The following is a 144,179-nucleotide window of genomic DNA, read 5'->3' as shown; positions in this document are numbered from 1 at the left end:
TTGCAATGAGGAGGAAAACAGCTCAACTCTTGTACAAGGTCACAGAATCACAGAAACATAGACTCGTTTGAGTTGGGAGGAACCCTTAAAGGTCATGTAGTCCAACTCCCCTACAATGAACAGGAACATCTGCAGCTTGATCAGGCTGCTTGGAGCCCCAACCAGCCTGACTTTGAATGTCTCCAAGGATTTGGCATCCACCATATCTCTGGGCAACATATTCCTGTGCCTTTCCACTCGTAAAAATTCTTCCTTAAATCTAATCTAAATCTCCCTTCTTTCAGTTTGAAACCATTTCTCCTTGTGTTATCACGATAGTCCCTGCTAAAGAGTCTGTCTCCTGCTTTATTATAGCTCCTTAAGATAGTGAAAGACCGCTATCAATTCTTCACAGTCTTCTCTTCCCAAGGCTGAATAGACCCATCCCTTTCAGCTTATCCTTTCAGGGGAGGTGTTCCATCTCTGGGATCATTTCTGTGGCCCTCTTCTGGATGTGTTATAACAGGTTTATGTCACTTCTGTGGTGTCAGACTGGAATGAACCCCTCAGGAATACAGAGATGGTACAGAGGAATTCAAACGTGTGACTTCTCTATTCCCTTAAATTAAGGGAGGGTGGAAATCTGAATGCTGTTATCTCTCTATAACTTAGAGGAAGCAGAAGCAAGATCCTAATTATCTAAGCAAAACATGTGGAAAGAGAACAACTGTACATTTAACTTCCTTCAGGTGATCTCAAGCCTTTAGTTTTAGAGGAAGGTATTATGATGCAAATGAGAACAGATGACTTTTAGGAAAGGTCTCTCCAGTACATCTTTTTTCTTAGGAACACTTTAATCATCTGCCACAAATACTTGATATTGTCTTTCCAATATATTGATTAATTTGGATTTTACCCTATTTAGGAAAACAAACAAAGATGAGGGAACGTTCAAATTAAGAGAAATTTTTTTTTAAAATCACTTATTTTAGAACATGGACAAGTTGGGAATGCTAGCACTTGACAAGTAACAGGCCAATTGCACTTGCTATACTATTTCATTTCTTAGCAACATCTTTCTTGAATTTGACTAATCCATAAGGTAGTATGTACCTAACCATGTAGCCTCCAGAAAGATGGGTAGATAGTGTTTGACTTGGAAGCTTCCTACAAAAGCATGTTGGCTTCAGAAAGTATTTTGTTGCTATACCAGTTCTGATACTCATAGAAATGTTTTGGTTCAAGTGTATAGAAGGCAAAAGCCACAGACTTCTGAGCACACGTACTGTTTTGCATCTGTTACTGAAACAAGTTCAAAAGAAAAAAAAAACCAAACAAGTAGAATGTTGCCTTTTTTTTTTTTTTTTCCTGATAGTATTGGAACATATTGGCTTTTAATTAATACTTTGGTTGTTAAAAAAATTCAGAGAACATCATGAATGATGAAGGATGAGATAAGGCAAAATGAAACAATATATATGTATAAGGTTTAGTTATGGCAGAAGGTGGGAGAGCCCTGACATGGAACATGCCTGTCAGAATACATGTATGTTTGTTACATAGCAGCGAGACCTTACAAGACCACAAAGTCCAGATTCAAAGCTTTCTAAAGGACAAAGCTTCCCATATCAATGATTTTAGAGTAACCATTCCACTCAATATCTCAAAAAAATGTTTTTTTCTGGAGTTAAGCCTAAGTTATGAACACCACGACATAGCAATTAACACATGTACAATGGAGATACCAATCTTACGTCTCTCTCAATGTAAATATAAGAAAAATGTTGCTCAACTCACTAAGGAAATCTTTCTTTAACTACAAAGCAATCCAGAAAAATGCAAACTGTGTTTGTGCATTTATGTCACCTTTATTTTGTGAGAAGTGAGAGATGTAAAGCAGGCACCTAGAGAAGCATATGCCAAGAGTAATAGGGTGGGATTTGACTGAAATCAGATTCATCATTGTTTGATTTTCTTTGGACTGTAGGGGTTATAGATTTTTATTTCTGCTCAAGAAAACTTCAAAACAATAAAAGCTCTGGCCAGAAAGTGAAGAGCACAGAGATACACAGATTTGATAGCTCAAATCTTTCACCCTCTGGCCTTCTCAGATGCATTGTGAGGGCTAATTCTATACGAAAAGATCAAAATATGACAGACAAACATCTGGAAAGACTGAATGTGATTCATCTCCAGACTGGTTGAAGGTAGCAAAGCAGTGCATCATTCTTGACAATTTCATCATATCATTTATCATAGATACAATAAATCCCTTGTACAACAGTTTTCCAGACCATTCAGTAATGCCAGTGGTGAAAAAATAAACTTTTGGGAATATTTCAGCTTTTTCTGAATCAAAAAACTGCTACATTTAGATAGTTTTCTGACTTGGTAAAGTTCTAAAGCAAATTTTCTGATGGGATATTGTAGTTTGAATGATTATCTTTGCTTGAAACCTGACTGGTGGATTAATGGGGTTCTTAATGCAAAATGATTGGAATCAGGTTCCTTAACGTGCACCAGATGGAAACAAGAAATTAGCACCACAAAGAAAGGGTGAAAACACAATCTTAATATTTTCCTACATGTACATGTATTTTTTCTCTTACTTATAAATTCTTGCAGTCATGTGCTGCTTACAAACAAGAATTTGAGGAATAGTGCACATTTCCTGGCTTGCAGTTTTCTCAGATGGTCTCTTTAGTGACACTTCCCTGCTAAATAAGGCATTTTAAAGGATGTATATGAATTTTCAGAAAAGCAGATGTTAAAATCAAGGAGATTTGTGCACTTTGCTGGAGTATCACAGAATGACAGAATTGTAGGGGTTGGAAGGGACCTCCAGAGATCATCGAGTCCAACCCCCCAAATAATATAGCAAATATAGCTCCCTATATTTCACAGAGAGTATGTGTAACTCCTGACTTCATTTTCTCAGGATGTCTTTAGCTCTACAATTTGCAACTGATTATGAAGCATAGGATTTCATTTCCTGTAACATCACCCATAAATCACTGCATCTTTCCTGGATTAATTCATCCAAATAATGATCAGAGAAATCTACAGGCTGCATTGTAAATATGTGCTTATTTACAGTAATTTTGACTATCAATCAGCCACCTGATTCACAGCTACAGAAGTGTTCAAGTGCCCTGTTAAATGAAGGTATGAGCATTCGTCATCACCTGCTCTGAGCTAGTTTGGACATATTTGTTTAAGAATATATAACTTCTATTTTTTATTCCTTTGCTGAATCAAAACACTTGAGGTGCACACCCCTCAGAAACTAGCTGGAATACTGTCCAAATATAACCTCAGGTCCATGTCTCCATGGAGCATAACAGGACATTCAGTGAAGAACATCCAGAGTACCCATATGTTCTCATTATTAGAAAAAAACAAGAAACATCTTAGACTCAATAGACAGTGGGAATTGCAAAACAGCTACAGAACCATCCAAGAACATGTTCCCTTCTTATCTGCTTATCTGACTATATTTTCCACTCATCTAGCAGGTGACACGCAGCTTTCAGTCATACAGGAGAGAGCCCTGCAGGCCTTGGCATCTCAAGAGAGTCCTAAAAATAAATGTTGAAGTGGAATGTTTGGGAAGATTGATGTACCTGCTGCAGCAATATCAAATAATGCATTTACTGTACAAGGTCCTGCCTGCCTAGAAGGCTGATCTTGAACTTCTGTTGCACCTACACAGAATTTCTTTCTGAGCTATGAGAGATTCACAGCTGGGAGCTGACAGCTCAGCTTCCTTTGTTGCTGTCTCATAAGCGTACAACACTTTAAATTCAGGTTTTTCATAAGGAGGTCAGAAAACATTCTGAAAATCTTTTACTGTTTAAATACTGAAACAACATGCAGGTAAAGACAAGTAGTGCTTTGTGTTTTATGATGCAAATATTATGTTGTCAGAGAAGTAGGTAACTACCTTGCTTGTTAAGCCTTAAAATACAAATGTGGATGCTTTTGCTAATTCATCCTTTGTGACTCATTCTGCCGAATTCTCGACATTGATTAGACATCTTGAGACCAGCCATGTTTCATATAGGTCCTTTGCAAAGTGTTCTGTGAAATTGCTTACTCCTTAATTATTGTAATCAGATGTCAGTTTCCTAAATGGCATTGTTGAATACCTTGGCTTGTTTATTCACTTTTGTTGCCCAGTGTAATTGCCATTGCAATGTGACAAAAATTTTTCTTTCTGTTGAAGATTTTTGTATTTCATTTCATGTTTATAGTAATGATTTGGAGCCAGCTCTCTCATTACTGATAGATGTTCATGTGACTTTTTCCAAGTGATTTCCAAGCAATACATTCTGTGAAAAAGATTGGCATGAATATTTTTTGCTGTAAGAAAAACTGCAGGAAAGAGCGATTTAATTATCAAGACTAATTGCTGTTTCAGACTTCCACTGCCTTACAAATACTTGAAGAAGTCTCTTTAATTAAAGAAAAATTATAGTTTGTGACTTTATGTTCATTTTTTCCTTTCCTTTTTTTTCTGTGTGTGCTTGTTTGTTTTTTTTTGACAGGCTTATTTCTTTTTTTTGTGTACCTGCCAAGAGAAAAGTTTGTTAGAAGGTTTAGTTACAAGTAAACAAGCTTGATTTTGAATAAACTGTGATGAAGTGGTTTCATGCTTTCCTACTGTCTGTTTTTAGCTCGTTCAGGCCTACAAAATTGTAACATGTTGTGAAGACATTTTCTGGTCGAACAGCAGAAAGTTTTGTGATGTTTGGCAGAAAACATTAAGAGATTCCTCTGTATTAATTATCAGCTAAGTAGAGGTTTGAACAGTTTACTTTGTAAAACAGCTTTAAAATGAAGAAAGAAAACTGAGACAAGCTAGTATATTAATCTTACTAATAACATAGCAAGGCAACAGAACATATTACTTAGAAAAGCTGAAGAATTCCCACCCAGGGCAGCAAAGAAAAGCATAAACTTCAGTAGCTGAGGCAAAGTTTTTCCTATCTTAAAGTAGATTTTAAAAGTTCTTCCCAGATGTACATTTGAATAAACAAGAATGATAAATAAGCATTCAAATCTGAACATACAATATGCAGCTTTCATCTTTTCAACCTGCATGTGATTAAGATGGAACATATTGGAGACAAACTACAGGGATGATGATCTGAAGCTTGTCTTCATTGCTTGTCTTCATAATAAATTAGCATCTCTGAAGTATTCTTTCAGGGCAGGATCTTTCCAGAAAGAAGAATGACAGGAGCCATTGTGCAAGAACTAGAGCTGTAGAAGGTGGCTTCTTTTCAATGAGGTTGCATGAGCAACTAAGGAGATACACATGCGCCTCCTGCTTTACAAATTGCAATTTGAGCTCTCTACCCCTCTCTCTTTACCAGATCAGGTGTCAGCTGCACTTGAGATTAAAGCCCCTCTTACAAAGTGACCACCAGATTCCATATTGAGCACCATTTCTCTGAAGCTGCAAATGCATATGGTTAGAAAGACACCTGGACAGAAACAACATCTGAATTATAGTTTGGGTAACGATCTTTGTCAAATTAGTGGTGAAAATTACACTGTGATGCTTAAGGATTTACTCGCAACATCTGTTGTCTGGCAAATAGTTCACCAGAAAGAAGCAGGACTTGAGGCTCCAGGAGTTTTATTTCACAGGTTGCTGTCTTTACTTAATATTGAGTTGTAGATATTGTAAAAAGAATGCTAGAAACATAGAGGCTGTAACACCTTCACCAACTTCTTCCTGGTTGTCTCATTCTTAATATAACTTAGTGCAAGCAGTATTTTTTCATCAAATTGGTTTTTATTGAAATTTTTCCACTGTGAATGCTTACGAAGAAAGTGAGATGCAGTGAAAGCTTCTGGCTTTCAAATAAAGACAAAGGAATCTGGGTTTCTTGACTTCTATCTATTTAGCCAATGCAACTTTCAGACCATCCAGCCTATCTCCTTATTGGACTACGATGTTTGAAGACTGGTAATGTCTATTATCCCAATCTAAACTAGGAGGAATTAACAATTTTGAATAATAGTCAAGTTAAATGGGAAAAGACTTCTCTGGCTACCCAGGCAGGAAGAGACAAAAATAATTCTAAGTGTCTTATGGTTTCACCTTCTTGGGAGTAAGGCTAGAAGGCAAGCTACAGTGCTTTTGTGGAGACATGAAAGTAGTAAGACTGCAGTGGTGCTTAGGAAAGAAATTGGTCAAACGAAATAACTAGAAGATAAATAGTTATAAAATATTATTGTATCATAGCCATTACAACTTTGATTAGAGTTGTTGTAGATTATACAGAAGTCACAGATTTATCTTATTTTGTGACAGAAGCTAGAGAAGAGTGTGTCAGAAGTATGTTTTCCATTTTTTTTCATTTGCTATTTATGTGACACGGAAGTGGAAAAGTTAGTAGTGAAAGACAAAATTAGTGATGAAAACTGAATTTACATTACTTTGCAGAGATTATCGAAACAAAAACAAGCCCAGGTTTAGATGAAGCTGCAGTATTTCTTTTTGTTTAAATGGAAAGCGGAATATCTGAAGATCATAGAATTGCTTAGGTTGGAGGAGACATTCAAGATCATCTAGTTCCAGGCCCCTGCTATGGGCAGGGTTGCCTGCCACTACATCAGGCTGCCCATGATCCTATCCAGTCTAGCCTTCAACACGTCCAGAGATGGGTATCCACGGACTCTTTGGGCAGCCTGTTCCAGTGCCTCGCTACTGTCCAAGCAGAAAATTTCTTTCTAACATCTAAATTGAATTTACCCTCTTTTAATTTAAAGAGGGTCCTGTCACTATCAGACCATGGAAAAAGTCAATCCCCTTCCTGCTTGTAAGCTGGAAATACTAGAAGGCAGCAATGAGGTCTTCCCAGAGCCTTCTTTTCTCCAAGCTAAACAAGCACAACTTGCCCAACCTTGAATCATAAGAGAGATGCTCCAGCCCTTTGATCATTGTTGTGGCCCTCCTCCGGACCTGTTTGAAGAGCTCTGTATCTTTCTTGTACTGGAGGCAGCAGACTCTAGGTGGGGCCTCACAAGTAGATGGGGAAAATCATCTCCCTGTTGGCCACTCTTTTGATGCAACCCAGGATACTGTTGGCTTTCTGGGCTGCAAGAGCACACTCTTGACTTGTGTCCAGCCTTTTATTCATTATAACACCTAAGTTCCTGTCCTCAAGGCTGCTTTCAGTGTATTATTCTCCCAGTATGTACTCATATCTGGGATTGCCCTGATCCAAGTGCAGTGCCTTGTACCTTGTACTTCCTTGTTAAACTTAATTAGGTTCTTGTACACCCACTTTTCGAGCCTGACAAGATCCCTCTGGATGGCATCCCTTCCATCACTTTCTATACTTCTACAGTGATCAACTGGATCACTTAGGTTGGTGTCATCGGCAGACTTGCTGAGGATATACTCAATCCAACTTTCTATGTTGTTGATATAGATACTGAAGAGCACTAGTCCTAAGAAATACCTCTGGGGGACATCACTCATGACCTCCATCTGGATGTGCAACCATTGACAACAACACTCTGGCTATGACCATCTAACCAGTTCTTTATCTACTGAATAGTCCAGACCTCAAATCCATCTCTCTCCAATTCAGAGATAAGGATGTGGTGTGAGACCATGTCAAACTCCTTGCACAAGTCCAGATAGATGACAGTTGTCCTTTGTTTGTCTACTGATGCTGTCACTCCATCATAGAAGGTCACCAAATTGGTTAGACATCATTTGTCCTTGGTGACGTCGTGTTATCTGCCTCAGATCACTTCCTTGTCCTTCCTATGCCTTGACATGTCTTCCAGGAAGACTGCAGTAGTCTCCTGGAGTGCTTGCATCTTGTCATGTTCTTTTCCCAGTGGGTATGTGGGTGGTTGAAATCCCCCATCAGGCTGAGTGCCTCTGAGCACCTCTTACAGCTGAAGAAAGAAAGCCTTGTTAACAGGCTCCACAAGGATTATCCCAGAAACACTGTTGTTATTTCACTGATCTCTTGTTTCTAGAATTACCGTGTAAGGTCATATTCCTCTCTTCCGATCTCAGATGTCTAGTAAATGTCTATGGAAACAAGTGTTGCCCAGTGAAGTCTATAGTAAGGCAGTGCTCATAGAAGTGAGACCACAGCTACTTCTGCCCAGCTCTACCAGATCAAAATAATTTTACATGAACAAAAGACCAAAAACAATAGATGAACATTGTTAAGCAATTACTGATAGCTTTACATTCTTTTAATACAACTGGAATGGAAGCTGAGAGAAATAAACACGTTCTGACTTTCAGGAAGATTGTCAAGAACAAGACTGGCCTTTGGCTAGATGTTTAGTGAGGCAAACAATCTTCTACCGTAAGTGAAAGCTATGGTGGAGAGAACATTTCCACATGCATCCAACACTGCTGAAGGCAGAGTATGGTAGAAGTGTCGCATGCAGGGACTGGGTGGCTGGCCAGGACCTGTCTGGTTGAGCAGTGCTAGTGAGTTTTCTGCCCCAGAGTAGAATTCCTGTCCTTGGTGTCTCTCTGAACAGAGTAGCAGGGTTGTTGACTCGGCGGTGTGTGTCTGTGGAAAGAAATCTTAAAGTGGTAATTACCCACTGTGCCCATCCTGCTGAGTAATTACATTCTAGGTTACACATCACTGAGGGTGTCTGTCTTCTTTCCATCATTTGCCAGTAGTCCTCATCAGCCAGAGAGGTCCCAGATGACTGGAGGCTTGCCAGTGGGACTCCCATCTACAAGTTGAGTTGGAAAGAGGATCCAGGAATAATGAGCTTATCCATCTGACATCAGTACTGGGAAAAGTTGTAGAGCATTTTGTCTTGAGTGTGATAAGACAGCATGTGCAGGACGATGAAGGGTCTTAGCCTAGCCAGCATGGGTTCCTGAAAGACAGGTCCTACTTGACCAACCTGATCTTCTATGATCAGGTGAAAATCTAGTGGATACGTGAAAGGATGTGGATGTAGTCTGCCTGGACTACATAAAAGGCTCTGACACTGTGCTGAAATGTTTCAGTAATGTTTACATTAATATCTACAACAAGCCAGGATGTTTGAAATTACTCGAGTACATGAAAAAGGTCTTTAATGAACTCAGTTAACAGAACTAAGCAGAATAGAATAATTTAATTGGAGGGGCCAAGAAAGAATGTCAAGTCAAACTTGACATGGCTATTTCAGGGCTAACAAAAATTGAAGCATGCTATTACAAGAATTATCCAAATGCCTCTTGAATATTGTAGCAAAATCTTTTCTCAGGTATTATCCAAAATCTTGAATTTGAGGCATTTGCAGTAACTTTTCAACTTCTGTTAATACCAGGAATTGCCTACCTGTTCATTTGCAGGTAAACATTTTCCCCAGAACACTTAAAGACTAAAGAAGAACTTTCTGTGCTGGCTAGCATAGTGTATACGTTCTGTCATGATTTCACAGACCCAGTTTGAATATTTTAATCAAATCAATTTTTACATTAAAACATTATCACCATTTTTTTTCCAAAATCATATTTTACCAAAATTTTGTTTAAAATGTTATTTTATCTCCTGAAATCTCTTTTTTTTTTCATTTTCTACATTTTTTCCCCACAGAACAAAACAAAGAAACAAACAGAGACAAAGGAAAGTTTTCAAAGCAAAGCTATTAATTTACATCTAGGATATGAATAGCATTACCTTTCAAAGCACCTTAATTATTTTAAGTGTCCAAGTTGAAACAACACACCTTTCAATCTGGTTAAAAAAAAAAAAAAAAAAAAAAAAAAGCAAAGCAAGACAAAAAACTGCCCTTTTTAAATGACACAGAAGAGCTCTGAGGAGGCAATGCAACACAAACTGGCTATCTAGATGTTCCAAGCTGATTACGAGCTCCCTCAGCCCTGACGGACATTTATTGGCATTGGTGCATTCAGTTTCAATGAAAACACATCCTCTTTTTCCTCCCTACTTTCTGCATCTTGTCAATCTCAGGTGACGATGAACATGTTAATTGAGTGCCTTGTTAATTTATTAATGAGTAATGACAGAAAGACTAGAGCTGAATGCTCACAAAATTTGTCTTTCAGTGAAGAACCATCCATGTTTTAAGAGAACACCTTTAACTAACTTTCATTACTAATTTAGACATCATTGTACATTATACTTAAAGATCAACCACAACTGGCAAATTGCTGCATTATTATGGAGGTGAATGTATCGAGTAAGAAGGAATTACACGCACCAGACAACAGTTGTGGCTTTCAGTTGTATTGTGTTACAAGGAGAGATGAAACTGCATTAACATTTGAAAGTAGGATGCCGAATAATTATATTCAATTAACTAAGGACTCCTTGGGCAGTAGCCCAGCAGGGAACTACACGAGATGAGACGAGAAAGATGGTAAGCAAGTGAACTGTTCTACATAGTCCTGTGCTCGTTATTCAAGGACTGTGCTATGGCTGCTAAATATACAGCTATAAGGAATGGATACCTGATTTAATCCCATGGAAGTGGCACTGCTTATTGCTTTACAACAGTTCTGCAAGCCTCCCTGAAGCATTCAGGTTTTATTTGGCTTGGTTTGCAGAAGTGCTCACTGACATGCCCACATAGTTCTGCCAAACAGTTAATCTGCATGGTCTTCTCAGTGCTTGGTGACTTCAGGACATCAGCAGGTTTATTTGCAAAGAGTTTGGCAGGCTAACAATTGTACTATAAGTCTAGCTGCATCCCAGTGGAATAAGAATGCTGAAGATTCCTTGCAAAACAATCTTCTCTGCAAAGTACTATAGTAAGCTTTATTTTGGACTTTAGGACTGTCTCACACAACTAGCTCATGTACCAGTGAGAATGTCATAATCTTTTTGTTCCATGAAAATAGTGAAAAACAAGCTAATGTTCTACTTTATAATGCATATTATGCCTCATAATGCAAGATAAGCTTATGTGTGTCCTTATAATGCAGCACTGCACTGTTCTCTTAAAAAACTGATTTCCTGTATGCTTTAATGATCCATGTGACATCAGATTAAGTGGTGACAGAAGAATGAGTAAATTGAAAGTTTTGGAAGAAATAAATGACTTAAAGATGGCCAACCAAGAACTGACTGGTTTCTTACCAAATGTTTGAATGCTTGGTTACTTTCTCTTCTGCTAAGAACTCCAATGCCTGAATTGCAACCTGGGTACAAAAATGGCAATGACAGCATTTCAGAAATGTCATCTCCAGTCACATCTCAAAGATTCCTCCTGAAAATTCTGATGAGACCAGCAAACTCAAAATGGAGAAAAGGGTTAGTGTTTTTCAAGCAACAGAATATCCCATGCCAGTGGGGTTTACTGTGCAGTTGTCTCAGAGCCCTTCTCTGGATGGCAATCTCCTAAGCAGGTAGTTCGATATCTAATCTATTTCCCTGTAAGAGAAAGAGTCTTTTGATTTTTCAAATGTGTTGCATTTGCTAAAATTGGGTCCCTGACATCTTTGGAGGATGTCCAAACTGACAACTTTGCTTTAAAAATTAAGAAATCTTGTTATCTGAAAAGTATTTGGCTGGGCAAGTTTATTTTCTCTCAGGCAGTCAGAAATCAAAAGGAAATCTGCTACTGTCTAATATCGGGAAGAAAAAAAAAAAAGGAAAAAAAAGGAAAGTTACTCCTACTTCTGCTCTGCTAGATGCCTGGAAGGCTCTTCTAAAATAGGGAAGATAGTGATTATGATTGTGTTTTCCTGAACTTGGGAAGAATCAGCATCACATGCTTACCTGAATCGCTACGTAACAGTACTAAAATGAGGTAGGAATGTGTCCACTTGTAAGAACGCAGTGCAATATCCTCCTTCCACTGGCTTCCAAAGGGAAAAGCATTTTTCCAGAGTCTCATGTCTCAATGCAATTTTAGATTGTGATCATTTTTGAAATTAAATTTTGGCATGCCTCCAATGAGATAATTCCTTTTCAGTACAAGACCATAGCAGCAATGTTTACAAAATACTGCTCTTTAATTATTTTTCTTTTAAATAAACTAATTGGTTAAATCCTTTTTTGCTCCTCTCCCTGGAAATCATTTCAGTCAAGTCAGACACCCTGGTCTTACGTTAGTGAGGGGCTCTTTATATCAGTCCTTCAAAGTTGTATGCTACTACCAAGAATTTTTTTCTGGTATTTCTCTTTCCTTTATTCCTAATTTGCTGAGGATCTTTGTGAATAACATTTTAAAGAAAACAAATCCTATAATTATTGTTAGTTATTGTAGTTGCATGATTGTTTATTGATTTAAATGACTGAGTCTGCACCAGTGCTTAAACTACCTTTCACGAGCACGCTTACAATTTCTTCCTTTGAACTTTACAGAAACAAGAACATTTATGCACATTATCACTGATTTTTTTTTTTTCCCCTAGGTTTTCTTTTATAAAGAAGATAAAGAGGATAAAATAATGAAATGTGCATGTCAGGTGTAATTTGTATTGTTTGTATTGTTTAGAGGGCTCTTGGAGGAACTGCAGGTACAGCAATGAATTGGGCAGGAACTAAAATAAGATAGAACAGCAGAGAATAATTTAATGAGTGTGATAATGTCTTTGAGTGGCTATCTCCAGAGACAATATTTTTCCATTATCTATCCTTGGGAAGGACAAACTAGGACAAGCTAGAGACTTTTAGGGCAGGTGTGGTGCTACCAATGCACGGTGTCAGCATTTTTTGCCATGTATGCAGTAGTTGTGCTTGTAAATAAATTCTTTACACAGCAGCTCCTAAATAGTATATGTGTACTCAAACATGAGCTTCTTCCTTAGGTTCCTAACAGTTTTTTAGAAGGTTAAATAATATTTACTTCCTTCATTCCAAGTTTTTGGCTACAGTTTTGGCACATTCTGTCCAGGTAAAATTCTGAAAACTGAGTATCCAGATCCAGAATGAATGAAAAACTGCATGCTTGATGCACGTTCAGATTTTTGGTGCAATATTCAACTTCAAAACTGAATATAGCTGAGCTGAAAACACTTGTGGATTTATCAGTGCTTAACTGAGATATGAATTGACAGTGGATATATTATATGATACATAACAGAGATTTGCAAGCAGAAGCAATATCTTTAGTAAAAGAAATTCAAGATCATTCTCTCTAACTGAGGGCAGTACAACCCTTAACATTTCCACAAGACTGAGCTGCTGTAATTGGTAGATTGGATTCAGCTTCCCTTTGTCTCCTACCAGTTTTATACTAGTAGAGTCTCAGTGGTTTCATTGTTTGTGTGCTGGTGTAAGACTGGACTGGCAGGGAGAAACATTAATTCTGTTGTCATTGAATGATAACTAACCATAGCATCCTCTTTTACAGCAGGAACTTGAATTATTTTATGTAGCCAGTGCAAAGAAATTGGGTCATACTCACAGCCAGCATTATCTCAAATTGCATCTTAAAAATGTGGCACAAGAAATACCTGCATGTGGCATGCATAGCAGTTGGTAAGTAACTGGGAAGAAGAAGAATATACACTGGTCTTGGGCTGCAGTAATATTACAGCTTTTTTTTAATCACATACTGTGTTAGAAATATGTGTCTGCCTACTCTCATGGCTTTCTGCCTGCTTTAGCAAGCTGCTGGTATTTCATTTATGGCTCAGCCCCTTGCTAAGAACTATTCTTGTAAAGAGGTTTACCCTATGTCATACTCTCTAATGCAGAAAACAATTTAGAGCTCAGGCATGGAGTCACAGTATCCCTGAGATCTTCTGCCTACTTAAGCATCTAAGCCAATGCTAATCTGACTTTGGACTCTCCTTTTTAACTGTTAAGAGGTGAAAAATGAGAGCTATTGAGTAACTGGGCCCTATCGTATATCTGCTGTATTGACTTGATGGCTTCCAAAATAAAGCCAAAGCCACCCAGAGTTACTGGACTGAGTTGTTACTGTTAGTAGCTTTTGTTTTTATTGCAAAGTATCAGTGATGAGGAATGCAGAACTCACAGCACTCAGCAGATGCAGTTGTGTGAAGATGGGCAGCTCACTCTGATCCTGTAATGCTTGATTCTCTGGGCTCGAGCTGCCTATTGGTGTCACACCTTTCTGGGACAGCCTTCATCTTGCTGGACACTGCAGACTGACCAAACTGACTTGAGGAAATGAAGGTATTTAGTCTCTTGAAATAGATAGGGAGTATATGAGAAGAACAACTATTTTCATATCCAACTATAAGATAATCTTCAGATAAATGTGTAAGTCTTGGTGAGAGGTATTTCCACTGTTAATGTAACAGGTCTGTGATGTCACTTGGCAAACGAACCATTATGCAACCTTTAAAGCTCTTACGCAGCATACCCAAAGGGCACATAAATTTCAGCTTTTCTCAAAGTCTTATGAAATCCAGAGAGCTTAAACATTTAGACACATTGAACTTGGAAGGATTTCCTGCATTACTGAGTCTGCTCAACCTCCTATTTTGGGCAACCGTGTCATTTGAGCTCCAGAAAGAAGTTAGCAAGTTCCTTACACATAAATATTTGGACTTTTGGAGCAGGGAGGAATTTTAAGTAACGAGTCAGTTATCTTTAGGGTAATGAAATACACCAATATCAAGTAGTGAATTCTGAATATGGTTATATATTCTGAGCACATGGCATTGGCAAATGTGTTTGTAGATTAGTTGTGGAACTGTATGTGCATTTTGGATTTTCAAGAGTGTGACTGAACTGAAAAATATCTTTTCTGGTTTTAGGGTAATGTGCAACTTTATTTGCTTGCACTGATCTTCTATCTTTTTTTTTTTATATCTTATCACTCTGAAGCATAACATTTTAAAATAAAACTCTGAAAAACAAAGGAGATGGAAAGAAAATGCTTCCCCTGTGTTCATATAGTATTCAAAGCAACTATGCTGAGTAACTGTTTCTCCTGATATTCCGGATCAGCACCAGAAAGATCTCATCAGATCAGAATTATATGTGTTAATTTTATGTTACAGCTGCGAAGAGGAGGATGTAGATAAGAATTTACTTGAGAATTCAGTTATAGAAGTAAGAGTATCCCACACAAGGTCTGCAGATGGAGAGAAGCTGTCAGGCCTGCAATCTGCTACAAACTGATTCTAAAAAGAAGCTGCTGGTTTCTAGTGTGTTACCAAGGTCAGACATGGCAGTGTCCCAGCTCTTCTGCATACAATGTTAATGATATAATTAGACGTAAATATATTAAAGACAATAAGATTTTTTCACTGTTCTATCTTTCAGTGTCAAACTCTCTGTCCAATTTTATTAGCATCTTGGTTAAATCTGCTGCAAACTTTCCCATCAGCTTTTATTAGTTATCTGCTTTAATGTTTTCTCGGCGTTAGATCCCAAGTAGTCATAGGAATCTCCCTGCACTGGGTAACATATTGTTTGCCCTGCCATAGGGAAAGAACATGACAGAACTTGAAATGTGGAAATCTGAAGTTTGAAACAAAAAAAGGAGAGATACTGAGATGCTGCTCAAGCTGGCCTTTGCAATTTGAAACTTGGCCATTAATGCTCAGCACTTTTGTAGTGTTTTTTAACTCATGAGGTAATTTTTATATTAATAAATCACAAGAAAATTTCGCTATATCTTGTCTGGTTCTGCCTTTTCTAGGTAATGACAGTCTTATGTTGCTATTCTGATGCCAGTCACACATGTATTTATTTGCTCATTTATACCAAATCTTCTTCTCCTTGAAAGCGTGGAAATGGCAACAAAATCACCGCTCAGAAACTGCTTCTTATTGCAATGCCTATCAAAACAACCAATGCAACTACCCACCTTCTTTGAACAAAATCTGTAGAGAGGTTGAAAGAGAAGGGACTTAATAAAGCATTTTTTGTTCTTTCTGGGAAAAAAAAAAAAAAGTAATTTTTAACATAGAGGAATTCTGCAGACAGTGGTGTGTTTATAATGATGGTGGTTTCTGGTCCATCAGAAGTAATGTGCATTTGTAGAATTTTGAGAATAGGAATAAGATAAATCAGGCTATCACATAAGGGTTAGGTGTACTAAACTTAGAGAAACAGTAGGGGAAGACCAGCAGGACACGTCGACCTCTCTGCTGTCAGAACCAAAGGAACCGTGCAAACACGAGGGGAGGAACAGCCTGAAGAAATTGGTTTTGACCAGTTTGAGTGGGGCAGCTCAAAATAAGACAGCTTGTAAGGTAAAAATGTCAGGCCGAGGGAGACGTCTGACTTCATCCCCAAGACCACCACAGGGAGACCCTCGCTACCAACTGTGCATGTGTTGAGGGAGAGGGCAGCATGTAAATGAGTTCCCAAAAAACAATGAATATGTAGATGAATCTTCTCAATATGCATAAGAACTGCTTATAAATCTGTAATGCTTTTGCTTGTTGGTGTGCAAATTAGGAGGAGCGATCCCCCCTTGCCCCCGGTGTCTGCGCAGCACTGATTAAAACATACCTGCTTTTATTACTACTTTGTGGCTATAGAGTTTGACTGTGCATGTCAATTTTGCTAATGAGTTTTTCATGTGTGTTTCTCACGTGAATATTTGTGCCAGAACAAATCACGAAAGCTATGAACTAAGTTTGCCTAGCATTACTGATTCATGGAATAAAGGGGTAAAAGAAACTTGTATTCATGTCAATGAACTCCCTGTTTATAATCTTTTGCTAGATTTCAGTCTCTAAACATCAAATACTTTATTTTTACTTTCACATCTCTGTATACGATGTGTAATCATAGAATCATGATTTGTGTTGGAACAGACCTTCAAGTTCCAACACTGTGACAAGAGCAGAGACACCTGCAATGAGATCAGCCTGGTCTTTAACACTTCTACTGATCCTTACAATGAAGAATTTCTTCCTAATATCTACTCTATATCTGCCCTCTTTTACTTTAAAACCACTATCCCATCTCCAATCACTTCACTCCCTGGCACAGAGTTCCTCCTCGTCTTTGTTATAAGTCCCTTTTAAATACCAGAAGGCTGCTATAAATTCTTCTGGAGCCTTATCTTCTTCAGGATGAGCAACATTGGCTCCATCAGCCTGTCCTCATGGGAGAGGTGCTCCAGCCCTCTAGCCATTCTTACGTCTTTCCACTGGACCAGTACTATCACATCCACATTTTTCTTATGTTGGAGCCCCCAGAGGTGAATGTCCCCCCCAGAGGGACATCATTTGTCACTGGATATCAAGTCTGTCTTTGAATATGATCATCCAGCCCATTCCTTACCAAATGAGTGGCCTATCCTTCAAGTCAATGCACCTCTGCTTTTTAGAGGAAGGACAGTGTGAAGTGCATTGCAGAGTAGGAAGTAGAGGGCATCAGTTGTTCTTCCTTTATCCACCTCTGCTATAACCACATAACAGAAGGCCACCAAGTTAATTAGACACGATTTGTTGTTTGCAAAGCTGTGCTGGCTGTCACCAATGGCTTCTGTGTTTTTCGTGTGCCATAGCATAGTATTCAGGAGAATCATCTCAGTGATCTTGCCAGACACAGAGCTGTGACTAACTGGCTCATGGTTTCTTAGATTTTCCTTTCTTTCTTTCTTTTTTTTTTTTTAAACTACAGTGTCACCTTGAACTCTGTGATCAGGTTTGGGCACCGTAGTATTGGAAGAACATAAAACTGTTAGAGAGTTTCCAAGGGAGTGCTACAAAGATGGTGAAATGTCTAGAGAGCAAGCTATATGAGGAATGTTTAGGTCCATTTATTTGTTCAGAGTAGAGAAGAGGAGGGGAGGTCTCCAGGCAGCCTACAGCCCACAGCTTCTTCATAAAAAGAGCAGAAGGGTAGATACTGATCTCTGTTATCTGAAGGCAGCAACAAGACTTGAGGGAACAGCATGAAACTGTGGAGATGGGCAGGCTGGGTGTTAGGAAAAGTTTCTGCACTTGAGAAGGTGATTAAACAGTGGATGAGGCACCCTAGGGCAATGGTTACAAACCCAAGTTGCTGAAGTTCAAAGTGCTCTCACACATAGGGTTTGGATTTTGGGTGGTTCTGTGTGGAGCCAGCAGCTGGACTCAGTGATTCCTGTGAGATCCCCTCCATTTGGGAATATTCTATCATAGAATTATAGAATCACAAGGTTGGAAAGTACCTGCAAGATCATCTAGTCCAACCATCCTCCCATTACCATTGCTGTCACAAGCACTAAAGCACTATGTTTTTGTTATTCTGGAGTAATCTCCTCTATCCTCTCAGTGGGACACAGAGACCTGGGAAGAAAAAAAAGAATGGAACCAGTGAATGTCTGGTGCCATGTTCAAGGGCACACATTTGAGAGACTGGGCATGTTGACACTGGGTGGAATGCAACTGAGCAGCTGGGTAACGGTGTTTTGTGCATCAAGTTGGCACTATGGACAAACCTTTAAAATAGATGTGATGGCGGGAAGGAATTTAGTTCTTAGTGACAGATAGGGTCCAAGGAATGCTGTTACTCTAGGAAGCAACTGGGAAAAACCTCAGAATTTTATCAAAGAAAGAAACAGAAGGATTTGGAAATGAGAGAACAGTTAGAAAACGATGCCTTAATTAATGAGTATTCAATGTTTTGATTTCCGTGGGCTGCACTGAATAAAGAGGGAATGCCTTGGGCCAGCCACATATATCTACGTTGCACTGAAAGCAATGCTTCCTATTTATTTCCATGGAAACTGCAACTGAAACAAAGAGTGCAATAACACTTTGCAATCAAGCAGATTCTCAGCTACAAAAGGTTGTTCTTCAAAAACCAGCACCATACTTACAGCAGGGGGGAGTTGGAGCTAGATGATCTTTGAGGTCCCTTCCAACCCAAGCCAGTCTATGATTCTGTGATTCAATGAACATATCACTTCTGCACTTCTGCCAGTATGACCAGGATCCTGCGTGCGCTGCTCATAAAAATCTGCACCAGCAGAGGTCACCACTCGCTGTTGTCGGCGCTGCTGAAACGCGCCACCCCCTGCCTCACTGTGCTCACTTCCACTGTTTGCTCTGCTTTAACGTTCAGCAAACCCAGTTCCTTCAGTCTCTCCTCGTAGGGCTCATTCTCCAAGTCCTTCACAGCCTTGTTGCCCTTCCTTGGTCCTGCTCCAGCACCTCCACGTCCTTCCCGTACTGAGGTGCCCAAAACTGAACACAGGGCAGGATGAGTTCCCCAGTCCTGCTCACCACTCCATTCCTGACACAAGCCAGGATGCCATTGGCCTTCTTGGCCACCTGGGCTCACTGCTGGCTCACATTCAGCCCACTGTCCATCAGCACACCAAGGTCCCTTTCCATCAGGCAGCTTTCCAGCCACTCCTCCCCGAGCCTGCAGGGGTGCCTGGGGATGTTGTGACCAAAAAGCAGGACCTGACACTTGGTGCTGTTGAAACTCATACAGTTAACCTTGGCCCATCGATCCAGTCCATCCAGGTCGCTCTGTAGTGCCTTTTTCCCCTCAGGCAGATCAACACTCCCTCCCAGTTTGGTGTTGTCTGCAAACTTACTGAGGGTGCACTCAATCCCCTCATCAAGATCATTAATAAAGATGTTAAATGGAAGCAGCCCCAGTACTGAGCCCTGGGAAACACCGCTCGTGACCAGCAGCCCACTGGATTTAGTTCCACTGACCACAGCTCTTTGGGCCCAGCCATCCAGCCAGCCATCCACTCAGCAGAGCCTATGCCCATCCAAACTGTGGGCAGCTAGCTTCTCCATGAGGATGCTGTGGAGGACATGTCAAAGGCTTTACTGAAGCATAGGTAGATCACATCGACAGCCTTACCTTCATGCACTGAGAGGGTCACCTTGCCATAGAGTGAAATCAGGCTTGTCAGACAGGGCTCGTGAGCATACAGACCCAACTTGAGATGCTTCAAGGGAATCTGTGTTCATAAGACAGATGCTCAGCACTGGGCTTATTGAAGAACCCAGATGATACAATCACTAGCAATCTTAATCTTTTGGATCACAAGCTTTTTTGAGAGACACCTCACAGACTCCCACAGCACTTGGATTGTCCCTATGTCTCTCATGTTCTGGATTTGTCCCTTTCTGAACATTTATTTGAACGTAATTGCAAGTTGCTTTTAAAGATGAATTCACAGAGGGTTGTTTTTAGGCTGACCTAAAAAAGAAGATCTCAATGTTTTAGCAGAGCAACAAAACAATGGTGCTTCTATCTTACAGTGGCTCCTTAATGACAGTAAAGATGTCAGAACTCTATTTATGATTATCTATAACAAAGAAATATGATTGATAGATGTATGATATATCATTATAGTGTTACAGTATGTGCTACTAGAAATACATTTCAGAAATATTTTATTTTGCATGTGGTGTCATTTATTTTATATTTTATCTCTCTTCTAATAAAGCTAAGCTTTTGCATAGTTTTGCCTAGGGCTTTAGAACTTCAATGAATAAATTGAACTCTGCATCGTCTCCTGATTCCTGTGAGAGATTTACTCACTGTTTCCATCACAAACCCATCTGTGTGATGCCAGTTACATTCATAAAATTAAAATGCTTATTAGCCAAACTCACCACAGCTGCCAACTAATAAAAATATTAGGGTAGCATTGTGCATCTGTCAGTGTGTTTCGACTTCCGGATATTTGTGCCTGCTTTCTCAGTGAGGGTAGTTTTATACTGTTAAATTAATTATTTGGCTACTTTCTCTATTCCGATTTCCCAGCTCTCATGCAGTTCCATGTTGTTTTCTTCTGAGACTAATTACTTGGAAAAACAACTTGTACGGGAAACACTTGGCGTTGTGTTAGTTTGGGAACTGCTGCCAAGGTGGTGCCAAGTGTACTTCATGTAAACATGAAGCCCAGCTGAGGTATGGCAAGAAGGGAAGGAGAAGTCAAACTTCCAATTGTAACTAGTAGAATTCATTGCAACTATAAACAAATCTTTCAAGCAGATTAAAAACTGAAACTTTAAAGTTGTTTTGTGACACTCAAGGAAATCAAAGGGACCCAAAGAAACGTAGTAATGTTTTCGCATTATGAAGGTTTCTCTCTTTCATCTCTGTTTTCTGAAATCCTTTGTGGCACAAACCATAACATTTGCTTGGCAGCAGCTTATTGATTAATCATTCAGTGTCATCTGCATAGTTACAACTGTGTCTGTACACTGAAGCCAGTGTTGTAACCCCATCTGACGTCACGCAAGATGCTGCTTAGGTACCAGGTTGTTCTCTGCCCTGTGCTGTGTCATGGTGCACTCTTTAATCCCTTATTTCAGCAGTCTTTTTTTTTCTTTCTCTCTCTCTCTTTTTTTTTTTTTTTTTTTTTGGTATCCTATCCATCCTTTTACATCAATCCAAACTTCTGCCTTACTCATGTAACCTAGCTCCCACCAGTTTAAACATAAACATGTAATTTCTGTGTATGTTTACCTCAAAACTCGCCTTGGCATCACTCTCTGCATTTAGAAACTAAAAATTCCCCTCATCTTTATCAGCTTGAAACTTAGCCCTGATACTAGTCACAGAACCGCAGAATTGCAGGGTTGGAAGGGACCTCATTGAGTCCAAGCCCTCTGCAAAGCAGGTTCCCTGTAATAGCTCAAACAGGTCAGTGTCCAGACCTGGATATCTTCATAGAAGGAGACTTCACAACCTCTCTGGGCAACCTGTTCCAGCACTCCCTTACTATAAAGAAGTTCTTCCACATCTTAGTATGGGACTTCCTATGTTCAAGTTCTAGGCAATTACTCCTTGTCTTACTGCTGCACAGCACTGAGAAGAGCCTGGCCTCATCCATTTGCTTCCCACCTTCCTTTAGGTATCTATAAACATTTATCAGATCCCCTCTCAGCCTTCTTTTCCCCAGGGTGAACAGGCCCAGATTATTCTGCCTTACCTCATGAGGGAGGTGATCCAGGCCCTTTATCATCCCTATGGCCCTCCACTGGACTCCTTCTAGGAGATCCTTGTCATGTTTGAACTGTGAAGCCTAGAAATGATCACAGTATTCTAATTCATAGTATTCTCATTTTATGATCTCTGGTGGGGATAGGAGACATGGCTACGTAGATCCTTAGTTTTGCATAGTTGCTTTTGGACTCACGTTACTGTGAATAAAGTAGATAGAGATCTAGTTAATAAATACTATTCTTCTACACTGCAGGTATTGCCTGTGGGAGAGTGAGTTTGTGTCTACCAGCAATACAAGACCTAGAGATATAAATAACCAGCAGTGCAGTTAATTTTGAACATATTTCAGTTCAAAAAGTTCAAGTTCTTTGTCTGCATTTTTCTACCTAAGCTGATGTGGAAAACTGAGTTGTTTTCTTTTATTCCTTAAATATCAGAACTCCAGTTAAAAGCCTATCAAAATCTCACAGGGCTGTTATGATTAGCACTTTGTCATTATTACCTGAGTGCACTGTTCTAAAATTAAGGAGAAAGAACATGGGGGCAATCCATTAAGTTCATACTGGGCTTATATTTCAGTTATTGTACTATGGTTTTAAATTTAAAATTCACTTATTATGCCACCTGCTGTTTGTCAAATACATGTGGTGAGTTCTGAGTAAATTCAGTTGTCCTTTATGTGCTCAGTAAAGATGTGTGAAGATTGTGGATTGCATTCTTTAAGGTATCTGCTTAATTTCTTATCGTTGCAGCATTGAGAAACATGGAAACAAAGCTCATTTGTGTGTCTCAGAAGTGCTGTAGAGTAAACAGAAAGTGTGACAAGTTCCAGGTTTTGAATGATTTTTTTTTAATATCATGAATAGGTGAAGCTGGAAGCTTCCTAAAATGGAGACAGGCTTTACATTTTCTCAGAAAACAAATTAGTGATGGGATTTTACTGAAAGGCTTCCACTAAAACAAATAAAAAATGGCTTAAAATTACCTTGCCTTAACTGAAATCCAGCTGATAGCTATCTCAACGTGCAATGACAATCATAAGAAAATGGGTCTACAGTACTTGCAGTAGAGGGGTGAATACCTATTACAAGGGGGATTGGCCCCACCAATGTCTCATACACTTAAATTGAATGCTATTCTTAAGATTGGAGAAACTATGGACCAGATTAAATTTATTAAATTTATTAAATATCGTAGAAAAACAATAAATGCAATACTGCAATATTTCGTAGTTAGCAGATCCTTATGAATGGGATGTAGCTGCGAGGATCATCAATCTTCTCTAATTCTTTGCCAATCTTGATACTACAGAAGAAGTGAGAATAGCAATAATGGAAGCTGAGTGAGGATATTAAATTTCCTTTTGTAATTTCCTGTTTCATTTGCATTCAGTAGTGTACAATTGCATACAAAAGAGGAAATGAGACTTCAACGAGATATAAAACAAACAAGGATGTAAAAAAGAGGTGAAGTGGCTCATAAAAATGAAGAACTGCTCAAATCTCAGTGATTTTTTAATCTTTATTAGAAATGTCTCAGAATTACATCACGTCATGACAAAGAAGTATATTTCATTTACGTTTGTCCTTTGTGATTCCCAAAATGCTAGAAAGCAATCTGTAGAATTTTCCATTCTTTTTACTCTCTGCTAGTAAGGGAGAGTATCCTTGTTCTCCAATAAACACGGTGGTTTGTATGTCAACACAGACTCCAAGTCTTCTTTCTCCACTGATGTACAGTTTCCCTTAGGCCTCAATAAGAATATTCTACCTAAGCAACTTCAGAAGTAATGCCTCCTATTTATTTCTGTGGAAATTACAGTAGATACAATGCTGTTTGACAGAGCAAATTCTCAGCTATGAAATGCTGTTTTTCAGGATTGTCAATACCACTGTCAATGCATTTTTGCCAGCAATGAGCAAGAGCTTGCATGCCGAGCAACCTGCATGGCTGTCTGGAGCATGGCTTGTTTTTCATGTTGTTGTAATCACTGCTGAAATGCTTCCCTGTGCTAACATCCCCTATCTGGTCTCCATAAACTTTCAGCATCTGCTGATAAATGTCAATGAATGTAATTTTTTCCAATTGGAGGTGTTCAGTTTCCCCCCTTTCCTTTACACGCCCTTCCATGTCAGATACCATTTTGTCAGACTGCCTTTCTACTGCTGTCATTCCTGTGGCAACAAAATGGAATATTGTCAGGAAGGTTTAACTTCTACTGTCAGAACAGCTGTACCTGCTTCTGATATCCCAGCACAACATACCAAAATCGAAGGCGCTACTTCTGGAGCAGCCCTTGTACACTTGCTACCATTTTAAAAGCTGCTATGGAATATCTTAAATAGAACTGAGTAGAACTGTGATCTTTCTTTAAAATCTCTGTTTCCTTTGACTACAATCATTCAGTTCTGTTGCTGGATTACTTTGAATTTGACATTTCTTCCCAGGATTCAGCTGGGTGTGAGTATTTTTGCTCCATTCACCTACTAGCTGGGTGTAAGCAGTCAGCAGAAGATGACTGGACCAAGGGAACTTCTGAACAGCAAAGGCTTTGCACTTCATTTTCTCCTTAAATAATGCTGGATCAGATAGACTGAAAACATTGGACACACTAATGAGGACCATCAGGAGAGATGTAGACTCTGTGGAGGCCCAGAACTGCTAGGAGGAGCAGAGACTTCAGATGACATGGACGAACAAGGATGCTGTTCCAGGAACAGGTGAAGACGGACCAGTAGTGACATCAGCAACTGTTCTGTATTGCACAGTCTCGTTCTATTTTTCATGTCCCAGTTCCCTGATTCCAGTAGACAGAGCCTTATCAGCAAGTCATCTTCCTTAATGTCAGTCCCTCCCAATATCCTCAACTAGGGCCAAAGGTATCTGGGCTAGGGCTAACTTCCCTACCGCTGTGTTGTGGTTTAATCTGGCAAACAACCAAACACCACACAGCTCATTGCTTGATCCCTTATTAATAGAATGGGAGAGAGAATAGAGTAAAAGCAGTCACTACCAGTCAAAAGCGGTAACTACCAGTCAGGTCTCTCTTGGGCTGAGGACCACGGACAGGAAAATGGTCATAGGCCGACTTTAATGAGAGTGGTATTTCAGATGACTGGGTGCACCTAGGTAATAATTGTGCCTATGAATCCTCACCACCAGCCCAATAGGGTTTGCAGGCCTTCAGAATTGCCACAGCTGTACAGAGAGGAGCTACATCATGAGATGCAAATGCCACCAAGGTCCTGATGTAGTCAGGTAGGTGCCGCTGTACATTGCTTGTAAAGGCAATCTACAACATCTACCACATCAGGCTCTTTCTGGACTTACCTTGGTCATACTGGCTGTCAGATAAGGTCAGAGGATGATAAAGCTCCATTGTACAGCAGAACAAATAACATCCTTTCTTCTGCTAAGGGATTAGAAATTAGTAGGCATTGAGGGCTAGTATTTTGGAGTGAGTCGTATCGACTTGTTCAAATGTTTTTCCCATTTGTATTTTAAAGCTCATCTCTTTATTTTCGTATTCATTGTACAAATAACAATTATTACTCCTGTCATAGAATCATAGAATTGTTTGAGTTGAAAAAGACCTTTAAATGTCATCTGGTCTAACTGCTCTGCAATGAACTGGGACATCTACAGCTAGATCAGGGCGCTCAGAGCTGCATCTTGAATGCCTCCAGGGACTGGCTGTCCACATCCCCGTTTTTTCATATGTTCCCATATAAAAAAAATACTGTTTCATATTCAGCCTAAATCTCCCTCTTTTAGTTTGAAGCTATTTCCCCTCATCCTATCAAAACAGACCCTGCAAAAAAAGTCTGTCCCCTTCTTTCTTGCAGCACCCCTACGGCACCTCCCTTTATAGCCCACATAATTTCACATTATTTGCTTATGCAACCTATTCCTATTTATTAAGAAGAACTTCATGGGATCAGGTTTAGAATTACTTAGAATTAAAGTCTTGCTTTTGTTGCACTCATCTTTCAGACGAGCAGGAAAATTACTGTTAAATGGACTGGAAGATTCTGGGAATGTTGGCTGATGGAAACAGAATACTACCATTAAAAATAAATACATTGTTTTACGTAACACCTTTTCTCCACAAAAGCAAGTAACAAAAATGCCGAGGCCGGAAGACTAAATCCATTAATAAAACACTGAAAAAGCTGAAATAAAAAGAGTTGCCATCTCTTATAGACAGTTCAGCCACAATCAATCATGAGAGGCTTTAAATATGCTTCTGCCTGTGAAATAAATCTAGAACCACAGTTCAACAAGGCATCATTTTAATTAGATGTTACTTTTATGAGCATAATATATGTAATGGCTTTGACAAGTAGGTCTTTCTCAAATTCACATGGGTAATAGAGATATTGATAGGTAATAGAGATAATTAACAATTTAAGGAAGTTTTTTTCTTTAAATTATCCTGAAGAATTACTGATGAAGTAGTTGCTTGAGCATGTTTCTTTTCATGTTCAGAAAATATTTGAAAGAATATTCTATTCTACATCATGGATTGTGGATCCTGATTTGTAATTACTCCTCTGCTTTATATTTCGACAACAGATTCCACCACGTGGTAGAATTTGTTCCTATATGTTTTAACTAACGATAACAAGAATATTTGTGCCTTTATTTCATCCCAATTTCAAAAACTCGTAATAATTCTACACCATAAAAAATACGACAAACTATATTAACACTACTCCACCAAAACAGATGTTATCAAACTTCCAAATGCCAAGAAGATCTTTTTCACTAAGATGGAAAATACTTAATGTAAAATAAAGGAGGGCAAAGTTTAATTTGTTCTCCATTTTCAATTGAAACATAAACCAGCTAATTTTATTTGAAACCCCAAAGGCCTCAAAGAATATTTTCAATTAGGTTTTTTCACATTGTTTTGTACACTCAAGAGATCTGAACATTTAATTGTTTTTTTCTGTCCTGACTTCTGAGTTTTGCGTTTTTTGATCCCTAAAATGTATCAGTTCATTTCACAGCTATTAAAAGCACACAAGTATGCCTATGCCAATGGGATTGGTTAGAAAAATCAAGCTGAATAATATTCTGCTAGAAAATGTAGAGGCACAGGAAAAAAAAAAATAATTCCAGGCTAAGACAGCCTTTCAACTAGGAGCACTGCATATATTTCCAAGTCTCTCCTCTAGAAAATGAATAAATAAAACTTTTTGTTTTCTTTTTTTTTTTTTTCAAAAATGGATGTTGGATTTAAATATGTGTTTGTGTCAAGAGAATAAATGGACTAACTCTTCAATAAGGTACATTAATCTGAGCAGCTTTCTTAACTGGAAAATCTTCAAAAGTTTTCTTATTGTTTGTTTTCTGTAACTGCATCTTCACTCAAGCTATTTTTGGAGTTTTGGCATCAGTTGTCTCTTTCTTCTGTGCACTTAGAACGTCAGCCCACATCACAAACCACCACAACTTTCTCTCTTCTCCCTGCGCGCTCAGAAGCAGCCCAGCAAGGTCATGCACTGAAATAAATGTTCTGCCTTTTCTCTTCATAAGAGAAATGTAGAAATGTTAGAAATAACTGTTTTGAACCTACTTTTGAACTGTCTTCAAAAAAAGTTCTTCCATGTGTTCAAGCTGTTAATAGTGGCTCCCTGTAGCTAACAGTAGTTTAAGCACTGGATCAGAACGTGAAACAGTGGCATCTCTTTGTAGAATCTGAAACTGCCTTCAGTCCACAGAGCTGGCACTACTGTATGTGTAGACATCAGCTGTCTCCCTCCCGTGTGTCTGAAGCAGCAAGCAAATGCAGAGGTGTCAAAATGGGCTCACAGTTAGAATTATAGAATCATAGAATCCTTAGAGTTGGAAGGAACCCTTACAGATCAACCAGCCCAATTCCCCTGCAGTGAGCAGGGACATCCACAGCACAGCCAGGTGCTCAGAGCCGCATCCAGCCCAGCTTTGGACGTCTCCAGGGATGGGGCATCCACCACATCTCTGGGCAGCCTGCTCCAGTGCCTCACCACCCTCCCTGTAAACGACTTTTTCTTTTATTCCAATCTAAATCTCCCCTCCTTAAGCTTGAAGCCATTTTCCCTTAATGCTATGGCACCTCTTTAGAATTTCCTTTGTCTTCGTTTCACACATGAATCTGATTGCCAGACTTCCAAGCCTGACTGAAGAAGATTTCTGAGCAAAGCTAGAAGTTGTGAGATCATATATATTTGCCAGAACAGAGGAAATAATTACTGACAATTTCCTTTTTTTTTTATGAACTCAGTGAGAAAAATGAAGGGTAAGACAAAAACTGTAGGATTTCCATTCTCTATGAGGCATAAAGAAGCATTGTAGATAACTTGTGATACAGAACATATCAGTAGATCATTTTATTGCTGAGTTTAAAAGGTGGATTTAATTGCTTTAGTAAGACAGTTGAACAGATAATATTGAGTAATGTATTCATCTAATTGTGGTTCGTGTGTTTCTCTTGAGTTATTTCAACCAGATCTCAACATTTATCTGTGCATTTCTTTTACTTTTTCTTTTTTTTTTTTTTTTTTTGCTAAATAATTGACAAGACATACTTAATATAACTCCATATATCATGATTTAGGATGAACATCCCAGAATTTTCTGAACTTTCTTATAATTACCCTGATTTCAGCTGAGACAGTGCCTTTTTGTTTCTGTTTCACACATGAATGTTTTGGATTTCTTTTTTTTTTTTCTTTTTTTCTTCTATTTTCCTTTTCTACCTTTCTTTTATCTCAACCCATGAATTCTATTTTGCTTCCCATTCTCTCTTTCATTCTACTGGGAGGGGACTAAGTGAATGACTGTGTGGTGGTCATTTACCTCCTGGGTTAGACCACAACAGTAGTACAGAGAAATACTTCAGTGAGGTGATGAATGTTCTTTAGAAGTCTGAAATATTTGTATTTTTTTTCCCCTTGGTGATTATTTTTTCACAGTTTAGTTGCTTTCTGCCACTTAGCAATAGACGTGTTCTCTTTAGAAGAAAAAAAAAAAAAGACATAATTTCAAGGAATAATCTTACAAAGGAATCTGAAAGATTGGGAAGGCATTTAAGAAGAAAAGAAAAGCAATTATTTTATAATGATAGCAATGATAGTAAAACATAGTAAAATATAGATAGTAAAATATGTGAAAGGGTAGTCTGTTGTTAATAGGAGGCTGGAAATTATCAGTGGGGATTGGCACACTTCTCTATGTGAGGTGAAAGATACCAGAAGCGAAGAACACGCAAATGCTGCTACAGAAAAGGACCAGGTGATACCTTAAAGTGCCTGGGTGCTGCAGTTTTCCATGGGATTTCATTCTTAGTCTTGTCCCTGGCTCTATTTTGAATCACTCCAATGGTGTGCTGGCAAGCCCTAATAGCAACATCAATGCTAGTTTAAGCAATTGTTTCTAGGCTTTTATAGCACTGGTCAGTATTTATCCTTTTTCTATTAAGCAGTACAATCACAGAATTGCAAAGGCTGGAAGGGGTCTCAAGAGATCACTGAGTCCAACCCTCCTGCTAGAGCAGGTTCTCTGCAATAGGTCACACGGGTAGGCATCCATCAGGTCCTGAATACCTCCATACCTCTCTGGGCAGCCTGTTCCAGTGCTCTGTCACCCTTTCCATGAAGATAAAACCAGAACAGATAGATAAAACCAGAGAATTACCCAAAAGTAAGCAACCTTCTTCACCTAGCATTCAACCCGCTGCATGAGCTTGCTCCAGCACTTTTTTTGTAACATTTTTAGACCTGGGGATAACAAGTAAGTGCTGAATGTTGATTAATTGCTGTTATTACGAGCATTGCAAGGTTGGTATGCAGGGACAGTTCAGTACAAAGACCCAAAGCAAAAGCAATGAGAAATCAGTGGGAAAATACACTAGCTGTTGTGAAATGCTGCATCACTATACAGAAAATGCTTAATTTTTCCCTCTAAAAACTAATTGCTTTCTGTTAGTTTTTACTTTCAAGACAAAAGAAGGAAAAATGTGTGTGGTTCCTTTTGGATTAGGTTTCGAGTATACACTAGAAAGTGCCTAACATGTAACTATTGAGGATAGCAGAAAAACCCCAAGGGCACCATACTCCCTTCTTAGAGAGACAGAGCTGCCTTGCAAATTAACATTATTAGCAGGAATTATATGTGCCTGTATTGTAAGGAGACAAATACATCCCAAATACAGAACACTACTGTGCAAACGCAATTAATGACTCATACTGCGTGATGTGCCACTATTTTCCCATGTGTTGAACTGGAATAGAATTCAAAATGATGGGCAGTAAGAAAGGGCAAGAAACCTGAAGGTGTGACTTTGTGTTTTACAAAGTTACAGTTCTGACATCATCTGGAGAGCGGTGCAAAATGGAAAAGAGGCTTTTAGTAAAAGCAATTGTACTTACAATATAGTTGTACGTAGGAAGCAGCTATGCATACAAATAGTTTGCTACATAGTAGTTTAATAAAGCATTGAAATATGCAAAATGTACCTGTCATGACTGTTACTTTACTTGTTTCTGCTTGCAGCCATTTTTTTTAATATATTATTTTGATGAAAATCTGTTTTGCTTTGGATATTACCTAGACTTTGACTGACAGAGCAATAGCTGAAGGCAAGATGCTCCAGAAATTAAAATAGCTAGCACTTGTGGGACAAATCAACATATCCCAGAACACAGTAAAGTGTTGATGTAGAGCTCTCAGTGCTAATTAGTATTTTGGTTAAGAGTATGAAGATGCAGGAAAAAAAAAACTAAAAAAAAAAAAGAAAAAAAAAAAAAGAAAGAAATTAATTTTAAAAATTAAATTTTTGAAAAAATTTTTGAAAATTAAATTTTCAGAGGTTGGTTTTGTGTTTGAAAACAGTGTTTGTTCACGAGAAGCGGCATTCAAGAACCCTCTCCCCAAACAGACTCGATTTCTGAACAGCACTGAAGCAGTGTTGTCACCTGCTGTTATTTAGCTACCCAGAATTTGCAGATGGAAACTTGCACTTTTAGAAACATCTAAAACTGATGATTTTTGCACGTAGGAAGAAACTAAAGACAAAGACCAAAAAACTCGGGCTGATCTGTCATTCTGGCAGCTGCTGTTGACTCATGAGGATCACGGTGTCCTGACATACGCACAAAAAGCAGCAGTTTCACTGGGAATGAGCCTGCCCTCCTCTGACCTCCTCAGCATCACCTCCTGCACTGGAGCAGAGTGCCTTCTTCAGATTCAGGGTAGAAGCGAAATATCAGCTCTTTTTTTCTTTATTTTTCCCTGAAAGACAGCACCTGGATGTCAGACTGGCTGAACCACAAGCTGTAGTACGGCCACAACTTTTATCTTTTCTCAAATACTATAAATCCCTGGGTATCTCAAAAGAGAAACCCAGCAGTCTGTGTGACATCTGAGATACCCCCCCAAACAAGCTGAACAGTACTTGTTATTTCAGTGGACAATTTGAAATGCTTTAGTGTCCTCAGTCTTTCTTAATAGCTTTGCTGGAGGATAATTCTGTAAATTAACCACCATTCCTTCTAATTTCAGGAGAAATGCTCTTGACCATGACTGAAAGATGACAGGAGGTTGTGTACAGTGGTCTGTAGGGGCATCTGCCAGTGAACCATTCTTATTTTCTCTCCATTCACTATGTTTCCTTCATTTTTTTGTAAACCTAAGGAGGAATTATGGAGAAGAGAGCAGGAGCAGTTGAAGTGGCAAGAAGAAGCCACATTATTTAGAGCAGTGCTAGCTTTTTTAGAAGATTTTTTTACATGTTTGCTGCAATTAATGCTTTCATTCCAGTCCTATGAACTAACTTGTGTTATTAAAGACTTTTCCAAACTGCAATTTGTATTCCATCTCCCAAGACACACACAAATCCATACATTCCCATGCTGAAACTGTCTGCCTCACATTTATGTGAGATGTCTGTATAAAAATTTATTTCTAGAGTACTATAGACAGGAAGATTAGCCAGGGCATAGGCATGAATTCTCTTGAGCAAACACAAAGCCAGTACAACACCAATAAATCCAATCACCTCTTTAGCAGCCTAATGAAGATGCTGTATGCATGAGTTCAATGAGAAAATGAAAGGTTGTGTTTCTTTAAAGAGCATCTGGATGAATTGTATGTATGGAGACTCTTCTCTTCTGTGTTATAAGCAGGCACTGAATTGATTCCCTTCTATAAAAAATGATAAAAGAGTAATTTAAGAAACAATTCCATTGTTTTGTTTTAACATCCTTTTTTCTTTTATAAGCAAAAAAAAAAAAAAAAAAAACACAAAGAAAACAAAGAACAAAAAACCAAACCAAAAACTTTTAACAAATGTGACACTCCATTTTCATTTGCTCTGTCATTCTCTAGACATCTTTTTGTCTCTGAACCTTCTCTACTGCACATGCTGAGGGTTTCATTCTTTTTACATTATGGCTTCTTCTTAAACAGTTCCATTCTAGCTCGATTTTTATCATCCATTTATCATCATTATAGCTGCTACGAGCACCTGCTTTGATGGCAGAAATGCTCTTGGCCATGTGGTTTCACTAAGCATTGTTTTGAGATATAATTTCACTACAGAAAAAGGCATTTACTAGATGTGCATACCATTGTCCTGTGTAACAAATGTATACAGTCTCCACTGTACCAGTTTCTTTTGTGTCTGCCACTTGTTAAAACTGTGGAATTATCATGATATTCTGGTATAATTTTCACATATGTGCCATACTGAGATATTGTTGTAGCAGGGGAGTTGTAGCTTCTTAGAATAGGTATAAAAATAAAATAATTAGTATTCATTATACTGAAAATAACCAGAAATATATTGGAGAGTGCATTCAGAGATTTAATTTGTCCCCCAGTGTTTTCTAGGGAATGGCCTAGAGCTGAAGAGTTATGATCTGAGAAGTTAACTTGGAGACATTGCAAAAGGTATGATTAATCACTGTCTAATTGTAAAGCATTCTCATGTACAAATTGGTTTGATTTAATTACACAGATCACAAGAACAGCTGAGGTCAGCAAGGTAGCAACTGGATATATAAAATAAGAAAATCTATGTCACCAGCAACTGAAGTTCCCATTTTTTGGTAACTCAACAATGCAGTTGGGACTTTCTGAAATTTATTTAAATAATACTGATCCGTGGCATCCACTGAAAAGCAACAAGAAAATCAGTTCTGGCTCAGCATGGGACATGCTTCAACATCAGTTTTACAGCAAACATGCAGAAATTCCACTGACTACAATGAAGGTGTCAATGTGTTGTAAGTTAAAAACCTTTCAAGTCAAAGGAACAAATCTTTTAAACTGAACTAACTCCGATGCCATCAACAAAAAAACACCTGTGGAGGTCTTTATGAATAGACCTCACTGGAGAAAATGACCTAAGTTTACAGTTGTCTAGGCAACTCATTTGCCCAAACTGCTTCTGTTCCTGTCCTTGAGTTCAATAAAGCACACTTCTGATTGCCATAGAGCTTCCTAAGATTTTGTTTCAGAGTTTATGAAGTTCAGGTGCTGTCTACATGTCTTACTATAAAATGCTGCAGAGATCTAGACTGAAAAATGTCTTTTCATTGTTGCCGAAACCCCAAAAGCAATCAGGCTTTACTCCCCAAGGTTGTTATGTTGTTGCAGGGCAACTACAGATGAGGAATCCAGCAGTTTTCACAGGGACTTCAATCAGAATAGCTCATACATGTTATGTTATCTTTCCTCAGAAGTACAATTTTTGGCACAGGGTACATTATTACATTTGCTGTCTTCATTATCAGCTTCCCCTTTCAGACACTCCAGTCCCAGGATGTCCAAAGGCATCTCCACCTCAGTGACGTTTAAAGAGGAAACAACAAGTAATTACATGTGACTGATTCAAGGAAGGCTAAAATATTTTAGATCCGTATATGTTTTTTCAAATTGCATAATATATACAAACACTTCCTGAAATGAATAAAATTTGCAGACTTTCACTCATCCACCAACAGATTCTGGGTAAGATCATGAAGCCTCAGGTATTCCAGAGGGTAGTTTGTAATTTGGTATAAAAAATAAAAAATAAAAGCAAAGTTGCTATGACTTCCATCTGGAAGTACCTAACAAAAAATTTATTATGAGTGTTCTAGCTATTGGTCTGCTCAAGTCTGATTTTAAGCTACTCTTGATTCATTTAGCATAAAAAGCAAAGAATTAGAACAGAGAGGCAAAGCATCTTTTTCTAGTGCAATAATGAAAGGTCCGGGACTAATGGTCACAATGCACAATGAGAGTCCTGGATTGGAAATAGGTGGTGATGCACCTTTTCAGGCTGCAAACTGGTGCTAAAAACAAGGAGCCTATTTTCATTGCATTTCTCTACTCTCTCAAACCAATGAATTTTTTTCTAACAAGGCCATTTTCATCCCATGTATTGCAACAGCTTTCTTGCTTAGAGCTACTCTGGGGAACCATTCCCCAGTCCATCTCCTCTTATGAGTTCCTTGGCTCCCATGGAACCAAAAGTTACAACAAATGCTGTGGTGATGACTGTTAATAATTGGGTGGAGAGGGTAACGCATGAAAGACAGCTCTTCAGCCATGGCATCCCATTTCAGATTCCACTTCCTACGGTGCTCAGAGTCACCGATGACAGGAATTATTTAGTCACTAGATAAACACATTTTTTAATTTGGAAAGTTTCGGGCTCTAACTATACATTTAGGCAGTAGCTCCGCAACTACTGTAAAAGCAGCATTTATGAGCATTTATTAATTTCTTCATAATCAAATAGACAATTGTTTAGTTTTAGATCATTGCTTATTGAAATAAAAATTTTGCAATGCTGAGGGGTCAGACTCAGACTAAGTCAGACTAAGAAATAGTCTATTCATCTGTCCACTTCACTCCAAAGCTGAGATATTCCCCCTTCTGGTTCTCCTCATCATAGGCCCATTCTTATGGTCCAGACTACATCAGCCTCAGCAAAGAAACTGGGAATTTCTAATGATGTTGAGCCCCCTGTCTCAAGGAGGGGCCTGAAGTGTGTCAGAGCCCATGAGGCAACAGAACAAGATGGCTGGTAAGGAGGTTTGAAGGGGGAGGAGGACTCCAAACATCCCGTGATTGTGGTAGCAAACTGTTGGGCAGGCTTAGGTCCATGTGAAGCCTCATCCTCAAGACCTTGCATTGTGTTTCTTTGAAACAGTAGGATCTCTGTGTTGGGGCAGTACTCACTGTGCACAAAAGCAACCCATGCAGTTAGTTGTTCACCACTTAAAGAGCTGCTGATGCTCATGGTGGTGTACCACAGTATTGTGCTCAAAGATCTGTGCTCTTATGGCTCTGCAGAACACGGGGAATAATGCACCATGCTCTCCCTGCCTCCTGGCAAAGGAACAGCTCAGTGTTAACCCTTTCTCTGTGCACCGTGGTGCCATCTCCACTTGCTGTCTCCCTGCCCACATTCCAAGAACCACCTATGTCTCCCCTAAACCTGCCCAGGGCACAGGCCCTCAGTGCCTTTACTCCATGCAGGTGGAAATGGCGGCAGGCTGCCCAGGGCACAGCTCCATCTGGCTGCCCAGCACTTGTCTTCATGTTGGGCTCTCACCCACCACATACTGCAGAGTCTGCTCCCTCAGAGCCGGTCAAAAAACAAATTACCATTCCCTAGGGGTGATGGCACCCCCAGTCTGGAGTGATGGTGTTCTGCTGTCTTCTAAGGTAAGAAAAGTTATAAACCTGATCTGAGCCCTAATGCAAACTGACTAAAACAAGATCAGGTGTTAGCTGTGATTATTTATGTCAGGTTCATAAATAACTTTAAGTGTCCTCTCTATATTCACCTGAAACTTTACCAGCTTTGTTTCCTAAGCCTTCCTGGCTCAAAAAGGAATCTGAGGGTAAATAATCTAGAAGCAGGATGAAAAGAAATTCTTTTCCTGCAGTGCTGTTTGTCCTGTCATTCTGTGGTAACACCAGACAAATTGTGACACCACCCTGACTACACCCATTTTACTTTCTAAATGTTTTGTAGTAGTTTGAAGCCACAATTTGTTGAAGGACAATATATGTCATCATTTTTGTTAACATCAGGGAGTAAACCTTTTTTGTGTATTCAACCAGTAGAGGCAGATTATGGATAGGTCTGACTTCCTTTGTTTACTGCTGCATATATTTTGCAGACAGATTTTTGAAATTCTTAATCATTATTTCTGATAAAATGGTTTTTGACAGTGCTACACAATGTTAAAAATTAAAATTTTTCCCCCTGAATTCATTGTCTGTTTATAAAAAGAAAAACACTCAGGAAATGGTTGAAGAAAATCGTCTATGCAATCAAATTTTTGCATACAGAAATAATTAAAATGCCTTGAATGCTCAATATTCTGCATTCACAAGAAAGATGCAAGATCATTTCTTATACCAAGCTTTTATTGTCTGTTAAATATGAGCCTACACACTAAGAATCACTGAATGTTCATATTCAGAATCAATGCTTCTCATATGTATCAAAATGCACAGCTCATTGCTAGATGTTCTATGTTCATTTCTACTTATTAAAATCCACTCTTTTGTGCTCCACTGGAAAAAAAAAAAATAAAGAGAAACTTGACTGTAATGGCTGTGAACTTTAAAACCTCCCATTCAGAATGTGAAATGAGTTGTAAAAAATAATTTGTTTTCTGATTTGAAAAGCTCCTGGTAAATAACCTAGTGAGGCTTTAATGGGAAATCTGATGTTTAAATGAGAGAGCTCGTCATTTTCAACTGAGATTTACAACCAAAAGGAGCACTACAAATAAATTACTTTCCGGGTTTCTGTCATCAAAAATGTCCTTGCTATTTTTGTAAGATATTTGGCCTAATGACATGATGCATCAAAAGCAGTTGTGTTGGACATATCAGATGTCAAAGCATGTCAAAGCTTTTAAATCCCAGTGATTTAGTTATGTTGACCACTGATGAGTAAGAATTCCCTGTGAAAATATTCTGATAAAATTATCATTTTTCCAGTGACAGGGAAAAAAAAAGAGGCACAAGTTGATGATTTCATCTCAGAATGTTTAGAGAGATTAACTTTGTCCCATAATTGGGTAGGGAATAACAGAATGAAGATAACTCATCTGAAAACACACTGAGATATAAGTGCTTAACATGCTTAAATCCATAATGTGATGTCAATTTTGGTTTCCTTTTTCTTTTTCCTTTATTTTTTCCTTTACTATCATTATTTTGCTGAGTTGAATAAGTCAAATAACTTCAATTTTTAAATCTTAGCATTAACATAGTTTATAGATACATACTGTCACTCCTATCAAGAATAGCTAGACTCAAGGAGCTACAGACTAGCCAGCAATACCTCGCTTCCTGGGAGTGTGGTGAAGCAGATGATTCTGGAAACTATTTCCAGACACGTAAAGAGCAGGACAATCATCAGGACTAGTTGGCATGGATTCACTGTCAAGCCATGCTTGACCAACTTGAGAAACTTCTACCACGAAATGACTGGTTTGGTAGATGGAGGGAAAGGCATGGATCTCGTCTTTGTGGACTTCAGTTAGGCCTTTGGCATGTCTTCCAGAAGATCCTCCCGGGCAAGCTGGTGATGTATGAACTGGATGGACAGATGGTGAGGTAGATAAAAAATGTATGTATGGCAGAGCCTCATATTGCTGTCTGAAGGGACACTGACAGGCTGGAGAGATGGGCTGACTTGAACATCTTAAAGTTCCACAAGGAGAAGTCCTACACACATAAAGGAACAGCTCCATGCACCAGGACATCCTGGGGGCACCTAGCTAGAAAGCAGCTTGACAGAAGGAGGCCTGGAGGTCCCAGTAGGCATGGAGTTGAGCATAAACCAGCAGATATCCTTGAGAAAAAGAAAGCCAGTTGTATCATGAGCTGTATTAGGAGGAGTAGAGGGAACAGATTCTTCAGCTCCATTCAGTCCAGTGAAGTCACACCTAGAGTGCTGCATCCAGTTCTGGTTGCACCAGTACAAGAGAGCCATGGAAATATTAAAGAGAGTCCAGGGAAGGCCCACAAAGATAATAAAGGCACTGGAGCATCTCTTGCATAAGAAAAGTCAGAGAGACAGCTGTGACTATTCGGCCTGGAGAAGAGAAAGCTCAGAGGGAATATCATCCATGTCTATGAATACCAGAAAGGAGGATATAAAGATGGAACCAGCCTCATCTCAAATATGCTTAGTAAAAGGACAAGACTCAATGGACTCAAAGTGGAACACAGAATGTCCTTTCCCTCTGAATAACAGCAAATACTCTGTTGGATGGGTGACCAAGCAGTAGCACAGGTAGCTCAGAAAACCTGTGGAGTCAAAAAACCCTTACACTCTAGCAGAAGTATTAGATTGAATGATTTCCAGAAGAGCCTGCCAACCTCACCCGTTCTGTCATTTTTTGACAAGGATAAATTAAAAAAAAGATATTTTATTTTGAAAGGACCCTATAAACATTCAAATCCTTTATGTTACCGATTAAAAGTGAACAGAGATTGGCTTCCATTGCAAAGAAATGCAAAAAGAAAATGTAGAAGATGGTAAAAATATGTAATATATGTCTAAGAATTTAAAAGGTAAACTAGATCAAGTTTTTTTTTAACCCATTTTAGCTACTTTTACCTAAACTAGAAAGAAAATAGTATTCCAAGATGTTTTATTTGTCTTTTAGAGAACGGAGAATACACATTGTCAAGGTTTTTTCTCCCTGCAAACTCCCGTGAAAAATTATGAACCTCGCATTTTTCATAACTCATTTAATATTGATCATAAACATTCCTGCATAGGCAGGAAACAGGACATATCTCTCTAAAGTATTGTCTGTGTTTATTTCCCTCCGAAGAAAATCAATGAAGAACAAAAATATGGTTTCCATGAAAGAGAACATTCTTCTTTCTTTGGCAGTCTGACTGAACTTGAACAAGCTCTACACAAAGAAGCCATTTAAAAATTGTTCTCAGTTTTACAGCAATTTCAATAACAGTATAAAGATGCCTCCAAGTTATGGAACCAAACTGAAGATATGATTTCAAAGAAAAGTAATTTAGGAAACAAACACAAAGGGAGCAATATCGCAGTCACAAGTATTGGTAATAAATACTTAATTATGGAAAAATTTGTTGTGTTCTCTGCTTTGTATTAAATGACCTTTTTCTGACAAGTGTACCAAGCTACTTCTGAATAAACATGAACATAAAATTTTCAAAGCAGTAAGAGAGATGTTTGCTGATATATATGATTTTTTCCTTTAACACAGTATTTTCATCAACAGATCTCTAAAGTGGCTTTGCAAAGGCAGATTCTCAGATGAACAAGAGGGGGCAAATTGATCATGCATAGAGAGGCCTGAATTTGGACTCACAAAGCTGGACATGGCACCTAGGCCCATGGCATCCTCAGGCAACACCCTCATCATAAGGCAGCGCTGTTAAAGGAATTCATTGAGTAGAACAATATCTAGTACATCAGATTCATTCTGATGTTTTCTTGGGAATCAATAAAACATATCCATAGGTCACTTAAAGTAATTTCTCCTACTTACTTCCATAAACAGACACAAAGAGCACCACATTATTTAATAGAGAAAATGCTCAGGTGTAAAACACTGTTTCACAACCATTTTCAACCACCGTTTTCCCCAGTGATGAATAGGAGCCTGCATGCCACAGCTGCATGCAACAGCTGTGAAGATCTGCACGACTAGAGGTAAACTGTAGTCCCTGTCACCACAGCTGAAATGGAAGAAACACCACTTCACTGTGAAAACAGCCACATTTTATCTCTGTAAAACCTCAGCAAGTGTTGATGAATGTCAGTGTGTGCAATGCCTTCTACATAAAGGAACTCAGTGACACAACTTTACTTCATATCCACTGCCATGACAGACGTCATTTTGATTGACTGCCCCTCTGCTGCCTTCTGTTGCACAGAAACAACTGAATATTGTTGGGAAGGTTCAACCCTTACTGCCATATGACCAACATCTACTGCTGATGTCGTCAACCAACGTAGTAATTGGTAAGACAGAGCAGAGTGAGAGCAGATGAGATTATTTTGTTGCATGAAAGTAGACGTGATCTGGTAGGGAAGAGCTCTTTTTAGCACTGAGTGACTTTGGAAGAAGGAGGAAGAAGGGGGAAGAAGGGAGACAGGTCTTAGTGCTCAATGCTCCTCTCCTGCTGACAGCCCCATTCCTGACAATAAACAGCAGTTGTTACTTAGATCAGTCTCAACCAAAACGTGTGAATACTTTGATACATACGACTGCACAGTGTGGATACACTAACATACTCCTACCAAGTGTATGGCTGAAACATCTTAAACTGTTTTTCATTTTACAGTAAGTGAGAGTGTTGTGTGGGGCAATGCAATGCTTATATATTTGAATCTGAATTCCATTCAGAAAGTTAAGTGCTACATGGCAAAAATTTCTGATCCTGAAAGAAATCAGGTTAAAAAATATTGAATTTGAATGAAAAGGTAGCTTGGAACATTTATACATCAGTAACCTGTAGTTTATGTGACTAGGTAATACAGCCACATTTTTTAGGAAGAAAGGAAAAAATACGCATCCTTATCAGAGCAACTTTTTTGTTGTTGTTGCTTCACTGTCTAAAAAGATACAGAGCAACTTGCTTGAGATAATTCCCACACATGCTTTTGCAACATGACATTATGTTTTTGTAAAGGTTTTTGTGGAGGTATTGTTTGAATAAACAGCTTCCAGCATCTAAATATATTTGTTGGGTCAGGAAAGAAAGAGGAGGTTTTTTGTTCTTGCATTTCAGGAAAAATTATTTCTAAAGATCACCAAATAAATAAATGAGTAAATGGAAACATTCAGTGCCCTGGATATTTTTGTTTGTTTGTTTTTCTGCTGTCGGGTCTGAACAGGAATAAGAAGGGAGCAAGTGCACAGTCTACCAGAACCAATCAAACTAAACTGCACTTTGAAAGTGCTTGGTAGTAGAGTAACTCTCCTGTGTAACCAAGTTAAGGGAATGCAAGTCCCCAGAAAGGCACTTAATTCACTGGAATGATTGCAGCTCACCGTCAGCTGTGACTTCAGACATTGACACTTTCTGAAAATCGAACAGAACACTGACTAGCCTAGGGCTTCAGTGCACCAGAGCTGGGCAAATATGTGAGAGGGAATGTCCCTGCCCTGAAGCATCTGCCTCAGAGATAATGTGAAAACTGCTGCTGATAACTTATGGCACCTGCACAGGCTGCAGGGGGTGCTTAGCAGGCAAGTTTACAGGGAGGATGAGACAAAAGATCTTTTTCTATGGATTTCCCCACCTCCCCATTCCTACTCAAGCATGAATAAAGGGAGAGTGAGGAGAACTATGTCTGCCAGACTAGTCCTCAGATGAGGCTGATCCAAGGTGAACAAAGGGAGCTGCTCAGGGCCAGCAAGATGCAAGGCTGGGAAGAGCACATCTGCAAGACAGCTCAGACAAGGTTCAAGGAGGAAGAACCTGAATTTAAGCACAGTTCCTGAGTTTAAATGCGGTACCTGAGCTAAAGTGGAAGAGATACTTCATACTTTCTATGAAGTATGTTATACCTCTTTCTCACCACACAGTTGGTAAGGAAGATGCTTAGCTGCCAATGAGCAAACACGTACTGTGAAATTATATTCTTCTGAGCTGTTCCCCTTGGCAGGGCAGAAAAAATTAGAAATGGAAAACACTTAATGTTGGCTTACTGCCTTGCTCCCAGCAGGGTGCTGTCAACTGAGATCTATGATTCCCACTCCCATCCTTGCTGACTCTCCTCTCAGGTTCCAAAAATGAAAGTGGTAGACAGTCAACCTCTGGATCCTTATCTTCTCTTTCAAACCTCCTGCTGGTGCTGTCGTGGTAAAACCAGGTTGCAAAGAAGGGATGTGACTGGGCAGCAGAGTAAATGGGATGGAGGCTTTGATCAGGCATATGAAAGAGGCAGCTTCCTGCAAGTCCACCTGACAGAGACATAGCCCTCATGCTGGTGAATCAGTCTTTGTCTTGCCCTCCGTGCTGATGTGATTGGCAGGCATCAGGCTGCAATGAGGGAATGCAGGCAGCAAGAAAACCTCAGATATGAAGAATGTGGCAGACAGTCAGGTTCCTTCTGGAAGAGAATGCAAGACGACAGCGGAGACTAAGAGCAATGCACAGAGGAAGTAACACCCTAGCTCCAGCCACAGGCTCCTGTGTGGTGTTCAGCACTTCCAGCAGGCAGAGGGAGAGTGCTGGAGTATCTCTCTATGTCAGCATTATTCTTCCCTAGTGCCCCAAATCTGAATTCTGACAAAAGCTGCCAGTTTGCTTTACCTGCACATATCATCTTTGCTTACTGCAAAATTTGAGCAGCCCTTGTATACCCACATGATTTCTGATATCAGTATGAAGGACAGCACTTTGAACATTGAACTGTCTGCATTTAGTTTTTAAGTCCAAGGCAAGATCTCCTCTTTTGCTGTCTGCACCAATGCTTACAGCAGAGGGAAGGCACGGCAGATTAACCAGATGCTGTGCAGAGAGCAACTGCTTGGCAGTTCTTGGGGTCTGGGTGCACTCTCTGCAGATTAAGTAATTCTTGCCTACTTTCATTGATTGTCCTGGTTTAATTTTTGTACAAGCTTCTGTAGAAGTCAATTCCTTGCCAGCACCACAAAGCCAATGCTATGTTCTATGCATGATAAAGCTTCCCGTGCATATTAGTTGCATAAGTGGAAAGTTCTGCAAAGGGTATGTGCATTGTGAGTGCATAGACACAAGTGGCAACACACAGAAAAGGGACAAATGTTTTACTTTGTTGTGGAAAGACAATGTTTAGGAGAGTCCTGTGCTCTATTCTCTGTAGTGTAGAAGCATGGAGTTCGAGATGGTTGAACTTCCATTGTAAGCAATTTGGGATGTATACATTTGTTAAATTTCTTTATTTAATATACAAGCTTTCTTTCCCAATTAATTAAAGAGATGGCTGCTTCATCCACATACCAGTAGGAGGCTGTTAGCAGTACTGGAGATCCCCACAGGCTACGAAAATCAAAACAGAGAGCTGTGTGGTACAGGGAAGTTTAAAAATTCCTCTGATTCTGTTTTTGGGAGATTTCTTTTCAGAGGCTGAGAAAGCTCTCTGAGAAGTCCAGCAACACTGAGGCTGAACTCCTCAGATACAGCTGCTCTTTACGGGCTATTTTGTTTCAGTCTTCCCTCCAGAATGGTTCAGGTTTCACGGCGATTTCAAAAAGGCCTCACAAGCAGCTGGTGCGTTTCAACAGAAAACTCTCCTGCCCTGCCTCTGATGAGCTTTCATTTAAGATCCTGACAGAATGGATAACTTAAGACCAAAAAGAAAAAAAATAAAAGAAGCTACAAAATCTTACGAAGTTTGGTCATTATCTCATTTTCAGAATACGCTTTTTGGGACTTATCTGATTTAATTGAACTTCCCTCTTATGACTCTGGGACAGGCAGTATTTATAGCAACCTAATTTAAGTTTTCCCTTCCACAAATGGATCTGCTGTTAATATTAAACGTAAAGAAGCGTTTGGATCTCCCAGGAGGCTTATTTTCCTGCATGGGAAGGCAGCTGTAGCTGGTACTCAGCCGGGTGCCAGAAGGCAGCTCTGTGGTCACAGCAGTACAGTTTGTGAACTGGAAGCAGTATTTTTTTTCTTTTCTGAATCAGCTGGTTCATTCTAAGCTCTGGGATTTTGGTGTGTTGGCAGAAATGAATGTGTGCTACAGGGCCAGGGGCTCGTGATGTTAAAGAAAACACTTTCAGATGCTACCAGATTTAAATGATAGGGTTTTTTTTCTCTTGTCTGCTCTGTGAGTACAGTGAAAGTCTTTGCATATTATGACTGTGGACATCACTTCACAATTCAAATATTATCTTCTTACTTAGCTCATCGTATTTGATGGAGGATTTGATGGATGCTTGAAGAAGAGATTGTATTCTCTTTTTTTTGCTTTTGGCTATCCTCAACACTTGCATGTAAGTATAATAGTTTAAAATAAAGTAAACAAAAGTTTATTTACAGGATTCTCCATCACAGGCTCAGGGCAATCCCAAAGCTGATCACAGTATCACTGTCTGCATTTTGGTAATTGGTGTAGTTTTTTTTTCTCTCTTTCTCTCTGACACACTTGGCCTCTTTGACAACAGTTGCCTTCAACCTGCTGAAGTTATAGAAAAATAAATGTTGATGATATGTGATGGCCACAGTTATATAATAGAAAATTTCCACACATTCTTCACAAGCTTGTGGAAGAAATTTGAAGGTGGGAAAACAAATCAATTCTTGATTGCTCGTTCCTTTGTGTGCATATGTCTCAAGGCAGCGGTCATGTTCTGTTGGAGGGCAGTATGTTAGTGTCTCATTTATTTTCCTCGAGTGCTTTCTCATTCAAAAGCAAACTGGAAGGCCATTGCCAATGGTGTCACAACAGTTACCGAACTCTGTAAATTTTCCTCTAATAGCAAGTGTTCCTTAACTCTGTTTATGTGGACGCTGAAAAAATCATGCTGAGCGCTACAGCTGAATTAAAAACTTCCTGTTTTGGCCAGGATTCATACCATGGTTGGAGCAATATGTTGCAGAGAGAAGAGATTTACTGATAGCTCTGCTGTTTAGACAGGGGTAGCTGCTGAAGTCTGGGTCTGTGGAGGAGAAAGGTGTGCTCCCATAAAATACCAGTCCAGCCCAGAAATGCTGCAGTCATCCAGACTAACAAAAACTAGATAGGCACTTGTGTCATCTCGACCACATTTTAATTTATTGCTGAGTAGACTTCGGTGTACATTCCTGCATTCCTAAACCTCGTCTTCTTTCATGACTGCAGTTAGCCTGCACCAAAGCTTCATTTGCTTCTGATCAGGACTGCAGAGCAACAAGACAATGTCACAGAGAGCTTGGACTCTCTTTATTATTACTTTGAATTGAGGACAGACAGACTCAGCATATATTTCTTATTCTAGATACACTCTGAATGCATGCAAGACTTCATCTTTGCACAGAAAAACTCCACTATTCCACAGTGGTCCTGGGAAAAGTCTGAAGTCTGGTTGGTGAGAGTACATAGTCCACAAAGGAACATGCTACCAGTGTAGCGAGAAATTAGTTATTATTCCAGTGTAAACACAGCCAGGAGTATCATTGCCTTGACTGAGGAGTTATATGTTAGGAAGATATAACAGCAGTCACTAATATGTACATCTTCTAAAACTGTAATTTTAGCACCTTCTGAAGAAGTGCAGCATCTCTGACCTACACTTCTCAATGTGCAACTACAAAAGGGCAGTGCTACAATGAACCTGATTTGGTTTTGCCCTTGGTTACCTTTCCTTCATTATCTCATAGAGAAAGCACACACAAAAACAAAGACTCATTTAAAGCCTCTGATCCATGAAACAGACTGTTTAGAAACAAAAGACAATGCTCTTAAGACTCTTTTTGCATTTTGTCACTGGCCTGCCTGCCATTTGCATCCAGGAATCATTGAACTGACTGGAAGGATGGCTACTGTTGACCTTTCTGCTACTAACTTCATTAGCAGACAACAGAAACCTTTCACTTCAAGAGACCTTGCAGGAGGACATTTGTCTTCTTTATGTACTGTAGTGCTAAGAAGCATTTTGTCTTGTGCTGCTGATTGTCCTGAAGTGAGGAGCTAAAAAACATCACTAGTCCTTAGTGTTGAGAAGATTCAGAAAAACCTATTAAAGAGAATGGGAACTTTGTATCTCCAATGACAGGAATACATTGAGTTTTTCTGAAGGGCTCAAAAGACAATATAAATGACTGGTTAAATTAGACACAATTCTGTGTTCATTTTTTGTTTTGTTTGTTTGTTTTTTGGTATTAAAATACCTTACAAGAATTATAATGTGTGAAGTATCAAGAAATTTGATAGAGCTTTCAGAATGCTTTAGCTTCTAAAATTAAACTGGTTATTTACGTACTAGTACAGTGAAAGCAGAATGACTACTATCTATTCATTAGCATGCCAGTTGGGCCTCAGGAGACTGCAACAGGGAAACGACAGAACTTCTGTGTGACAGAGAAGGGCCAGGAAATGCTGTCACTTCAGGGTACAGTAGGGGAAAACCTCAGAATTGTCCCTTGGGAGGGATTGTCTGAGAAAGTAATGCTACCAGTAACTGTGCTGAAGCATCTCTACACCAATGCATGCAGCATGGGAAATAAGTAGGAGATGAAGGCCACAGGAATTAAGAAATAGAAGGAAAATTCCAACAATTAAATTTGTAGGTAAATTAATTTTATAAATACATGTTTTCATCTTAATTCTTGCTAATGGGTTGTCTACAATCTGAGCTTTTTATTATTTTTTCTTAATTTGAGGTAGATGATATTTGATACGCTTTCAAGTTATTTGCCATATCCAAGAAAATTGCAGTGAATGTGTAGGCAGGTATCAGAACAAAAGGAAAAGTGAAATTCCACAAGCAGCAGTGTAACTTGGGTTGAAAGCACGATCCCAATATATGGTAAATATATTGATGAAATCGACACAGTTGTATATTTGTCCTTAAAACAAACAAAGACTAATGAAAAGGTCTTGTATAATGAAAGCTTTGGTGCGAGTTGGGCATTTCCACGTTTATCCCATGTGACCCCAACCGAAATCAGGTATTAAGGGTTTGTAGGCAAGACTTGTGAAAGCTTATGTCCTGTTGAAATACAACATGAAGCTTGAGCATGCTTAACAGAGAGCTGCTGAGGACTAGCTTGTAGAAATGCCTCAAGCATAGGTGGGGTGGTCCAAGAGTTTAGGGCTCTGATCTTGATTGCACCTTCCAAATTCTACCATAGTCTTATCTGGTGAACTTGGTGGGCTTTCAAATTTGCATAGACTTACATGTTTTTTGGGAAAGGAGGGGGGTTTTACTGTGTGCTGTGACACTTCATGTACTGTGACAGGAAAATTCTGATCTTTGCTAACTATCATAAATTTATTTTGCTCTATTGTTCAACAAGGATCATCAAAAACAATGGTAATTTTTGACTTCAGCAATGAGGATTTGACAAGAGATTGCATCTGAGCAGGAGGGCTCCTGCCTTGTGATGCAAAGCATTCGTAGGTTTGCAGATAAAATCACAGCATTCATAGAGCTGGAAGGGACTTTTAAAGGTCATCTAGTCCAACCCCTGCAATGAATAGTGATTTTCAAGGCTCAATCTAGCTATGTTTTTATGTTTTTCCAACAGCAACATGAATAAGACATGGCAATGCATTGTTAGTAAACAAAATCTTGCACTTTCTTACTTTCCACTTCTTACTTTCTTTCCTTGTTGGACCGAAGAGTGACCAGCAAGTATTGGAAAAACTGAAGGAAATAAAAACATGGTAGCATGGGCAATGTATGTATCATAGAATCATAGAATCATAGAATCACCAAGGTTGGAAAAGACCCACAGGATCTCCCAGTCCAACCATCTACTGATCACCAATAGCTCTCACTAAACCACGTTCCTCAACACAACGTCCAAATGTTCCTTGAACACTCCTGGGTCGGTGACTCCACCACCTCCCTGGGCAGCCCATTGCAGTGCCTAAGGATCTCTTTAAAAGTCGACAGGGAAATAGTGCAGTGAATTTTAACCCATCTGTAGAGCCAAATAACATAACATAGAGAAGTATATATTTTAAATGATGTGAGGATTAATTGTATTTGATTATCACACTATTCATTGCAGGAACCTGTTGCTTTTGATATGCCTCTTTTTGTTTAGTGCTCTGGTAGATGTTCAATATCTTGAAGCAGAATGTGTTAGATACCTGTGAAGATGAGCAGATTTGTGAAAATAAATGTGATTTTGCACACTTAAGAGAAAAAAACAGTGAGATACTCTAATGTTACTGAAGTGTCATAAGGAGGATCTGGGGAGCTACAGGCCCATCAGCCTGACCTCAGTACCAGGTAAAGTTATAGAACTATACATATATACATAGAACTGTAGTGCTATATGCAGGACAACTGGGGGATCAGGCCCAGCCAACATAGGTCATGGTCCTGCTCGACCAACCTCATCTCCTTTTACAACCATGTGACCCACACAGCAAATGTGGGAAAGGCTGTTGATGTAGTCTACCTCAACTTCAGCAAAGCCTTCAATACTGTCTCCCGCAGTATTCTCCTCGAGAAGCTGGCAGCCCATGGCTTGGACAGATAGACTCTTTGCTGGGTAAAGAACTGGCTGGATGGCTGGGCGCAGAGATTGGTGGTGTTAAATACAGCTGGTGACCAGTCATGAGAGGTGTTCCCCGGGGATCCCAGAGAAAAAAGTAGTATTTCCAATGGATTAATTTACAAAGATAAATGCTGTTACCTGTGACTTCTCTTCCATGGGAAATATCTCTACAAGAAATCACAGCATCACAGGATCACAGAATGGCCAGGATTGGAAGGGACCTCAAGGATCATGAAGCTCCAACCCCCCTGCCGCATTCAGGACCACCTACCTCCACATTCAATACTAAACAAGGCTGGCCTTGAACACCTCCAGGGTCAGGGCATCCATAGCCTCTCTGGGCAGCTGTTCCAGCACCTCACCACTCTCCCTGTAAAGAACTTCCCCCTGACATCCAATGTAAACCTTCCCTCCCTCAACTTAAAACCGTTTCCTCTTGGCAGTTATCAACCCTTTCAAAGAGTTGATTCCCCTCCTGTTTGTAGGTTCCCTTTAGGCACTGAAAGGCTGCAATTAGGTCCCCACAGCTTTCTTTTCTCCAGGCTGAACAAAACCCAGACCACAGTAAATGCCGCAGTATAGAACAGAAACAGGAGTTTACTAGCCATCAAGGTTTTCTGACATCATCTTGAAAATTGCTTGGAGCCACAGTATGAGTGAAGGGAAAATTCTGGATCTGCCTAAATGAATCATCGAACAGTGGGATAATGCTTCTTCAATCTCCAGAAGGTCAAAGTGACCCCATGCCTCGCTGTGCTTCTTTGTGCAGTTGCCTTGCAGTTAGATTTGGTGCTCAGGCTACATAGTTGTGCACTCAGGTGGAGTAAGCCAGAGCAATTCAAATAACTACAAACTACTTCTGACACAGTGCAAATGCAGGGGCAATTGTGTGTGTCAAGGCAGGTGGAACTGCACATTTTGAACCGTGCATTCAAATGCCAGCAGCTATTGTCAGGGCACTTCATATATGAATAAGAAACATTTTCTTCATCAGCCCAGAAGGTTACAAAATACCGTCTGCATCTGACAATACCTTTCTTACAGCCATGGAGCATAGATGAATGGGTGGAGGATGAAAACAGCTCCAGAGAGAGAGAGAGAGAGATTTTGCCAATCTGCTTGTCATTTAGAAAAAGTTTAATACATAAATGTCATGGAAACAGTGTGTTCTTACTGAGCAAAACCAATACTGTTCTCCATATCTTCCTTCTTAATCTTTTTTATGCAAGGGAAAGAGAAGGCGAATTTAAAACAACTAATAGCAAATCTTTTCTACAGTAGCAGTTTGTCTTTTTTCTCTTTTTGTCTAGTGAATACTGTATGGAAGAGCTGGAGATCTTTGAATAGAAAGATGGCAGGGAGTAGATATTTGCACTAGTGCAGTCTGGGCTACAAACAGATATCACAGCATCACAGAATCACAGAATGGCCTGGGTTGGAAGGGACCTCAAGGATCATGAATTTCCAACCCCCCTGCCACACACAGGGCCACCAACCTCCACATTCAATACTAAACCAGGCTGCCCAGAGCCCCATCCAACCTGGCCTTGAACACCTCCAGGGATGGACGGGGCATCCACAGCCTCTCTGGGCAGCTGTTCCAGCACCTCACCACTCTCTCTGTCAAGAACTTCCCCCTGACATCCAACCTCCATCTGCCCTCCCTCCACTTCAAACCATTTCCCCTTGTCCTGCTGTTATCTACCCTTTCCAAGAGCTGACTCCCCTCCTGTCTGTAGGCTCCCTTTAGGTACTGAAAGGTTGTAATGAGGTCACCCCACAGCCTTCTTTTCTCTAGGCTGAACAAGCCCAGCTCCCTCAGCCTATACTTGTAAGGGAGGTGCTCCAATCCCCCCTCATCTTCGTGGCACTCCTCCAGACCCTCTCCAACAGCTCTCTGTCTTTCTTGTACTGGGGGCTGCACGCTTGGACACAGCACTCCAAATGGGCCTCACAAGAGCAGAGTAGGGAGGGACAATCACCTCCCTGTCCCTGCTGGCCACCTCTCTGCTGATGAAGCCCGGGATTCCATTTGCCTTCCGAGCAGCAAGGGCACACTGCAGGCTCATGTTAAGCTTTTCATCTATCAAGACCCCCAGGTCCTTCTCTGCAGAAGAAGATGATGCCCTAAACTTTGTCTGCATGTCTGCAGAAACAGCCCATGTATGCTCCACATCATGTGTGGATGTGGCCTCCAAAAGAAATTCAGACCTATGCAGTGATCACTGACAGGGAGGTTCCAGGGGTGCCCTATTTCTCCCACTGTGAAAGTTGCAAAGGTTGATTGCAAAGCCTGCTCAAGGCTTGCCCATCTCTCTCCTGTTTCCACTGAAAAGAGTATCTGTAGTTCTGGAAGAGCACCTATTTCATGCTGCTGTACTACAGCAATTGCTTCAAATTGAAAATAAATGTGGCTTCATCACTAAATGTATTTTATACATTGGAGAAAACTGCAAACCGGGAAATATAATCATGAGTATTGGACTACTGGGAAAGCAGTCTACAGTTTTTATGTTTCATTTTATGCACTTGTTAGCTGTGATGTGTGGCCTATTTCCCTGCTGCTGCACTTTCAATACTCAAGTAGGTTTCTTTGTGTGTAAATTGTAACTAAAAAGGCTGAAGGAACAGAACTCTGCCAGCTATTTCTGCAATCTCCCAGAGTAGCTTGGGAATTCACAGGAAAGCTGTTTCTCTCTAAACCTGATCTGGGGGGTGATAAACCCTCAGCAGAAGGTGTTGCCATGCCTGCTGACCAGGTAAATGCAGAGGGCATAGATCTCTTCTAGCATTTCTGCAGAAAAGACTCTGCACTGGGGCCAAAGACCCTGCAGTGGAGGTAGCTGTACTTCCTGACAGTAACACATTCCTCACAGGGCGCTCATACCTCTGTAATAATTTGGTAACCTCTCTACCAGGTGATGGATACTGTTAAGCAGAGTGTGTCCATACCATTCGTTATCAGGAAACATAACTGCAATCCTTTCATTTGATGTCTATGAATTTCAGAACTGAAGCATTTTCACATGAGTCTTTTCTAAGCTCTGAAGCCCGTAGCTGTTCAATTAATCTGTCTCAGTGTTTACTTCTCACTTCATTGTTATTCCTAATGCCATGTGATGTCTGATCATTTATCTGGAGTGGACATGATTCTCTGCTCAGTGATCTGATTTGTTGTAACCACACAGCATAACATGGAGATTCTCCTTAGACTTCAGGCATATTTGAAAATGCAGGTTTGGAAGCCAGTAAGGTGAGAGTAAAAATCCTTGTAAAGTAGAACATCTTACTCTGAAAAAAAGGTTGTTGCATTGACCATCTATAATTGAAAAATGTCTTGATTCTCCTGAATATTTGAAGACGCTAATGGATTTAAGTGAATCTGGATGCAGGGGAAGTCAGTACAATTTTACACTTCTCCATCACATTTGGATACTTGCCATGCTTGATTACAACAGGTTCATGTTTGTGGCTTACCACTTTTCCAGCACTCCAGCTGTGTTGCATACCGTACATTATTCAGAAAGGCCTGCACCTCTACAGAAGAAACTTTTGGAAATTATTGGCCCAGTCAAACTTTAACTACATTGTTATGAGAAATCCTAACACACAGCGTGTATATCATGCCAGTCCCAGCAACAGATTCCATTTTAGCTTTTTCAAGAGCATGTCTACACAGGCTAGATCAGACTGTACTGCACCTGTTCTGTCCATATGCTGAGCTGCCTGGCTGCAAGCACTCCTTGGCAGGAAGTCAAATGTCTGCATTAGGTTTGGTGCTGTGCTAAGCCTTACGTCATGTGCATGAATTAACAGAACTCCCCTCTCTTGTTTAATTCTACTCAACTTGCACATCATGCTGTTCGTGATAGATGATGTTCCACAATGTGCTTGCTTACTGCAGAGTTCCTGGATGAGGGCTAGTAGACAGACAGTGTGGCACGCATGCACATCAGAGGCATATCAGTACACACTTGACTATAGCACATCTCTTAAGCATCTCTTTTTCTTTATTTTACAGTAAGTGCAAAGATGCATGTAGATATTTCTTCAGTTCTGAAGGAAAAAGGGTAACTGGTGTTACAGCCCGGTCTTCTCTGACTTTGTGCTAACAGATACAGAATTAGAGTCTAAATAATTGAGAGTTGTAGGTTAATTTTATTACTAAGTTTAAATAAATTTCATCCTACATACATAGGCTACACATTGAGTACTGCATTCAGTCTTGGGCCCCTCACTGCAATAAAGACACTGAGGCCCTGAAGTGTGCCCAGAGAAGGACAACAAGCTGTGAGGGGTCTGGAGCACAAGTCTTAGGAGGAGCAGCTGAGGGCGCTGGGATTGTTCAGTCTGAAGAAGAAGAGGCTCAGGGGTGACATTATCATTCTCTACAACTACCTGAAAGGTTGTTGTGGTCAGGCAGGGGTTGGCCTCTTCTCCCATGTAACTAGCAATAGGATGAGGGAGAATCACAGAATCACAGAATGACAGAATTGCAGGGGTTGGAAGGGACCTCCAGAGCTCATCGAGTCCAACCCCCTGCCAAAGCAGGTTCCCTACAGCAGGTCGCACAGGTCGGCATCCAGGCAGGTCCTGAACATCTCCAGAGCAGGAGACTCCACCACCTCCCTGGCAGCCTGTTCCAGTGCTCCGTCACCTCACTGTACAGAAGTTCTTTCGCACATTGGTGCAGAACTTCCTATGCTGCAGCTTATGTCAGTTTCCCCTTGTCCTGTCTCCACATACCGCTGAAAAGAGATTGGCCTCATCACTATGCCCCCCACACTTCAGATATTTATAGACCTGGATCAGGTCCCCTCTCAGTCTCCTTTTCTCCAGGCTGAACAGACCCAGTTCACTCAGCCTTTCCCCATAGCAGAGATGCTCCAGGCCCCTCACCATCTTGGTGGCCCTGCGCTGGACTCTTTCCAAGAGATCCCTGTCTGTTTTGTACTGGGGAGCCCAGAACTGGACGCAGTGCTCCAGATGAGGCCTCAGCAGGGCAGAGCAGAGGGGGAGGATCACCTCCCTCGACCTGCTGGCCACGCTCTTTTAATGCACCCCAGGATGCCATTGGCCCTCTTGGCCACAAGGGCACACTGCTGGCTCATGGCCGACCTGTCGTCCACCAGGACACCCAGGTCCCTTTCCCCAGAGCTCCCCTCCAGCAGCTCATCCCCCAACCTGTACTGGTGCATGCAATTATTCCTCCCCAGATGCAAGACTCTACACTTGCTTCTGTTAAACCTCATCTGTTTTTTTTCTGCCCAGCTCTCCAGCCTGTCCAGGTCTCGCTGAATGGCAGCATGGCCTTCAGGCTGTCAGCCAATCCTCCCAGCTTAGATGAGAATGGCCTCATGTTGTGCCAGGGGAGATTCAGGTTGGTCGTTATATATTTCTTCTCTGAGAGAGTGGTCAGGCTGGAATGGGAGGTGGTGGAGTCAACATTCCTAGAGGTGTTCAAGAAACGTTTAGATGTTGTACATGCTTTAGTTGGAAATATTGGTGGTAGGTGGACAGTTGGACTGGATGATCTAAGATTCTGATCCTCTAAGCACTTGGCTCTGAATGTGTGTGAGCTTCACCATAGCATATACAGCTGTGGCAGTGCTCCTCTAGGCTCAGCTGGCTTCTAGGAAGGTAGCAAGGTGCCTGGAGAAAGAAATTTGTGACTCCTTCTACCTGGTCATGTACATAAACTCTTGGGAAGAAAACAGGTTGCTAGGCATGATACTGAAGTGTCAGTGCTTTCATGTCCTCTTCTCCCTTCACTGGGCTGCTTTTTACCTCTTAATAATTATTTTGGAGTCATCTGAAAAGGCAGAAGTGCATTGAGGACTTCCTTTAAAGAAAAAAAAAACGCATAACAGAATCACAGAATGGCTGGGGTTGGAGGAGGTCTCAAAGATATCTAGTTTCAATCCTCTAGCCATAGGTAGGTTTGCCAACCACAATCAGACTGCCCAGGAACTCATCAAGGCTGGCCTTTAATGTCTCCAGAGATGGGGCATCCGCAGTTTCTCTGGGTACTTTTAGTGCCCTTTGAGTTTCTTCTTTCCCAGATCGGGGTGCAGTACTTACAAGGGCAGAGCAGAGGGGGGCAATCACCTCTCTTACTTGTTTATCAACAAGCTCTGTTGCTGGATGCAGCTTATATCGACATTGATTGTATGAGAACTGCTCTGAAAGTAATGACCGTTATTCTATTACATTTGCCCACCAAGTCAGAGATGAATATTGGTGGTATGGCAGTAAAAGTTGAACCTTCCTGCCAATATTCTGGTACAATTCAGTGCCATGTTACAGACAGCAGAAAAGGAGCAGTCTGACAAAATGGAAATGTGTATGAAACAAAGGTGTGTAATTGAATTATCCTTGCAGAAAAAAAAACAAAAAACAAAAAACACCTGCATCCATTGACATTTGCACCTTGAGTACTGTGTTCAGTTTTGGGCTCCTCACTACAGGAAAGATGTTGAGGTCCTGGAGCGTGTCCAGAGAAGTGCAACGAAACTGGTGAGGGGTCTGGAGCACAAGTTTTATGAGGAGCAGCTGAGGGAGCTGGGATTGTTCAGTCTGGAGGAGAGGAGACTCAGGGGAGACCTCATTGCACTCTACAACCTCCTGAAGGGAGGTTGTGGTGAAGAGGGATTTGGCCTCTTCTCCCAGGCAACGAGCAGGACACGGGGCAATGGCTGCAAGTTGTGCCAGAGGAGGTTCAGGTTAGACATAAGGAAGAACTTTTTCTCTCAGTGGTCAGGCACTGCAATGGCTGCCCAGGAGGTGGTGGAGTCGCCGTCCCTGGCAGTGTTCAAGAGGCGCCTGGACAACGTGCTGCGTGAAATGGTTTAGTGCTTGTGGTGGCAATGCTGATGAGGAGACGGTTGGACTGGATGATCTTGTAGGTCATCTCCAACCTTGTGATTCTATGATTCTATGATTCCTCAGCTCTTGCTGAATGTTTATGGAGACCTAAGAACACTGCGTGTTAGCACAGCGAGGCAGTGTGTGGTGCGTTTCAGATGTAGTGGTTGTCCTCTGCTGGTGCAGATCTGTACAAGTACATCCAAGTACAAGTGCAAGAAAGACCCTGAGGCCCTGGAACGTGTTCAAAGGAGGGCAACAAAGCTGGTGAGGGGTCTGGAACACAGGCCATATGAGGAGAGGCTGAAGGAGCTGGGAATGTTCAGCCTGGAGAAGAGGAGGCTCAGGGGAGACCTCATTGCTCTCTATAACTTCCTGAAGGGAGGGTGTAGTGAGCTGGGGGTCGGCCTCTTCTCTCGTGTCATTAGTGATAGGACCAGAGGGAATGGCTTCAAGCTACGGCAGGGGAGATTCAGGCTGGACATGAGGAAGTATTACTTTTCAGAAAGGGTGGTCAGGCACTGGAATGGATGCCCAGGGAGGTGGTGGAGTCACTGAGCCTGGGGGTGTTCAAGGAAAGGCTGGATGTTGTGTTGAGGGACGTGGTTTAGTGGGAGCTGTTGGGAATAGGTGAACGGTTGGACTGGATGAGCTTTGAGGTCTTTTTCAACCTTGGTGATTCTATGATTCTATGATCCTGCAGGCTTATGTTCATTGCTGTCAAATATGCACAGCTAACGGTGTTGATGACTCTGAAAAATAGCATTCTGTAGCTGAGAATTTTCTTCACCAAATAGTGTCATTGTGTTTTTGTATCAGTTGTATTTTCCATGGAAATAAACAGGAGGCATTACTTTTGGAGAAGACGTGCTTATTACAAATAGTCCCAAAGTGTCTGCTGTTTTTCAGAATATGTATATGGTTTGGAGAACTTCATGGGCTTGGAGAGAACTGCTCTCCTGTCCTGTCTAGCATGGCTCTGTCCTGACTTTCTACATTACTGTTATCCTTGGCTACCACTACTGAGCAAACCTCTCAACTTTCCGTAGGGCAATCACTTCCTTCAGTTAGAGTTGGTTACATCTGGACTGACATTGTACTTGTTTAAAACAGACAGGTATATCTACTTGTTGTGTTGAGATCCTGTGTCACCCTTGAGATTAAATTAATGGGAGGTGGGCAGGGCTACTATATTTTATAAACAGTAAATACTACAAAATATTACAAAGGTCAAATAACTTTCTGTTTATAAAGAAGAATCAAGAATGCAAGTTGCATGTGCTCAGCATTTAAACTTACTTATGCTTGCTACTCTGGAACACAAACCAGGAGAAGAGGCAGAACTTTTTCACATACGTGTACACTATGCTCTGTATTTTTTAAGAAAGCAGGAGGCCTTATTATTTCTGCAGGGAAGCAAAGTCGTACAGACAGTGCTGTAGCTGTAGTCTACAGTAGGTTTACTACAATTTTTGGAAAAAGTTAAAAGTTCCTTGCAAAGCTCTTGACTGCATAGCAGAAACCATAGGGATCACCTAAATGCAATGTGCAGAACACTGCACTGCCATCATGCAAGCGTGTACACCAGGTGTCCGTAATTCACTCCAGAAAAATGAAACATTTAAAAATAAAAAATGAAAAAAAGAGAGAGGAGTAAATCAGGAGCAACCTGTTATTTTCAAAACACAAACAGCATTCATGGAAGACTTCCACTTTAAAAGTGATGCTCCTCTCTGGATATACTTACCTGGCACAACTATGAGAGTAGGAGCGTTTATTCGCAGGACCTTACATCTGCTTTTTGCATACCAGCAGCTTTACAAATATTTGGTTTAAAAATTCTTTGCCATTTGTAGTGCATAATTAATTTCATATACATGTGTGTATGTATATATTACCTATGGCTGTGTGTACAAAAACTCTAAAAGGATTTAAAAAAAGACACCACACTCCATAATTCATTTTCTAGGATAAACTATATTTTTAATTAATCCCCATTGAAATTGAAGCTGTTGTTGATCTTTTAAAATGACTATACATTATTCAGCACACTGTTAGATGAACACAGATTTTTTTCCCCCTCCACTGCAAGCAAAGTTTAGAGAATCAGTATTACTTCTGAGGGATAATGATTATGCTTCAATTTTGTTTCTTAAAGGTTTATAACTAGACTTTGTGATTGTGAGCATTTTTAAAAAACTGTTAAAGTTCAAGTAATCAAGAAACAATGTGCAGAAATTAACTTCTTTATTATATTATATATTCTAGTAACTAAAGATTGTTTGAAATGCATGAATAAAAAGTGAAATTGCAGGAGGAACAATGTAATATAGCAATAATAGGTGCATTCATTGTGCATCTGAGAGGAGGAGGGGGAAAAAAAAAAAGAAAAAAGAAGAGTTTTCACTCGTTTTGGCCTAAAACATTGTGTTCAGGTTTCCAGGACTCTGACATCAGAACCCAGATAACACTGGTTAGAACCATAGGGCTTTACAATAAAAGCTAAAATATTGACCATATGATGGCAAAAAGTCTTTATTTTGCAGTTATTGTCTTCTAGCTACTCTCCGATGAAGTTGGTGGTGCCGTGGAGGAGGATCTCCTTCTTCTTGACAAAGATCGTGATCGCTCAGCACTGTAGGTAACATGCTTATCATAATTTTGCATCTGAGCCTCAAGGAAATCCCTGTGTTGCTGGCTGATCGTCTGGCTAATCAGTCCAGGGAGAGCTTGAATGCTACCAATTAAGGTTTCCAGTTTAGTTTCCAGAGTAACAATTCGCTTCTCAAAATCTTCACTTCTTTCGTTTAAGTCAGAAATCATATCATACATGATGTTTTGAGTCTGGAAGCAGGAGGATGTAAACAAAGGTTTAGATAGATCTTGCAAATACTCTAACACGCAGTAAAATCTACTTATGCACACCAGACATACACGCACACACAAAAGAAAAATATAATAAGATGTAGCCTTGTGAAATAATTACACTTGCAGAATAAAATTATTTAGCATTCAGTATAAACTTGCCGCTACATTTGTTGACAGAAATGTAATGTGTGTTGAGAAGCACTTTGAAAGTCAAAATGTAAATGAATTAGATAAAACACCAGGCCCATCTTCAGAAGCTCAGGTGCTCAGAAATGCACCATAACGAGACGTGAACAAAGTCAGTAGTGTAAGCCATAAGACTAAGCATGACAAAGCAGCTATGTACCCCTTGACTCTACTGTATTTCCTCTTAAAAGCTTTCGTTCTTTTAAGCAGAACACAAATTTTGTTCATTTGTTTTCTCCTTAAATTGACCAAAGTTTCTTATACTGCCTGTAGTAACAGTAGTTGAGTGGGCTGGCATTGAATTGCAGTGCAAGGAGTACAACTGAATTGCATACTCCTCCGCTTCTGTGTTCTCCTATTCACCTTCCCTCTACAAAAACAGCAGGTGGCTACGGGAATTATACAGGATGAACTTTAAAATGTCACAGTGTACAGAATTTACGTCACAGAGGTCATCACTGTCTGTTATTTTCCATTTCCTTTTGTGTTTTTTTTTTTTGTGCAAGCGAGGCAGGTAAGTGGTCAAAAATACTGAATTTCACCATCTTGTAAATTGAGGTTTAGACTTAAAACTAAAAGTGCATATAATTCAACAGACAAACTGGCTGAAGTTCACAAACCATCCAAAGAGAATAAAAATTAACTGAAGGACAGACTGCCTGAAGTATGAAATACTTCAGTGCAGACAACTCATTTCTCTGCCCTTCCTTTCAAGATACCAACACAATCCCCGAAAGTGAAGCATTCTTCATTAAATAATCTCTGAAAAGTCCTTATCAGCTGCTTATCAGGAAGCAGTAGAGTGAAATGTATTTTCAGTAACTCAAACTGTCAGGTGATTCTCTAAAATAAAGGAGAAATAAACACTAAACTGTTAATTTCGGTGGGAGAGCCTGTGTGCTATGATTCCTCAAGGTAAAGTCACTTTCATTGGACAGGAAACCTCTTCAATACACAGGATTGCATTGCTAAGGCCCAGCTGCAGTTCAGTATTTAGCACAACCACTGCAGTCACATCAGCTCTCAGGGTCACCCTCTTCACCTCTTTTTCAAATAGCCAAAAAAAAAAAAAAAAGAATTTAAATTTTGGTCAGAGGCACAAAGAAGATGTTTCATTTAATAAGCCAAACCCAAAACAAATCCATACCTGCATTTCCTTAAAAAAAAAACAACACAACATACACACACACTTGTCAACAGTACCTGCATTTGCAAACTCTTCCATTTTGAAAGGATGGATACTAAAACAAGAATAACAGCCCACTAACCTTTGCCAGGTCCACCAAAGTGTTGGCTTGGTCATTCAGTTTCCTTTGCTCCATTTTTACACTTCTTAATCTAAAAAGTGGAATTTCAAGTCAGACGCGTGTGAGAGATCACATAAGGATTTCTAAAAAGCATGCAAGAAACTCACAAAAACAAGTAACTGCATGGACAATGCCTTGAGTACTTTGTGTAAAGTCAAAACCGTTCATGTGCCTGCTACGATGAGAAGCATGCTTCTTCAACACCACAAAAAAAGGAAAGAGCAAGGAAATGTGATGTCCTTGAGAAAACCGTTTGCCATGATTAAAGTTGAATTCAAAAAGGGAGGTAACAGTTTATCCGGACTACATGAAAGAAAGCCAAAACATTCCTCAAAGCCTCAGTATCGTGACAAGTAGATATAGGAAGAAACATAGAACAACTGTTTTGGTTTTTTTTTCCATCAGTGTTGCAGTAAGCAAGAATCTTCCCATGCCTACATGACTAGATACAGGTATTAGCCCTGTTCTGTCGGAAATGGATTGGGTTGGCAGGTGTTTGAACCTGATGGAAATACAGTGATAAGTGAGTTTCACATTCATTTAAACACAACTCCCATCTGACTAGCAGCTAAATAATCAGCACACTTGCCAATACGCTTAATTTTCTTACATAACTTGTGAAGCTAAATATGCTTACATTTTAAACTCACACTAGACATACATTTACAGAGTACTATTTAAACTAGAACAGTGAGAAAGTATGCAAGAAGAAGAATGTTTTTCTCTTTAATACCTAGCCATCTGCATTACTACTAATTAGTTATGCACAAATTTGAAAGATATACACACAAACGTTTGTACAGGTTCCCTGAATCAAAGCAAATATTTCTTTTAGATCAACTCCTAAAGGAGTGGTTTATAGGTGTGAATTTCACAAACGAACAACTTCTTGTGCAAACACAAGTGCTTTGCAGCAGAGAATTTTGTGTACTTTCAGTCATTCTGCTGAATGCTGCAAGATACAGCATTTTCTAAAAAATAATACTCTGATTTACAAAAGACACAATAAGGTGCCATGCAGTCTATAGGATGTTATGGGGCAACCAAGATAATCATCTGATAGCTTTCACCAAACGAAAATAACTTGGCAGCATTCTGTGGCATATGATTTGCTAGCTGCCCTGCCTATTTCCCAATTATTGTGCAACTTACAAGGTTAAGTGTATCTTATAAAGCAAACATGATTTCAGTCAGGCATATAAACCTGTTTTTGTATAAACAAGAACTCAACTCATAGCAGTGGCACCAAAGTGTCCCGTATCACTGTGGCACACCCTCTGCAGCTGTAAAGGAGTTACTCTTCTTCCTTTCTGTGGGCCTCTAAGTGCTCTGAACACTAACGTGGAAATTCTGATCCCCTTTAAAATTAGTGACAAAACTGCTGAAGTCTGCAGTGGGATCAGAGTTGTTTCACCAGTTTTCTGGAACTAAACAACATTCTTCATCTTCAACAGCTGTATGTTTCTGTGAGGGCTTAAAGTTATTTTATTTTAATCTAGAGGCAGAATTTGACTCCTTTCTAGTGATGCTTAATTTTCCCACAGGGGAAATGGCTACAAATGACCTCCTAAACACAGAAGTAGATGTCCAGAGAAGTCTTCTTCAAAATACTCTAAAATTGGGAATTTCTTGTTCAAATCTGTAGTTTGATATGTAGCACATATTTCTTTAATATCTAGGCTAACCTCCCTGAGAAAGAAAGTGAAGTAACTCCAACTGCTTGCATAAAAACTGACATTCCAGAAGCCTTTCCCTGAAGGCTTCCTTTGGAGCACAACATTAATTCAGATTGTAGGAATGGTGCCTTCAGAGGCTTATGAACTGGAGCTATTCTGAAACCAAAATATGGAGGCATCTCCGAAATATGGACATGTATCATTAGTCTCAGAAGAGAATAACTAGCAATAGGTGAGTATGTAATGATTTGACTAGAGAATGGCAATCCTGCTGTTTCAGTAGCTCTCGGTATTTGCAGAGCACGTTTTCTGCTTTCCTTCTCTACTTGCTAAGTGAGCATGTCAACTGTAGAATTTTGAACACATTTAGAAATTGGGAAAAAAAATAAAAAAGGTGCTAGCTGACACCAGCATGATAATTCCTAACCACAGTCAACTCAGAACATGTATCCCTAGGTAATGGCAAGTTTTTAGCTGCATCAGCCAGATATAAAGAAAGCTGTCAGATTGTTGTTCTTAAATTCTTTAAGAGAAGTACGAAACATGTTGACTTTATAAACTTCACTTATCACAGCAAAAGATCATGATTCTGGGTCGCGTTTCCATGGCAGCAATCAGACCATTGAAGTTCACAAATAAAACTCTATTTTTTGCATGCAGACAGTGCTAAATTCTGCAAATTTAGAAAGGAATAGCTCATAAAACTTACTTCCGAGCTCTATTTTCATTTTGTTGAAATAAAAAGACAAAACAAAAGAAAAAAAAAAAAACTGTAAAAGATACTAAAACAACCAGATGAGCACAGTGAGCTCAATTCAGCAGGTGAGAAGTACTAGAGAATTGCCACTGCTCCCAGCAATTGCCACAGGTGAAGTTATGACGAAGGAAACTTCAAACCTTCCCACTGACTATCATCTGTACATTTGCTTAGTCAAAGTATTTTAAAAGTGGCTTCTAATATATTATTGTTTACTATGATAATAAGACTTTCACCTTATTTAGTATGCATGAAAAGCAAAATCATCCAGGCCAGCCATGGAGATTACCATATTAGGACTGAACTTGTGAGTTTGAAACTGTTATCATAATCTGCTCTGGTTTTAAGTATGAAACTGGCCCTGAAGCTTCACTTGTTTTATTCCTATCTTCAGCCAAATGATTGGAAAGCTGAAGGAAGTGGACCAGGAAAAAAAAATAAGAATCCATAAAGATAGAAGAGAGCCATATTCTACCATGAATTTCTTGGACCCTTGAAAAAAGCTCAGAGATGTACAGGGATAGAAAATAAATCACATTCAGCTACTCAGCTGCAGCTAGAGGGAAGCAAACTGCTAGAGCAATGTTTTCATCCATGAGGCATTCCTTAGCATACTGAAAAAAATTTTTGTGGTTGAATATAACACATTTTGCAATGGGATACACAGTGCTAAGGGGCAGAGTTACATGGATTATTAACACACCTGTTTGAAGTTTGGCTGGCACAGCAAGGAAGAAACTTACTGCTGCCATGTTCTCCACCCAACCCAATTAATGAATTTTTAAGGCAGGTGCAGGACAGCAGTTTACAGACTATGAAGCTCTTCTGAGTTTGAATGAGCTGCAGATCGAGCCTGCTGTGCTTTTTAGATTCTTATTTGCATACAAGTGCACGCACACATACACACAAGAAATAGTGAGGTTAAAATGTTAAGGAATAATCTTTGCAATAAGGCATTCAAGTCCAGCAAAGGATACACAGGACATGCCATCCTCTACCCTAAAACCCCAGCCAGCCCTCTCCCTGCCTCCCAGTCCTTTAAGCTGAAAAGGATAACTCAACTAGGCTAATACACTTTTTACTTATGAGAAGAATGTCTCAGCTTTTGCAGTCCTTTTATTGCCTCAAGTGTATCTGTGGCATAGTAACATTTAATCCTGCAAGTTTGCTAAGTATGAAGTAGTAATCAAGGTTATTGAATGCTTAATACCTTCAAGGCTTAACTACCTATTCATTTAAAACATTGTTATGAAACTGAGAAGCAATGTCTGTAAGCCTATATTTACTAATAGGAAGTAAGGAAACCTTGCTTTTCTTTCTCTGCCTCATGGAAGATGAGCCAGGAATCCTTTTTCACTGCACAGAAGTGGATCACATGGGCACTCTCCTTGCAGGCTGGCTCACATAGACTCACAGGGAGAACTTATCAAAATATCAGTTCAAAATGAACCTTAAATACTTGATCCACATTTCCCCAAGGATCTCAGAAAACCCATTTCATAGGCCCTACAACAAATGGCTTCCTCAGTCTGGATACAGACATCGAGCAGCATGGATAAATAGTAGCATGGGTGCTGATCATTCCTTATGATGAATTTCTGGTTCCTGGGGACAAAAGCCTCTTCCCCCTCACCCCCCATATGATCCAAAGAGTAATGGAATCATCACAGAGGTCTGTTGCGCTTTATGTGCTTTATGACAAATACATACTATGAATTTCAGTTAATACTTAAAGTCTGGCATTATTATATTACTGCTCACAGCTCTCATGCTTGTCTGCAAACCTTTGGGAGTTCATTAGGGAGGAAGAACTCATTGGAATTACAGCTGAGGTATTCAAGGGTTGTACAATGTCTGTTGGAATATGATAATTTTCTGTGTATTGGGTTCATACCTTGCACACCAACACCTGACCTCCTCTACTGAGGAAACAGAAGCAAACTGCTGTTAAGCTGTGAAAAGGAAGCTTGATGCACACTCTTAATTAAGTACTACATAAATATTCATATCCTCTCTTCAACTATTTCATTCTGATCTGAAATTACCAAATCTACGAATGGATTTTTTTTTCTTTTCTTCTATCTGTTGTAGCTTGTATCTTACTACCTGTAAACAAATACATAACAGCAAAGGACAGTTACAGTGGCAAAAGACAAATATGTCTTAGCTATTTCAGGAAGCATGGGAAACTAAGAAAACTACAAACAACTCTGATTTAACTTGCGTTGGGCATACACAGTTAACATACCTTCTGTTGAAAGCAGGTATACAGTAAAACCTTATTTTTGTCATTCTAAAAAAAAAAACTCAAGACCAATATTTTCTGAAAAGGGAGAAAGAGAGCGTAGGAAGTAGAAACTAAAGGAAACAGAGACAAGAAGGGGAAAAGGGAGAGAAAATAGCTGGAAAGGAAAACCAAAACAAAATAGTACTTACTGATGAATAGCTTGCAAGAATTTGCGCTGATGTTTCCTTACTTTTGCATGGTCTATCTTTTTAACCAGCTTTGTGTTTTTATAAATTAACCATGTTTCCCTGAGTACATTGGCAGCTGCATTTTTCACCTGTTTAATGAAAGAAAAACACCAACCTGACAAAAAATATTATTATGTCATGTTTTTTTTTTGTTTTTTGTTTTCCTGTTGCTTTTTTATTATGTCCCTGCCAAAACATGGGAAATGGGTACATGAAGGAGCTGCAGCAGAAACAGCAGAGAACAGAAGCTGGACCAAGGGCACTACTGAGCAATTTCTGTGTTGTTACTTACAATAATGCTACCAACTATCTTTGCATCTGAGAATCACCTGTCCTTCTTTAACAGAGCTTGTACGACCCGGCATTTATGGCAATACAAATTACAGCAAGAAAATACTGATAATTATCTGCATGGTAATTCACTACAATATTTTATCAGGTCATAAAGTTCTTCTCGTTCTTGTTGCATTGTTATTACCTTCTTTCTCTTCGCAGTTTTTACAGCCTTTTAAACATCCAGAGCTGCTTGAGCATGTTTTTGTTGTTTACATTTTTCTGTCGTGTTTTTTTCTTACCATTCTTAGAGGAGATGAAAAAAAAAAAAACAAACTCCCTAATTAATGTAGACAATGTTTTGTTTCTTAAGGGTTTTGATTTTTTTTTTTCTTTAAAAGAGACTTTCCATAAAATGTTAAAGAGTACCCACAGTTCCTTCCTCCGTTACCTTCAAGAACGACTGAAAACAACCAACAGAGAATTTCAGTGCAGTATTTATTAACAGAATTAGTAGGTTAGTTGCAAAGGCTATCGATCTTTATATTTTCTCCTTCCAACTGTACATTATGCCAGTTGCTGCGGCATCAAAGTAAGCCACTGCATAGGTAATGGCACTGTAGGAATGCAAAGCAGCAGCTCCATCCAGCAGGAGGTTTCCCACCTTGTATGTGCACTGCAGAACCCTGGCATTGACTTCAGTGGGAGCTAAGTCACATTTTAGAGACTGCTGCACAACCTCTGCCTGGCCCTTGCAATTTTCCCAGAAGATATGGCTAACTTCAGGTGACGTGGAAACCTCTGCACTGTCTGTGTAATGCTGGCCAGTAATCTGTCGTGCACCTCAGACTTGTTTGCTTTTCATTTGCTTTGAGTGCCATGAGTTTGAAGCTACAAAGCACCACTCAGGTACACTATGAGACTGATAATGAGATTTACATGAAGGTATACAGGAGAAGCTTTAAAAAGCACCAGTGAACACTAGGCTCAAAATCTGGCCAATCTCTGCAAAGCCTTCTTTTCTCCTACAGGACATTTAGAGTTCAGTTGTTGGTTTCAATGAAAAAATATTCCTATCGGATCTTCCAAACAGCAACTTCTTACCTCACCATGGGCAAGCACTGAAGCTGTCTGTAGCTCCTACTCATTTTTTGTGTTTCCTCACCAGTGACCTGTTTTTCTTCTGTAATGGACTTATCTCATTTTCTAAGATGTTATTCGTGAATTAAAAAAATAGGAATGTCTCATACAAATTGAAATTGGTGTTTCTTTAATGAGTTCTAACAACTTCTGAAGTTTTTTTTGTTTCATTTTGTTAAACAATCGCTTTTGAAGTATTTCTGTTATCTACAAAGCATCTTTCAGGGTGCTTCGTTACTGTATGTAGCTGAATGAATGCTGTGCTGAGCACACCAAGCAGTTGCAAAGACTCCCTCATTCACAAGGTATGAATTGGGATTTTTTTTTTAAGAATATCCTGTATAGCTTGAAATTCTTACTTATCAGTCATTTTACCTATTTTAGCTATAAATTCTTCTCCTATGCTTTGGATTTCTTTAACATATAGCTCTCTAGTTTCACCATATTTTGCTATTGTTTACTCCAATTATCATACAGCTGGAAGACCCTCCACAGAAGAATACTCAAATCATCAAAAATCTGCATTTATCCTCAATTCCAAGAAAAGCTCAGAGCATTCGACTTCCTCCTTTCAAAATCACAATTATGAAAAAGTCCAGTAGAAGAATGGAGCAGGAGACCACTTAAAACAAATGCAAAAGTAAGTTAACATACATTTCCTTTTCAGTTGTGAATATAAAGTGTGACTTACTCTTTTAGTTAGCTGGGTGTCCATCATGAAATTATGCACATGTTTTTCAGCTTTGGTAAGTTCTAACTTCCTTGCCACCACAGCTACCACCAGTGCAGTGCACCCAGCACCCTGAAAACAATAAAACAAACCCCCAAAATGTTACTACTGCATTTTGCAGAGTTTTTAGTGGAAGTTTCTCCTTTGTTGTAGAAATACAGCAAGCATCAGGTATTTCAAGCCTGTTAAATACACTGAAGATGCTACAGCTATTTCTATTGAAAGTAATAGAAAAAGTCAGCAGTTACAGGCTGGTAAACTGTCAAAGCATCCAAATAATTAGTGAGCAGCATCATTTAAAAGTCCTGCTTTGTATTTTTCCTCCAGTGGTTAAAAATTTGAAGACATCCCATTTCTAGTGCATAAGAAAGGGAGGCTGGTGAACAAAACACCTTCCAAAACCCACAATGTTAGTAAAGAAATGCAAAATATACCCTGCTCTTAACAACTGTCTCAAAGTTACAGCAATTGCAAAAGATGAAATAGATTAGATGAGCATCTAGGACACACACACACACAAAAAAAAGCTTCCTAAAATTTGTTATATGGACCAAAAATAAACGTATTATCAATGCAGTATTTATTCATTTTAATATACTTCTAAGTTGCTCTCTGGAGACTTCACTAACTTTTTCCTACAATACTTCTGCTTTGCTTATTACCATTTGAAACAGCACATGTAAACAACACATCTAGTAAAAGCTGGGTAGAGAAAATACCAAGTTCCTAATTGGTGCTGCCTGTATGTATGCATACACATTGCATATGCACACATCCATGCTCCTAGCGTCCAAGCTCCTTTGTTCCTTTTGTTCCTAGTGTCCAAGTGAAGTATCTTTGTTACCATTATAATTTTTGTGGGTCCTTTTTTTATTTCTTTGGGGGGGGGGGAGGGGTGGGCACTGGAATGGTTAAAGGGGTTAATGGGAAGAATATTAAAACCTTAACAATAATCTCCACCAAAGTTGACCTCTAGATGAACCTCACAACCAAGCACTATCTGATCATTATTGAAATATAGCTTAGATAAAATGTCTCATCAGAAAGAGATGTAGCTTAAATAAAATGTTATGAGAATATTAACCTTGCCTTGTTTAGAAGCATGGTATTTAATGCCTTAAAAAGGCACAACTTTAAAAAGTACACAAACTCCCTTGGTTCCTCCTTGAGAACTGGCCAGGCTTGAGGTGGAATCCAAAAAGGAGAACAATACCAGATGTTTCTGCCCTTGAAGCAGTGGAAACTTGTTTATCCAACAATATAAAAGCTGGATCCTCTTGCAGCGAAATTGGAGAACTCACCTAAGGATGGATACATCACATAGGACATCCCAGTTGCTGGGAAAGACTCTCCAAACCATTGCTGTAACCAGGGTTCCCCTGTGACTGTGGATCTGGATGATGGTAATGTATTAAGGGCAATTGGTGATGTTTCTTTCTTAATCACTGCAGTTAATCTTACATTGTAATGATTAGGTGCATTACCTCGACATGTTCTATTGCTTCTGTCTCATTTCACCTTGCTTTGTTTTGTTCTTGCTCTCTAATTTCACTTACTATTTTATTGCTTTAAGTGTGAGTAAAGATAAACCCATTTCTTTAACTTGGTGTTGGTGTCCTTTGTGCTTGGGCAGGACATTGTAAAAGCGATTTGTCACACAGTGAGAAACAGCATGTATTATACACAATCAAGGTATCATCTACTTGAACATCATTACTAAAATCAGCTGGGTTTGTAGGGTTTTTGTTTGTTGCTTGTTTTAAATCTTTACATGTTCTCCTTTTTTTTTTTTTTTTTTTTTTAAGTGTAAAAATCACATTAAATAAATAAGGCTGCATTTAACTTGCATGTTCAGTCCCACCTACGCGTTGTTACACTTGCATCAGTTAATCTCTAGTGTAAAGCAGTCTCTTGTTGCACATTCAAACTTACTCTATTTTCAGCCACAGAACTTCCTTCCACTTTCTGTATTTCTCTTGTTAATTTGTTGTCTCAGTTTCTTTCTGCTCCAATATTTGCCTTGCTGTCTCCAGAAGATGCAGACTAGATCTCTGAAGCTGGCTTCCTGAATACAAATTCCACTACTAAACACATACAGAATGGAAAATAAACTCACTGGAGCCCCTTATTCACAATGTCTCCAATTAAGCTTCCATTCCAATGACAGATCATTCCAGGAAAATCACCTGCTCTCTCAGACAGACCTGATCTCTGCAGTCAGTTCTTACCTTGCAAAGGTACAGCACTCTTTAACACTCTCTTTAATGTATCCCTCTAGCTTCTCTTCTGTCCTCCACCCAAGCTTTCAAACTTTGCTGTGCCCTCTCCCTCTGCTTGCCAGTCCTTCGTGTTGAGCAAAGCTGTCATACATTTGAAGTCTCTCTTCATGAGACAAGGGCAGAACTGCGACAGCTACAGCCATTCATTTGCATTCCCACATCCCATTCTACGACAGAACGTATAAAGACAACTAACACTGGGGACTGAGGGCTTCAGGAACGCACCCAGCTTTTCGAGGTCTGGGCAGGAGCTGCTCTCTACCGTGTGCCCTACACCCCCCACAGACAGCTCTTTTCCAGTCTCCTTCCTATGAGGGATAGCAGGAGGGAGCTGCTATCATGCAAGACGCTTCTCTGCGGGCAAAAGAATAAGAATTTCATACAATAGGAAGGAAAAAAAAAAAGGGAAACACAGAAATCTTTTGGCCCACTCAGAATAACAGGCCAAATGTTGCTCCAGTGACGTAATCTGATTTCTGCCTGCTTACAGCAAGAATGCTAAAATAGGTTGAGGCGGTTAAAACAGTCTGGTCTGGCAAAGTAGTACAAAACAGCTGTTTGTGCCAAGGAAAGACTACTAGATTCCTGTTGTCATTACCACCAGAACAGATTCTTGCAATCATGCAGCATGTTAGATGCAATTACCCCTTTTGGCTTTTTAGCTTTCACAGTTTCTCAACACTGCAGAAAAATTTTGCATGATGAATGTTTGAGCATGTTGGTAACTTGCTCCATTTGCTAGAAACATGCAAGTAGATAAAACAGAATTAACAATCCAGCATTTCTTTCACGTGCTGTATGAAAAAGAGCTAGTCAGCAATCATAAAGTTTAAAAACTAATCTATTTGAATTTTTCTGCTTGCCAGAAAAATCACAGAATGGCTTTGATTGCAAGGAACCTTAAAGATCATTTAGTTCCAACCGCCCTGCCATGGGCAGGGTTGCTAAGCAATACATCAGGCTGCCCAGGGTTCCATCCAACCTCCCCTTCAGGGATGATGCATCCACAACATCTCTGGGGAACCTGATCCAGCACCTAACCACCCTGTGAGAAAAATCTCCTCCTAACACCTTTCAATTTAAAACCATTCCCTCTTGGCATATCAGTTTGTGCAGAAAGACACTCTCCCTCCTATTAATAATCCCCTTCAAGTACTGGAAGCCACAATGAGGCCTCTCCAGAGCCTTCTCTTCTCCAGGCTGAACACTCTCAGCTGCCTAGCCTTTCTTCATAGGAGAGGTGCTCCAGCCCTTTGATCACCCTTGTGGCCCTCCTCTGGACCCCCTCCAACAGCTCCACATCTTTCCTGCATTGGACTCAGTACTCTGGATGGGCTCCATGAGATGCAGCTCAGGATGCTGTCGGTCTTCCATGCTGTGAGCACACACTGTTGGCTCAAATCAAGCTTTTCATTCACCAGAACTCCGAAACCCTTATCCGTAGGTCTGCTCTCAATTTGTTGTGCATACATGGGACTGGCTCAATTTAAGTGCAACACCTTGCATTTGCCCTTGTTGAATCTGAATTAGGTTCACAAAAAATGTGGTAGCTGAACAAACTTAACTACCAAACCAGGGGAAGCATAAAAGATATGAGCTGAAAATTGGCTTCTCTGAAATGACAAAGACTCTGCTAATGAACTGAGTGAAGCCTATATTATTGCTGTAAAGATCTAGCATTGACAGACACAGATCTTCTGAATGCTTGATTGATATAAAAGATTCTCTGCTGGTGTTCACAAAGCACAAAGTCTGAAAACAAAGAGATAACACCATGCTCAGTCTTTCAAGTGGGCTGAAAACAAACGTTGGCCTGGATTTGACAGCATAGTGGCATCATATCTCTCCTTTTGATCATCAGATCTCTCTTTTTAATTTAAAACTTGCATTCACAATCAGTAAAATCTCAAAGCATAAGATTTACAGCCACTCACACCGGGCAGAACACCCTTTGACTGTCAAACCTTATAGCCGCAGTCCTGTATGAAAACATTTTGCTTTATCTGTGAACAACTTCAGCACACTCTTTGTATCTAATATTCTAAGCATGCTATTCTATCCGGAAGGAAGAATGACGACTCAAGTTTAGATGCTCACACAAGTAAGCAATAATCCAGGAAAGATCTCCTTAGCTATTTTTACTGCATATAATCAAAATTGCATGAATAGAAGTGTGTGTGGTTATGCATATGTGGGCTCATACATGTATTTACGCACTTGTTAAATACTTGTAGGCTTATTTCCTTAGTTTCACAAGCCTAATTGATGACTGAAAAAGTGGTAGCATGGACTAAGTTGAGCCAAAAAAATACAGTATGTCAACAAGCACTGGCTTTTTGACATAAAGCTTATGCTATTACAAAAAACATACAAGAAAGGTGAAATTAATTGAATTTTAAGTTATATTTTAAATTTACCAGCTGAAAAAAAACCCTAAATATTCTATTCAGAACAAAGTAACTGTGACTTGACACTGCCTTTCACTTTGCCATTAGACCTCAAGCTGCAGCATTTCCTAACTGCTCAGACAGTTAAAACTTTCCTCTTGGTATTTAGATCTGAATTATTCTAAACACTGCTTCATCTGCTTGAATAAAGCAAATTCCCTTCTCAATGGCATCATACACGGAATATTTAACCTCAGTTTCAGTATTTTACACCTCTAGGCTCTTCCAACTCATCAGTATGGAAGCAATGTATTGTGGTTCTGATAATCCCTTTTTCAGACAAAATCCTTTGCATTGTCCCTTGGCTAAGAAAAGCTTCTCCCCAAAAAGCCCAAATCTAATATGTAGTTTTCTTTCAAGTTACATCCTCCCCCACCATGCATCCCAGTCTTTTTTAGGCTATTACTACAAATCCAAACAAAACAATACTGAGGATTCCTGCTATGCTAAGATCACCTAATACCACCAATACCACCATTCCCCATTCATTTTACATGACTAAGATGCTGAACTGCTCAGGAATTTGGAGTATCTTCTTTGTAGTATTTTTATACAGTACCAATAGGGTAACATGTTTAAAAGTATTGAAGGGTTGCAGTACTATAAATGACAATAAATGAATATGGTGGGTATTAACCAACATCATTAAAGACAACACATCATAATGCCAGACCTGTCTGTCTTTCTTCTCCTCTAGATCCTGCTAAGCTTATGCATTAATGCATTCTTTCATATAGCAGATGATGTGCCTTTTGCCCTCTATCATTCTCTTCATTGAAGCAGCTCACCCTCAGCTTTCCATCCCTATCAGGATTGCTTGTCCAGAGCTGGCTAGCTTCAAGTTCTGATAGGAAATTGTACACTATGCAAACCACAGCAGACACAGTCATGTCAGCTAGAGGTAGAATCTATTGTTGCCCAGAGTGATTAACATGACAGAAATCAGATCTGATGATAGTGAGGTTATGAAGTTTTGGCTGAGATCATGCCTTTCCTACCACTCAACTGACACAACACACAGTGACGCCAAAACGGCAGGGTTCAGATTAAGAGGTAAAAAACCCACTGCTTGCAATGAGTGCCCTCAAGGGGGCTGCTGCAGTGAAAACCAGAGAGGTTCTTGAAGAATCTTCAACTAAAGGGTTATGTTTGGTGGTTACTTTTGTTATCTCTTTCACAATCTAAGAGAAGGAGAGTTAACACTGGCTGATGAACTGCACTGCAAACAACAGCGGTTCAGAAGGCTGTGATTCAGAGAAACCCCACGCTCCAAGTAAATGCATCTGGCGTTTCCAGTTGGTTCTTTCTTCAGTAAGGTTCCATAATACATTTACAAGACAACAGTGAACTGAGAAATTTCTACAGCAGCCTGGAGGTCATATATATAACACATATGCCTGAAGGATTCTACTGGTGAAAAAGGAAGCAACATGGGGTATCAGTGTTTCAGCTGAAGGTCTCCTGGCAGCCTTGGTTTACTGGACTGGAAGTGAAGTGCAGTCTTTAGTGCTGTTGTTGTCATGAAAGCGTCCTGCTAAACTTGCCTATAGCTGAAAGAAGAGAGCTGCCACATTTCTTGCTCATTTCCCTTGGGATCCACTGGGGGAGAGAGAAGGTCTGCTTTGCAGACACGTGGCTCTGGTGGGAAATCTAGCTCTGCACCAGAAAAGACACAACATTCTTCCTGCTGCTCTGCATAAAATGAAAAGCTTTTAAGAATTTAAACAGATACTCTGTTCACTTGGCACTCTGGAAGGTGGAATTAGTGGACCACAAAGGGAAGGGAAAAAAAAAATCTTTCTTGAAGTAAAAAAAAAATAAAATCTCCAGAACAAGCAATGCAAAAGTTGAGGGAGGACTCCATCCACAGGACAGAGGCTATGGAAGAGGTGTTGCATGAGTGTATTTTGCATTTGTCAGCGTTCACTGGGAAAGATGTGTAACTTTGCAACACTGAACCAAAGGAAGATGAGTAATAGGACAAAAACTATACTGTTACAGTCAAAAATATGACTAAAAATAGTTGTGCATTATTTATGTTTTCATATATTCAGTATTTGCATGGTTACTATTGTCTTCAGGGGAGTTTGCACTGCAGCTAGAATTCTGTTGAATTATAAATCTTTCATCCATGAACAGCAGATGAGCAGATTCCTTTACTTCCCATTAGCCCGTAAAGTTTTCATCAATGATGCACTAAATAAGTAATGAGAATTTCATGCCATACAAAAATAACTGAAATTGATTAAATGTTCCTACACAGTAAGGGGAAGTGGCAATGGGGGATGAAGTGAAGTCTTCTTCAGTAAAGCAAGTTGAGTACAGGGAAAGGCTTCTGGAGAAAAGAAAGACAATCTCAGTTCTAAGAAGGAACCTGTAAATGGCAGTGCTGCTAACTCAGACGAGTCCGGTCACTGAATGCACTATGGTGGCTGGATTCATGGCAAACCTATAGTGGCCATAAAATCCCTTTTGGCAATCATGATGCTGCATACTTAACATGAAAAAAAAAAAACTTTTTACTGAGCAAGGAGACAAAATCCCATTGCACTTAACAAGCAGGCTCATCAGCCTACAAAGCTGATGGGAAACACTAGTCCATTAGACAGAAGGATACCTAATTATGATGTTCTTGCCCAAAAGGTATGGTAAATACAAAACTCTCCTAAGAATACGTGTGAAAAAAAAAAGTATACTAATGTTCTTGTGTTAAATCCGAAGTTATTGCAGGTGAAACAAAACCAACTTACATACTTTCAAAACAAAGTACAGGTTATCTATTCTACAACAATCAGCTCCAGTCATATTTATGTAAAATGAAGATATCATGGGACAACTGCTTTTCATTCTAGTTAGTAACTGTCTGCCTATGAACTTCAAAAATCCTAGTGAGATATGAGTGGGAAATAGATCTCCTCTCACACTTCACAAACTTCCCTGCTCTGCAGTGAAAGAGGCAGAATTGGAAACCTTCAGAGCCCCTGCTCCATGGCAGGCCTCTCCTACGGTGCAGGGAACTTCTGCTCCACACCTGAAGCACCTCCTGTCCTCCTTCTGCACTGACCTTGGTGTCTACAGAGCTGTTTCACATATTTCACTCTCATCTGCTCCTGTGCAGCAGTTTTTTCTCTTTCTTAAACACGCTTTCTGGAGGTGCAACCAGTATTGCTGGTCCCTTTTGTAGCAGCTGGAAATGGCTCTGGTTGGATATGAGACACCTGCTGGCCTCTTCAGTCTTCCCACCATCATAACACTGCCATATAAGCACAATACAATTCTAATGGAGGGATTCAGATGTTCTTTTTAGAGGAGCTCAAGAGTTTCTGATCTGTGAAACTTTTAATAGTTGCACTGCACAATGCAAAAACCTTTAATTGTCTTTTCCATTTTATGTTTCTGCTTGACACACTATCTAGTTACATTCTATTTATTTTAAGAGGAACAGAAACAGTCTCTTTTGAAACCTAACATCACTTATTATTGAATGATACCATATACCTGAAACATAGACCCAAAACACTACCAATCTGCATGAAGAGCTTCTCATATGTGTCTTTCTATCTTTGTTTTAAGGAAACAAAAACTGAGCTGTGTTCCAGTTTTTAACTCCTCCCACAGGCTTTTCATCAACAAAATTAATCAAAACACTGCTATCTTTTGCCACCAAGCAATACAAACGGTAGAAATTTTAGAGATTCCAGATCAATGTGAAAAATGTTCTAAGCAAACCTTTAAGTGCAAACACAAACTATTATTCCTGTTCTGCCACTATAAAATGAGGACTCTCTTCTACCAGTTCAGTCAGATATCAACCCAAGTTCAACCCACCAAGCAGTACACAAGCGTGCAAATCAAAACACGTTTCTGCATTTCATAAAAAATTACATAATTCTGCCACTCATCACAGAATCAATGTAAAGAATTATCTTTTTATAAAAAAATCCCACAATGTGTTAGGCAATATTATGTGAAGCTATGTGCACAATTTTAGTACGTTATCCATAAGAAGTTCTGTAACACGGTTCTGCTATTGAGCAGCTTCTTATTTAGACACTACAATTTAGAAACACATCGACTACTTTCTAACTACTCAAGTGGGAGCTCTTCATCTAGACAAAAGGGGTTCAAAGATGCTACTTAAATGTGTTCCAGATTAAACATCAACTTCATTATATTTAAGAAAATCTTCATATTTAAAGTGTTTCTTTCATACGATAATTTGGAGTTCGTTTCAGTAACAGAACCATTCAAGCTGCAATTTTGGCAGCAACGTGCCATGACTCTGAAAGAACAGTTATTTCTAAAGCAATCTTCATCCAAGCCGCAGCCAACAACTTTGCATACCCTTGCCACTCATAATTTTCTTCTGGCAGGATAAATTTGGCTTACCAGTTCAGCATGTCTGCTTTTCAACTATGGGCAGCTGGCCCTTCAGGAAGATTCTGCATCCTCATCTCTGAATCATATAGTAAATGCACAAGCTCACCACATAAAGTTCAACACAAAGGGAAAATAATACTTCTCAGTCCTTGCAAAAGTTGCTTGTATCTGCAGTCATAAGAATGGACTGATATTATTTAATCCGGCATACATTTTTTACATGTAATATTATTTAAAAAAAAAAAAAAAAAGTTACTTGCCAACAATTGAGCTACAAACTCCACAGAATTGCAATAATATAGCAGGAAGAACCAACTGTACTTTTTCTAAACATAAAAATTATGAATTGATATAAGTAGGTGCCCTGATGTCTCATGAGAGCAGGTGCCTCTCAGTATCCTCTGAGATCATTCATTCATTCAAAGTCTTCTCTTCTCTTGGTCAATAATTACACAACTTCCCAAACGTTTTCAAACTTGCCTCCTCTTTTTACTCCTACCAATATCTCCTTTAAACCACTCCAAGGCCCTGCCTCTATAAAGTCATCAAGTGGATGGAAGTGCTGCATACATAAACCAGCACAAAGTACTCCAATTGCAGTTGAGCTCAGCCTGCTCACCAGGATCTGAGAGGTCTGCTTGAATGTGCAATGATAACCACTGCACAGTGAAGACAGTGTGGGTCTCCTCACCTCCTCTATACTCTGCTCTGACAACAAGGATGGCACTTGTATTTCTATCCATCTCTCTTGCAGGCCTACCTAATGCAAAGAGATGGAAGATGACATGTTTATTTTCTGATTTATACTTCACCTGATTCACAGTCTACAACTACAGCCTATTGAAATCTCATTGGAAGACACTGACAGGCAATCCAGTGAGGTATCCAGTCCAGTTTAACTTCTCCGTATACAAACTATTTCTGCATAGACCCATTGCACGATTTCTGCACTACACTGCATCAGTATCTTCATTAAAGGTTCAGCCCTTGTCCCATGCAGTCCATTTTCCATCTCACAGAAAGCATTTCCTGAGGCAGAAGTGGTACCAGGGCTCCTCCTTCTCTGGAGTTAAGACACCAAAAGAGCCTTGCTGAAGCCACCAGATTTGCAAAGCCAATATTTACTCTACAGTGGTCTGTGTCACTACATCTGCATTCATAAGTATTTCTATTCATTCTCCTTTTTACTTTTTTTTTTTTTTTTTTCCAATGGGCACCTTAACCAAAAGGACACTGCATTGGTTGCCCACCAGTCTAACAATGCACTTGCTACTGGATGTTAAGGAGTTACATTCCTCCTCTTAAAATCACATATATGGCTTGATTTTATTTCTTACAATCACTGCACAGTTATCCTGGTATATCTTTTAAATAGACTATTAATCATCCCCATTGAAATAGGAGAAAAAAAAAACAAGTCTGTTCTTTTAATATCCTGCTTTTTCCCCAACAAACACAAATTGCTTGCTTCAAGAGGTGCTTTTGAAGAGTGGCTGTATTTAAATAATTACCTTCAAACAAGTCAGGCTGCAGGATAGTTCATTATTAATTCAATGTTTCATACTTCATATTTTCCAGATCCTTTACCAGGAAATAAAAAATATGAAAAGAGGAAAAAGAGTAATTCCAAGATCTGAATTTGTCATTGCTCTGTAATTTTCTTCCAAAAGATCATCATTTGCCAAAGTCATTTTGCTGACAATTTCTTAGAACGCAATTAGGGATGTCAAGCTTTCAGAGATGTTTTAACATACCAGCGACTCTGCCCCTTTTATTTTTTTGTCAAGAGCGTCTCTCTCAAAGTTACATATCCCAAACTCATTACCATGCAACTCTGATCAGAGACTCAGTGGTTCCAAAGTATCTGCAGAATATTTAATCACAGAAAAAGAACCAACAACCTGAAAACATAAATCAAACAACAAAAATCCATACGAGCCAAGACCAATTGAAGACATGAAGGTGTCAGAACACTTTACAAGTTTAGTTTTCAAAGGAACATATCTTGTTTCTGCTGTGAAAAAGAAATGTTTTTTTGTGTAAATGGTACATAAACAGCACTTCAATTTTTTCACCCAAGCAATAGAAACAACTGACATATTATTTTGCATCTGAATGTAAGCAGTACTGTGAAAAGCCAAATGACAAAAATGTCTTGTTGTTTCATTTTCTATCTGGCTAATTCACAGGCGTGCAGAATAATATGTGCAATAATCCGTTATTGTGGCTTTGCTTTTACTTTGTTTTCATCTTTACAAAATAAAATGGTTACCTACAGCCAGTAAAATAACAGATTGGGTGCTGCTGCCATTTACACTACCACAATCCCAACAGCAGTGAAACCCACGGATTAGCATCAGTTCTCACTGCACTTCTGCACAGCATTGAAGCTTCTAAGATTTGTTACAGTAATTTTTTTCATGCTGAAATGCCAATAGTGCTGAACAATTTGAATGCATATTCATTGCAAGCTAACCTAGAATTTAGCTGCTTCTGATCAGAAAGTCTAGTCAGACATGATAATGAGGAGGAATAATGATCTGATACCTGCATTTTGAAGCATTTGCTTCTTATTTCTCAATAGTGCTTAGAAAGAAGGAAATTATGACAGAGCTCTGAATCCATCCCTGTGGCAACATCTCCTGCTCACCCTCCTTTTCTCCTAATGAACTTAGAACCACTTTTCATTCTCTTAAGTATCAAAATCCAGCTCAGAATGAGGAAAAAAGAAACACAACCCATGAGATGGCAGATCTGAGTTTAGATAACCACCTTTAAACCATGCATTTGCCATTACCAGAAAAATGTAGTGGAAATATTTTCTAGTAAAGGTCAGAGACCCAAAACCCTATTAGACATTTAGTTTGTTTGCTTGCTTTTAAGAAAAGGAAAAAGTGCAAAACATCAGAAAAATGCATTAATCTACTTTACTCTTTGCAGATAAAATGCACTTTTACAAAAAACAGATTTTCCAAATGTCTGTTTAACTGAGAAATTTTTTTTCCTACCATTTGTTTTCAGCCATAATCCTAATATTTCTGTTTTAAAAGAAAGTAGATGCTTGAGCTCCATCAGTGATCAGTGGCAAGAGTTCAAAAAACATACCTATCTGTCATATTTAGGATATACAGTGCTCCTCTCAGTCACATTTATACAGGAGTCAATACAAATAAGAATGGCATGATGAGGAGCTTTTCTTATTTACAGTAGATACACACAGATTTCCCAGACATTGTAATACATACTCATATGTTGTCCTACTCCCTGTCTAAGTTTGACCAATTCTGTGTAATACAGAAAAACTTAAATCCATATGCAGGACAGTTAATTAATATGTACTGAACACACATGGCCTAGCAAATGATGCACTGTATCAATGATAGCCAAAAAAACTCCAAATATGCCAAACATTGCACTGCATAAATCCCCTTAAAGCAATGGAATACTACGTACAATATGTTATCAAAATTGTAAGAAAGAGCGCAGAAAACCAGGTACAAGTAAAATGCTTTATCAGAATACAAGCCAGCATGTTTCTATATTTGCAACTGATCTCAGAAATAGAAAGCAGAATTGTAGCAGTGGTCCAATTGCACATGTCCAAAGACGACTGAGAAGATGTAAACTATTACTATTTAATGAAAGGCTCTATTAAAATTTTGAAGATGAAGATTATGTCATGGTGGAATTTGTTTTTCTGTATTTCATTACACATATGTTAAATTCTACATCAAGAGGAAGTAAACCCTTTATTACCATGGGATGAAGGCCATGAGAAGGATGCGAGTGAGTCTACGTACTCTAAGAGGGTATCAAATAAAATTTTCTCTACGACTACTACAAGTTTTGGGATTAATTGCAGCAAACAATCTCATATCCAATGAATAAATTCAAAAACACTCACCATGATTCCAGTGAGTAAACAGACTCCTTTCCCACAGTATGTATTAGGTACCATGTCACCATATCCAATGGATAGAAAAGTTATTGAAATCAACCACATGGCTCCAAGGAAGTTACTAGTAACATCCTGCTGATCATGGTACCTCGAAAGAAGAAGAAAACAAATACTTTTATTATGAACATTTCGGTTAATTTTTAGGGCTGTAATAAAGAAATCTCAGCAACTGGTCACATAACCACTCTTGTGTCCTACAGTTGTTTATTTTTTAAAAAATAAGGAATTCAATAAAATGCATATTAAAAGAACATAAATTGTAAGGAATCTGAAGACACAATAATAGCACAAGCAGCAGCGACTCTCCAGACACCCTGTATGTTAGTATTTATTTATATTAGATTCTGTTACCATCATCAAAGTAGCATAAATCTCTTGGCTTTTATTAAAATTTTTCCACCTGGGCACAAAACCTGCTAATCCTCTGCAGTGTCACAAGACATCAGTCTACTATTGCCGTTGCAGTGAGAGACATAAAAGGATGTGTGGGAAAGCTGAACTCAAAGCAAATCTTCATCTCATATTTAAGAAAATCCCCCTTTTGTGAAATTAAATATAATTTCCTATGTGCCATTTGTTGTCTTAGTTTCAATTTTCAAATTTAATACAATTATTTGTCTCATTCAAAGAAAACAATCTCTTCACATGACAGAAATATCAACTGGGAAGCCATGATGGCACATTTCAGGAATAAAACCTATTGTTGACACTCATCCTGTGGGGGAAAAAGGTATAACAGCATAACACAGATGGACAGAGCTGCTCTGCAGCACAGACTATCTGCAACAGCTTCTGCAGACTCAAGATTGCAATAGTGCCCACAGCTGCTGTGAAACCTCAGGTTAGTAATTGATGCCACTGGATCATGACAAGTGTCATTTCAGCCAGTCTCCAAATCAGTAGGTCAAACAGTGCCATCAGAGGACACCCTCATAAATCTGAAAGCAACCTGCTTTTGACCACCAAAATAACTGCTTCAGTCTTCTTCTTCCTGGAATTCACCCTCAAAAATGGAGCAGGAATGCAGAATAAGCAGAAGGAAACATTCAGGAAAACTGCAGTTCACTGCAAGTATCTGCAAAATGACTTTGTTATTTTCTTAGAAGTCTCACCTATGATTACACCGACCTCCAAACTCTTTACCTGCCAGCGACTACATCAACTGATCCCAACCCATCTGTTTCACTGTTTGCCTGTGTCCTCATCTCTGTCAGTTTGTGCTGTTCTTCTCACACACTTCATGCAAACTTTTGAAGGTGTTTTGTTCTGTTCTGCATCTAGAGAAATGTGGCAATAGTTCACATAGAGCTCCTAATGATGAGAGTGACTTAAATAAATAAAGCCAGAACAATGGTAGTAACAACAGCAGAGCTGTAAAATTGATTTAACTCATCTCCATTAAGCTCTACACAACAAAAAGAGATGTGGCATTACTTTTTTCCAGTCTGCTCTACACTACATCTTATAGACTTAGCATATAACAGCTCTGAAATATATGCACAGAGAGAGAGAGAGACGTAAATAATTATAATAATTATCCCATTCAGGAGGCAAGAAAAGAGCCTGTGCATCATGCAAGTCCCTACAGAGTATCACATAAATCATACGACCCAGAGGCTTTGGATGAGCTTCACCATAAGTGAACTAAAGCCACAGCACATACTCAAAAGCTAGCAAGTCAGTTACATAGCAATAAATGCCCAAATAAGTATTTATAAGATACTTCCCTAGTGCTCATCTTCGGGTTTTGAACCTGGTCGTTTCTGTAGTTCAGATAGAAATCAGTTTGCCTACAAAGAACATGCATTCTTCCTACATCTTGTCTGAATTTCTACATCTTTTAAACTTTCAGTGCTGTGTGGTGCTAACTATAGAAATGTTGATAGAACATAAAAACTGCCAAAATCTCTCATTTGATTAAGATTTTAAGGTTATGGTTCAGCAGTCAAATGATGCACACTATTTAAAAGTCCTCATCAATGCTTACTATCTGGTTGTGACTGAGATGCAAAGAATACTGTGTGTCACCTGTATGGGTTCAACTACTCAAGAATGGCAAAGCCCACCAGCTAGAAGCCTACTGCAAACAGTGCTTCTCTCACAGCTGTGCAATGAGGAATTTCTCATGTTAAAAATCCTCCAGTAAAATTGAGACAATGTAAAGAAGAGTTACTGTCCTGATAGTCTTCGCCTACCCCAGATTTACAGGGAGATGGATGGGTTTTGCCATGTTTTTTTGTTTCCTTTGGTAATCTGTCTGGTGATTTTTAAGTCTCTGTGGAGAACAGTTCTGGTACATGCATAAGCCCTTCTGATTTTAGTAAGATGACAAGAATATCCTTTCAACTACTATGCTGTGTCATTATGCAACGTGACTATTTGGGTTCAAGACCAAGCTGGCTGGAAGATCTCCCTCCAATGGAGTGGGAGCAACACCAGAATCCGCAAGCTTGGATTTCGGCTATCCTACTTCTGTAACCAAATTAAGCCAAAAAAAAAAAAAAAAAAAAAAAAAAAAAGAAAGAAAGAAAAATTAACCAGAAAAAGAAAAAGTAATTTCTTAAAAGAGAAGGAATTGCGATGTCATATTTGTGCAGCCATGGGAACTACTGAAAAGAAGGTCAGGAGGTATTTAGGTATTTTTCCTTTGTTTCAAGGAGGCAGACAGAAAATCTACCCTTTCTGACTTGCTTTCAAAGTCACCACAACTATAAAGACTGAACTCTGTTCATGCAGGAAAATAAGCATGTCCATCAATCAGTGCACCTCTAATGTCTGTCTTTCAAAGCTTGAGAAGAGCCAGCCACATCACTGTGTTCTTCACTGTTGTGACTACCTCCAACAGAGCTGGTGTAATGGACATTACACTGAGGATAAAAGCTGCCCACAGCTAACAGGAACAGTGCTGTCTCACTCACTGTTAGTTGTCATCAATCTCTACAGGCATTTCCTCTTTCCAGATGGATCATGAAAGATAGGTTGGATACAACAGGCTCTAGAATTCAAAAACACCTTTCCTAAACTACCTATTCATTCTGTTTGAGAGCTATGAAAAAATGGAAACTCAAAAGCTCAGGAAGAAGATCAAAATAAATAAAAATTTTCTTTCAGAAAATATAACATAGCTTTTTTTTTTTTTTTTTTTTTTTTTTTTAAAATCACTAGAAAAAATATTTAAGTTCCACTATTTTTAGTCAATAAAAAATTGGACTAGAAACATGGTGAGTCACTTAAAATTGAAGATACAAGTTCACACTTAATTTTGTTAAAACTGCAGCTATATACAGTTTGGTTTCCTGGATGGCATCCAGTCCCACAGAGTAGCAGAATAAAGGGACATTTAGAAAAGCTGTGTACTCCCTGGAGGCAAGAAAATCCCTGACTGAAGTTGTGCAAGCAGAAGTATAATTTATTGCTTCTGCTTTCCTTCTCCAACAATGAATGTGCTGGCAGGCAGGTGGCACTACAGCTGGAACTTGCTACCCTGCAGAAAAGCCTCCTCCTGTGAAATGCCACAAGTCATTCTCACTAACTAGCATGCATCATTCCTGAAACTACTCTAATTTAAACCAAAAATAGCTGAATGGTTAGACTTGTGCAAAAATAGAGTAACTTGATGCCCTTCCAAACCAAACTGAGTGGGAGTTTTACCATTCATCTCAGGAAGATATAAATACATTCCTCAGCTGCTAGGGTTGTCAAAGCTATATTCCAGATTCTTTACTGAGCAACATTTTCTGCTGCTTTCACTATCAGTATAATGATTTTCAGTTCTGCTCTCCTTCAGAATTATGTTCCTTTTTGATGATGTTTCATTTCAGATAAAACATCTCCTTCCTAGCCTCATGCAGTTATCACAAATGAGTATCTTGACATCTAAGAAACATTAATCTTATAAAGTAATAAGTAACAGAAAATCAAATATAATTCTTAGCTTAACTACTGGCATATTAATTGACGGTTAGCAGATTCACTTCAATTCACCTTGCCTCTAAAGCCAGCCTCTGATAACTTCCAACTTTTTAGTTTTGCTTTCTTTAACGCGTCAGTGAAACAACTGAAGATGAAGGTGAAAAGATTTTCCTTTTTGTAGAGAAGAAAATGGTCAGCTTTGATAGTAATCACAAAAGAATCTGAAGCTTGCAGTACAAAGCCCATCTGGGCAGTTTACTGTTGTGAAGTCTTAAAAATTTCAGACTAATTATTCCATGGAAACAGATTCAGCCCATTAAAGCAGAAATTTGTCAAGATTCAGCACAGACGCTGATTGATCTAACTAGCTATTAGCACTCAATTACAGCACTGGGCCATTCTGTTACTAAGTGCCTGTAAAGTCTTAGACAGTAGACACTGGTAGCTTTTTTTTTTATTAATATAGATTTTTCTTCTGTTGAAATAAAGAAGAAAATAAAAGAAACCTATAAATGCATTCAGATGAAACAGGAACACTGACTCATCCAACGGTGTTACTGGCAGAAATGCTGCCTACCTTCATGGGGGGATATCACACCTTCTCTTTTTTCTGTCACATCTATTGAAATCTTCAAATGTTTTATCAACAGCAGCAAAAATGCTTTGCCAAAAAACACCAAACTTAATCCACTAGCACTTAATCCAGTAGCACTACTGAACCCAGTCAAAACAACTGCTGCAATCAAGCAGCCTGGATTCCTTCTACAGAGATTAAAATGATAATTATTTTACTATTAAGAATATCAGTGGACAAATGCATGTAAAATTAACAAAACCAACAGGGAAATGTTAAGTAAACATTATTACATGAGCAGCACGTGCACTATATTAACAAGCTGGAGAGAAACAGTAATCCGAAAGACGCCAACTGACAGCCGAAAGAGAAATCAACACAATAACAGAAGGGTGAAATGGCATGTTTTAAGAAAGTTTATCATTATTCTGGAATATAAATCATATTTTAAACATAAGTGTGGAGACATACAAGGATTTGAACCCTAAATACTTTCATATATCAATGCTTGGACACGAGGTAGAGTGCCTTTTCAAAAGGCACTGAAGTTATTTGCCTGACACTCCTGAAGGTCTTGTCTTGCTTTCTTGGAGCTGATACTCTTGTAAATCACTATACCTGTCTGCAGTGCTAGGAGGTGGAAAGAGTTTATATTTTTTCCAAGAAAAGCCATTTGGTTTCAAATTTAATTGAATATATCAATGTTACTAAAGTTATTTGAAGTGTTACCTACATTTTCTTCTTTATCTGTTAAGTAAATGTAAAAGCGTGAAGGAAAGCTGCAAAGGAATTCTGCAAGTGCTGGGAAACTGGTACACTTGTAAAGGTGGGATAGACAGCAATCTGCTAAGAAACTGCAGCACAGGTGAGTGCTCAGTATACATGCACAGATAGGAGCTATTGGGAATAATGTTAGAACTACTGCTTCAGGCCTTAGACTATAAGAAAATGAGTAGCATGGAAGTTCTCTGATAGTTTGTTCAAGGATCCTTTTTCTTGCCTTGTTTCAGAAGCGCATTCACACACACAGATATCACCCTTCAGGGCTTATCCCCCAACTTGATCACACTTTTACTCCTACTGTTTTCTTTTCAGCAATGTCAAATTTTTTCATTCCGTGTAGTGGTGTAACCAAAGAGAAACGTTATCTCCATTAAAGTCAACAGCAAAATTCCCATTGCCTTCACTGGGATCAGGAAATAGAAATCCAATTTCTTTTTGTCAAAGTTTCAGCTGAGCATTTTCTAAAATGTTTCCAGCTAGTGCTTCCATGCTCATCCATTTCAGAATTTTTACTGTGCCTTTGTGTTCATCTCACATCCTGGGTGCCAGGAAACCTCCACTGTTATGCGTATGACTATCAAGAAACATTCCAAGAAAATTGCTAAGCTAATTAAAGTTCCAGTTTACAGGAAATGTAAAATGTGATGCTTTTCCTCTTCAACATTTAGAAGCATTACAAATAAAATAAATAAAGAACATTAATAATAAATTAATGCATATTTGGGAACTTATACTGAACTATAACATATCCTTACGTCCTGTGTGCTTGAGATTCAGTAGAATGATGAACAAGCTAATGATCGTGGAAAGCTATCTTCTAAGTCTTAAACCAGAAACTGTCCTTAAATGCTGGAGGCCTGAATAAGTTCTGCTGGCTCTGCATTCTGCCCGTCAGCAGTAGCCTTTCTTTTAAGAAAAACAAAGCAAAACACAGAAAACAAAACAAAACACACAGAGAAACTGCCTGGAGTCATCCAGTTGCACCATCATGAGAAGCAGCACTGTTTCATTCAGCTAATGAAACACAGCTAATTCTGTTACCCCCACACTCTGCACAGCAACTTGTTAACAGCTTCCACTTTCCTTTCACCTCTTGGTGAAACACTGCATCTTCAGTGTTTCTACTGCTGAAAACTCTGAAGAAAAATACTAATAAGCGATAAAATGCTTTTCAAAAGGTTTTGTTTGTTTGTTTGTTTGGTGAATAATATGAATGAAATACTTTACTGGAGCTTTAGCATACTTCAACTTAGAAAGCACACCCTCATTTCCTTCTTAGACTACATCATCAGCCAGAAAAGAAAAGTTACCATCCAAACAGAGCCTGTTTTTATTTTGTTTTTTTCCTACTCTTTTGTCTGTACCTCTCTGCTTACTACTTTAATGCAGCAAAAAACTCAATTTGTTTTTGAACAAGGAGAATAGTGTGGTTACTATGAAAAACAAACATTTCTTATAGTTACCATATATGCTCAATGTATTGGCTTATAGCCATGAACTGTAAGAATATAAACTTGAACATTTCGAAAAGCATATGTGATACCATATTTGTCCCAGTCTTGTTGATTCTAATACGATTTAGCTGTATCAGTTTGTATCCGTTTTAAAGGAAAAGAGTCTACAGAAATTATACATAATTCTAGAAAATTGTGAAAGTGATGGGAAAAAAAACCAGCAACAAATAAAAATTATACATATCTGGCTGCAATATGTTTTAGCATCAATCTATCAAAATTAGGGAAAAGCTAACATGGAAGGTTTTTTTTTTTCTTTGAACAAAGCTACTGAAAAGATCTTTTAAATAAAAATGGTGTATGGTTTAGGAAATAGAATTCCTAGACTCCCTGAATGAAAAGGAGAACAAAGTTAAATACAGATAAAAGGAGGTAGCTTTATTAACATTGATATTTCTTGACATTAGATAAGATGGAAGAATCATATTTTAGGAGGATTTAAAGCTGAATCCAGTAGCATGAATAACAAAAACAACCAAGGTTACAGTAGCAAGACAAAAATGTATACAAGACATTAATCCTCAAATTTCATAGCGCAAGGCAAAGAGTAAATGTCAGGCAGTAGGACAATGTTATACCTACAAACACGTGCGACGGATCTGTTAATCTCTTTATGATTCACACTTAAAGAAGAAGTGATGTTAAAATGAACAATACACACAGGTATCTGCATGGCCAGAAGGAGTGAGCTACAGTTATACCTCACAGCAGGGCAGCAGCATCACGAGCACCATCTTTACTGTGCAGCGCTGCAGACAGACTGAAAAGCACGGGTCCATCACAGCAGAGGACGGGAAGACAGAAGAAGCAAGCAGGAGCTAAGCAGGAAGGGCCGCCGCCTGACACAGCACCACAAACAAGGCTGGGGTCAGGCACTCCAAGTTTCTGACTAAGCCACGCTGTCAGCAGCACAAGGTCCAGACCCCTGGCACCGCGCTTGCTGACAAAGCTGGTGAGCAGAAGCCAGGGGGCCCTCACCCTGCAAAGGGACTCTGGCACAACCCACACGCAAACAGTCTGAGGGACCACAGGGAGCTTGACTGAAGAGAAACAGCTGCTATTGTGCCTGGCGCAAAAGAGAAAAATGAACAGAGCTACTTCAACTTTGAATTGAATTCAAGATCGAGAGAGGATGACTCTTCAATCTACTGGAGAGATACTGCCTAAAATGCTTAGAAGAGGAGTTGGGGAAAGAAACACATCAGTGCCAAACGTAGACAAACCACTTCTCAGTAAATAACAGCTCTGCTTTCAAAGCCAAGTTTATAAAGTAACCCAGAAAGCCTTGAGACTACCAGCACACTCAGTTAAGAAAAATAAAAAGAAAACCCCCTGTAGATGCTCTTCCTATAGCTCAGTATATAATTTTTTACCAAATGAGGTTCAGAACAGAGGCTATTACAAACATACACCCAGTTAAAAGAACGCTGTAATGCATTAATATAATTGGGCCAAACTAAAGCAACATAAATGGCTTTGGAGCAATGCTTTTTAATACTGTAATCTTACAAAATAAGACATATATTCATGTGTATTTCCTTTCTGCAGCCATCCATTTAACGAAGTCTGAAATTTGGGGATTCAGTCAGAATGAATATTATTTCAAAGATTCACTGCAATTTTTCTAAGTTTCTAACAGAAGTAGATGAAGCTGTATAATTATTGAAATATCAATCTTCGAAAAATCAAAGGAAGTTTCTTAATGAGCTCTACAGTTAATCCTTCTGTATATTCAGCAGCAACTAACTCCCTGCTAAAATTTTCCTTTATTTTGCATTTTTTATTTTCTCCAGATACCTTGATACTTAAGCCCCAACTGGGAGTTGTTCTGTTTGCTTCTGTTGTTTTTTGTATCTTTCTTTCTTTCTTTTCTTTTTCTTTTTTTTTTTAAGTTCAGAACGCCAAATATAATCAACTGATGCCTAAAGAATCTGAAGTAATTTGCTGAAGATAAATTTTAGACACAGAGGTTTATAGAATTAGTCATTATGCATCTAAAAATAAGCCCACAATCTTTTCTTTGTGCCATACTTGCCAGAACAACATAAAGGCTAGCCTTCCTTTCCTCCTGGATGCAGACATGGGTAAATGGGAGATAACAGGAGGACTACAAATTACACAGCAATGATGGTGAATTCTCAAAGAAGACGTAGTGACAAACCAAGCACTCTGAAGGTGCTTTTCTCCCATGGAACTAATAGCATTTATCGGTATGCAAACTACTGCTTTTCAGTACCTTGCTTTTTACTGCAGAAGCTGATGTATTTCCTCTAACCAAAAGGAAGTACAAGCTCAAAGTCATTATGCCCATTCTATGTGCCCAAACATGAGAACGTCAACAGTATCACCAGCGTAAGTACTTATCCTAATGAAAACCACATTGTAAGCAGATGACCATAAAAAAGACCTGAGAGAATTTATCATTTTCATTAGAATTTAAAAGTGGAATACTTAGATTCATTCAAATGTTCTAGGCACACGGAATCTCAGAACGGCCCGGGTTGGAAGGAACCTCAAGGATCGTGAATCTCCAGCCCTTCTGCCACACGCAGGGCCACCAACCTCCACATTTAATACCAGACCAGAACAATAAGATTGCCCGCAACTGTGTTGCTACACACAGAACAATAAGATTGCCCTATGCAATTCCTTGGAAGTAAAAAGTTTACAAAGAACAGAATTTCTTTTCAGCTGGATCTTTGTGGTAAAAAAATTATCTGACTGCCTTTTTGGACAAAGCTCGCAATTTGTATCATAGGCAAGGCTGGAAATGCGCTTAACTTAAATCAGTTTAAAATGTACTTGTTTAATGAATGTATTTTAATATCCTTCCTGAAAGTGACAGGCTGCATTGAGCTCAGCTTCCTGAAGTCACAATGCTTGATACTACACAGATTTTACTGCATATTCATAAAACAATTCCAAACATAAAGTCTGTATACCTGACACAAAGTCAGTCACCTGAATTTTGTGCCGGTTTTTACCACCAGTTGGTTATCCATGCACTGATGGCAAAAATTAACACACTGACATTATGAAATATAAAGAAGTATAAAATGTAATTATATAATACTACATAGCATATAAGACAAAGAAAATACTTGTAACCTGTTTTTACATGTGAAGCTTTAGCATGAAGCAAACAATGTCAAAGAAAAAAAGTGCCCCTCTTTTTCAGTTCTGTCCTTTTCATCTCTGATCCAAAGGCTAGGAAAATACTGAAATCACATTGCCTGTAATAAATCTAGAGACACTCACCTACTGTAGGTCAAGAAAGGTCATTTATGCAGGAGACAAAATTTTTGTTTCCCTTTGGTACGATGCCTCCATATTGCTGTATGCCTTACATCGGAGTGAAAGCATACACAGATCACGTATGGGACAGAAGTTCTGTCACAAGTCTCACAGTGCAACTACACACTGAAATAATACTTTCAGTCAGGCTATGAGAAACATAATGCAGCTGTAGTGCTTAGCTACAGTGATGGTAATAAAGGACTGCTGCCTTCATTACAGGCCTCTGCGGTGTCAGATTTGGAGGGAGAAGCGTTGTCCAGATAGAAAGAAAATGCTTGAGAGGCTTCTGCTGTTCAGTGTTAAAAATGCCAGATGCAGTTATGTTTCCCTTTGCTCTGTTTTAGACAGTGGCTTAATATCAAATTCTTTGTGGAACTGTATGAAATCTAAGTTTTCTGCTTGCTTCTTTTATCTTCTCATCAGAATGAAGATAAAAATCAAACTGTTTGGTTTTGCTAGTTTTTCAGTTTCTAGTTTGTTTGCTTTCAGGACAGCATAACTCTCAAGGATCATCTGTCCTGTAGGGATCAAAAAAAAAAAAGAATAAAGATAGAAAGAAAAAAAGATCTTGCAGTGTTTTCTCTAAGTATCATGTACTAGAGAGATTTCCTTGAGCCTCCAAACTCTTCTTGCCAAGACTCTTTTATTGACTGATACTTGTCTTGCAGTAAATACTTTCTGATCTTTCGTCTCTCTTAATTCCAGTGAAGAAAGGAATGAAATTCTTTGCTCTCAAGGAACTTGAGCAAGTGATATTTCAGAAAGAAAGAGCAGTTGCATACTGTCACTGTGCTGTACTGGAGGTAAGAAGTCTGAATTCACAGCTGAGCCCATCCTGAACTTAACTAACCTTTTTCACTACCTACACCTACAGCACGCGTCTTGTGGCTTACAAGCTGAATGTGTTAGAAAAATCCTCTAATGATACAGAATTTACCTAGTGTCTATGGATTCCTCAACAGAGCTAATTCCTAGGCAAATCATACTTTCATACTTAACTGCCCAGGATTCAAGTGAGAAAGCACAAAACAAGGAACTGAGTCCCTGATGAAGTAAAGATGTACAGGGTGGGAACACACGACTTTGTTCTTGGGGTTGGACTCGATGATCTCTGGAGGTCCCTTCCAACCCCTATAATTCTGTGATTCTGTGATTCTTTCTACACCTTTATTGGTTTGCCTTGAATATTTTCTTTACTTTCACCTGCTAATTATTCTTTTCCAGATTGTGTTCATTAAGGCTGTCAACATAATAAGCATTAAATTTCAACATAGCCAGCAAGAGCAAGAAGACATCTGTTAAAACCTGAAATCTAATTCACAGTGGTCTCTCAGCCCTGTACAGAAGGTGAGCTCATGGATGGGACAGACTCACAGAAGTGCATACACATGAGCAGCTCTAGTTCTAGGGAACTACCCATGGGGAGCTACTAATCGTCCTCCTCCATTGAGTTTATTGGCTGAACTGTCCTTCTGTAAGATTTTACATATAAAGGGAACTGAATCCCATCTAAAAAATAAATAAATAAAAATAATTTAAAATTTAAAATTTAAATTTCAAATTAAAAACACCACTGGAGACCTACAGTTTTTTTCTGGGGTCTTAGCTTTCAGCTGTCCTTCTTCGATAATTATCACTTGAAAGCATTCCAAAGAAGAAGAAGAAATTTATTTATTTATTTATTTTTACTCTTATTTCAAGTAAGTAATGATGACGAACAACATGGAGGCCAAGGACACCTCATTCCAATAGAAGTCCATAACACTGAAGAATAAACAAGTCAGATATGCACAATAGACAGTGTTTGTTCTAGAAGAGAAGAAAAGAACTAGATACCAAACTCAAAGTATATGTCTTCCTCTATTGCTATTGGGACCACTTTATACCTAAGTTGTATTTCTGCAGTTAAAAAGTGTTCATTATGCAAATGTACTAATGGGACATACTAACTCAGGAAAATATTTGAGTAAAATTACTTCTTATTTATCTTACAGAATAATGATCTCAGATTTGTCCAGATTTCTGCACTCAAGAAATTGAATTGTGTGTTCTTCATAGTGAAGGAGGACAATGACCTTCAACACACTAATTTAAAATCCCTGGAAAGTACATCAGATCCAGTGTCTTGATTCTCCACACCACTCATCTCCACTTAATTCCTCCCTTAGCTACATGAGCTGTGACAAAATAGAAGTATGAGCAGAGTTGAAGTACAGCTACAAATCTTCCTGCCTGGGATAGCCCATGTTTTCTGAATGTCTTTTCCCAAAGACTGAGAAATCATAAAGTAAGCATACAGAATAAATTAAATTAACTGTATTTTCATACAGACAGACTTCCTTCCTCCAAGAATGGGTAGAACTAGGTTGGACATCTACCCGCTCAATAATTTTAAGCAATATAAAAACACTAGCACTTCTGACATTCTTTAATAGCGTTGCCAAACTGAAACCATTTGGATACGGTATGGGGTCAGGATGACATTGTTTATGAACAACAGAAGGATGTATGTCCTAGAAACCAGATAAGCATTGCCTAATTAGCCTTACTGCTTACGAAAACTCGGTGGATTCTTCTAAAGTAGTGCCCTTTCGATGAATATAGCTCACTCTGACATGAAAATTACACCCCTGGAGACCCTTACTTACGGAGCAAATGTAGTCATATCAACAGTTTCTTAACTGTGAGCAAATCACTAACCAGTCTCCTGACAGAGGGCAGATATCTGGGTGGATCCTAACCATAACTAACATTGTGAAAACAGTACAGAAATGAAACTCAAGAAGGTGGTGTGCTAGCTTAGTGGAATTCCCACCTAGTACCCAACTTTGGGCAAAAAATCTGTATGTGAAATTGGTTTATTCATACTGGATATGCAATCCCATATGTAGTACTACAATAGAACTTTATGCTGGTTAAGTTTGAACCATCTTGTTATTCACTGGAAAAATCAACATACCAAATGTGTTTATAATTCTCTTGATGGAAGAGACAAAAGAGCTTAAATGACTTTAGAATCATAGAATCATTCAAGTTGGAAAAGACCTGAAAGATCATAGAGTCCAACCATAAACTTTGCTCAAGTGCAGAACAGACCTATAAAACAGACTCTCTATTTTGTTCTTCAGCAAACATTATGTATTCTAAATAATTAACCGCATTTTCCACTGAAGTTTTGCACATTTTTATATTTTTAGAAATGTGTGAGTTTTATGTTGGTATACCAAGACCTTCAGTTCAATGTTCTATCCTACCCACAGCACAGCCTGTTATCTGAATAACAGCAAAACAAACATCATTGACATCATTAAGGCTATGCTAGCATTATTTCTAGTACAAATTTGTATTTTTCTTAAAGCAAAAATGAAGACGAGCTGACCCAATGTGCATTTCCTGGTACAGATTGTTGCATCTCCAGTACACACTGGAACATCTATCCTTGGCATTTGACTAATTATCTGTGCCAAAGCATCCTGTTCTAAAGATTAAGAGAAATCACATTTCTTTCCTTCAGAAGTACAACCACTGAAGGATAACAGTATCCTGCTGTGGAACATTGATTGCATCAGCAGTTCTGCTTTGCAGCACACAAAGAACAAAGAATGCAACCAAATCAATCTGATTGCAAGGAGATGCAACTGTTTGAGTAAATATCATGCTAAATGCAGTATTATTAAAAATTACCATGCACCACCTTTGATAAACTTTGGAATACTTACAACAGATAGAAAAGTAATGCTGCAAATATTACTGAGAGCTGACAAATGTCTCGTGTTAAATTAACTAGATGGAAAATATATTTTTCTTTTGAATAGCTTGGAAAAAAAATCTTCTGCAATTTACCACTGAGGATTAAACGGTGAAGGTTACAATTTTAGCAGCTTATTGGTCTGAAGGCATATAACGATTTTCTGAGGAAATGAATGATTAAAAACAGAAAGATAGGTACTTCAGCATGAATATTTAATCTGAAATCTCACTGTCTAATTTCAGGCCACGTTGCATCTCTATGATTTTAGATATGACCTGCAAAGGTTATATTGTTCTTTCTGAAACACAGTGAAGAATTGCTTTCGTTAGATGACAATGTCAATCATTTGCAAGGTCATACATGTGCTAGTGCATGCCTAGAAGGATGCAGTCCAGCTTGAGGACTGACACTAACGTCACAAAGAAAAACATTTTGTACAATTCTTAGGTCAAAGTAATTAAAATAAGAGGCAAAATAATCAAAGCTACCAGAAACAAGCCTGAAGCAGCAGATGGACAGCACATTTGCTCTTCACCAGTGTGTCACATTCACCACAATCAGTCCAGAGGCTGGATTGGGCAATGTTTTATAAGCCCATCTTTAAGCTTCACCCTCAGATGTACTCAAATAGTAAACTCAAAACAAAGTCACTGAACACTGTGACACAACTGATTATTAACTAAGTACTTTCCATGCCCTTCAACACTCTTCTGTGTTGGAAAAAGGAAGCAATTTCATCTCTCTGAACATCATGTGCTATACTAGTCCTCACGAGCAGCAGAATACAAGCCAAAAAAGGAAAATGCCTCCAGCCAAACTCCACAGCTCCCCTCAAACTACATCAAGCTGCACGCAAGAGGACTAAAACATTTCTTGCTCCTTTCACATCAGTTCCTTCACTTTAACACCTGCACGGTCAGCTAGGCAAACACTGTCTTCTGACTCTCTGTTGGTTTGTTTCATTTCAAAACAGCCCAACAGCATGAGACAGCTAATACGCAACAAACCAATGGGGGGGAGAAAAAAAAAGCAGCATTGATTCAGACTACTTCTTGCAAGTAAAGACTAGGTACTTATGTGTCCTGAGTTCAGCTGAGACAGTGTCAATTGCACAGTATGTTTGGCAATGCCCAGGACTGGGCCACTTGGTGAAAGAGCTGCCATCATTATGGCCTGGTAGCAGGGGGCAGGGCAGAGCCTGGACAGCTGGACTGAATAAAATAAGGGGTTATTCCATATCCTTTGCCACCACAGGAAAGGATTAGAAACTTTACAGCTGTGGGGAGCGGGCAGGGGACCAGCCAAGCATCAGTCAATGGAACTTGTGTTGCTAGCGGGACGTTGGACAGCAGGTAGTTGTTAGCTGGGCATCGGTCAGTGGGTGGAGAGTAGTTGTACTGTTTTATATACATAAAAATTAATATTAATACATTAATTAATATATAATTTATATTATTACATATAATAATATAATATATAATATATTAATTAATATAATATATAATATTATATTAATTAATATATAATTTATTAAAATATAATAAATATATATTAATGTTTATAACATTAAATAATAATATTACACAATATATTTTGGTACGTAGTATAGTTTGTGTATATAATATAAAGCATACTATTACGTAGTATTCATATAATAGTATACCACGCAGTGTACGCACAGTTATTATTGCATTTTCTCTCATTGCCTTTTCTGTTTTAGTAAACACCTTTTATCTCATTTCACAAGTTCTATTTTGCTTCCAGTTCTCTCCCTCATCCCACAAGGAAGGGTGAGTGGGCAAATGACTGTGTGGTGCTTAGCTACCTGTCGGGTTAAACTACAACGTTAAACAAGGGTTTAGTTATGGGTTTGTTCCCCCCCCCCCAGTAACTCTCATGTTTGTAAATAAATAAATAAATACATACATAAAATCAGCTATTTTAAAGTCAATAATTAGACACTGACTTAAGTCTTACTACAAAAAATAGAAAAAAAAACAACAACAAAGAAAGCATTAAAGATTAGAAAAACCTGGATAATTTATCACCAGTTATTCAGTCAGTAGCTGTTCCCAAATACAGATGTGCATGGCTCAAGCTGTCTTACGAGAGAATGAGATCACTGAACCCCAAGTTGAACTGCCATGTTATTATACTTAAGCCCCAAGCTTTTAAGACAATTAACTAAAAGTCTTTATCCATTTGCTCTACTGCACAATAGCCAGAAGACTGGCACTTTCATAGAGTGTGCCTCACAGCTCTCTTGCTCTGTCATTGATCCTAAGGAAGAAACTATCAGAGATGCAAGGATGAAAGAAACCATAACTTCTGCTACTTTGCTGGAGTGATAGGATGCAAATTTTTACTTTTTCCACAAATTAAAGACATGGAAACGCCCATTGAAATGGGCATGCATAATATAGTTGTGCCTTGGGCCATAATAACTGAGTTTTACTCTAACTAGCAGGACTGACACCCTCCTGATGATAACAGCAGTTCACAATGCTGTCACCTGTCTAATTACAGCTGCTAAGACATACTTTTATGACCTAAGACAAATTACGCTCAATGCAGACAAACGTTTCCCACAAAAATGCGTTTGAAACATCAAGCAAGATGAATCAGACAGGGACACATTTTATTTACATGCCAACTCTTATTTCTCAGAGGACATAGCAACATAGGATACTTGGAATTCCAATACATAAGTGCCAGCAACCACATACTGCCTTTACAGTTACTTCGTTAACACAAAACAGCTGGCATGAGAAGTGGCAGCTGCCATTTCGGAATTTCTCTGGCAAAATTAAATTGATTTTTGTGAAGGAGCCTTTCATTAACTCCATCAGGTTTAACAACACACAGTCTCCCAACAGTCATAAAATTATCCAACTTAAGACACTCTGAGATTTTATAAACATGAAGGAGTTTAAGTGCAGAAAATTATAATTATCTCCTTTCAGTTGTAATCCACTTTTTCTCCACTCACAGAGGGTGTCCCCCCCTCAGGGTTTACTGGCCTCTGTGGCTGTTTCTAAACAGCCAAGTAGCGCTCTGCTGGTCCAGGCTCCTGAAAAGGAGCTGTGAGAAAGCCAAATTACTGACAGAGGCAAGATAAATGACAAAAATAGGATGGCAACCATGTTTGCTGGTCTAGCTGGGGTCAGCAAGGATTGTCCATCCACCAGCACTGGTGGCACTGTGGGAGCTGGCAATGCAGCAGCTGGCAGGACGATTGCTGGGTGCTGAGGAGGCTGACCCTTCACCACATCATCTAACTCATGCCTTCCAGGCCAGCAGGAGGCTCCTCAGGAGACTCACTGAGGTGAAGAGTACCTCAACTGTTAGTCTACCAGAGCACTAAAGCCCAGCTAGCTTCTGGTCCACCAGCAAGTAATAAAAGCGTTGCACTTCCAAGTACTGTACAACCTGCTCACAGTGTTTCTGCACCTTTTGACAATGCCCAAATAATCTTACCCGACAGAGGGGTCGCAGCACTTCAGGTAAGGAAATTAAAGCATACTTGCAGTGACAATCCCTGAATTGCAAAAACTCTGGAAGTGATAGCTTTTAGCATGCTAATCTTCTGCAAAATCTGGTCTTTGTCAGACTACATTCATTTGTTCAGCCCACACAACTCTAAATTCCTAGGGTTTAAAACCCTTTTTGCTTTGTACTCCAAAATTGCAGAGGGCTGGAAATATTATTAGTGCAACCTGTCCAATAAGACAAAACAAATGCTATGTGACTAGATTTATATTTACTCAAGCTTACGAATATTAAAAATAATCTCTAACATGACAACCCTCTACTTTATTATGCCATCAAAACAAAATAAACACCTATGAACAATCTAATGCACTCCAAAGATTAGGATATAATCTTGCACTCCTGGCATAGCCATAATACTTGGTAATATAAATCCCATTCATTTGCATTAAGTGAATTGCTGGCTTATACCGCCAGGTGATCATTGTCAGAGACTACATTAGCATTAACAGCAATAAAAATCTTCTGTCCTACAGTTCGTTACATATTTAATCATTTTGTCATTTCTTTTCAATGCATTACAACATGTTTTATTGTATCAAACACAGTCTTTGTTGCAAACTTTTAGTATTTTCACCTTGTTAACCTGCCTTGCAAGTCCAATTTACTTTTAAATACTTACTGTATTAATGGAAAAAATGAGTCTTTTAAAAATAACAATAACAAAGAAGCCAAACAGCTGTTTAGCTGTAACAGATGTTACTGCCAGACACCCTTATATCTCACCAAATACACACAGAGGTAGACAACCCAAGGTGATTCTAAATTGCCTTTCATATACACTGGGACCACTAAGACTAGTTGCACATCTTTTCAGACATGCATCCCTATTTCCTCCTGTTGCAACACCTGCTTTCAAATGCATGCACAGTTCCTTACAAGAGATACTTATGTCTACATCCAAAGCTCTTCCTAACAACTTGGCATGATCTGCATATTTATAAACAATCATTTTTGCTCCACACTCCAGGCCCTTGAAGTCAGTGAAAGTCCTTTGCCTTCCACTAGTTCCATATCAAACCCCTAACAAGGCTGTAGCCTCAGGCCAGTGACACCATCCATCCCAGCTCCCACCCTTTCCAGGTACCTGATAATCTGGGGCACCAGAGATACTTTTTATCTTCACTGCACCTTCCCAGCAGTCAGAGATAACCTCTTTTGCTGGCATCAAAAGACAGGCTCACACGCTACATCATGCATTTCATAAAGGAGCACACTGCAAAGACACCAGCTTAGTGCCAGGTCACTCCAAATCCACCGGATGTGCACTGACAGCATCGTTCTGTGCAGTACAGCTGAGCACCTGCCAAGCAGTGAACATTAAGGTCCCATCACCTGTGGAGCTGCTCACTTCTGCTCCTCTGCTGGATAAGTACAACATGGTGCTGGCAAATCCCTGTTCCTCCTGCTTTGGCACTGCTCTCCAGTGTGAACTCTCAGCACGGCCAGCATCCATCAAATCAAACAGCTCATCTTAAACTTCTATAGCAACATGTGACCACATTCATATTCATCTGAATATAAGTACTTTCCAGAAGTACTTTGCTGTCTCTTTCCCTCACTAAAAAGCATAACAAGCATCACTTAGTACTGCAGTATCTTAGATGGAAGAGTTACTCTCAGATATAACTGTGCCCAGCAGTGCACACACATACACTGATAGCCCTGACCCAGAAGCTTAGTCTGAAAAGCAACTCATTTTTTACCAATAGCTTCAGCTTTCCATTTATGCACCTCAATATGGAGAGCTATTCTTGTGGAAACTCAAGAGGAAAGTTGCCAATGGTCTGTATTTAAACTACAATAAACCCTGTGTGTTTCAGAGAAGAATATCTGCAAGAAGATTCACGTTCTAATTTCTAACTGAGAAATGTTCTTGACTGTCCCTACAATCAGAGCCTCCAAGCTCTGGAGTACTGTAAATCACTGTTTTTGGAAGCATGTTTGCATGTGATGGAATACACTACCTCCTTCAGGGTTAGATAATTAAGAAAGTCATGCATCTCAACCTTCAGACCAAACTCACTGCTATCGAGCACTGCATCTGAGAACACCATGATCCCAGAACATGTACAAACCTCACTGACAACAATAGATGAAGAAGGGGAACAAGTTCTTCTGAAAACAAGTCATCATGCACTCCTCCTCATTCAGTTTCCCAAACATAACTATTTAAAACATTCTACAAGTGATACAATGTACGGTATTTTTGTGAAAAGATTTAAATTACTATAGATTAAACAGGACTGAAATAGTTATCAGGATTTCAAACACAATTGAAGCTTTACATAAATACTGCTGCAAGGATATAAGAGGCCCCGTGTTTTGGACCAAAATAGGTAAGTGCCTTGTCACTTGCAATGAAATTGGAAAGCCTTCCCTTTAATATTTCACTTACTTTTGACTAAATAACCTTTCTATAAAGCCATTTAAAATAAATAATAGGATACCTAAAAGAAGAGGCAAGTGAGCAGACAGGGTCACCGGTGTGGCTCTTGCACTGCACACAGCTCAAAGGCTGACTTGTGGGTGTTACGTTGAGGTGGTTCTCACAAATGCATGTGGTAGAAATCACTCCAATGCAGCATCGCCTTCTTCCTCCAGCACTCATTTCCTACAAGCAGGAAGATGCACAGGCAGAGCTGTGCTCCCTTGCACCCCACCAGGAAAGGAAGCTGCCATTTCAAAAGTCTGAATCAATGTAATAGCATCTCAGCAATATTCCAGTGCGGTAATGATGAGACCTTTCCTTTCAAAGAGCACTGGTTTTTAGCATGAGCATTGATGAAAATTTGGGCTCTCTGTAATTGCTCTTAAGCTTTGTTACATGTTAAGATATCGAATATTTCCATTGGGTTTGTGGGCTCATGTATACAACTGAACTGTACACAAGAGAACAGGATCAGGGATCCTCAACAAACAGTCTTAATACAATAATTTTTGACCTGAAAATAAACAAGCCAGTAGTAAATTACCTGGTAAATTGGGGAAAAAAAAAAATATATATATATATATATGTATATATGTATACATGTATATATATATATATATATATGTAAAGCTATGGCACCTATGGGTAACAAAGTTCCATCTGGTGAGTTGCACATCCTTTCCACATATACGTTAACTACATGGGGATTGTACAGGAAACCACACTTAACTGTTACAGCTGTTTCCCTAGGCAGCAGGATGGCCACTACAATGATGTCTCTGCAATACCAGTTACCAAGTGGCTGAACAGCTGTAGCAAGTACTGTAGCCAATTTTGAGCTCCACAAGGTAGAAAACAACGCCAACAAAAATATATACATCTGAATGTGCTGAAACAACCAGAAGAGCACTAGAAAATAAAGAACATACCAAATACATTAAAAGCACCTTCTAACATTTCCTTTCTTTGTTTAATTTCTTTAAACTTCTCCCACGCCAACCATCTCTAATTCATCAGTAATTCAACTTACAGACTTGGATTTATGTAATTGAATCTTAATTTCTCAATGGAAAGGATGATTTAATGCCTACACTCTGAGTTCAGCCAGCATACTGCTACACACAGTTAGCAGTGAACTGACTATCATGATACAAACTCCGCACTGTAGCCTGACAGCCAGATTAGGAAACTAATGGAAGTAGTAAAGCATAAATCCTCATTTATGGGTGTATTTTCAAATGCATTAAGTTCCTAGAGCAAGAAATCGTATTTTCAAGTGATAACAAACTGATTTCTGGTTCAGTATGACTGTATTTTCTAAGGACTGCTTTTTTTTAAGTGGTACAGTAAACAACACTCCTTTCAAAGTGAGCCATCCTGACTAGTTTAATGTGTTGCTTAGGATAGGTAGAAGAAAAAGTGAACTACTGCATTTAAAACTGCAATACTCTAAAAGCCAGAGGTTGCATCTTTGATCTAGTATTGAAATGATGTTATTAAAAAATGTCCATAAATTGCTCTTATCTGAAAGTTTTTGGAAAGGCTGCAAGAATGACCATCCTTGCTGAGCAGAAGACAGATCATTCCCTGCATTACGTTTTGCAGATTACAGACAAATGGAAAACAACAAAAAAAAGCATTTTGTCCTTGAAATCTGATAAGCAGCCCTTGACAGATATTCTCATCTCTTCAGCCTTTTGCTGCTGGAGAAATAGTATCATGAGACTTTGCAGCTACGTATGCACTCTTCCACTTCATTCTGTTCTTACAATGCTGCATGTAAATAGAAGGGAATACGACCTTAAATAAATAAATAAATAAATGGAAAGTCTTCCTACTCTAGTTAGATGACCCTGAAAACATATAAAGCAGTCATAAGATCTTTCTTCAGAATAAGGAGATCTGCTTGTTCTTGTTTTCCTATTCTATTTTGCCTTTTGCTCTCCGTTCTCCCAAGTTAGGCCTGCTATTTTTGGACTACAGAAACACCCATCTATTGGTTTGAAAATCTTTTGTTAAGGATGACGACTATATCCCCTGGCTTACTGTACCAGTTATTGGTACCTGTCACAATTAAAAGGTTAACTGCCTCTGTTTCTTCCATTAAAATACTTTCATGCCTTTGAAAAGCTGTAGAAGAAAGCACTTAGCTATTACTTCTTCTGGATACACCTGGAAAATGAATGTTTTATTTAGATCACTTGATCTCTTTGGGGCCTGGTTTATATATATTGAACATACACTGATGTACTTCTATGATGAACTCCTTTGTTGCCTTCACTATTTGATCAAAGAATAAACCTGATGTCTATTGCAAATATCAGACACTTAAAAAATGATAATTTTATTAAAAATTGCATCTGTTTTTTCTTAGAAGTTGATTTTGAGATGTAAATACAACGAAAAACTAACCTAACATTTACAGTTAATCTGCAGTTTGAAAAAACAAAAATGAAGACTGGAAACAGAATAATTCAGCCTTTTATAGCACAGATGCAAGATGATAGTGAACCATACTGAATCACTGTTGTGTTGAATATTTAAACAGTTAACTTTTATCGTGACTGAAGAACTCTGACTGCAAGTAACATATGTTAGTTTCAGCAAGACAGGAGAAGGTAAAGAACAGCATGGTATCACCAATGCACAAACATCTTATCTGCTGTCAGTAATTACACTCACCAGCTACAAAAAAATGAAAATGAAATATCTTTGTCTTTTCTGTTACATATCTTTTCTTTTTGTTTTTGTTTTTTTTTTTTAAAATATTTAGCTTTAAACCTAAGAATTCACAGTGCTGTGAATACTGTGTCCTGTTCTGGGTTCCTCAGTTCAAGGATGCCAGGGATCTTCTAGAGATAATCCAACAGAGAGCTACAGAGATGGTCAGGGTCTGGAGCATATCTAGTACGAGGAAAGGAAAAGTAACCTGGGACTGTTCAGCTTAAAGAAGGGAAGACTAAGAGGAGATCTAAGCACTGCTTATGAACATTTAAAGTGCCAAAGTCACGTGGAAGGGGACAGGCTCATTTCAGTGGCAGCAACAGCACCAAAGGCAAAGGGTAGGAGTTGAAACAGAAGGAGTTCCACACAACCATGAAGAAGAAATTCCTTACGGAGGGTGACAGCACTCTGGCTGCCCAGAGAGACTGCGGAGTCTCCTTCTACAGAGATATTCAAAACCCATATGGATGTCTTCCAATGCAGCCTACTATAAGGAACGTTCTTTAGCAGTGGGTTGTACTTGATGATCTCCAGAGGTTTCTTCCAACCCCTATGGTTATGTGATATTGCCTTCACATGCTGATGGATTTCTTTGTTTTGGTTTGGTTTTGTTAAATCAAGGGGAGAAAAAACATAGCAGAGGCTGATAGGGGAAAAATATGCTGACTAAACAACTTAGTCCAAAGCGACTTCACTACCAGGTGTTAGAGAGAAGTATAAGCAGAACTAAAAATGGTGCCATAAAGGCAGTCTCTGGGGAGGCAGAAAATCCAGTTCTGTTTTCAGTTCTGCTGCTGTAAATCCATACCAACTCTGGGCATGTGATATGAGCCATTATGGACATACAACAGTGTAATGTGGGTAAACATGGCACATGTCATCCTGATACACAGGGTATGTCACAGCCATGTATGCATTCAGAAGGCAAGCTTTAGTGGTTTTTTTTTGTTTGGTTGGTTTTTTTTTTGCAAAGAAAAACAGCAACTACACTCTACGTAACCTAGGAAAACACAAATCTCATGTAAGAGGTAACTATTCTAAAAGTGTAAAGCGTATCTGTCAGACCTTTTAAGGATGAATGCTATGCACAGTAGCACAAATTCCTGAGAAACAGAAAACCTCTATTTTAACTGCTACAATTAACTACCATGCATAGAGGTATGTCAGTAACAAGTATAAGGGACTGCAAAAAGCAATCTGCTTACACAGTTCATGATTTATCTACAGTAGCGATGTATCATAAGCATTCTTGATCACGAGTCTCACAGATATTATAAACACCAACCTATACTGAGTAAGCACTAATAAGAAATTAGTTTTCCATTATGAAGTTCACATACGATAGGCAGCAATACATCAATGCTGGCAATAAACAAGCAGATATTTACACATGTAATGTAATCTTCCCTGCAAATGAGACATAGAAACAGAAGTAATAAAAAAGCAAGAGTGCCTGACTTGAAGTACACAGTGACACCGGTGTTTTCACCACCTTTTCCCCTCAAACTCTGCAGGCATGTTACTCTGGAGCCCTGGCAACCCAGCTGCACTCTGTGCGTGAGGGCTGTCCACCATAATTATCGCAGCCACATTCTTGCCCTTGTGGATGACCTTAAACTGCAATCCTGGAAAATACCTTGCTCATCAACCCAAAGTGTCACTTGCTATAATTAGCATTCTGCGAGCTAACAATACAGCCATTAAGGCACTGAGATAGACACATGCTCTGTCTTAGTTCAGCGTGCATCAAGTGATCTGTCAGATGATCATGAAAGTAGTGAGGTCTTTACTTAAAACAACACAGGAAGGTGAGCTCATCTGCCTCAACACATATAAACTGTCTCTCCCTGCAAAAACAGATAAAGATGCACCTTTGTGTTATCTTCCTCACCAAGAAATGCAGCGCTTCCACCTCTCTTCCTATTCACAGGACAGCCTGCAAGGGCATAAATCTGACTTTGAATAGAACAACAGTCTAAAAATCTTGCTGTCATTCAGTAGCAGGTGTACCTGCTGAGAAACCACAACTTCACAGTAAGGACATTAATTGCAGCCACCTGCCCCCTCATCAAAGACACTGCAAGTAGTGTAAGAATTTTAAAATTCCATTCTGTCATGTTACAGCTTTGATCTGATTATTATAATAAGTCCTAGCTCTATGGTATCACTCTGATTTGGACGGCCAGGAAACAGTACAGAAATACAAAAACAATTTGTGCAAAGCTTTCCATAAAAGAACTGTTCACCACCACTTGATTTTGTTCATGTAAATCTCCCCTTCACGAAAAAAGTAAAAAAGCACCAAACTGTTCACTGTTTCCTATTTTTTGCTAAGCGTAACAAAATACATTACAGCTCTACGTATTCTGTCAAGCTCAATAGGAAATACTTCAGTGGTAACATCTATTTATATTATTACATATATTATTACAATTTACATTATACTACAGTAGTAATATAATAATAAATAATGTATATTATTTGTATTTTTATAATACTGCAATTGTAACATTTATTTTCTGAATCATTTTCTGTACATAAAATAGTCTACTCTAACAAATAAAGATTTCCTCTGCTTAAAACTGAGAAAGAAAAAAAAAAAAAGAACAGATGAAATAAACGTATCTTATTAGTGTAAACTAAACTTTAACCATGGAGCAAATCAAAGCCATTAAGCTCTCAGGGGATATCCCCTGGAACCACAGCCCCTGCACAAATAGATTTAGTGGCCATATTTGCCCTTTCCCATGACAAATGGCATTTATATCTGTCTACAGCTATGCCAAACAGGACATTTCACTTTAGGCAGCAGAGTGCTGAGAGCATTCCCACGTGTGAGGTCTGGAGTTTCTCATATGGAAGTTGTGGAGTTTTTTAGATGTACTACTATATGGGCTATGAATTTACTAGAATTCAGTAGACCAATTAGTAACTGGAAGCTAGAGCCATTATCATTCATTGGGCAAAAGTACTTACCTAATACCTCGAAGAAAACTAGAAGGCAGATCACACAGAATTGACTGTGAAACAATTATGAATGACACAAGTAACTAATTCCCAAAGCCAAAACATATCTCTACTAGTGTTTCTGAAATGTAAAAATAACAAGTCTGTCATGTTTGAAGGAGCAGGACCTTTGACAGGACTCCACTGATACTAGTTAGTTACGCTTGAGATACATCAATCTGACAGTCACTTCCACATTTAACTTGTTTTAATTGTGTTTTGCTTTACTTTTAAGAAGTGACTGATTATGCAGCTTACTATCCCAACAATAACAGTAACTCTAGGTGCACCAACTTCAATTTAAAATGTGGAAAATTCACAACCAGTTTGCTATCAACTTGAGAAAAAAAGTCAGTTCTGTTTGCAACCCTGGAGTTCAGTGTCCCTGATTCAGTATCACAGAGATGCAGAAAGATGCAGTTCTTGCTCAACAATTTTCACCGTGACATGCACAAGTTCTATACGTTTGAACGTGCATCTTTTTAAAATTAACATAATGACACTTCATTGCTACTTCATAATAATAAAACCCAGTAATATGCAAAACAGTGACAGCAGTGGATGCTGAAGTTACTCTGAGCCACTTCGCAAGTGACAATTTGGGCAATTCTTGAGTAGACGTTCATGAATTCCTGTGCTGTGTTTCTGTGGAGCAAAAACAGGAACAGAGAATGCAAGAGAAAAGGGGAGAAGTTCTGCAAAAGTCAGTCGCATTGGAGATGAGAACGTGTTTATTAAAATATAACTGCCATAGCTAGTTTCAATACCTAGAGTGCTCTACCAGCCTCCACTGCAGGGAATATTCTGGAAGTATGTTACCATTAATCTGGCTTTTTTCTTAATCAAGTAAAACGGCAAGGAATAACATCCACAAGTAACCTCGCAGCTGGCATGCAATTTAGCTGCTGATTTAAATCAGTTAGCTACAGTAACACAAATAACTCCCCTACCTTGTTTCCAAAATTGGCAGACATGGTAAGAAAGAGGAAAAACAAAATGGTCAACAAACAGCAATAGTAATGCCTTAAATATGCTGAAGAAAATCTTCCTGTCTACATTAGCAGAAATTTATCACAGGATCTGCTCAAGTTGTTACGTCTTTCAGAATCATCATTTCCCCTTAAAATTAGCTCTCATGTTCCTAGATAATTCTATCCAGTCAAAAGTTTGTTACCTTTTTTGTTAAAGGTATGCCCAAAAACCTCATTTTCAAGGTGGCAGAACTGATTCTGCACCTACACTGAGGACTGTGAGAAGGGGAGGTTAGAAAAAAAATCACATGAAACAAACAATCTAACTCTCAAATGCAATTCTTCTGATTTTTAAGAGAAGGCATCAGCATTTCCTTAAATGTTATATTATTGCAACTTATCGCTCTTCCCCTTTCTTGATTTTGCCAGCGTCCAGAAAGACACATTTCCTTTCTGTTTTCTTTAAACAGGACAATAAACTCAGGAATGAAAAAAAAAACACAACAGCAAGAACACACACACACACAGACAAATACATTCATTGGAATTTTACACTGCTATTTTACTCTCAATAAATTCCTACTCTTATACAAATAAACAAAAGCAAATATCAATGCAGAATACCAACAAGCACAGTTAAATATATTGCATGGCATCTGTCCCCTGTGTTTTAGCCAACATATCTGAAGTTAGACCAAAACACTTAAATCAAATTGCAATTCTGCTGTAACCAGTGCAGCACAAAGTTCTCTTTGCAGTTCCTTCAGATTAAAGGCAAGGTGCTCCTGGCAATCAGTGACAGAGTGCTACACTGACAGCACTTCAAATACTCAGTACCCAGAAGTTCCATCCCATTTCGTGTTTAGATCCCCCAAAATAAAAACTAAGAAAGCAAACTGAGAAGAAAAAAAAAAACAACGAAACTAAAAAACCAGAATAATCTTACCTTTCACAAGCTCGGACGGTCCACGCAGCAATTATCCACAATGAGATACTAAAGACCAACAGTACAGTTCCTGGACATATTGTCATTAGAGTCTTCATAACAAAACGAGTATTGAAGTTTATCTTATTTAATGCTCCAATGCTCCTAGATGAGGCATCAGTGAAAAGTTTGCTATGCAAGAGCATAACTCTGGCGATAAGATACAGTCTTAAGAACATTGGTATAGATAAAATAATATCCACATCAGCTGTTGCTGTGGATGGAGCGTAAGAAAAGGCAAGTCGGGCTGTCCATGTGAACGTATAGTTCCCAGGTATGGGATGTATAGCACACACCAGTATTTCCAAGCAGATAAAGAAAATACGCTCATAAGTCATGGCTATTCTCCAGTCATCTGCTCCATTGTCCACCATGAACAACTGAAATAATAAAATATAAAGTTAACTTTAGTGTGTCATTAACAAACCATTTTTATAATTCCATTTTAAAATACCACAGCTTTCAGAGCTACCAATGACTGCTAAAAAGAAAATAAATACGCCATTTCAACAAATCATATTACTACATTGCTACGAAGTGAAACATAACTTTGGTTACACCAAAAATATTTTTTCACCATTTTTAAAAATGTATATTTTTATACATTAAAAAACTGTATTTTGATGCATAATTTCCTAAAAATTCCTCATTGTTTTTCATTTCTCATAAAACAAAACTCTGGATCAACTAAACCTCAAAATCAATTGCTAGCTCAAAGTTCATAAACTGGAGAAAAAATGAAGAAGATTTTTTCAGAGTGGAGAGGTAAATATCAAACTGAACATTCTAAGGTTAAGCTCTCTCTAGAACATACCTATGCTTCAGCCATCATGATATTATAGCTTCTGAAGGCTGTACAAGCTTACTTCAGTCTTCAAGTACCAACACAGATTGATAAAGAATGTGAAACATTCTCAGAAGCTGAACAACTCAAAAAGATATCTCATAAGGAAAACCTGAAAAGCCTGCAAACATCAGAGCAGACCAGGCAGGCAGGTGACATCTATTAGCAGATGAAAATCAAATGCACTTGTTGGTTCTTGTATAATCGGGCCCTCAGTTCGCCAACCAGGAACAAAAGCACTGACACATTTCACACTGTTTAGTAAATTCCTAAGGAACTGTGAAATTAATACTTCAATAATATTTTTAATTAGTAGTGAGTAAGGGGTATGTAAGAATTTGCAAACAGGCTATGTGCCAAAAAGGGAACGTTGTGACTAAGAAGATACTACATGATCACAGGAGAAGACTCACTTTAGCTGTAGTCTAGACAGAGCTGTTCATTATATGCACGAGGAAAAATTAAAAAAACAATAATAACTTAAAATTGGATTACTCAAAAAAAATCAGAAGCAATTTAAAGAATGAAAAAAAAAATAAATACACAAATAAAGCTCTCCTCAGTAATAGAAAACTATTTCCAGCATGCTACACACAGCTAAAAATACAATTCCTCATCTGCACTGTTATTTACCCCTTCCCATCTTTTCCATCTACCAATTTCCTGCTCTGCTCTGCACTGGTATGGCGTCACCTCGAGCAGTGTGTGCAGCTTCAGGTGCCACAATGTAAGGACCTAAAACTACTAGAGAGGATCAAAGGATAGCTATGAAGATGACTAAGGATTTGGAGGGCAGGATGTATGAGGAGTGCCTGAGGTCCCTTGATTCATTCAGCTCGGAGATGAGCAGACTGAGGGGAGGCTAAATGGTGGCCTGCAGCTCCTTGCAGGGAGTGAAGGGGCAGTGCTGATCTCTGTGACAGCAATGGGACAGAGGGAATGGCACAGAATTGCATTGAGTGTTAGGAAAAGGCTCTTCACCAGACGTTGGCTGGAAGAGACCCCCCCCAGAGCAAGGGTCCTAGTCCCAAGCTGCTGGAGTATGAGGAGCATTTGGACAACGCTCTCAGATACAGGATTTGAACTGTGGGTGGTGTTCCTGTGTAGCACTTGGAGTGTGGACACCTTTGTGGGTCCCTTCCAACTCAGGATGTTCTGTGATCCTATGAAATCCCAAGAGTTTAGAAAAGGGAGCTTGATCTCTCTGTATAAGTTGTTTAAAACCAGAAACACACTCTGCAATCTCCAAGTAAATTCATTTGTCTTCCAGAAAACTGTTCCAGTAATTTGTTTTTGAAAATGATAATTATAAATTTATTGTAGTTGTACTGACATTGAAAGAAACAAAGAAGTTAACTGTAGAAAGAAACAACACAAAATAGATTGTTGTATTTGTGGTCATATCTTAGATTCCTTTATGCTCTTTCCTTCTGTCTTACTTCATTGGATATGTGTGACAAGGTTTTGATAGCTGGGGAAGCTGCAAGGATGGTCTCCCTGATTACCATGAGACACAGCTAAGCCTGTTAGTGAAGGTGGTGCCTGTTCCATCTAAATATGTTTAAGAAAAGCCAAAACACTGAACAGTCAGTGAGGAGTAAGGAAAGAAGTGTGTGAAACAGCCTGGTGAACAGTAAAGTGAAAACAGAGGGGCATGAGGTCCTCCACGCACTGCAACATGGAGAAGACACGTGGAGAACTGCAGCCCATGGAGAAGACACATGGAGGACTATGGAGAGAATTGTATTCACTGTAGCCCATGAAGGAACCACATCAGAGCAGCTGCCCATTTCCTGAAGGCTCTGTTGCCTGTGAAAAGCCCAGGCTGGAGCAGATTCTCCTGACATGGCCCACAGAAGACCCATGCTGGAGCAGTGTGAGGAGGAAGGACAGGTAGAGGAATTTAATAATCAGATCACAACCCACATCCCCACCTCTCTGCACAGCTTGGTGAGGAGGTGGGGCAGAAGGAGAGAAGGTGAGCCTGGAAAGAATCAGCAGGAAGAGAGGATTTTGTTTTTGTTTTTGTTACTTAACAGCCTACTCTACTTTTAATTGACAGAAAACCAAATTTTCCCAAATCAGTCTGTTTTTCCATTGGTGATTAGCGATTTCCCGATTATCTCAGCCCATAAAGTTTTCCTCTTAATTTCTTTCCTTTTCCTGTTGAGGGGGTAAGCTGGCACTTGGCTGCTGGCCAAGCTCTGCCCATTGCACTAATGCATAGATCTTACCTCCACTGCAACAGTATTAATAGCAAAGAAACACAAAGTGTTCAATTAAGCTACAGAAACACACTCGGTTTAGCGTTTGCTAACATGAGCACATGCACCTTCTTTCACATGAGATCATTTTGTGTACTAGAAATAAGTGTAAAATTGATACTGGTAGGAAGACCAATCTATTAATTTATTTATTAACTTAGTGGAAGTATTACTTGTTATTCAAATTACACTATAGCTCTAGCCCATTTGGTTCCTGTGATCAGTCTCTCAATGCCAGTCATATCAAAGTATGGCTATTGAGAGGTGACCTTGTAATACAGATGATTAACCACATGAGGGCTGCTTTGAAAGTAATGCCTCCTATTCTACTACATCAGGCCAGAGTCAAAGGCCCATGTTGGTGGCATGGCAGTAGAGGTTGAACCTTCCCACCAGTATCCCATGACATAAAGTTGCCATGCGATACATGGCAGCAGATGGGCAGTCTGATAAAATGGCATCTGACATGGAAGCGTGTATGAAGAAAAGGTGCCTAATTGAATTCCTCTATGCAGAAAAAAATAAATGTGTCCATTGACATATTGATGCTTGCTGAACACTTATGGAGACCAGACACTGGATGTGAGCACAGGGAGGCGATGGGTGCTCCGTTTCAGCTGACGATGGCTTTGGGTCACCTCCGCTCATGCAGATTTTTACAAGAGCATCATGAAGGCTGTTGCTCATTGCTGGCAAAAATACATAGCTAATGGTGGTAGCTATGTTGAGAGAGTGTTTTGTAGCTGGGAATTCTCTGTATTAAATAATGTAATCGTGCTGTTTGTATCTGCTGTAGTTTCCATGGAAATAAACAGGAGGCATTATCTTCACAATGACCTACGTAAAAAAAGAATATTTATATATATATAAAAATATAGCCAAATCTCTCAAATATTGTACAGCGTTCTGATGAAAAGACTAAGTGAATAGCAAGGCCAAGTATTCTAAAATATACCTTAAGTGGGCAGTGTTTTAAAATTTCTTTTAGAGTTACAAAATCAGTTGAAAAATACAATGGTTTTCATCTGCCCTTTTTACCCAACTTCTCCACAGATTTCTAGAATAATTGTACTTAATGATACATAATGGAGAAAGCACTTCATGAAAAATGGTATCTTAAGTACAGATTCAATTTAAAAATGAGAATAAAAGAATGTCTACATTAGAAGTTGACCGTACAATCTTTATGGAAGAGAAGTATTATGTAAGCATTGATATGGGAAAAAAAAACAACCAAAAAACAACCCAACAACTTTGAAGTGTCATTTTAAAATACTTGAGAATATATTCACTTTTCAGTAGAATAAATCCTGACATGCTACAAAAAAAGAAATTTCTCAGTATTGCTCAATAGAATGGATTATGCTTTGCAGGCACAGGAGCTGCCTATCAACTTTCCTCGACCTCAGATGTACCAATTGCTTCTAAGATAAATAGTACCTGAAAGTGGTAGTATCTTCAGATATCATATAATGATCTTTAGAAGGTGAAAACTTGGAAGGTAGAAAACAGCAGAATCTACAGATGACCAACAGATCATATAAAAATTTATATTTCATAAAGATATTAATATTTCAAAACCATGTTTTTAGGTAAATTTCCAAAAAATTCTGTGTCTCTACATTCAAACCATGATGGCTATCAAGTACTCACAAACACTGGCCTGTAAAAAAGGCTGTGAGTAACAATTAAATTGGGACATATGGAGGAAAAAAAAAAACATCACAGATGCAGGTTTTCGTGTACATTTTATACATTTGCAACTATGCAATCTTGTAAATGCAAATTTCAGTTTTTTTTGTGGAAGGTATTTGTGAATGCCTGCTTGTTTGAGTAAATTTCCTATTCAGAAAGTGAGAAAGGTAAGTGAATGAAAAGGGAAAGAACAGCACATACAAATGCACAAGTGCTCTCAGCTGCTTTCAGTCAATTCTAATAATAATAGTGCATCCCAATAATAATAATAATGCATGCAATAACCATGCATTAATTTTCAGAATCTACTCCTGTTTGAATGGTGAATCATGCTAGTGATATAAAAAAGAACACAATAAAAGAAAGAACAAAGTCCTCCTATACAATTGAGTCCCGTGCTTCACAAACATGGCCAACTCCAGTTGAGATCAAAGATGTTATGTCTGTTGATAGCTGTCCAATTTATTATAATTATTATTTTAGGGATCAAATGCAAGGTAAGTGCTTAAGCAGTGTCCTGCAATGGTCTTCAAATAAGGAATTAGACTTCCATGTGGTACCTAGGATTCCCAGAAGTCTGACAGTCAAAAATGTTCTCCAAGCATATAATAAAGATCTGAAGACAGCGTAAGTGCAGGAAGAACAATTTAGAAGAGTGGAGACTACACTTCTGCTTCTTTCCTCTGCAAAATATGAAACTAACTTAAAAAAGTCAGTTTTCTTGATTTATAGCATTTCTTGCTTTGTTTTAGAAAGTAAGGAAGAAAAAAAAAAAGAAATACATGTTATTACATAACAGGCGTGTTTACTAGAGAACAGATTGGGTGATCCAGAGCAATCTAGAACAGCTGCTTAATCCACTTAACAAAGATAGAATTAAAAAATATACATAGTTTTAAAACCTAGCTTTGTTCCCAACAATCTAGGGATGGAACAAGGCTGTCTGGATCTAACAGGGTCCCAGGAAACATATCACCAGCTAAGCTAACCACAATACAGCCTGCTCTGAACCCAGATTCCATCAGTAACCACCCCATATGGCACTCTGCTTCTCCAGACTGGTTCTTGCTCTCAGTATCCAGAGTACAGCAGGACATAAGCTATGCCAGCTTCATGACATCTGTAAGAGCAAGTTGCAAAGAAATACTGAATGAATCACTTACATTCTCCTTGCACTTTTGCCAGTATAAACAAGTGGTCACCATGAATGGATTATCATACTAATAAACCCAAAACAACTCAAAACAAAACAAAACAAAACAAAAAAACCTCCAAAAACTTCTCTTTTAGGTGGTCTGCTGCAATTAGCAGAGTAATGTTGGCAGTATGGGGATGGAAACATTGGTCTCATTCCAAAGTTAAGACCAAATTAAGTTTTGCACTGAATCAGCAATTCTGTGACGTTGTCTATGAAACACAAAGCGTAACTGATGACAAAGTAACAGAGCTATTTCACCCAACTGAATTTCAGAACCCTGAAGACACTTGATGGTCTGTTACATTTTGCTCCCTCCCAAGTAACAAAGAAATTCTGATTCTATCCACATAAGGAAGCAAATATCGAAGGGGAGAACTACCTACATTTCAATATTTTTGTGCAATTTTTATATTAAGTAATTATTTTTAAATTCTTCATTTAGTACTTGTTTTTCTTCATTCATTACTAAAAGTAACATGTTGAACAGATCACTGCATGAAGAACTGCCACTACACAAAATGGCTGCCACCTGCCACTGCTTCCAATGCGAGAGAAGCCTCCATCTTCAAACGTGACCAGCTTCCTAGTAGGGAAAGTGCAACCCATTAAAAAAAGGATGTATTTGCTGGATAATTTGGCACTATTTTTGAATGCAAATAGGGGACATGGAAATGACAGAGCAAAACATTGAATCTGAAGCTGGATAAAATGAGCTTACTCATTTGTTCTGCTGAAGGAGAGCACCTGCAATTCTAAACTTAGAATGTATTTTTAAGGAAAAATTGGCTCCAACACATTGTATATACAAGTATCTGTTTTCCCCTTCCTTATCATCTGCATCTGACATAAATTCTTTGGGTATTTGGGAAATTTCGTGTGTCTGCTTTTTAACCGATGAGGTTTTTTTATTTAACTGACCATGAGTGAGTACACATTTGCACCACGGGAATCATAAAGTCGTTTTTGTAGAGTCTTTGCCACTTCAAAAACATTTAAAGTGGATACTTTAAGATACTATTTAAGATTAAAATTAAAGAAACTCCAAATATAGAAAAGTATGAAGTATTTAACCATTGTACCTAACTACTGAATATCAAGAACAGGGCAGCAGGAGAGAGTGGGGTTTGATTTATCATGAATTTAAACATCTACATAAACATAGTCATGCACAAATCTTGACTGTATAGAGGCATCCCTGCAACAATTGCCTCTGTCATTCACCCTGGCAGGTAAAACTGGGACAAAGCAGAAAGAGCCGCTGTTTATTTCATACCTTTTACTTCTGAAGGCCTGATGTGAGTTTCTGGATAAACCATGCAGCAGATAAAGTCTTTAAGCTGCTTCAAAGATTAAGTTAAAGTACCTTAAAGAAAGCAACTTTCAACATCAGATTAAACAACATAAAATCAAGTTTCTTTAGAAGTATTTACCTAGACTTGTTCATAAGCAAAATGCTGTTTCATTTGATCACTACTAATTATGACTGAAGTTGCTTCACCAAACAAACAAAATAGAAAAATAAAAACCATTTCAAACGAAAAACAAGAGCAACAAAAAAACGAACAACCAGCATATTCCAACACTTCTTGGCATACATTATTCTTGTTGCTGCCCTTTAATTATTTGAATGTTACAGCTTCATTAAACCTGCCTGGTTAATTGGAACTAAAGATTCACTGTCCCCTAAGTTACTATTTTTCAAAAGAGCCTGCAATCAAATAAGTGAAATAAGTTTGCACTGCGTGCTACCAACACTATCATCTTTAGTACCTTAAAAAGTTGTTACTCAAGATGTTTTAAGCAGCTTTGTTTTCACAACTATTATGTTCAATATGATAGTCCACAGCAACAAAAAGTTGGATGACCAGCAATGAACACTGAAAGGAGACAATAAAATGGTGCTACAGGAGCCCACACACATTTGTTTCTCAATTCTTATTTCAAATACACTCGTTAAAAGCATAAGCTCTTTCTTTGCCTCTGGTATCATCTCATGGATACACAGACTCAGCATCAAGCTAGATACTTTCCTAGAGAGGCATCCTTATCACTGGCTGTGGTTTTGCAAGACATATTACACTGGGAATTATGCCTGAATGGCCTTTAAACTATCTATTATGATGCCTGTGGCTCCTGTTCTTGCCTAAAACTTTGTTATGTGTATTCGATCAGAAACCAAATCTGTTGCTCAGAAATACAGAACCCAGCTCATCCCTTTTCATCTCAATAGCTCTACAACATTAGCAAGCATAAAAGCTTAGAAGATGGCCCCTTGACAGAATGAGCTTTTCTGTCATAAATCTGTTTCTTTAAAGGGGAAAAAAAAAGCCAACAGAAAATAACCCTTAAAAAGATTAAGAGTGGGTAGCTATTCTAAAACGTAAAGACATTAAAGCTCATCCATTGGTTTTCATTTACATGCAATTCACAGATGCATTTCCTTTCAGTCACAAAAAAGATTGGTACTTCTTCAAAAAGGATTTAATTATGAATGATCTGTGACTCTCCAGCAAAATGAATGAGATAATGAAGCAGCTTAGGTGTGCACATCTCTATTCAGAATTCATCTCCCCTATTCATTCTTTCATGGAGTATCTAACTTAAAATATCAAAATAAAGCAATTTTCATTAAGGAATATTTTTCACACCGTGGAATGAATGCAATTGCAGACACCAGGAGACAAGAGCTGTATGAATCAGTAAGTTACAAATGTATGATCCCCAGCATCTACATTAAAACTATACTATATAAAATACCGATGTGTTTATATTTGGCTGCAAAATACACCAATTTCAAGTGTAAAACGCATATGTTTTACCACATTCCTTACACAGTAATTATTTTTTCTAGCTATAGATTCACTCCTGTGATTATCTCTTTCAATCTTCTGATAGCCACAAGAAGAAATTATCTAACGAAGCTTTCATTTAAATAACTGGACAAAGCCAATTTACACAACTTCAATAAAAATAAACTGTGGCACATAGATGTTTCACACATGATACTTCTGAACGGAAGTATTTCCATTCATATTTTCGGTTCTGTGTAGTTCATATTAAAAAAAAATCACCATGAAAAGTTAAGTGCTATTTTTCATTTAACCGAACATAATTTACTTCCCCACATTTCCTGTTTTGCTGCAAACTTTTAGAGTTCCTTGTCAGTTAATAAAAGAATGTTTGTAGAATGAATGATATGCTCATCTTACCTGAAAGCTAATTATAATATCAATTGTAGCCTCTCCTCTTAGAGGTGTTTGATGTTTTAAAAGGAGCTTCACGGGGTTAGAGCAGTTAGTCATCCTCCAGTAAGGATATGTGACAATGACTTTGTGACAGTGTGGAGTGGGGTGCAGATCCCATGGCCAAACCCCATGATCATCCTTCAAGGAGGAAGATCGTTGATATGTTCGGAACTGATCAACTACCTTGTTTTCCTGAGCCAGTAGTTTTGATTTACTGTACTGAATTGTATTAGTCAGAATGTAACCCCAGTCCCCCCACAGTCCCTCCTATATCTGAGGACAAGCTGGAAAGCAACGGTGTTTACTTTCTGCCAAACTTGTCTGCATGAGACACATTCTCAGGAAAGACACTCAAAACAACAGTGCCTGTGAACAGGCAGTCGTAAGTAGTGCCAGGCCAACCATTAAGTGGTCTGTACATCATAGACAAACTCCTCCTAAAACCCTCATAGAGGCTGTTGGAAGTAAGCATCTTACACACATAGCTTCAGTGCAGAACGCCTCCAATCCTTTTGGATGTTGAACATTAAAGGATTTCCTATTCTGCCTTCCACATCTTGTACACAACAGTGCTCCCTTCTGTAGACACTGGGCTCTTGTGACACCTTGGAGGTCAAAAGGCTCTGAAGACAAAAGGTACTCTAAAATGTATTGAACGGAACTGAAACCAAGTACTTTTCACATAAACACTCACTGCATTAATTTGAATCTTATTTCATTTTCTGCTGCATCAAATGTGTATTAAACAAACAGAATCATAAAACTACAGAACTGAGTTTGAACTCGACAAGTAGAAAGCGATTTTCAAGCCTATAAATAAAGTTGCTGAATTACACATCAACAGTAATAAATAGAAAGAAATCACTACTTCTCAACAAACTGTAGATGAGAATTATCAAAGCTTATTTCTTAATTTTCATGTTATTCAATGTAGTTCCCTTTTTTTTTTTTTTTTTTTTTTTTTTTTTTGCTGTAGCAGCAGCAGAAGTTTTAGTCTATGTTTGTTAGCCCTCATAACTCTATATAACCTAGGCAAAGGCATGTCTGACCATTACTTTTTGCAAAAAGTCAGCAGAAGCAGCCAATGAGATGCAAGTAAACCACCAAAGACACAGCAAAAAAACCCACACAGATAAAAACAGATAAGTAATCTGGCCTGCATAGCACCCATTACTCCTTGTGATAAGTAACTGTAAGAGAGTTTGACTTCAATTTTGTTAGTGAATGCAGGACTTTTACTAAAGAACTTTCCATTTATGTTGGTTGGATAAGGAAAGTCCCATGAACAGTTTTTTATTACAGTCATGTATTACAGAATTAATTTGCACAATAACAAGGTCAAGATATATATTTATCTCCAAATCCATTAGCACCACATTGTTCTGAAGTGGTGGAAAAATAACATAAGGACAGATGGTGCCTTATCCAAGCAGATCTAGTTGTTCTGCTGTGGAAGCCACAGCTTATCCTCAGCTTTGCACTTTGCGAGAGTTCTACCTCAGCATGAACTAGCAGTATATTTTAGAACTGATTAGAAATTGTCAATTATTGGAGAAAAATAATGATTTTATTCACTCCTACCCAGCACCAATTACTTTGTTTACTTCCTGTACAAGTGAGAGCATCTATATCAGGGAGATGGAAAAAGAGGTCCAGATTCTGTCCAGGAGAGCAACAAAAAGGCACATAAAGTCCTTTATTTACAGAGCGGATAACCTAAGTAGTCCACCAAAACAAAAGTTTTTCTGTGGACATACACCTCCTCCCTAAGGACATGCAGTTTTACTGTGTGAACTGCATGTCAAATTGCCATGTGAACTTTTTAATTCCACTTTATTAACCTAAAAGCAAATTCCATTAAAGAAATGTGGAATAGAATAGTAAATTGCCAAGAAACAGTAGCTGTAACCATGTCGCACACTGCAGCTTTAATTATGTAAAATAGCATTCAAGTAAAAAACTATTTATGCATTAAGTGGGTAATTAGAGCAGTGTACATTATTATGATAATTGGATCACACTGCTTTCTTCACTTTTCCCTCATCCACATCTCCAAACTCTCAACTGAAGAAACAGTAAGAGAAAAACCCATTCTAGGCTGTGATAATGATGAATTTGATGAAAGAAATCTTCCAAACACAGGACGCTTGCTCTGAAGAACTTAATCAACCACAAAAATTTGGAGGGAGAATTATAAATTTCTGTAGTCTCCCAAATCAATGTTCTAATATTACAAACATGACATCAGTGGGCTAAAAGGAGAATAAACCAACTTGAGGTTGTTCCTATACTCAATGCCACCCTCGTTACTGTAGTTCATTTGCATTCTGCTTTTAGTTTTCAGTTGTTTGGGTTTTTTTGTTTTCAAAGGGAGGATGAAGGAAACAGAATTCCTTCCTGGAAGGAATGTTGCTGGTAATTTCTGTGCTCTTTTCTGGAAACAATAACGTGAGCAATGACTTCTGGCTTAAACATGCCTCGTAGACTGTTATATGTCTTAACACACTGATTAAGCTTAGCAACAGCTCCCACTGCAGATTTAGGATCACGCAGTATAATAGTCGAGACGCTAAATAAGTTAGCACCTGCAGTACTTCACCGGACAACACAGCATCCAAACACCACTTCTCGCCTGAAAACCACCGCTTCACGGGAGACTTCTGTCTTCCCACCGCAGAGCTCGGCACAGGCTCGGGGACCTCGAGAAGCGCGGCGCTGCGCCGGCACAGCGGACGCCCCGTGGCGGAGCGCGAGCCGCGGGACGGCGCTGTCCGCCGCCAGGCAGCGCCGAGGCAGGCGCACCGCGTGGAGCTGTCCGCGGTGCTGAAAGGGCGGCGGGTGAACCTCCGCCCCGAGAGGCCGCGAAGGTGCCGCCGCTCCCCTCGGGCTCATCAAGCGCGCTCCGAGCGGGATAAAAGAAATGTTTATCTGCATAGAACACTGACGTGTTCCGCACACATGCACAACTCCTAGCCCTCGGGAAGAATTCCGGTAAGTCTTTTTAAATCTCCCTTCCAGTCCCCTTACAACGGGGCTGAGGCAGGTGAATTCAAGGGTTTGGTTTAGCTGACTGCGTGACCTGTTTCCAAAGCATAACGCATGTGGGATGTTAGTGGAAAGACTGCGGTCACCTGCTGTGCTGCGAGGCACCCCCACTGACTTGCTGGCAGCATGACTGTTCGGACTTCCTTCTCCACTAAGGTCACAGACTACTAAAAAGAATCGAGAAGCTGATTGCCACGAATGGACATTTCTGGTCATTGAATATTAAATCAGCTAGCAGTAATAATTACTACCGTCATTCTCTTACTCATATTTTGTTTTATTCTTTGTAGAAAAAAACTGCTTTTAGCTAGGGCGATTTGTTTACACTCAAATTTTAAAAACATACCACACGTAACAGTGCGGAATCAATATTCTTCTCTTCTACAGAACTCTTCTCTCTGCTCAGTCCAGCTAGTTTATACACTGCTCCCCTGTAAAGTCTTTCAGAGAAGAATTCAACCAGAAGGCTTAAACCTGCACACAACTGACGAATAGCTGGTGCCTCTAGGACACAGACAGCCATCTGTGAGCAGGATTCTACAGAAAACAATTCATGAATTTGCTTGAATTAAAAATTAGTTTGCCTTCAAAATACAGACAGCTTTAAAGATTATTTTAAAACCACCAATTATCATCATTACAGAATATTTTCTTTCATCTGGACTAGGCTCCATATCCTCTTAAGCCTAAGTATTTTAAAGGAACTTCCTGTTTTCAGATGCCATGTGTAACACAAGTTTGTCAGCATAGAGCAAGTTTTGCTCAGCATCTTCTTCACCTTGTTTTTAAAAAGTCAAGACTGAACACAAACGCATACTGTTCTGAAAGTAAAAAGCTGTCAGATACTGGACAGCTCAGGGACGTTACACCCTTCCCTTCTAACAGGCTCCTTGAACACAGAACTTTTATTTTCAAGATGAATGACAGAGTTTGGAACAACCAATAAATAAAGAAATTACTTTTAATTACTATTAAAGGTTTTTAAAGATTGTTTTTGTCTGATCCACAACACATCTCCAGAAGAATGCAAAATTTGCAACTACTTCTCTGAAAAAAAAAAAAAAAAATCCAAAACAACGACCCCCCCCCCAAAAAAAACACCAAAAAACACAACCCAAGTCTCAAAGTAACTACATGGTGCAAGCTGATGCAAATAGAGACCTACAAATATTTGGTTATCCTGCATAAAATTTTCCAAAGTTTCTGGGAAATGCTTTGAGTTATTTGCAGTGCATTCTTTTAATCTTTGTTCCTAATGCCTCAAGCACCACTTGTAGGACAGCGCATCAGAAAAGGAGGCTCTCACACTGGAACAGCAATAGTCAGATTAAGAAAACCCTCTTTCTAAGTAGCGCACAGAGACGCTACTTCAGGAGAATGTTTGCTTACATTATAAAACAGATTTTGATACCTATGATACTATAAAACTATAGTATAGCAAATAAGCTGGTTTTTGAATCAGAAGTTTTGCATGTGGAAGAACAGCATGACAGGAAGCAGCCTGGCAAACAGTCTCCAGTTACATAGTATTTCTCCAACTTTATAGTAGGAGACTGATATCCTCTAACATTGGAGCTACACCATTCATTTGCATAGAAGGGAACTAAACTGAATCATAGGGGTTGGAAGGGACCTCTGGCGATCATCTAGACCAACTCTGCTGCAGGTTCTCTACAGTAGGTTGTAAAGCAAAGTGTCTGCGTGGGTTTCCACCACATCCAGAGGAGACTTCACAGTCTCTCTAAGCAGTTCCAGTGCTCTGTTACCCTCAAAATGAAGCAGCTCTTTTTCACATCCAGGTGTAACTTCCCACGTTCCAGTTTGTCCCCATCACCCTTGCCCTGCTGCTGGGCACCACTGAAAACTCTGGCCTCTTCCATTTGACACCTGCACCTTAAATATTTATAAGCACTGTAAGATCCCATATTCTCCTTTCTAGGATAACCAGTCCTCGGTCTCTCAGACTTTCCTCACAAGGTCCGGGCCCCTAACAAATCTACGTAGCCTTTCACTGGACTCCCTCTAGAAGTTCCCTGTCTTTCTTGAACTGGGGACTCCAGAGCTGGGCAAAGTACTCCATAAATGGGTAGCAAAGAGGATAATCTCCCTCAGCCTGGTGGCTATGGTCTTTTTAATGGTCCTTAGAATAACCCTAGCCTTCTTGGCCAAAACAGCACACTACTGGCTCATGTTCAACCTGCTGCACACCACGATACTCAGGTCCTTCTCGACTGAGCTCCTTTTCAGCAAGTCAGCCTCCAACCTGCACTGCTGAGTGCAGTTATTCCTTGCCAGGTGTAGAACTCTACTCTTGCTCTTGCTGAGCCTCACAAGGGTCCATTCCACCCAGCTCTCCACCCTGTCTAGCTTTCACTCAGTGGCAGCTCTGCTTTCTGGTGTGTCAGACACTCCTCACAGCTTTATATCATTAGCAAACGTGGTGATGGTGTATTTTATCCCTTCATCCAGGTCACTAATGAAGAAGTTAGTTAAACAAGTACCAACTGCTGGGGAACACCACTAGCTACAGGCGTTCACCTAGACTTTGAGCCACTGATCAACCCTCTGAGCTCTGACAGACAGCCAGTTCTCAGACCACCTCACTGATCACTCACCTATCCCACACTTCCTAAGTTTACCTATGAAGATGTTATCAGAGACTGGATCAAAAACATTAGCAGAAGTCAAGATATATAACATTCACTGCTCTCTTCTCATCTACCTAGCCAGCCATCACAGAAGTCTATTAAATAAGTCAAACATTATTTCCCCTTGATGAACCCATGCTGACATGTTGATAACCTTCTCTTCTTTCACTTAGTTGGAGATGATATCCACAATAAATAGCTCAACCACCTTCCCAAGGACAGAGGTGAACCTGTCTGGTCTGTCACCTCTCGGGACCTCCTTCTTGCCAGTGAATCTGGCTTATCCCCAGACTTTAGGTACCTTTTCTATTCTCCGTGACCTTGCCCAGATGACAGAGAGTTGTTCAGCAATAACTTCAGTCAACTCCCTAAATACCTCTGAGTGCATTCCACTGAGGTCCATGGATTTTTCTTCTGTGTACAGAGTTTGCCTAGGTGATCTCTGACCAAATCCTCCCCGATTAAGGGAAGGTCTTCATTTTTCAGATTCAAAGGTTTCAAACTCCCGAGGGCCACTCTTATCACTGAAGATTAAAACAAAGAAGGTGTTCAGTAACTCCACCTTCTCAGTGTCTCCTGTTACCAGGGCACCCACCTCATTTATTAACGGGTCCACATTTTCCCTACTCTTCCTTTTGTTATTGATCTACTTAGATAAGCCCTTCTTATTGTTAACCTCCTTTGTCAGATTTAATTTCTCACTGCATCCCTGTGAGATCCCTGAAAACATTTCTATACTCTTCCCAAGCGGCCAGACTCTTTTTCTCACATTTCATAAAATTTGATTTCCTATTTGAGCTTTTTCCATTAGCTCCTTACTCATCTTTGGAGGTCTCCTGCCACCTTTGCCAGATTTCTTTTTCTTATTCTTACGAATGCACCAATGTGGAGCATGGAGGAAGTGGTGCTTGAACGCTAACCTACTCTCCTAGACTCCCTTAGCTTTCAGTGCTCTAACCAAGTGGATACCTCCAAGCAGCTCATCGAAGAGGTCAAAGTTGGTACTCCTGAAGTCAAGGGTTGCAATCACACTTATTGTTCTGTTTCCTCCATGCAAGATCCTGAACTCTGTTACTTCATGGTTGCTGCAGCCAAGTCTACCCCTAATCTTCCCACTTCACCAGGACTTTTAACTGTCAAATTCCCTTTTTATTGATTGCTACTGCTGAAAAACACCTTTGCCCTTGAAGACTGTCATTTCAGCCTGTAGCTGAAGGTAGTTCTAATTAGAAAAATCAAAAGCACCAATGAGTACAGCATTTTTCACTTCAGAAGTTTTAAATAGATCTTTTTTATGTTTCGGTTTAGCTGAATTAGCAAGTTTTAACTTGTGGGTCAAAAAAATTTACAACTGATATTATAAACAAGTCTCTCAGACAGAATCTACGGCAGTATTTGTTAGACTTAATATACACTTCGGCTGGTATGTTTCCCTGTCTTTCGCCCAGCTTTTCCTGACAGTTCTCCTCCATCCCATCCCAGGGCATTAAATAAAGCAGGTCAGACAGGAGTGTTCCTCCTCTTTTTAAATATACTCTTAAAGTATGTTGTTTCTGAGACAGCACAGCAAAAATTACATAACTCACATCTCCGATAATTAACCTTGCCACCGAGGGAAAATGCATGGCATGAAGTTTATTCACTGGAAAACTAAGAGCGTTGCTGTACATCTACTACAGAAGACAGCAGGCATGTCACACACAAAGTGCATTACCACCTAGGGCTGAGCGGTCCCACAGCATCACTGCTGCTGCCGCTTCCAGAGAGGCAAAGCTCCCCGGCACCTATGTGACCACGCTGCCTGTCACCTTGCTCTCCACTGAATTCCTGTTAGTGCCTACCGATAATTTGTGCTTCCCGAGGCTACTTACCACCTTCCGAAAAAGTGCCAAAGGAAGCATTACCTGGATCTCCCGAGCGTGGTACACGATGATGAGTCCGAGCAAGATGATCGTGGAGAGGCTGATAAGGCATTTCAGAGCGAGGGAATACAGCGATTCCTGCAACACAAAAATACCACCGTCCCTCAGCGAGCCCCGCGCGAGGCCGCTGCCAACCCGCAGTGCCCCGATGGCCGGGCCGGTCTCGCCTCGCCTCGGGGCGGCAGCGGACCGGGGGGCCGGGCCGGGCTGCGGAGCGGCGTGACCGAGGAGAGCGAGCGACCCGGAGCCGGGCCGAGTACCTTAGTGTAGGCGCCCCAGGACAGCTCGGTCTCGATGACCATGACCACGATGCCGAACATGCCGAAGATCAGCGCGTAGTCGCTGAGGCGCTTGCGCTTCTCGAACAGAGCCCGGCGGTGCCCAAGCTTGTAGCCGATGTTCTGATTCTTCTTCTTGAGGGGTTTGCTCCCGTCGTTGTTGGGGCCGCCCGGGCCGGGGCCGGGGCCGGCGGGGCCGTAGATCGCCAGGTTGTTGGAGTTGTTGTGCTCAGGCTTGGAGACCACGACCTCGGGGCCGGCGGCGTTGGGGCTGGAGAGCGGCGGCTGCAGCAGCTGGGACTCAGCGTCCATCTCGTGCAGGTTCCTGCGGGACGAGCTCAGGTTGCTGAGTGGCCGCATGACGCCGCCGTTGTACCGGCAGCTGCTCATAGCTATTTCGGTGAAGGGATTGCTCTCCCGGCGCTGCTGGGGCTGCTGCTGCTGTTGCTGGTGGTGGTGGGCGCTGCCGCTGCTGCCGCTGCTGCCGGGGCTCGCCGCCTGCTGCAGGCTGTGGCACTGGTGGTGTGGAGCGTGCTGGGAAGGCTGCCTCGCTACGCCAGCGTGACCGGAGGGCAGCTCGCTGATATTCAGCTGGCTGCCCTGCCGGGAGGAGGCGACAGACGAGAGCGGCGAGGAGCGGGTGCAGAAGGTGCCCGACAGCGGCGAGGAGGCGCGGAGCAGCAGCGGCAGGTTATCCCCGGCGGTCGCCGCCGCAGCTCCGTAGTAGGCGCAGTTGTTGCACTGGAGGCACGGGCTCTGCTGCTGCTGCTGTTGGAGGAGGAGGCTCGCCTTGTCCAGCTTCTGCCGGCAGTGCAGCGGCGCCGGCGGGCGCTGCTGCTGCTGCTGCTGCTCCGGGCCGAAACCCGGCGCGAAGTGCCGCGGCTCTTCCATGCCCGGGTCGTTAAAGCCGCAGGAGTACCGGACGGTGCTGCACCTTGCGCAATGCGTTATGGTCGGTAAGGGAGAGTCCCGTTGCCGCCACGACGGGCCCATCCCGGCTCCCGTAGAATCCAGCCGCCGCGTCCGATTGGCTGGGCGGACCAAAACAACAGGCATGGCGTCACCTGCGGGGGGGGGGACCGGCCGTGGCGTGAGGCGGCGGAGGCGGCGCTGGCACCGCTCGGCCCCGCCCCTGCCGGGATCCCGCCGCCCGTAGGTGAGGGCTGCCCCCGCCCCCCTACCCCTGCCGGGGAGCCCCGCGCCGAGGAAGCCCGGGAGCTCCCGGCTCGGAAGGGGCCCGCGCGGGGAGCGCCGCCGCGGTACCGGCGCTCCCTCCGCCCGGCGGCGCTCACGTCTGCGCCGTGTGCGGAACGCGGGCGCAGCGCCGCTCCCCGGAGCTGTCCAGCAAAGCAGGGCGCCCCCCTCCCGTGCCCCCCACTTCCCCCCGCACCCCGCGTGCTGCGGCTGCCGGGCCGCGGGAATTGGGCCGTGCGCGGCGCTTTTCCGACCTGTGGCAGCCGGGGCCGAATTTACTAACGCTGTCCAGCTGTGTAATTGCTGGACATCGTAGCGCCTTCAGTTTCCTTTCAGGCTTCAGCTTTGTTTTGGCATATCGTGGTTCTAAAACCGCGGTAGGCGAGAGTGAACAAAAACTTTTAAATCCCTGGGTACAGCGAAGATTATTTTGGAAGAAGCACCCATAATAGATGTGCCTGGTATACGATGTCGTATACCACATTTCTTCAACAATGAACTCTTAAGGAAAATCCACCAACATTCTTGCATGAATGATGAGGGACTTTCCAGCTATCTCACTCTGTGCTTTATATCAAACTCTATTTGGATGCTCTCTTTGGAAGTCAGAGGGGAGAAAAAAAAAAAAAAAAAAAAAAAAAGCAGATTCAGTTATATCTCAGTGATCCTATTTTGTCTGTTTCCAAAGATATACAAATCACATAGAATCTGAAGCATGAAAGTCTTGGGGAACCTATGCTCGTGTCACCGTGTAAGTGACTTGCTGTCAGAATGTTCTGTAGACTAGCTAAAGATTTTAATGAGAATTGGTTTCATCTCTCCTGCTCTGTTCATGTCATGCCTTCAACATTTTCTTAATGGTATTCAATTTTACATATTTCTATCAACAGAAGATAAAATACTCAGAACCTAGTTTACCACAACGGAGTTCTTAGAAAATTTGTAAATCTGCATGTTGTATTTAGAAGTCAGCAAATCAGTGTCATGTAATTTCACCTACTCTGATCATGCACAATTTTGTTAGAATTGTAAAGGAAAGAATTATCTTTTAAAAGTCTCAATGGACTAAAATACATGGTGACTATGTTCTCTACAAGGAAACATTTGCACTTATTTATCTGATTCACATACATCAGTTACAAATCCCAGTTTTAACATCCTGCCGATATCCTGTTTATTAGTAGAATTGGCAAGGACACTGCTATTACTTGCTTGTAGATATTTCATCTGCTGGCTTGATAGATTCATTATGTGACCAAACAAATGAGTATTCCCATGTTTAACACAAGAGGTCATACTAATCACACAGCATGTTATGGAACTGCTGCTGGTTTTGTTTCAGTTCTGTTGTACAGCCTGGATGGGACACTGCTGTTTCAAGGTCTATGGAGGGAATTGGTGAGAGTACTTCTTCATAGGTAGGGGGGTAAGCCTTCCTCTGTATGACACAGGTAAATACACAGATGCTATTTAATCAAATATCTTCCCTTCTGAAGTAATTTTAAAGTTCACTTTGAAAAAATGAATGCATTTAATTTCAGAAATAGAATACATACTTCACACGAATTTAGTTGCTGTGTTCCTCTGTGTCAGAAATAAATTTGCATGAACAGCTCTGAACTGCTAAAGCATACTAAAATAATAACCCTGAACCCCTGTGATAAAGCATGAGCTGTTTGATCTTGGAGGTTCTGTTGTCATTTTTCACCTTTTTGTTATTACTGGATGAAACTGCTCTTACTGATTACCATCCTGCTGCATTGCCAAATAGGCAGTTTTTACACATGTATATGCATGTGTCAATGAGTGCACATGCATCTTTGCATGAAATAAGACAGCTGCTGCAGGTCTCATTTTACAATGATGATTTTTGCAGATGTTTGGAAAATAGATTTATTTTTCCTAAGCTCACTAATTGCAAGATGAAGATTAATGCTGTTGAGCAAAACAGTGGGACAGGAAGATCAACAGATGCAGGAAGAATTGTATTTTTGAGAAGAAAAAATACTGTGAAATATTTGAGGTGGCAGCTATTCATTCTAGCAAGTTGTCTGAAAAGCTCACATAGCAACCAACGAAGACAGAACACCTGCAGGCTACAACAAAATGTACTAGAAAGCTATTTTGGCTGCTATCCTGTTGCTTGTACACCTGCCAGACCCCTGTTAAAATTATTAAAAATTCTGTACTTGTAGAAAAAGTCAAAGAATGTAAAAATACTATAAAGGGAAAAAAAGAATAAGAAAAAAAAAACCAGGAAATTCTATTCTTCAGTATCTTGAAATCAGAAGGTCTAGGGTTTTCTAGAATGCAAATCACTAAAGCAAACAGCCTCGTTCAGATGACAAAAAACAAGCTGATATATGGCTGAGCATATACACATAAAGGTGCCCTTAGTGAAAGCAGAGTCACAGTAAGAGAAGCGGAGCTAGCACAAACAGGAATATGGTATCGCAAGATCCTTCAGACTGCAGCAAAAAAAAGTGCTTTGTGAGACAACAGCAAAACAGTTGCACAGTGCTGCTGCCAAGATGGTGAGATGGAAACTACGTGTATGTGCCATGTGTGCAAGTTACCTTTTGCATAACATCTGGCAGGACTTCAAGTACCAGATGGCTCTACATACACCTGCCACTTCTATCATGTACCTGTGAGCATCTCACCCTTACTGGACCTGTTCTGATTTCAAAGACCATTTGAAAGCACTCCATGGCAGCAGGAGAAGAGATATGACAGTACGATGCAGATTGTATGGTCACATGCTATAAAGAAGAATGCTTTACAGTTTCTACTTTTGTTTTTATGCTAGTCCGCTTATCTGCGCATTCTTCTTCTCCTTCAGTGTATTAGCAACAAAAATGCAGATTCACTGTAGTTTAAAACCTTCACCTTTAGAAAAGATGTTTATTATACTCTGAAGACGAGGCCACTGGATTGGAAATTTTCAAGAGGGGATGCTTTAATTCTTGGGGTTGCAGTTGTAGAGATATCTATAATTGCTGCATGCCTTTCCCCCTAAAAGATTAGATTTGTTTTTTCTTCCAGCAAAATTTTTATTACTGTTAAACAGGTTGAAAATGTGAAATGGGGTTCACAAAAGTATCTTTCCCTAAGTTACTTCTCCAAGCTTTCTGGGTGTTTTAAAACTATTTGGATATCGTGCAAGCTGAATGACTTCCTCTCATGTTCCTACCCTTTTTTTTTTTCCCTTCCTCATTATCAGGAAATACTACCATCTAAAAGGCTTTTCTCATCTAGTTAAAGGCATCAGCGCTAGTACTATCTCGCACAGCCATCACAGGTGCTGAGCTGGTGACTATATGTACAATCAGTAAGTGTACAGGGGTGTAAAATCAATTGGCGTACAGAGTTTTAGGCTAAGTAGGATTATCACAACAAGACAATAAATAGAAAATGCTTACCGATGTTGCAGGCTCACAACATCCTCCCCAAGGAGTGATCTCCAGAAGAGATCCCTTCCTCAGTGGCAGTCAGCACTTAAATGGGATCTAGGAGAGGTGGAGCCAGGATCCACCCCTTCCGGTAGCACAGGTGAAATACCTTCACCTGTGCTCCCTTGGCTGACTCATTGCTTGCCTCAGCTGGTCAGTCAGAGGTTTGGGCCGCGATTCAGCCTGATTCCCGTGCACTACTGCGTTATGTTTTATCTGACTGCAGTTTTGTAACAGACCTTTGGCTCAGCACAATTGCTGAGATTCTGACGTGCACTATTTCTACTATAACCTAGGCAAAAGCAGAGACTTCAAGTGTGCAGCACTTATCGACTGTGAGAGTTTTAATTTTACAGATTCCAATACTAGAAAAATTGTTGTCTTTTAAGGCCAGTGAGAGTGTTTTCATCCAATTATAAGACTGTGCCTTGCAGAGTCGGCAGTGTACAAACCAGTATTAGCTTTTCATCTAAACGTCATTTCTATTCAGGTAGCAATTGATATCCTAAATAAATTTCATTTACCCCTATTTGAAAAATAAATATTTTTCCATTGGTACTTTATCATCAGCAACTCCATTTAACATCAAAATATTGCAGTGGTTATATTTCGAAGTTGTTATATTGGAAAGTTATATTTGGAAAGTTCCCTCTAGTGTAATTAATAATATGATTACTTACTATGTTTTTTGAATATTACTGTACTATGAAATGCGAAAGACTTTGCTTTTAGGAGAAGCCTGCCATGTATGATTCTTTCAAATCTTAAATGCAGTGTAGGTTCCTATAGTCAGTACTCCTCCAAAACCAGAATATGAAGTGTAAGATTGCTTCTTGGATTGTGTTTACTGGGGTTTTTGATTGGTCCTGCAGTTCTGATTCCCTGAAAGATTCTACAAATTCGGCAGTGCATTCAGATCCCACATCACAAAATTCTGTTTGCTTATTGTCACCATCATACCTAAAACCTTTCAGCTATGTTCATAACGCTCAGATATCCGTTTATGTAGTGCTTCTGTTTGTAGCCATCGTCTCTCAAAGAAATGTGCAAAATTTCTTAGAATAAGCAGAAGCAAGGGAAAGGAGGTAGTTATAAAAGAAATGTGCTTCAAGCTGGCTATTGTTTCATAAGCTTGGCAACCAAACAGCTATTTGAAGTGATAGAAAGTTTTATGAAATTTAATGAAACATATGAAATGTTAGGAAACTCTCCTAAATTTTTATGAAATTTTTGTTCTTGGACATGTAATTCTCTTCACTTCTCTCCTTTATCCACTCTATTTCCATATTACTTAGCCAAAAATTAAATGTGTTCCTGAGGAAAAGGTTAGACACTTTTAATGTTCAGAAGATATTTTTAAGGGTGTAAATTTTTGAATTTCAGCTGGGTAAAATCCATCTCTGCAACTCGGTGGAGCTCTTAACAAGTGTGTCCCAAAAGTTTTTCCTCAAGCTATTTTTCCTATTTCAAATGTATCAGTGTTGAACCAGTTTGAATAAAGCTAGTTCTTCTATGATTCTATAATCTTACATCTCATGCAGACCTATCACCACCAGTCATAGATATGGACAAATATGTTTTCCACTTTGTCATCCTTATTGCAGAACAAATAAGGCGTGTAGCTAAATGGTACTGCCTCAGGTATGACAGTGCAAATGTCAGACAATGCTATGAGCAACATATTATCTAATTCTCTGTCACATCCTACTCAGCAATGCAGACAGTTTATTTTTAAGGACAGAATCCCTCTGTTCAGCCAGCCAGTCTTCTCCAAAGTGCATAGATCTAGCTAGCCTTCACACACCTCATGCCAAGAATGGCAATGTGCTCTGCAGTCTTCACAATGCCGTGGGGCCTGGCGTTATCATGTTGCAAGAGAAATGTTACCTTCTTCTCTGCCCTAGCCAAAAGTTTGAGTCTTCAGTTTAGTACCATGGCTTGATGGTTTGTCCGGGTTCCAGAAAATCCATAAGGATCACCCCTTTCCTGACCTCAAATACAGTACACAACACTTTACCCAGTCAGGGCTGCATCTTGAATGTTTTCTTCTATGGGGAATCCACATGTCTCCACTCCATGCACTGCCGTTTTGACTCCAGCTCATTTCATTTTGACTCCACCATGTCTCATCACCATTAATAAAGAGATCCAGGAAACTGTCACTTTCATCCTCATATTGCTTCAATTAGTCCTTACAAAGTTGCATACAGTGTTCTTTCTGTCCCACCTGGTGCAAACTTTGTGATATTCCAATGTTGCAATCATGGTTTCCAACCCATTGAAGCCAATATTCACCTCTGTACACTGTTCCCTGTTTGTAATCCACTGATTTGCATAGATGAGCTGACTGATAAGCTCTTCATTTCATGGTGTGGCAGCTGTTCATGGCCATCCAGAACATGGCTTTTTCTTTCACATTGCTGTTGCACATTCCTGGAACACACTACTCACCACCTCACTGTGCTGACACATAAATGTTCAGCAAGCATCAATGAATGTCAATGGGTGCCACTTCTTCTACATGGAGGAATCCAATTAGACACCTTTCCTTCATACACACTTCCATGTCTGCCACATGCCATTCTGGCAGACTGTCCCTGTGCTGCCATCTGTCACACAGCAATAAAATGTAAGAGCATATTGATGGGTAGGTTCAACTTTTGCAGCCATACCACCATCTGATGCTGCTGCTCTGGGCCTACATTACAAAACAGGAGGCATTCCTTTCAGAGCAGCCCTCATCCCTTGCAATACCCCTAACTGTTTTTACTGTTACCTCCATGTGTGAAAATTCAGCATTTACTCTCTTCCATTGAATATGTTGAAAAAGGATGATTCACTACAAGCTAACGCCATCATGCTCATTTGCCTTTTATTAACACTGAGTTAACATTCAAGTTACCTTTTTTTTTTAATCCTGCTGCCCTTCCCGTGCCCAAACCATATCTCTGACAGGGCTGTCATCCCAAATTGTGAAGCTGCTACATTGCTGCTAATTTAAAGCAATTTTTAGTTGTTTGCAAGTGTTCTTTATTAATGCTGTAGAGCCACTTCAGCTTTGGCAAGTCTTTTTTCAGCTTCATCAAGCTTTTTTGTAATTTGTACATTATGAGCATATTTTGCTCATAACAGACAAAAGAGAACAGACTTGTTATCTGACATAAAACATCCATTCTTTATTTATAACATGTCGAGTGATGCACTGATGATAAAAAATGCCACACTGTAAAATGTTTGCCTTTTTTTATTCACAAAAACCACCTAGCCTATTTTTGCTCTGTTTACCAGAAACTTATTCTTTAAACTGACGAAGAAAACTTAGAAAGTCAATATGTAATGGTGGCTAAAAGGAAGTTTCACAGTTGTCCCTCTTGAATTTTTCCTATCTTCTAACCCTAGTGGCCAGTTCTGCAGAAGGTAGTAATTTGGTTCTACTTTTTTTTTTTTTTAATTATTATTATTTTTGACGCAGTGAATGTGGACCAGGTTTCTAATGCCCTGTTCATCAGTATGATTTTGCAGAAAGCACAGTGTAGATGGTATGTGCCTATTAAACTGATCAGTGCTACCATACAAACAAAAGCAGCATCAACAAAAGTAGGTAAGACTACAAAGCTATGTGCTAAGACATTTCTACAGAGTCTAGAAATATGATGAAGGATAAAAGTGCCATGCTATCAGGTATGTCTGCCATGCAAGTTACAATGAACTCTCACATTTTTTTCTGCCTGGTTGAAAACTGCAGTCCCCCAAAGTTCATCAGTTAGCAGTTTCTCCCCTGACTGATGCAGTATTTTACCCTAACTAGCAACCTGTTGCCAAGCTGTTACAACACAGAGGTAAATCATCTGAAGTTGTATTGACAAAAGTAAATCATTAAAGTCCAGCTCCGGTTTCTCTAATAATTAACTGTTATTCAGTGTTCCTAGTTTACACATTTTTCATGCTCTCTTCTCTGCTTGAGTTAACTAGAACAAAAATGTTTCTACTTCGCCTACCAAGGCTGTTAAATTTGATGTTAAACAAAAATGCCTCACAATGTGCTCATGCTTTTGTGGTTTGACAGGTAAGACCTGAAGCCAATGACCATAATGTATTTTCCTGCACCAGTGAATAGGTGTTCTTCCAATGCAAAAAAGTTCCAAAAGAACTGCATGAGCATGTCTCTTCTCAGAGCACATTCTGATGTCCTGTGGGGCATGACTCCCCAGTAAGGCCAGAAAGGTGTTCAGACTTTGCAATGTTCTGTGTGCCTTAGACTAACAGAATAATGCCACGTACAGTCAAGTTCTATGTTCATGCTTTTCCTTTTATTGCAACAATCCACTTGTAATTACTTTATTGAGAGTTTCTAGCTCCATCTGCTGAAAAGAAACTCCTGAACATGGTTTCATCATAACCTAAACTTCCTAATTCCCAATTCTACAGCTGAAAAATAAATTATTCACTCAGTGTTACTCACACCTTCCAACCTGTTCAACTCTGTTTCAAGCACAGCATTTTTATTTCCACAGGAATTTGCACAGACCAAATGCAGCTGCCAGAGGATGTTCCTATCTTTCCACACAAAGATCTCTTTCCAGACAATAAACATATACACTTTTTTAAAATCTAGCCTGAATGTTTGCTTTTGAAAACTGTCCTGAAAGACAGTGGCAGTTTTAATTGCAGAAGCTGGGTTAGGAGGGTAAATCTATAGCAAGTAAAATGTGAGAAGCATTACTCAGTTTGTGCAGAGGCATGCTTTTCTCATGAAACACAAAGGCTTACATTTGCAGAAAGATGGCTGCTGTGTTGTAGGCAAAAATGCTGCCAGTACATTTGTGTCTGTGTGTGCCACAGTGACTTCAGGACTGTGAGCAGACTGGAAAGTTAGAAGTGCTCAACCTGTGAGAATTCACACACGGTTCACACACTGGAGGGAGGATTGGCACCTATGCATGGTGTGAGGCAATGCATGCACTTGCACGGCAATGCTGCCAACTATGCTCATTAAAAAACCTTTGTAATTAGTTACAAGCAATGCAAATCGATGAGTGTTGTTCCTTGGTCTCTGGCCTGCAATGGAAAAGTGATGAGAGTAGAAACAGAAATTAAATTAAGACAACAGTCATTACGATAACAGCATAACAGAATGGCCAGGGTTGGAAGGGACCTCAAGGATCACGAATCTCAAACCCCCCTGCCACATGCAGGGCCACCAACCTCCACATTTAATACCAGATAAGGCTGCCCAGGGCCCCATCCAGCCTGGTCTTGAATACCTCCAGGGACGGGGCATCCACAGCCTCTCTGGGCAGCTGTTCCAGCACCTCACCACTCTCACAGCACAGAACTTCCCCTGACATCCAACCTAAATTTTCCTCCTTGATGACGGTATACAGAAACTGTAAAGATGAGCTATGTGAGGTGGAAAAAATGGTAACAAGTGAGAAAAAAGAAACTGCATTTCCAAAATGGAAGTAACAGTAGATATTTGGGGAAAAAGTAAAAATCTGACACATGGGAATTGAAGAGTACAATTATAAAAATGAGATGTGATGTTTTGGTGAAAAGAACAGCATACAGACAAAAGAAACTGTCTAAATTTGATGTGCCACAACAAGAATGTCAGTAATTAAATAACAATGACACACTCTAGGAACAGATTTTATCCCTGTGGAGTACAGATGTCATTTTGGTCCAAGTCCTGAGCGACAAAAGTTGGTTTGCCTGTTGTAAGATGTATGCTCTCTAAAAACAGTTCTACCAGTGATCTTGCTACTTCTCAAACAATCTGAGTCCTCAGCAGACAGAGGAGAGGGCTGCAACATCCCTCCTCTTCGGCTCAGTTTTTGTAGATGGATAAGTTTTATGAGCACCAAGCTGCCCCTCCAGGGGCAGGATTAGATGAGTATTTCTCCCTTGGGAGATAATCAGACCATGAAGGCAAAGAGCACTAAGGACTTGGCAGTAAGCAGAGGGATAATCTCTCACTCTTCTGTTTTTCTGTGTCATGTATTTTACTCCTAGGCTCTAATTATTTAGCATTACAGAGAGCAAATACTTAGAAGATGACTCAGAACAGCTAAATGAGGAGTGCGTGTTGCATATTTTCATAAGTGTTTTCCATGCCTTGCCAGCTGAAATTTATCCTTGCCAGGATATGCCCCAGCATGCCCTGCTTGAAAGGGAATGTCCAGTGTAGCACCTAAGAGAAAGCCACATTGCCTTCAGTTGAAAGCTATTAAACTATTCTCATCGTTATTCTTCATCTTGTGATTTGTACTTGTGTATCTTTGGCTGTAACTGATCTACCTGCAGTGACAAGCAATATTCCTTCCTCAGGTAATTTTGTAAGAGAATACTAAAATTGTTAATTTATTGCTGCATTAAAGCAATAGTTTCCTAAGGTTTCCAACTTCATAACATTTGTTTAAGCCAAGCTTATGTACAATGTCCAAGCAAAGAACTCATAATTAATAATGACCAGCTCATCCTAACACAGTTTATCCTCGGCTTGTGCAAGAATTAACCCAATTTACTTTTCAGGAGACTTTTAAATATTCAATTTTTTTAAACGTATGTGTAACAGACCAGTAGAGTCAAGTGGGCAGAGCCTTTTCTGCTGTACTTGTGAAGAACATGGCATACACAATCAGCAGCTTATATCAGACTGTTAGAAATAGCATGGCTGATCTTTTGGGACTTTTAAGCTCATTTATTTTGCCAGAATGATCATTACATCAGCTGCATAGCAATTCTGAAAAGTAAGCTAAGTCCTATGCTACTAACAGCTAGTACACTTTCTCAGTTCTTGTATGAGCTTTTATCTCGTACAACTTGGCTGAAGGGTGCATGTATTCCAGATCTGAACAAAGTGGTAGGATGGTGCTGAGCAAGCAAACAGGGGCCATGGATATAAACCTTTTTTCTAGAATAATATAAATTTGACAATGTCTTTCATCAGATTATGGAACTGGACATGTGTTTAGCAAACTGAGCAGAAGGCATTAAGGCATCTATTTTTCACAGTGGCTTTCATTCTCTTGTAGCATTGTAGTAAGAGCACTAAATTAATATAAACATATTAAAATAGATTACTTGAATTACACTGGTTATGGAAAGAGGGAGTAGGTGTTACTGTCAGAGGCAACGGATAATTGGAGAGCACTTTCTCTATAGCAGTAGTCTGGTGGTTAAAAGACATGCTAAATGAGAACTTCAAAGTACAACACTGAGAAATTTCCATCTAGATGTTGAAGAACTGTGCATATTATTATATTTTTCTACCTTCTTCATGTTTCTGCATGAAGAGATTAAATAAATGTGGTTAAGGAATTAACCTGTTCTTGTATATGTTTGTGATTAGATGGGAACGAATGAAACAGAGATTCAAAGGAAAAAACTCAATATCTGTTTCTTACAGAGAGTAGATCTTTAACTTGGGCTTATAAAGCTGTCTGGCACAATACAGCACCTTAGGAATCTCCGAAAATAGAACTGTCTGATAGCAATTTTCTATAAATCTAGAAATTTCCAGTGCTACAGAGTAAAACCTTTGCATCCTTTTCTGTAAGGAGGGTCCCACTTGTTTTACCTTGCTGAAATATAATGAAAGGATAAGGTCATTGATGAATTTTAAGACGTTTAACAACAGGTTAGCTCCATTTAGCTACAAATAAACACACAAGGGCTGCTCCAAAAGTAATGCTTCATATTTTGTGTCATTGGCACACAAGGTAAGATGGTGGTTGTATGGCAATAGATGTTAAACCTTACTGCCAATATTCCATTCCATGCTGTTGCCATGTGAAAGATGGCAGCAGAGGAGCAGTCTGAGAGCGTGGTGTCTGACATGGGTTTGTGTATGAAGGAAAGGTGTCTAACTGAATTCCTCCATGCAAAAAAAATTGCATCCATAAACATCCATCGGTGTTTGCTGAACATTGATGGAGACCATATAGTGGATGTGGTCACACTGCAGCAGTGGATGGTGTGTTTCAGCAGTTGTGACAGTGACATGAAAACAAGCTACATTCTAGATGGCAAAGCAGATATTTACAAGTGCAGTATGCAGGCTCTTTTTCATTACTGGTAAAAATGCACAGCTAATGGTGGTGACTGTTGAAAAAATGTGTTTCGTAGCCACTACTTTTTTCTATCAAATGGTCTCAGTATCTGTTCTATTGTGGTCTTTGAATCTGTTGTAGTTTCCATGGCAATGAATATGAGATGTTGAAATGGTAAATAATCAGCCCATCCCTACCCACTCCACCACTGTATGATAAGCTAATAGAAGAAGAATCTAAATTAGTAGCTCAGTAACACCTCACAATCTTATCTTTGAATATCTATGAGTCTGTATTTACTTGGTTTCAAAAATTCAATTGAAAGGTGCTCATTTATGATAGAAATATGTAATATATGGATCCTGGGATGTCTTGTCTTATTTTAAGATTTGCCTGTTTTACATAGTAGCTCAGTGTCTTGCATGGTGTAAGTTACTCATACCAAAATGTTTCCTTGTAGATGGGATTTTTTAATCATGATTTTTTAATTATCTGTCACTTGAGGAAATCTTTGCAGTAATTGTGCAAAAAGATAAACTCTATTACACTGGAACATAAACTATTTAATACAAGAAATGTTTACCTAGTGAGATTTCTCTCTTCAGAATATCCATTCCACTCCACAGATAATCACTTAAACCTCTGAGACAAGAACTAGAGGCCTATTAACTCTGTATCACACCAACCATGTAATTAAATGCCGTATTTCTTAGCGCTGCAACATTTCTCTGTTGTCTAGGCACCTAATGTGATCCATAATATTTACCTGTATGTTACAAATATAAGCTTTGTGGATTACACTGAAAGAGTTGGTCATCTAACTAGGAAACTGAGAAGAAATGTGGGAACCTGGTCTCACCGGCAAAGAGATTCCATCTGAAGCATCATGGCACATAGCAGAAGAATACACCACACAGTGCTCAGAATACATTCCCAGATCCATGCTGATTCCTGAGGCAAAGTATTCATCACTGCTCCCTACAAAATGCAAGGAAGAATACAATGTGATGATGCCTGCACCATGCTTTGTCTGCTCAGCGTTCATCCGAGAGGCAGAACGAATATCTTCCTCTGCTTGATGACTGTAATATGCATCTTGTAGCTCACTGCTCTAGCCACTAACCTAGACAGTCCTCTGAAACTGGGCTATTAATAGCATATAATTTAAACACTCATTAGTACAATGACAAGAATCCAGGCTTCCAAGACCCAAGCAATTTCCTCGGCCATTAGTCTGTAGAGCTTTGTAACCGCTATTGAATTATTTTGTTCACAGTAAGAGTAATTGAGGAAACCTTACTCTATATTCTGACAATTAGGAAACTCAGCCCAGAGGGTTTTAAGATTTCAAGACACAGAAGAGACATGCAGCATAGTCAGGTTCAACTGACTATGGGTCAGTTATATATAGGTCCTTCTGGAATGGACTGCCAAGGGAGGTGGTGGAGTCACCGAGCCTGGGGGTGTTCAAGGAAAGGCTGGATGTTGTGCTGAGGGACATGGTTTAGTGGGAGCTGTTGGGAATAGGTGAACGGTTGGACTGGATGAGCTTTTAGGTCTTTTCCAACCTTGGTGATTCTATGATTCTATGATTCTATAACAAAGCAGAATGCAAGGTTTTGCACTTGGGTTGGAGTAATCCCAGATATGTAGAAGAACTCCTTGATAGTAGCCCTGCAGAGAAGGGCTTGGAGGTCCTGGTGGGTGAAAAACTGAACATGACTCACCAGTGTGCTCTTACAGCTCAAAAGGCCTATGGTAACCTAGGCTGCATCAGAAGGGGGGTGACCAGCAGAGACCTCTCTACTCTGCCTTCATGAGACCCCACCTGGGGTACTGCATCCAGATTTAGTGCACCCAATATAGCTGTTGGAGAGGGTCCAGAGGAAGGGCACAAAGATGGTCAGAGGGCTGGAGCACCTCCCCTACGAAGACAGGCTGAGGGAGCTGGGCTTGTTCAGCCTGGAGAAGAGAAGACTGTGAGAAGACCTCACTGCAGCCTTCCAGTATTTAAAAGGGGATTACAAAAAGGAGGGGAATCAACTTTTTACATGGGTAGACAGTGATAGGACAAGGAGAATGGTGCTAAGCTCAAGGAAGGAAGATTTAGATTAGATGTCAACGGGAAGTTCTTCACAGAGAGTGGTAAGGTGCTGGAACAGGCTGCCCAGGGAGGCTGTGGATGCTCCATCCCTGGAGGTGTTAAAACCAGGTAAGATGGGGCCTTAGGCAACCTGGTTTAGTACCAGATCCGAGTGTTGGTGGCCCTGCATGTTTCAGGGGAGATGGAACTGGTTGATCCTGGGGGTCCCTTTCAACCCAAGCCATCCTATGACCATATGCTCTTAGATGCTAGGGGACAGACCTAGCCATATGGAGTATTTAGTAAGTTATTTTTGGGGAATGGCTAGCAGTACCTGTGTAGAAGGAAGAAAGTGAGAAGAGAAATTGGCAGTGAGTTGTAAAAATGCCTATTGGGCTTGGCCATAATGTTGAGAGAAGCTTGTTTCTGGCCAGACATAGATGTAAGCTGGGGATTTATCCAATCATTACATTCAGGGATTATTGGATACTCCCAGACCCAAGGCCTCGAAACCTTGAATACTGATCATACACATTTCAACAAGCCCTCAGTAAAGAAGTTATCCAGACTGACATTTGGATCCCCAATTGCTTTCTCAGTAAAGGCAGACATATTTAAAAATCTGATGGATTTCCTTGGGGAAAAAAAAAAATGTGTTAAGAAAGGAGAACAATTTCATACACCTGGATTTTCAAAAGGCAGTTCAGAGGGAATCTGAAATCAAGTTCTTTCTGTGGTAAGACATCATTCTGTCCCCAATCCCACTGTATAATTTGGTGTCAGCATTAAAATAGACTGTGACGTAAGGCACTAATATTTACTAAATAATTTGTTTACTGAGGCAAAATAGTGAGTCACTACAAGAAATCATTTTGAACACTAATTCTAGCAATGGGTTGTTCAGTGTTTCTTTATTTCTGCATATGGGCTTTGAGATTACATTAGGAAGTAGAAAGGTAATACATAGCAGCCCTGGTATCTTATCTGCCCTGGTAGTCTTATCTGCTCTTCCACTGACAGTAAATCAAATAAAGGCAGCTGAATATTAACAAGCTTGGCCGTAAAATACAGTGCACCTATTTTATTTTACTTTTTAACATCCTGCCTGTTCCATTTTGATGGTGTGGCAGGAACACCTCTCCAAAGATGGTGAGGTAGCTGCACAGTCATGAAGTCCAATGACCAGTCAGTGCACAAAGGGAGAGATTCTCCCAGCAAACTATTCATGAATTATATCCTACAAAAGTCTTTCTTCTGATTTTTGAGGAAAATACTTCACTTGAGTATGTTAGTTGAATAATCAGAGCAATGAGATTTTAAAGCAACAACAAAAAAAGTATTGCTTCATCAAGGATGATACACATAATGTTTTCTTCCTTTCTACAGCACATTTTTCCCCTTTCCCTTTTGCTCTATTTGCTAGCAGCAATAGCGTGTTGTACATAACTACATGCAGCTGAAAGTCGTGTATTTAATATTTAAAAAAAAATGAGATAGGATCCTTAGTGTCACTTTTCAGCTGACAGCTGATCAGTATTTTTCGTGCAACACTTTCCTTCATATTCCAAAAGGGAATCTTATGCCCACCATGTATTTACCATGAGGAAAAAAGAATCAGCTCGTAGGATTTTGCTCCTTTTCCACTGCAGACTCTCCTTCAGTAAAATGGATTTGGGAATGTTTTAGGTAAATTACAATAACAGGGAAGATCTAGATGGATTACTAATAGAGAAAAAGAGGAACAATACTCAGAAATGCTGATTTTATGGAAAGAGAAACTCTTCTGTATTGGAGATATGGAAACTAAGTCGAATCCACTTTCTGTATTAATTTCTTCTTCTTCAAATTCTGTACTTCATCTGGCGACTTACACAAAGCCAGTTATGATCCTTGAAAAATAAAGCAGAGATGAAAAAACTGAACTTTAACATTTGCAGCTGGGTTATTTATATCTAGTCTATAAGTATGCAGGATATTGTTCTCTGCTCCCTCTGTATTGCTGTACTCCAAAATAAAGAAAAAATTTAAAAAAGGGGATCAATTTTAGATCAGTTATAGCTTTTGTTGCACTCAATATTCTCAGTATTTCTGGCAAAAATCTGTTTTCTACTTCTATACAGCTTCATTTGTATTTGCAGATGAGTTGCAAAAGATTTGATTTCAATTTAAAGGAGGTTAATTGAAAATTACTGACAAATCAGAGAAATGAATAATTCTTCTAGATCTCTTCATAAATTGAGAGCTGCATGACACCGTGTATTTTCTATCCCACTACATGTATAAGCATACATTTTGTTCATTTGTGGTATTCGTTCTAAGTTCAGTGTGCCTGTATGAAGAAACTTTGCTGAAACACCTAATATTTCCATATTGGTCAATCGAGGTTAGTTTGTTTGTTTTAGAAATGGCTTTAAATTTTGGCTGCCTAATTTTTTGACAGCTATACTCGACATATTTTTAATGGCCTGACTGTCAGAAGATGCTAGGATCCTGTCTGAAATACCCACCCAATTGAATGCATGAGGCTGAATACCAGAAGTGGTTCCAAAGCCAATGCAAGCTCTTGAAAGCGTTGGTCTTACTGTCTTCCCTGCAATTGCAAAAATAAATATCAACCTCATCATAAAATCTCTCCTTGTTTAAGCCTACCATTTAGTTCTCTTTTGTCTGAAGTATATAGGTCACTGAAGCGGGGGGGGACCTGTTGTTACCAATGCCTATGAAGTGATTGGAGATTGCCTGGGATGTAGTGATACAGCTGTGATGCAATTGTGTAGTTCACACTCCTGATGGATGTCAAACAGACAAAGAGTAAAATCAGGACCCTGTGTTTAAAGAAAGTCAACTTCCAGCTTTCCAGGGAGTTAGCCAGCAAAACCCCCTGGAAATTTGTCCTCAAGGGGAAGGCACTGGTGCAGAACTGACAGATCTCTAAGGAGGCTTTCCTTAGGGAACAAGAGCTCTTAGTCCCCAGCTGTATAAAGTCAGGAAAGGAAGGCAAGAGAACTGGGGCCTCCTGGTCTAACTGGAGAGTGAGAAGAAAATGTGCAGGCATTTTCATGGAAGTAGGGATAGGTACCCTGGGAGGAGTACAGGGATGCTAGTAGGTTGTATGGGGATGGGGTGAGGAAGGTGGAGGCCCACCTTGAACTTGAGTTGGACTGGGGAGAAAAGAAGAACTAAAAGGCTTCTGCATGCACTTAAACCAGAAAAGTCAAGGAGGATGTACTGTTCCAGAGAATAACACAGACAGTCTGGTAACTATAGACAAGGAGAAGGCTGAATCACTCAGCAACGTTTTTTTCCTTAGTCTTCAGAGGCAACAGCTCTGCACAGACTCCTTGAGAGCGTGTTTTGAAAGGCAGAGACTAGGGAGAACAACGTCCATCCTGCTGCAAGTAATATTCATGCCTCATTTCTTTCCTAACCCTTTTAAACAAGATAGCCCTAGTTTGCACCAGTATTGAGAGGGATTTGACCACTGAAACTTGTTTTTGACTCTACTGGACTTGCATTATTTTCCACTGTGGATCTGAATTGTTTTTGCATACTGACAACTGTAAGCTAAAGACTCACATGATGCATTTTATTCAGAAATATTTCTGCACCTTCTCTGAAATCATTTACTGTGAGCTGAAAAACAAAAAACAAAACAAAAAAAATGCTTTCTCAACACAGGATTGCTAAAGATCATTATACAGTTTTAAGATTTTTGTAATGGCTGCCAAATATTTTAGAAATGAAATGAAAGCTTGCGACAGGTTCTGTTCATTGCTAAAGTTGTTTCATTCAGGAGGTGAAGTCATTCCATAGCAAACTGGCATTCTGATAACACAGAGTTGTCTGGACTCCTGTGGAGTCCAATCTTGCTGTAAAAGGCTTGAAGCACTATTAAAATAACTCTTGTGTAATTTTGTTTATTCACATGTTTGACACACTTGTGCAGTGGGAAGCATGGCAATAATGTATTAGGCATTATTGCACATACTATTACATTTTGTATAATTATTTTTAAAGGTCACTGAGGGGGGGCCAGATTTTAAAAATATATCGTAACATAAAGCTGGATTTTGGTAGGGGAAAGTCACAGATTTTAAGCTGTGTGTATTAAGGAGTATTTAGTTCTTCTCTTGCCTGATAGTAATTGCTGTAGACAAAGTAGGTACTGACTCTAGAGTAGGCTGGCTGCACCTCTGACATCAACCAAAAGTTACCATATATGGGTGAAAAAGATGTTTGTCCTCTCCATACTTTCCCCATCTTTCTCTTCATCCTGACAGCCACAAACAGAAACACTTATCATGCCTCTTTTCAACACACTGGTCTTTACAGCGTGGCTCCCAGCACACATTTTCTGCCCATCATTCCTTCTGAAAAGACACAGAGAGTGTACAGTATCTCATATCTGCAATGAGAGCAGTAGGCATAAACCCAAGCCTGAACCAGTGATGTGCAAATAACTGTGTTGAGTTCAAAACTTCCATGTCAAAGTACTTGATATTTGTTGGTGGATTTGCAAGTAGAAAAATTACAGCAGAACAGAAGATTACTAAGTGAGTCCAGTGAAATTAGCAAGTTCCTAACCTTTCTGAACTAGAAAGAAGATATGAGAGCAGAGATTCAACTAAGACTTTTTTATGCAATTGACCCTTAATTAAGGATGAGATGTGTTCCTAAATGACCGAATGACAGAATCACAGAATGGCCAGGGTTAGAAGGGACCTCAAGGATCACGAATCTCCAACCCCCCTGCCACAGGCAGGGCCACCAACCTCCACATTTAATACCAGATAAGGCTGCCCAGGGCCCCATCCAACCTGGCCTTGAACACCTCCAGGGATGGACGGGGCATCACAGCCTCTCTGGGCAGCTGTTCCAGCACCTCACCACTCTCACAGCACAGAACTTCCCCCTGGCATCCAACCTCCATCTGCCCTCCCTCCACTTCAAACCATTTCCCCTTGTCCTGCTGTTATCTACCCTTTCCAAGAGCTGACTCCCCTCCTGTTTGCAGGCTCCCTTTAGGTACTGAAAGGCTGCAGTGAGGTCACCCCGCAGCCTTCTTTTCTCCATGCTGAACAAGCCCAGCTCCTCAGCCTGTCCTCATAGGGGAGATGCTCCAGTCTCCTGATCACCTTTGCGGCTCTTCTCCAGACCCTCTCCAACAGCTCTCTGTCAATAAGCTCTTTTCTTTTCCAAAAAAATTTTTTTCACTAATAACCCAATGTATGTCTTTGTTCCAACTCTTCCTTGCAGGACAAATAACAGAGTTTTATGTGATAGATTTCTGTAGGATGGATTCACTAGTCTTAGGTAGGGTTAGCGGGTAGGAAGCACAGGATTTCTACCACAGAAAAGAGGGGTCTAACAGACCTCAAGATATCATTCCATTAATTCTCTTAGCCAAATCCTTTC

At 39.5% G+C, this 144,179-nt stretch overlaps 1 protein-coding gene across 1 annotated transcript; it reads right to left on the bottom strand.

Annotated features, from left to right (window-relative positions):
- Positions 1–57,428: 57,428 nt before the first annotated feature.
- On the bottom strand, positions 57,429–125,040 carry KCNN2 (potassium calcium-activated channel subfamily N member 2; the record flags this gene model as incomplete). Its single annotated transcript, XM_079548471.1, has 8 exons — positions 57,429–57,716; positions 59,195–59,264; positions 64,103–64,230; positions 66,246–66,356; positions 79,295–79,436; positions 106,807–107,225; positions 123,689–123,784; positions 123,967–125,040. 8 exons carry the CDS (start codon positions 125,038–125,040, stop codon positions 57,429–57,431), a joined length of 2,328 nt encoding a protein of 775 aa, XP_079404597.1.
- Positions 125,041–144,179: the final 19,139 nt, after the last annotated feature.

The sequence above is a fragment of the Tetrao urogallus genome, assembly GCF_951394365.1.
Source record: "Tetrao urogallus genome assembly, chromosome: Z".
In the NCBI taxonomy this organism is placed as follows: Eukaryota; Metazoa; Chordata; class Aves; order Galliformes; family Phasianidae; genus Tetrao; species Tetrao urogallus.
Note: the sequence above shows the minus strand (reverse complement) of the source record. Positions and strands in the feature narration are given on the sequence as shown.